This window comes from Adiantum capillus-veneris, chromosome 21 (genome assembly GCF_014529385.1).
Source record: "Adiantum capillus-veneris isolate H3 chromosome 21, ASM1452938v2, whole genome shotgun sequence".
Taxonomy (NCBI): domain Eukaryota; kingdom Viridiplantae; phylum Streptophyta; class Polypodiopsida; order Polypodiales; family Pteridaceae; genus Adiantum; species Adiantum capillus-veneris.
This window is the reverse complement of record NC_140951.1, coordinates 26,886,792-27,030,970: the sequence shown is the minus strand read 5'-3', so window position 1 is coordinate 27,030,970 and position 144,179 is coordinate 26,886,792. Positions and strand designations below refer to the sequence as shown.

At 43.2% G+C, this 144,179-nt stretch overlaps 1 protein-coding gene across 2 annotated transcripts; it reads right to left on the bottom strand.

The window, feature by feature from the left end:
* Positions 1-32,333: 32,333 nt before the first annotated feature.
* Positions 32,334-102,945, bottom strand: LOC147430682 (uncharacterized). 2 transcript variants are annotated; one of them, XM_086493272.1, is made up of 10 exons: positions 102,513-102,943; positions 89,243-89,334; positions 88,544-88,710; positions 56,670-57,004; positions 56,352-56,502; positions 56,023-56,275; positions 55,625-55,729; positions 33,042-33,123; positions 32,756-32,876; positions 32,334-32,668 (listed from the first exon to the last, which is right to left on the bottom strand). In XM_086493272.1, exons 1-10 carry the CDS (start codon positions 102,802-102,804, stop codon positions 32,641-32,643), a joined length of 1,626 nt encoding a protein of 541 aa, XP_086349398.1. In that variant the 5' UTR covers positions 102,805-102,943; the 3' UTR covers positions 32,334-32,640. The 2 variants fall into 2 exon arrangements, with proteins under 2 accessions (XP_086349398.1, XP_086349399.1); XM_086493273.1 differs by lacking the exon at positions 33,042-33,123 and having other exon boundaries at positions 102,513-102,945.
* Between the last annotated feature and the right edge of the window lie 41,234 nt (positions 102,946-144,179).

The window sequence follows — 144,179 nt, the reverse complement described above, 5'->3', positions numbered from 1 at the left end:
AATATCGACCACCTTGCAGAAGAATGAGGGTTGCCCCGGCGTTCCTCTTGCTACTTCTCCTACTGCTCAAGGCTCTTTCTACCAGCTCCTTAGTTCTACAAGCTACGCAGCTCTACCATGACAGCTCAGAACAACATAACACTACAGTCGCTGGTATCTCTCTCTCTCTCTCTCTCTCTCTCTCTCTCTCTCTCACACACACACACACACACACACACACACACACACACACACACACACTCAAAATGGCCTCTACAAGCTAAATTGAGCTTGCCCAAAGCTAATGCAGTTGATATTTTTTTCTTGTTGGCATGCTAAGGAAAGCTAGGAGCTCTCCCTTTGAAAAAGGACTTGGTAGACATATTAGATGCGGATGTTGATCATGGCTTGCACATTAGAAGATTGTTGCAATTGGCGCCAAAGGGCTCATGGAATTGGAAGGGTGTGATGGTAAAGGCTCTAAAAGACAACAATCGATTGGGAAACATCATGATCAACCGAGTTGGCCAGCTATGGTGGGATCGCAAGGTGCCTAATGGCTCAGTGGAGTATGACATTCGTCTCAATGGCATGACCTTTCATGTTTGCACATTCAAGGGCTCTGCATTCTTCCAAACCATGGGATGGTATGGTTGGGAATTTTGGGCTTTCCAAGGAAAGTTCTCTCGAGTAGACAAATTCACGGTCACCTTTGTTTGATTATCTCTAGATTGACCTTTGATTGCTTGCAACTTCAACCATCTAGGAGGCATCTTGTATCACTAACATAGAAAGCTACACAATAAGACTTTTGTACACTTTCAAAATAATTATTATGTTGATAGACTAAAAACAATTTCAGTTTTGGTTGCTTTATCAAAAAGATACATGAGAAGAATCCGATCTTGGTTCCTGATAGAATGATATAGAAACATAATAACCACCATAAATATCATTTGATTGTTTGTTTGTGTGGTGCAAAGCCTAATTGATGACAAAAAAATTTATAGTCTATGTGTAGTATGTACTTGGGCAGGTCACCTATAATATATGTGCCTAACACATTGATTTGACAGAAGGATAACTTTTTTATTCCAAAAATTGTCACTTTAACTTTACAAATGTCTAACATTTGAGAACATGATAGAATATTTTTGCATAGAGTGAACTCCTTGAAAGTACGTATCCTAGATTTTCTAGGAAGTACTATATTGGAGTTTCAAAAAATAATCAAGCGCAAAATAAGTTGTTAAAATTTGCGAAGAAAAGCAAAATTAATAGCGCTCAGGATCAAGACTCTTAAATCTTTAAGGTCTACTGAATTGATTCTACGATGTTTAAACACTCTCTCTCTCTCTCTCTCTCTCTCTCATGTAAACAGGGCATAAAATAGGTGTTGTTAGCCCTTTTGATTGATGAAAACAAGTCAATGAACTACCACTAGGAGATGTGTCTCAATCTTATATATTGACCCCCAAACACTCTACCACTAGGCTATGCATGCATGGATGTAGGTAACCTACAAAAACATGGCGTATCCACAATAAGCATTGTATTAAATCCTATATACTAACAATGCAGAGTTATTATAGAATATTCTCATAAATATAAATATTTATACCATTTTTGAACAATGTAAAAAAAAAGCCTCAAATGAATATTATTTCTTATTTCTTCAAAATCCAAGGGCAAGTCACTTGCATGCAAGAAATGCCCCTTTCTACCCCTATATATTGGACTACTCTCAATAAAATGCACCTTTGTTCTAAACCCCTTCCTTAAACTCATGTGTTACTGTACAATGCCACTGTTAGGAGTTTTTGGAAGAAGTGATTGCACATATGTACATACACATGCATAGTGCATCAAATAAAGAATTGCCCATTTTTCAGAGCTAGGTGGCTTCGTGGGGCCAACATGTGTACAGGTAGGACAACGTGTACATAGTACATTGATTTTCATTATCACCAGTACCAGTGTGTTTTTTCTATAATAATGAGGAGTTGGTAGCACATAAAACTTCTCAAGGAAGCTATCAACGGGTGTACGCCATGAGGTAAGCAGGTGTATCAGATGACATCCAATGGCGTCAATAGGTCGAATGGGGTCAAGACTTGTACGTGGATAAGTACGGACACAACGTGGGTGTTTTCTTGTGATGAATTATGGAAAAGGTCATCATGAGAAATGTATTTGGAGGCCAGTTCACGTGATTGCGGAATGCATTATTGGAAAAAGTTAAGTGCGAAGTGTGTGGATGGATGTAGAAGGGTGACAAAAATGCATTGCGTGACCAGTTTTGGCCTGTTCGGGCTCCGTTTGAGGTCAACTAAAAGGCCAAAGGTGCCCAAGGGATAAAGTGAAGTGTGGACATTGAAAAATTTGAAAAAAAAACCAGCAAAGTGTGGAGAAAAAAGGAGGAACAACCGCAACTGCATTTTTGCTGTTTTTGGAGCCTGTTTTGGCCATACACAGCTCATCCAAGGTCGGGTTTGAGCACTTTGATATTATAGACTGGGATTTTGGGCCGTTCTGAATGCAATGGCACTATCCATTTTGCCAAATTCTTCACTAGTTTTTTGTTGTTTTGGCTGTGTAAGTTTCTCCTATGAGTGAAGCCTCTGTTCAAATTTGTAATTATATCTGGCATACTTCATCCATATTGTGTGAGCTATTTGCCCCATTGGTGTTGGCCCAAGCTCAATTGTATCTAAACATCAGAAATCTTCCTCTTTTAAGCTGAGTATTTTTGGGTGTGTGTGTATGTGTGTCTCTGTGTTGAGTGGGCAAATAGATAGTCTCTCTCCTCTCACTCCATCAGTGTGTTCCCTGTCTCGGCCAGGTGGGTTGTGTAAGCCGAGTGGTGATCCATAGTGTGTGTTTGTATCATCCCAATAGTGAGTGTTAGGCCATTGTAGAGGCGTTGTGTGTGTTTCCATCCCACTCACATTGCTTACTAAATCCCATAGGCTTACCTAAAGTCTATTTGACATATGTCATTTAAGAGGCCATTTGATGGTATCTATGGCACGAAAGTAGGGAGAAAATTGGGAGGGCATCGTGAGCGTACACATGGTAGGAATTTGGGGGCCACGATATATACCGAATGTTGAAATCCGAACAAAAAATCACGGGAGAAAGAGGCGTCGACGTGGTAGTTTTGGCCGTCCATGTAGAGGGCGGTTAGCCTCCATCAATAGGTCATTTTGTCAGGCGATGATGGTTGGGAAGGGGCCTCAACTTGGGTGGTGGCCGGTCAGAGTCAAGTAAAACCTTAATACGCTTGCATGCAAGGTTGGGGGAGAGCATAGTAGGGCAACAGATCAGGGGTGTGCAGGGAAGGTATCCACGTGCCCTTTATGCTCTTAGTGAAGGTGAGGAGTGGAGCAAGGCATTCTTAAGGCATGCAACAAGGCATTCTTTCTACGCTCAATGATGATGAGAAGGTGGAGCACATGCAGAGCAGTGAGGATGGCAAGCGGTCACAAAAAGTGGCTAATGAGGGGGGCTTACACTATGCCTCCACCAAAAGTGAAGCTCACTACAAGACCAACCAACAAGGGGGCAAGGCACCTCAAGGTACCCAATGCATCTTCAGTGGCAAGAAGGACATGTGTAGTCTTTGTCTAAGAAATAGTGGGTGTGCATGAAGAAGAGGAGAGGATGGTGGCCTTCGAGGATGGAGGGACAAGGTGCTACCCATGCAAAGTGCATTGCAACATGATGAGGATCTTGCTAAAGACAATGAGAATGACCCATTGATAAGGCTATATGTGGTAGGTCAAAGATGCACATAGGTAGAAGGCCAAGGCAAGACATGCCTCCCTTGATCATGATTACATGTGAGGAAATTGTGCCCATGGAGGCATGCAAGGAAACTGTGCATGTGCCCAAGGACACAAAGATTTGGCTTGTTGTCCCTCTAAGATTTTATTGCTTGGGTGATTGTGTCTATGTTTGTTTGCAAGAATGTCCAAGTTTATACTAGTCTACAGGTTACCTGAGGCACTAGTATGGGCCTTTGTTTGTTTGTATAGGGAAAGGACCTCATTGATGAAGTGCAAAATGAAGAGGTTATTGTACCAACAATGAAGGTCATTATGAAGTGGTAGGCCTTGAAGAAAGGGAAAAACAAGCAAGTAAATACATTTAAGGGGTTGCTCATGCCACATTCAAATGCATGGGAGACAAGATTTTATTGTGCATGCATGCTAGACTTGAAGAGGAGGACAAGGATGAGGGTCTGCCAAAAAACATGATAGAAGTGAAATCCTAGGGTAAGGCTTCAAAGGGGTAGGGGGATGATAAGGCCAATGATCATTGATGTGGTATGCTGCTATATATACATGTGCCCAATTTTTAAGAGTCCGGGTTTACATGTATGCTCATGACCTCCCTTTGGTTCCTTGGGGGGAGGGGGGGGGGAGGGACAACAACATCCTAGTAATGGAGGTTTCAAATGGGCTGATGGGTCCAAGCTCAATCCAAGATGAACCTTTGAATGTCATTAATAAAGTAGAGGTCCTTAATAAAGGGGAAAGCAAGCCGGTAAGTACGTCTAAGGGTGCTGCTGATTTTGTAGAAGCGTGTTTTTGCCCAATGTTGCAAAACTCCAATTTACCTCTCTTTGACTATTTTTTCCTCTTTTTTAATGAGTAGGGGAATGGAGGGAGCTTTTTATGGAAAATGGACCGTTTGGAAAAATTATTGAAAAATCTCTCTCTATCAAGTTTGTGCTGCATTCCCTACTCTTATACAAAAATCTCCCACCGCCAATTGAGTGATAGCCACATATCTCTCACACTCCATATAACTTATATCTCCCAATTTATCTCCTCTCTCTCTCTCTCTCTCTCTCTCTCTCTCTCTCTCTCTCTCTCTCTCTCTCTCTCTCTCTCTCTCTCTCTCTCTCTCTCTCTCTCTCTCTCTCTCTCTCTCAACAAAAAGATGTTGCCTTTGGTGCACGGTCCACCGGGTCAAACCCCTAATAAGAGCACCGATGCAATCGTGGGCAGCGTTTAAAGCAAGGATGCTACTATTGTGTTGAGGTAAATGACAAGCAGTGTGCTTCTTTTCATTGCATTTGGGTTTCACACCCTGCCACCCAAAATTGTGCCGGCACATCAATAGACACCACTATAGAGTGGTTGTTGGCTAGATGGAGGTCTTATATTTTCAGCACCTAAGATTGAAGAAGAGCATAGAGAATATTTGACATGATTGTTCAAAGAGATTTACAAACACAAAATGATGATCAATGGAAAGAAGAGCATGTCTTATGTCATCAGTGCAAAGAGAGAGAGAGAGAGAGAGAGAGAGAGAGAGAGAGAGAGAGAGAGTGCTCAAGTGCGTATGCCTTCCGGATATCTCAATTCAGTTCATGGAAAGTGTTGCTCGAATATAAAAAATCCACTTATTACAAGAATAGATTAGTCCATATATCTCTCACAATTCATGGAAAGGGTTACAGGAATTGAAAAATTCCACTTAATTACAAGATTAGACTACTTGACAATTTGCATATCAACGTCCTTCTCATTGGTGTACTATGCGAGGAGCTGCCAAACAAACCAATGTCCTCGTTCCATATCCCCTACACAACAAACAAAGGTAATTAAAGCAAGTTAAACAACATTATTTAAAGATAGTGGATATCGAAGTGTACCTCGCATAGTCCCATCCTCCTCTTTTGTTCAATCCTCCTCCTTTAGCGAACCGAAATAGGCGTCATCGGACGGTATGTCAATGTCCTCCGATGACCAAGTGCTCTTTCCTTCAATGTAATGGAAATGGCCTATGAACTTTAAGAGTAGTGGAATTAGGAAATTAGAGAAAGCACTTTTGTGAGATTACTTTGTGAGCATAGAGGGTGAACTTAATTGATGGTAGCAACATAAACATGGTACTTAGTATACTTGGCATGAACAATACTTTTTCAAGAGAGAGAGTTTAGAGAACATGACAACAGTTGAGGACCGGATTCATACGGATCCGGTCCCCCCTCCAATAGGCATTTGTATTATAGTTTCTCCCATAAAGAGATACTTGGTATGTACAATACAATATTTGTGTTCCTTGTGACCTAGGTGATGCAATGAAGATGGAAAGCTTCATGCATCACAAGAATAACATAAACTTTTTAGAAAGCATTAACTATCCCAAGCCTCAGTCCCAAGGCCTCAAACACCTTCGAAGGTGGAGAGAGCGAATGGGGAATGAGGGTAGGGAAGAGGAAGAAGAAACATTTCATAAGAGAAAGAAATAGTTCCTCACTTATCATCGTTCTTCTTGCTAGCATACATAATAGCATAGTAATGAAGATGGAGAAGATGGCAAGCTTAAGCATTGAATCATGGCTCTTGGTTGGATTTGCATTCCATAGCCAAGAGCATTGGTGTAGGCTCTGACTTCTCACAAGCTTGGAGAAGGAGGTGGAGTTCCTCAACTTTCGCCAAGTGAGAATGATCCACAAAATGAGTGTGTGTGTGTGTGGTGTATACCCCCCCAACACCCCCCTTGCTTTCTTGGGGCGAGTTGTAACTTTTACACATGTTTCAAACTCGTTGGAATCCTCTTCCCCCTAGCCAATCACATGCAACATGCATTCAAGTTATACATGGGTAGTCTTTGGACAAGTGTCCTCCTTACCCCTTAGAGAGAGAGAGCTTGAAAATATCTAGATATTTTTTGGATGGAACTAGAAGCTCATTTGCCCAACCAATAGCATTCAAGCACACCATGTGGCTAAGCATAGGGAGAGTCTGATATGTGTCCCATGTGCCCTTTGAGAAAAGGGGTGCCCTTTGGGTGAGTGGGAGGTTAAGTCAAAGATTCCCCTAACCTTGAGAATTTCATGCATGGGAAGCTTCTCAAGCACCATCCTCATTAAGTTTGTAGGGTCTCTTTTTGACTCAAGCACCTTACCCCCCATGCATAGGAAGCTTCTCAAGCACCTCAAGTACCTTGGCCATCAAGCATGACAAGCACCTCAAGAACCTTAGTCATCAAGCACGACAAGCACCTCAAGCACCTTAGTCATCAAGCACGACAAGCACCTCAAGATTAGGTCAGGTTCCCACCTCAAGCTCAGCCCTAGCTTGCCTAAGGTCACCTAAGGTCAAAGAACTTTTAACACTAACCATTGGAGGTCTTTAATGAAGCTAACCCTAAGGTATTTTAAGCTCCATTAGATGCACGTTGCTTTTGGACCCGTATTGAGATGTAACCATCTCTCCTCTTGGTCCCCTGCTGAGATAAATCTAGAAGCACTTATTGCACATTTCTCTTCAGGATACCATCTCCTTTTGGACCCGTATGGAGATGCAACCATCTCTCCTTTTGGTCCCCTACTGAGATAGGTCTAGAAGCACATGTCCCAATTCTAACTCTTGTTCCCGTTTATTCTCCCACATTAAATGATCAGTTTAATATGAGAAAATCATTTGGGTAAGCTAAATATTAGATTTTATGACATTGTCTCTCTCTTGAAATCATAGTCATCCTCGACTATGAGGTAGAGAAGATAAATCCTAGTCAATTAGTCCATGTTTCTTAGCGGGTAGAGGATCCCTTTTTACCCTAGGACATCATTCCAAGATGGATGACTAATCCATTTGGTGTTTGGGAGACGTAGCTGCCGCAAGCATGTCTGCTCTTTAGTCCGTATCATACTTTCAAAATAGAGTGACAAATTCTACTTGTTGTTTGGGAGACTTCGTCACCACAAACATGATTCTAAGCATGCATACTTTTTAAATTTGTGCACAATAAAAAGAGAACTAGTCTTATAAGACAGAAATATTTTTCATTTAAAATGAATTTTTATTTGCTTACTCTATTGCAACATTGTCCCGGGGTCTTCACTAAGGATTACCGTATGGTGTCGCATGAGTGTACAATAGGGTGGGTTTATGAGGCCAAAAAAGTAGATTTTACAATCGAAGGATACCGTTTATAGGGGGTAAAATGGCAGTTTTGGTGCACGCAGATGACGTCTTCCTAGTATTACTAGTGAAGCCCCCGGGAACATTGTAAGCATTGACAAGGTTCATATTATCCTTCAAATAGGTTCCTTGCATCCATTTAGCATCTTTAAAAGGATAATTCTTTAACTTAATAAGATATCGTCAGACAATCTTACCTGTTCTTAATATCTTGTCTTCATGTCATAGGATGGACTCAGATTGAAGTACTTCTTCTTAACCTTCGATTTTTGGAGGGTCTGCAACTATTTCTTCTTTTGGTGGTGCTCCTTTATAAGGCTTATGTAGGTTCTCATGAAAAACATTGTGCATGAGCCAATGGTTGGGCAAATTCAATTGATAAGCCATCTCATTGATTGGCTTAAGAATTTTAAGGACCATAGTATCTTTTTGCTAGTTTAGCATCATACTCTTGGTGGTCCGTAGGACTCTTTCCCGTAGTATGCCTCAAATGAGCCTTGAGAAACTTTAGAAAAACCCAATCATTTTCCTTAAAGGCTAAGGCTCTTTTGTGCTTATTAGCAACAACCCTTTTTGCCTTTCCTATGAGATGCATACAACCCCTTTAATCTTTGGAAAAGATTCTTGTAGGTCTTGGCTATATTCATCAGTAGTAGCGAAGATCTTCCCATGTACTTAAAGTAGTAAGGGACTTTTGGATCTTCCTTCTTTAACCTTAAAAGGTACTTTCCCCATAGAAGTATGTACAATATCATTGTACGCATATTCTATAAGAGGTAGGTACTTCTAGCATTGAGAACGTTGATCTACTTCCATGACATAGACTTTTAGTAGATTAAAGAATCATTACATTAGTTACTTCACTTTGGTCTTCCGTTTGTGGATGATAGGCCGAAAGAGAAATTTAATCTACTTCCTAGATTCTCAAAAAAACATTATATCAATGAATTTGGGAATTTCCCAATTCCCACTTTCAAAATGAATTTAAGATTTGACCACATGGCAAAATCTTAGCCAATTTTTTGAGAGCATGGCTTGAAAAATATTTTCAAGTACTACCTTGTGGAAGGAGTTGGACTTTGAAAAAAGTTTGAGATTTGTCCATATGGACAAATCTTTAAGACATTGGTGATTCCAAAATTGTCTCTAAAGTCTCAAACTCTCTAATATGGTGTTAAGAGATCCTTTTAGAAATTACTGGTCATTCTAGGATCTTTGTCCGACACTATGGATGTTGAAAAGCCATGATGCTTGAAAATTTGAGATTTGAAGAGGTTTGCCATTTGTTGTGCCTTAATAGTCTTTTTGACAGGCATAGAGTGTGTTTTCTTGTTAAGCCTGTCGACGACTGAAACAATCCAAGTTGCGTCCCTCGATCAAATTTCAACTTTTGGTATACCACGCATTTTGAAATATACTCTTGTATGTTTACTTTTCATGGTAGACCAACAGAAATACATTTCTACTCCTCAAAGAGTAGACTATGGAATCCCTCTTTGCCCCGCATAAGAAGAAGTATGGGATTCATACATGAATTTCTTATTGTATGGGTGATTAACAAATAGCCTATTGCCATTTGGAATATAACCATCCTTCAAGGTGAATGGCTCTTTTTTCTTCCCTATTGCAAATCTGTAATTACGTACTTAAAGTCTCGGTCAGTAGCATACTCATCTATCATAAAAGATAGATCATTGTGAGTTGCTATAGACACCACATTTACCCTTGGTCGTTGTGAAAGTGCATCGACCATTTGATTGTGCTTGTTAGCAATGTGAGTAATTTTCCTACCTCATTTGTTTGTCAAAGAGCTTGGTTTGCATCATGAAGTTCTTGAGGCTTTGTGATCCATTCATAGGATAAATGGAGTCCCCAAGAGATAATGTTTCCACATGTTTAGGGTATATAGAATAGCTAGTAGCTCTTTTTCATATCTACCCAATACTCACTTATCAGAGTTTTGTCTTTGACTCTCATATGCTATGGCATGCCCTTCTTGAAGAAAAATAGCTCCAAGGCAATCACCACAAGTATCACATTGGAACTCAAATAGCTTTGAGAGATCTAGTAGTGTGAGCACACATTGAGAGATAAGCTTCTTAAATGCTTCTTGTACTTTTGCATTCCATGAATACTTAACGTTCTTTTTTGTTAAGTCATGTAATGGGACTGCTATTAGCGATAATTTTTCTATGAAGCATTTATAATATGCATACATACCTATGAAACTTCGTACCTCCTATAGATTCATTGGATTAGGCCATCCTTTGATTATCTCTAACTTTGCTGGATCCATACGAGTGCCATCTTTAGAGATGATGTGACCTAAATATTGAATCTCTTGTAGGAGAAATTCAATTTTCGTTTGATTAATGAAAAGCTTATTCTCTCTCACAACTTGAAAGATTAATTAGAGGTGTCTCTTGTACTCCTCAAGAGAATTTGAATGGCCTAAAGATTTTTGTCCATCATGAGTTTGAATGCGTTTGAAGCATTTGTCAGGCCAAAACTTGTAACTTATCAAATAGATCTTCTACCAGCAGAAGCACGGGAAATATTTTTTTCATAGTGATCTTATTTAGTGCTCTATAGTCAACACACATGTGATATGTGTTGTCTTTCTTTTGCACTAAAAGCAATGGTGAACAAAATGGAGAGGAGATAGACCTCACCATCCCTTTTTCCACCAATTCATGCACTTGCCTCATGATCTCCTCTTGTTGAGTTTGTGAAACTTGATAAGGAGACTTGTTAGGCAGTGAGCTCCCTGGCAGGAGCTCAATTGCATGGTCATCATCACTCATTTTAGAAGTAGCTCACTAGGGATGTCATCAATGAACATTTTGGGATCCATTTAGGAAATTAGACAACTCTAATTCCTCTTGATTCCCTTTATTGCAAGAACTCATTAGTTACAGTTAGGCACAAAGAGTGAGACCACATTTCATGCTTCTAGTATTGATCCTTCTTGTGTATACCAGAGAAAGAGAAAGAGTATAAAAACCGTAAATATAAAAGAGCACTTTTAAGTGGCATCAATAACATCCACATAAGAAAGGGATGAATCAAAGAAAGATATTCACGAGCAGAAGCCAAAAGCGTGTATCAAGGAGGGTGCTAATGTAGGTGGAGAGTTCTAAATAAATAAAGAAGTGACTCTTTGACAAGATATTCTTTCAAAGTATGTCACAAAATTGAAAATATATTATCTCGTCATCTCTAATTTGTGAACCTGCAGTTATAAATTTATTTTTCAAACCTATTTTAAATTTTTCCTTGCTAGGAGTGTGAAATCCCATTTCCATGAGTGCCACTTGTTCGTCTCTTGAAATTGGAGAAGGCAAGGTAAGTCAATTGGGATCATTAAGCTTGCAATCTCTCCCCGAAATCTTTTTGATCAAAGGATACTTTTAACCGAAGGGTTCTTTCATTTGTTCTGTTAATGCTCTTAGATGATGGTTATAGATGCCTTTGTAGATTGGCACAATGCTCTTGGTGCTTATGGCATTGCTTTCGCTTCTTTATCCGCTTCTTTTTCCAATCTGTATAAGTAGTCTCACAATATTTGTGCATGAAGATGGTTGAATAGACATAACAACTCAAGAAGCACTCATTCTTTATCCTCCTTGTTGGAAATATTGAATTAAAAAATTATTTTCAACCTAGCACAGTTGGCACATAATTTCAATGAAATAGTTGACACGTGATTTTCAACCTTGCACATTTTACACGTAATTACAAGGAGGGTAAATTTTGTGCCAATGAGGAATTTCATCATAACAATGATCTTAGAGAGAGAGAGAGAGAGAGAGAGAGAGAGAGAGGAGCCTGCACAGAGGGTCTTTCACATCAAGACGCATGCAACACCAACAAAATCCTCCCTTTCATCCACCAACAGCCCTAGAATTGGAGAAAGTTGACCAAGTGTCATCTTCTAAAGTATGTGGTGATTTTGGGTGATAGTTTAATTGCATGATTATAATTAACAGCATTTGCTAACAATCTTTGGTTGCGTACTAGAACACCCAAGAACATAGAGAAAAAACCCTCCGTAAAAGTCTTGCGATTTTCCATTTAGAACATAAAGTGAGTTTCAAAAGTCTTGCGATTTTCCATTTAAAATAAAAATTAATATACAGATCATCAAAGATACCATTATCACTATTCTATATTGTAAAGCATGATGGAATCGAGCCAAAGATTTTTCAAAATCCTCAGAGCATATGTTGGAACAAGAGGGAGAGCTTCCAACGGTGACAACCACTGAGCAAGGTTGATTCCATGATCTCTTTTCAAATTTCTTTTGTAAGGGTATTTGTAGGTGCACTTATTAACATGCTACTTGATTTTGATGATTGGAATCAGGCTTCAACGACAGATCAAAATGTGATGATTTTCTATTTGAATATAGGCTTGGAAGAAAAAGAGATTATTAGATCCATGATAATAAGTATCGAAAGTCATGTAAACTACACCAATCATGTGAATGTCTATGATGGAGAGTAGGTGGCTGCTTGCAAGCAATAATTGTAGCATATGGACAATGATTAGTAGACAATAATTAGATTTTGTGATGCGAAAAAAGTTGTAACAATGCATGATGTTTTGTGCACATCGTGTATTACTAGCTAATTAACTCAAAGCATGTAGATGACACAATCCATTACTTCTTTCTCATCGTTTTGGGTGTGGATATATAATGTAAGCTCATGTGATAATATGGTTTGGATAGCAAACAGATTAGGAAAAAATTTGTATGTCTTTTTTTGCGAAATCTTGGGAGTTTTGTATGGCTTGAAAATTTTCAAAAACCTTCAACACATTTGGTTTATGATTAGTATATACAGAGCTTTTCAAGTACTACCTTGTGGAAGGCTTTGACCTTAAAAAAACAATTTGGGATTTGTCCTTATGGCTACCTCTTCAAGAGATTGGTGATTCACAAATTGGATTTATAGTCTCAAAATCATTAATATGGTGTTAATGCATGTTTGGTTTCAAGCAAGTTGAACGCAAGATACTTGAATTTTGATCTAAAAAGAGAAAAATGCAGTGCAATTTAGCCAAAAATGTGAGCTCACAACAGTGTCCAAGCAAAGTTTTTTGGCCAATCTTTCATATCCATGCCATATACAGTAGCATGCACTAATGATGTTTCTCTGTTTGGACCGCTACAACTCTAAAAAATAGTATCCAAAAAGAGAAACATAGGTTATTTCAAAGAAAAATGGTCTTTTTCCAAAGAGGAGGAATAAGAAGTTTTTTTGGCAAACAAACTACGTAAGCTATATATTTCCAATGTGTTGAAAATGCATGTTTGGTTTGGAGACAGTTGGGTGTAGAAAAGTAGATTTCTGGGTCAAAAAGTTAAAAACACAATGCAATTCAAAGAGATTAGAGAAATCTTGCAACCATGTCCAAACAAGGTTCTCTTGCTCTATTTGGATCACTGCAACTCCAAAACATGGCCAAAATGAAAAATTGCAGTGGCTTTCAAAGAGTCTTGGCCTTTCTTCCATTGAGAAAAAACAAAGAGTTTCTTTAGCAGGAAAACTACATAAGCTATATATTGTTAATGTATTGAGAATGCATGTTTGATTTCAAGCCTATTGAGTACAAAAAAAAACTTGAATTTGGGTGCAAAAAGAGAAAAAAAATAGTGCGCTTCAGACAATGTGCAATGTCTAGAGAAGGTTTTCTAGCCAACTAAAATTAAATTCAGTATATTTTTGCCATGTACATCACATACTATTGATGTTTCTCCGTTTGGATCACTATTTATCACATTGGAGAGGGAGAATGGGGAACACATTTGACACACATGCAATGGCCTCTATATAGCTCAAGGTATTCACAACACCCCATTCCTCTCGAAAACACCTTTAAAAAAGACGATTCACACTAACAGATCCTCACATGCACTTCATCCAACGCACACACGCATTGCACAATCACCAAACAGCGATCACATCGATCTTGCCCGCTTTCAGCTCTCCCACAACTGAACACCTCTCTCTCTTTCTCTCTCACACACACAGGAGGCCCAGAGGGGCACACACGTTCACACACACCGACAACGCACACCTTGGAGACGAGCAATGAAGAAAGGGGGGAAGGGGGGAAAGACGACACCAAAATCAACGATGAAAGCTTGTCTTTCAAACAGAAAACACATATACAAGACCCATGTAGTCTGTTCTTGGTTGCACCATGGTCATCACCACAAAATACAGAGGGACACACGCCTCCCTTCAAATTCGACTCTCGTCGATACCCACTTCGATGAGAAAAACTCACTCCGGCTTCGCTTCGACAACATCTTTTCCTCTTGGCGACCCTCACTAGCTTCCTTCTCCGCAAGTTGCTCGACCTTCTGAGTCGCTTCACGACGATGCTTTTCCCTTGGGTGTCGACTTCAATCACACAGATCTCGCAAAGTGCTTCCTTCTTCCCCAAGCCCAAGGAGCCCAAGAGAAAAACCCTTCTGCCCTTAGACACTTCCAAAAAACGTCCTCCTTTTCTCTTCCTCTTTTCCCAAGTCCAAAAGAAAAACCATTCCTTTTTTTTTTGGCAATGGCACCCGGCGCCACTGGCCTCTCAAGTTTTTAAACCTGTGAGCTTTATTTCTTTTTCTTCTTCCAAGTCTAGGCCTTCCTTTTCCCTTTCATTTACAACATCACAACTAAAGAGGCTTTAGTCTTCATTTCCATGCATCGGTGCTTTTTACTCGCACATGCTTGTCGGCCACCCGTTCGGTCCAACCATGCCAAATTTCATCTCGTCGAAGCCATATCCAACTATCTCGCATCCTCAAACAGTGACCGATAACATTGGAAAAAAATCTGATCCAGCGTTTTTTTTCTCTCGATCATCTACGAGCTTGGCTTGGACATATCTCGATATCCACAACTCTGATCAGTAAGCCGTAAACTCTAGTTGACTTTCCATATGGCATGCCACTTTCTAGAACTCTAACGAGGATAAGAGACCTCCACATGACACGTCCATCGAGACGGTCAAACCATGCCAAAAATGCCCCCCGACAAATGTTCATCAGCCCGTAACTTGCACATCCGGACCTCGATTGACAATCCAAAAAGACCGGCATGTTCCACAGCTGAAACACTTCACGTGTATCCACTGATCCCGATTCTATCCGCCTATCTGTACATGCCCCGTTCATCGGGGATCTACAAAGCATTCCATCTTCGGACAATCATAACTTTCACACCCGGACTCCGTTTGAGGAGCCGTCTGGACAGGCTCATAGAGCATCTCGAAGACCATATTTTATAGCACCTAATCAGCATCGTAGGCACCTTCATTTGTCACCCCCATTGACCATTTTGGGGCCTTTTTGACCAAGAAAACCGCATTAGACATACACTTCTGCCACGACATGCTCTACCAAGGCCTTCATTCCTGATTTAGCCCTTTGCCATGCACGTGCTAGCACCCATAGCTCGCCATAGAGCACTTCCCTTCATAGACCAACTTTGATTGCACAATCATTGCCCACCCCCTAGTTGAACATTTATGTTCAACCACACACATGTTTATCGCACCTAAAAAAACTGCAACATCAAATTGACAACCAAAAGCACTTCAAAACCACAATCATATGCACAAAAGCTGACACCTGCTACCCGCATTGTTTGCTTAAGTGGGTTGCCCAACCCCCTGCTCTACCTGTTATCAACCGCCTGGGTCAAACACCATGTACTGGTCTCTTCCGTCCACCTGTAACACCCTTGCATAATTCCATACCAGGATCCATAACCAACCACATAGCCAGACTGCCATCAGCATGCTTCTACCACTCCAAGCACTCATTGACAAACTGCCCATTCGTAACAAAGCTCCTCCAAGGACACCAAATAGAGCACCATCGTGCTCGCCATCCTGTTCAATCAACACTCCTGACATACCTGACCCACCCTCTTATCCATGTAAAGCTAGATCCTCATCTAGCAGATCCTGCACCTGGTCAACAGCACAGTGCACAGCCGTCTTTATTAGCATTCCCTTCAACCACCACTCACAGACCTCCTTTGAAGGCTTGGATACCGCCTTGGAATCCACATCACCTGTCATAGAGTGCACCGAATGCATATGAAGCACCTCTAACTTTGACTCCGCTCTGCCCTTCTCACATGTTATGCATTCAATTCCAGCATTGTCGAGCTCCTCTTCGTCAATCGGCCCTTCAAGGTCGATAAGCACCGCTTGCTTGTCGGTTGCAACTAGCTGTTGTTCTACCACTGCATCATCAAGCTCTTCCAAGGAAGAGAGAAACTCATTCTCTATCGCATCACCCTCATCTTCTTCCACTGGCACGACCGCTTCACGTCTTTTGGAAAAACTTTGCACCTGTTGTACTACTAGGGAATATTCAGCTGCTACTTACATCAACATGGCTATTAGCATGGCACTACACACCAGCTTTACCTGCACATCATCACTCGTAGGCCTAGACCGCTCCACTTTGTCTTCACTAGGCATCTCGGCTTGCACTTTATGCTGCTCCTTGCACACATTCACTGTATCTCCACCCACTTGCAAGAGATCAAACTCATCATACCTTGACTAAGAGGACTCAGTCTCCCAACTTGTGTCAGCATCCATAGAGATACTTTCACTTGGCTCAACCTCGTCCTCTGTCTCAAGCTCGGGAAGCTCCTCTAGCTTCACCACTTCGATCTCATCTACAAACCGCACCCTTTGACCTTTATTACCCTCTGATGGAGCTTCTATAGTCACACTTGAGCTTGGCATCACATCCTTTGCCTGATCTGGAACTACCTGTACATCCTCCACAATTGGAACCGCTCTAGCCGGCATCTTCGGCATAGGAACCACCCTGTCTCTCTATAGCCAAAGAACCCTTGGTTCTTCTCGCACATGCACTTCTCTTTGTACTACATGTGGCTCGGCTACCACCGCATCACACTGTCTTGGCATCACAGAGCCTTGCAGACCCTGCCTAGCTTCGCGCTTCTTAAGAATCTTCTTGGTCCGCCCTCTTGCTAGAGCTACAGCCTCTTCGTATGACACCGGGCCATCTATCTCCACCTTATCACGTACTTCCTCATGCAGGCAATCCATGAATTTGCTCAACTTTAAAAACCCAACATTCTCAGCAGCAGTCACCTTTATCAGCCTTCCTCAAAGGACCTCAAACTCCCATAGGAACGCTTGAAAATTCGCTTCCAAGCCTTGCTTCAAATTGTCCAGCCTTCTCTTTACTTCATCCAATTGCGCATCTGCTACATATTTGCTTCGATAAGCCACTTCCAATGCTTGATGATCCACTTTTTCCTCATTAGGCAAGCCATCAAACCATAGCCTCGCTTTACCACGAACCAGCAGAGGAAACACCTGTACCGCACCTTCTTCCCTCGACAAACCGCTTTCCAGCACGAACAACCCATAGTCTTGGAGCCAGGTTCCTGCATCTTCGACCCCCAGTGAAAATGGGAAATCCCATCCAAGCTATCACTTCTCTAGCAGCACCTGCTCTTCAAAGGCCACACCTTTGGCATCACCAAAATCATCGCTTTGTCTTCAAACAGGAGCATCAGTGTGCTCCTCCGTGGGGGCACCAGAAGATGGAGAGGGGGAATGGGGAACACACCCGACACACACGCAATGGCCCCTATATAGCTCAGGGTATTCACAACACCCTTGTCCTCTCGAAAACACCTTCAAAAAAGACGATTCACACTAGCAGGGCCTCACCTGCACTTCACCCAACGCACACGCCTGTTGCCCAATCACCAAACAGCGATCACACCAATCTTTCAGCTCTCCCACAACTGAACACCTCTCTCTCTTTCTCTCTCACACACACAGGGGGCTCGGGGGGGTGCACATGCTCACACACACCGGCAGCGCACACCTTGGAGATGAGCAATGAAGAAAGGGGGGAAGGGAGGAAAGACGACACCAAAATCGACGATGAAAGCTTCTCTTTCAAACAGAAAACACATGTACATGACCCATGTAGTCTGTTCTTGGTTGCACCATGGCCATCACCACAAAATACAGAGGGACACACGCCTCCCTCCAAATTCGACTCTCGTCGGTACCCACTTCGACGAGAAAAACTCACTCCGGCTTCGCTTCGACGACATCTTTTCCTCTTGGCGACCCTCACTGGCTTTCTTCTTCGCAAGTTGCTCGACCTTCCGAACCGCTTCACGACGATGCTTTTCCCTTGAGTGTCGACTTCGATCACACAGATCTCGCAAAGTGCTTCCTTCTTCCCCAAGCCCAAGGAGCCCAAGAGAAAAACCCTTCTGCCCTTCGACACTTCCAACAAACGTCCTCCTTTTCTCTTCCTCTTTTCCCAAGTCCAAAAGAAAAATCATTCCTTTTTTTTGGCAATGGCGCCCGGCGGCGCCACTGGCCTCTCAAGTTTTTAAACCTGTGAGCTTTATTTCTTTTTCTTCTTCCAAGTCTATGCCTTCCTTTTCCCTTTCATTTACAACATCACAACTAAAGAGGCTTTAGTCTTCATTTCCATGCATCGGTGCTTTTTACTCCCACATGCTTATCGACCACTCGTTCGATCCAACCATGCCAAATTTCATCTCGTCGAAGCCATATCCAGTTGTCTCGCATCCTCAAACGGCGATCGATAACGTTGGAAAAAAACCCGATCCACCATTTTTTTTTCTCTGTCATCTGCGAGCTTGGCTTGGACGTATCTCGACATCCACAACTCTGATCACCAAGCCGTAAAGTCTGGTTGACTTTCCATATGGCATGCCACTTTCTAGAACTCTCGCGAGGATAAGAGACCTCCACATGGCACGTCCATCGAAATGGTCAGACCATGCCAAAACTGCCCCCCGACAAATGTTCATCGACTTGTAACTTGCACACCCGGACCTCGATTGACAATTGTAAAAGACCGCATGCTCCACAGCTCAAACACTTCACGTGTATCCACTGATCCCGATTCTGTCTGCTTGTCTGTACCTGCCGCGTTCGTCGGCGATCTGCAAAGCATTCCATCTTCGGACAATCATAACTTTCACACCCGGACTCCGTTTGAGGAGCCGTCTGGACGGGCTCATAGAGCATCTCGAAGACCATATTTTAGAGCACCAAATCAGCATCGCAAGCACCTTCATTTGTCACCCCCATTGGACCATTTTGGGGCCTTTTTGACCAAGAAAACCGCATTAGACATACACTTCTGTCACGACATGCTCTCCCAAGGCCTTCATTCCTGCTTTAGCCCTTTGCCATGCGCGTCCTAGCACCCATAGCTCACCATAGAGCACTTCCCTTCACAGACCAACTTTGGTTGCACCAACGTCTTGGATGTGTGATATGTTCAACCTTGTAGCTTGACATGATATACCATGTGATTGGAGCACTAATTGGGTCAAGCCTTTTTATAAAGGAGAGGATGTGAAGAATATTAATGTTGGACTATAATAATTAAGTCACTTATGGGGAAAAAAAACTTGAGTGCAGAATAGATATAAAATTAAGTGATGGTGCTAAAAAGAACAGCAAGCTTGCAAAAGAACAAGTAGGCTTCTGTAAACGTCATAGCACCATTGACTATCTTGTCACTCTTTGTGTTCTCATGGAGGAAACTTGATTAAAAGGCAAGTGATTGTGTTGAGGCTTTATGTACTTCAAGAAAATCTTTGATAAGATTCCATGTAAGATTTCGTGGAAAAGGATAGAACATCGAATGCCCAACGATTTTATGTTTGTAGTTTCTCAAATCTATGAGAAGGTGATATGTTTATTGCACATGGGAAGAGGAATCCTAGATTTTGTTGCAAGCACTATTGGGGTTAAACAAGGGTGTCCATTGTCACCAACTCTCTTTGGTTTATGTATTGATCAATTGGAGAAAATGATACTTGAATTTATGCAACAAGAAGGCATTCAAGACGTGCAATGCGGTAATCATGATTTTGTTGTATGTGGATGATGTAGTGCTTCTATCACAACCTTTAGAGGATGCACAGAAGCTCATTTTAATCCTTGAGAACTTTTGCTTGCATTGTGGGTTTATTGTGAATGAATCCAAAACAAAGGTTATGCTTGTGAAAACCACCATAAGTTGGATTCTTAAGAATTACCTTTTTGACACATTGGTTTCTTTATGGACTTGAAGTGTGGGGTGAGAGCATCTCAAAGTGTATTTGAAAAGAGCTTGAGAATGTCCAAAAGCATTCTTTTACAAACTTTCTTCGAATTAAAACACAAACACCATATATGCTCCTACTTCTCGAGTCGGGAAATGTTCCAATTGAGGTTATGGGCAAGAAAAGGGTTGTAGAGAGGCATGTTCATTGCCACTACCCTCATCTATGAGAGGAGCACATGATTAGCAAAAATTAGCTTATACAATTTATTGTATTAACATGTAGGTGGTGTTTAGTGTACGCGTTTGTAGATTTTGTGTCAATTTTAAGTAATTTTGCATTTCAAATTAGTAATCTCGGCTTCATCCTTTATTTGCATCAGTCATATCCTCTCAAAGTTCTCCTTGCAAGATTTTTGTAGAGCCTTCAAGCACTTAATTCGGAAGCCCTCCTTCTTGGCTGAAATGCATGGCGAAGTCATGCACAAACTACTCTCACATGTTGCTTTTGAAGCATACACACAAGTATATCCTAGAATATCAAAACACACCACGCCCATGCTATGTATGTCAAATTTATTCACAAAAGAAGGGTATCATCAAAGGGAGGAATTCATCGATGTCTCTCACTAAATGCTTGTCATTAAAAGATAAAGTCTTGCATCCAAAGCACTACACAAATCAATGTATGTATCTACATCTATCATGCTTCAAAATAACTTCATATGTGTTTGTAAGGAGTCAAGACACTGGCTTTGGGATAAAAATCCAAAATTTAAGACCACTCCAAGTCACAATGGGAGAGAGAGTGGGAAATTGTTTCAAGGGGAGGAGCACTAGCATTAGCGTCCGCATTATATCTTTTTTCATCAAGATTTTTTAGTAGTGCATCTTCATCGAATATAAAGTTTCAAGAAAAGCTACGAGTCCGAAAATTCAACAAAGGATTGCTAGATACTTAAACAGTGTATACACTATGGAAAGATGGGGTGTCATATTTGACCTCCGAGGATGATAATAAAATATATATATCTATCTCTTGTTTGATGTCTAGTATGGCTGCTTGGAGAGTCTTCATCATTAGCCGGTTTAATTCCGTCACATATGGAATTGCACGGTGCACATGAAGGTAATATAGGATTCTTACATATGTATGTTTGTTCAATGTCATATGGCACATACTACTTGTTTTTTTTATGGATTTACTTAATTATAACGGGTGCAATAGGTGCTTCAATTTCTCATGAATGCCCATTTCACATCCAAGGGACCTAGTGATCGGCCTACGAAACTACTCTACTACAAATAAGAGGGGAAATAGAAGCATGGAGAAGGGGATGGCACTGATGCAAGAGGATGGTGACGTCAAAGAGTGAGATAGTTACAAAATCTATAGAGTAGTGGCTAAATGTTGGTGTAAACAAATGTATGGGCTTTCTAAACATTTATAGGTCTTCATATGAAAGCATGATAAGATGGTACACTGGCTAATCTATTTAGTCACAACCTTTAAAAAAAGTTGGACGTACAATAAAATTTTTATAAAATATATTGAAAATTTGCAGAGGCTAGCTTTTTAGATTCTAGTCATCAAGTTCTTTCAAATGGTATATAGCATGATAGGTTATGCTATGTGACAAACTCTAAAGTAGAAGCTAGTAAAGAGCTAGACTGGGTGTGTCTGGGATAAAATTTTTGGTACCATTCTATCATGCTTTACTCCAGATGGACATTCTACAACAACTCCTCTATCATCCAACATTCTAAGTGTTGCAATACACGTTGGAGTTAGTGGAGAAAGATACTTTCTCAAACATGTATCATACTTTGTCTATGGTGAAGACACATCAGGGATTTCATTAACGTAATCACGATCGGGTGATTACGTCAATAACTCTAGTATTTACACAAAAAAATCATGTGATCACGTTAATTGTTAAGGTGACTTTGGATTTGACCTGCAAAAACCTATAGAGCCGGTTAGCCCTCCGGGGTTTCCATTTTTCCCTGCGGGGCCCACCGGGCTTTTTCATTTCGTCGGGAAAATGAAAAAGCCTGGCGGGAGTAATTATATATAGTAAATAGTGTGCTAACCGCGGTCTTTTAGCTAGGAAAATCCTTGGGGAGTGTATCCGAGTGCCGGGTATAGTCATCTCCTTGTGAATTGACCTAAGGTTACAGAGTCACAAGTCCTTTTTTTGGGCCAAATATGATTTTTAATTCGGTAACCACTTCTAAAAAATTTTAATTCGTTTACCGACATAAAGGTATGAAACCAAAACAACTAAAAACTTGGAGAATCATGCTCATTGCGAAGAAGCCATTGGTCCAAATGAGGGTTGTAATTGGTTTTAGAAGATGAGTATATGTAAATGACGAGTCGATAGTCAAGGGCCGGATGTCCTATACTAGTGTACCGGGCATATAAAGATCCTTGAAGTTTTGCATTTGAGTTGATTTACACTTGTCACACCACAATATAAGAGCTATAATCCTTGATTGGGTTAAAATAGCTTTTATATATTGAATTGGTTGCATGGGTGGGCTACAATCCTTCACTGGGTACAAGGAGTCCTCAATTTATTTTTGTTAGTTCATGCATTGGTTTATACAGAGAGTGCATTATGTATTATGATAGATTATTACTACATAAAATGACCAATCGTATATTTTATTGCTTTCGTTCTTTTTTTTAACAAATGAAATTAGATGTGTCTTATTGTTTGCAAATCAAAGTGGACATATAAATAATCATTATAATAATAATTGCATAGAGAGATTCATAGCATTGTTATAGTTATTATGCCATGCATAGACTACATTGCAATGTGTATGGTTACTCACAATATAGGTGATCGATATGTGGATTGACTAGCGTTCATTGAAAATCTCATATTGTGCATCATGATTACTTTCATATTGAATGGTTTTTAAATTATAATATATATTGAAAATAAGAAAAATGTTTCAAAAACTGAACATCTTGTTCCTTTGTCTTCAGTTTTGATTTAAAAGCAATGGAGTAAAATGTGGGCACAAGTGGTACGAAGAAGCCAAAGAATAAAAAAGCTCCTGGTAAAGAGTGGGATTATGCTCACAACATATGCGGCGGATATATGGAGTGGAAATGTAAATTTCGTCACACGACAAAATCAGGTGGTGCACCACGTATTAGAGATTATTTTCTGGGTAGTGGTAAAAACAGTTGTAAGAAATGTGAACATCCTTAGGCACCTACAATTGCAAAGCGTTTGAGAGAAGAGCTCGCCAAAAAGGGTGGAAAGAGACAACAGATATATAACTCTGTGGCTTCAATTCAAGAGTTCCCAGAGCCAAATATTAACTCCGCAGATCCTGTAGTGATGCCAACTAACTTTGGAGAACAACCTGCGCAAGGAGAGAAAATTCCAGGCAGTGTTCCTTTTATACGTCACAATGAAGGTGGACTTTTTCAAATGCGTCAAAAATCATTACATCAAAGCTTTTGAGTGCAGTCTCTAGAAGAAGCACAAACTGCACTCGCCAAAGCAATATTCTTTACTGGAAGTACTTTGGTCATGGTAGACAGTAATCATTGGAAGGCTGCTTGGAAGAAAATCGATGAGTTTGGTCCAGGATTTTCAGCTCCTTATCACACGATAAGAAATGTTTTCTTGAACAAATGTTACATCGAAGTCAAAGAGCGTGTTGGCAAAATAATACTTGGGAATATTTCGCTTTTAGGATGTACGATTGTGAGTGATGGCTGGTCAAATGTTCAGAGAAGACCGTTGATCAATGTAATGCTAGTTTGTCCAAGGGGAGAAACGTTTATAAAGGCAATTGATAGTTCTGGTGCAATTAAAAGTGGGAAATATATTTTTGAGGTTTTGATTAATGTAATTAAAGAAATTGATGTTGAACATGTCGTTCACGTAGTCATGGATAACGCAAAGAATTATAAAAACGCCAGTAAATTAATAAAGAAGTGCTTTCCACACATTTTTGCCAATGGTTGTAATACGCACAGCTTAAACATGGTACTGAAAGATTGGTACACTAGCGAAGAAACCACATGGTTCGCCAAAATAATTGATACAGTACGTCAGGTTGTGAAATTTTTCTTGAAACAACAAAGAGTGCTCGATTTGTATAGGATGCACATATCAGATATGTTGAAACTTCCTACTGAAACTCCGTTCTATACACACTTTTACACCTTGGAATCAGTTCTCCGTAATAAATGCGCTGTGATTGACACATTCAATTGCACGGCCTTTGATGAATCGTAGCTTGAGCAGAAAGAAAAAGTGAAAGATAAAATTACATGTCTACGTGGCAATGTAAACAAGGTTGCTTGATGGAGGAGTGTAATGGATGCATACCATGTAATGATGCACGTTATGTTCGCGATCCATAATCTTGATCAAAGGGCGTCAAACTTGGGCAAAGTGTGGATGACATGGTGGTCAGTCCAACAGAGTCTTGAAAATCCTGAAGAGCTGAAAGAGTCTGTAGTAGAGAAGGAGTGGCGATTACCATTCTCTCATGCAAGGTGGAAGAGCGCTTATAGTTCACTCCATAGCATTGCTTACATGCTCAATCCAGAGTATTGAAATTTAGATATGATGTCCAATACGGAGGTGGTAAGCGATTTCTATCATGTGGTCAATACGTTCTACTCCAACGTTCAAGACCGAATTGATTGCATCAAAGAAATGAGTGCATTTAGATTAAAAGAAGGTCCTTTTGTGAATGATTTTGTACACGTAATGGCAAAAGAGAAACCTACATGGAAGTGGTGGATGATGAATGGTGGAGAGCATTACTCTACCTTACATCCCCTTGCAATGAAAGTACTCGCACAATGTGGAGCAAACTCAAGTTCAAAGAGAAACTAGAGTATGTACAAGTATGTTCACAGCACTATTCGCAACAGACTATTAGCAGACACAGCAAAAAAATTAGTGTATATGTTTTGCAACGAAAAGATATTGAATCACATCGAAAGTGCTGGCTACAAGGAGGAAATGCCAACCAGGTTGTATGATTGTCAAAATGAAGATGAAGAAGAGTTCAATGTTGGTGTATCTTAATGCACTATAGACGAAATAGAAGAGAATTGGATGATAGATGTGGAGGTTGAATTACAAAGAGAACCACAATACTCAGACTTACAACCAGATAACAACTCAACCGATTCAATATATCTTAAGAATAGAACGAGTAAATATCAAAAACCATTGTAAAAGACCTTGTATTCAAATGTGTTTTGAGTAATTACAATGCTTCATATTTGCGATAGTACATAGTTTGTCGATCTCAATTGTGTTGCCCTAAAGCAGCATCTTGCTCATCAAACAGATTTCTAATTGTGCTAAGGATATCTGGGCGTGCTTTCTTGAATTTATATTTGTTTGCCATGCCAAACATAATATATATTCCTTGTGGAATATCTTGTGAACATATTGCGCATCGACTACTATTTTACATTAAATGAATAAGACAAACTAAATGATAATAATGACCACATGTCAATGTATGATATCCACTCCATCTGAAGTAGACAAGGAGACCAACTCCGGATGCATGACAAGGTAGCTGATGTGTGTCCCTTGTACAGGTGTTGGATTCACTCGCTGTGTCAGATTTTGAACGCCCTGACTTGAGCGGTGAATGCTTTTCTCCATCTAGACTTGTGAGGGTTAGGGTGTCTGGGTAGCTATAGAAAGCCGTGTTATTTCTGCATATTTCTCTGCCAACTGCGTCGTGTAAAGATCCTTCTCTCTTTTTAACTATAGGTCAGCGCCTTCCACTATCAATGCCAGCTCATCTCGGGTAAAAGTGACACAACTCTCTCTTAAATCATGAGTGGCAACACTTGTCTCTTTTGACGAGAAGTCTATTGGTCGTTGTTGCACAAAGTGAACATATAGCATTTTTGCAAAATATAGCACACAATCCGCATTGTGCAAGGAATGGCCATAAACCTCCAAATAAATACTCTCGGCGTTTTCTTTGATCGCATCATGGTTGCACTTCGAAACCTTCCACCTTCCTTTCTTGATCTATGTGTCCTCACATGGCCATATTGTCTTGATTGTGTCCTTTGTCACTTCTTTATTGATCTCTTTCCATTGCATATGGTTTGGATTTGCCCACTTTGAGAGTCAGCGAGCAGTACGCGTCGCTTGTTGTGCCTATATGTCGTGTGCCAGAGACTTCGTGTGCTAAAATGCATTAACAGACACTTGTTGTTGATATCGGGTAGTGATTGGGTGCCAATCTTGTTCTTCATCGGCCATTTTCTCTTAGAGTTGCAGTCAACAGATAGACAAATATTCAATATCATTGGCAAATATATATTCTCATGATTCAACAGTCTCACGGATGCAGAATATAGCAACTTCTCGTTCACAGGGAAAGCGCGCAGAATCCACTAAATCAAACCACAACAAATGCGACTAATTAAAAGGCAAATTTGAAGTATTGACACTTAAATGACAAATTTGAAATGACTAAAGATAATTGACTCAATTAGGTGAACCATTGTAGTATAGGAATATCGTGATCCAAGGAGCTTCGGTAGTAAACCCAATACACCTTACAATGGAGGGGTGAAGCGTTTACATTCTTTGCTCTGTCTGAAAGCTGTCAAATTTTGCCTCACTTCCTCCCTTTTAACATTTTTCCACATACGTAATGTGGTCTGGAAAAAATGAGATGCCTTTTATGGTGTACAATGTGCACACACCAAAGGAGCCTACTCCAATCCTCATATCTTCTACCAAGGCTTCGTGAGGGATACTGACAAGATGAGCGCACTTTGCATTCAAAGCAGTGCGCATGATTGTGCCAGGGCCGCTGGTATCGGATCGACCTCCCAAAGCTGCTTGCGCATCTTGGGCCATCTTCAATCTCTTGGGTAAGGTTGTTTGGTCCTGCGCTTTCACACATTTCATCTTTACCTTTTGTTCTTCCCACAATTTATCCCAGAGCTCTAATTTTGACATGTCGCAAAAGCAAGTGGGATGTCTTCCTTTAAGTCTCTGCAACATACTTTCATATTGCCCAACACTGTCCTAACCTTGTGGTGGGGGTTAAATTCTCGTATCCCTGCTGGAAGCAACAACTCGTATTGGCCTTCAAGTCGCAACATGTGCTCTATGTTCTCCCATATAGCGCTAGTGATGTCTTTGATGTAGGCATTGCTTTCACTAATCTGCTGTATGCGATCAGCTACACATGATGAGATTGTCAAAATACATTCTTTACGAATGGCACGCATAATACATTTCTTTTGATCTGGCATCATATTTGCACTGGACAATAAAAAACAGCATATCAAATAGAAATTCATGGTTGCGAATGACACTAACGCTCTCAAACTATCTCAGGTAAACTCTTAACCACCACTTAAAGACTTTAACAAATGTGCAAGAAAATATTGATAAAAATTAAAAATAATCTTCACTTAAAATTGCAATCTGTTACACGTGTAAAATGCAGTTTACACAAGTGGTTTATAAGAACTTAATTCAGATCAAACAATACATGTTAACAGTCTGGCACATTTCAGCATATATTGAATTTTTAACTTATATTTTTCTCCGTGCGCACATACTAATTCAAACAAATCACATATCGACTTAAAAGCTTCAAAAACATTTAAAACATTGGAAGTATACAAATTGGACTATCAAATTGTGTTCACACACTTTTTTACATAGAATTTATGTAAATGTAGCAATCATAAAGCGATGATAATTGATGCTCTTTAAAAAAAAGACACAAAAGAATATTTAACATGCAAATTGTGTGCATTTAGATTTTTTACAGAGAGTTTATGTAAATGAAGCATTAAAAATAGCGATAATGCTTGAGAGTCCTTTAAAAAGATTAAAAAAGAATATTTAACATGCAATTTGTGTGCAAATATTTTTTTACATATAATTTATATTAATGGAACATTTAAAATAGCGATGATTGATGAATAAAGTATTCTTTTGAATATGATTAGCTAGTATATAATTTCAAACGGACAGTTAAAAACAACAAAATCAAACAATTCATACATTTGGTATATAAAATACTCTTCACAGCCGCGTTACCAACCAAGTATTTCATATACTTAATACTTAAAAAATTAACTGCACATGCACATACAACTTATATGACGTTCGTACTGCCGGATTAACGACCTGAACGCCACATTTATGCAAAAAAAGATGCTTCTAACAAACAACACTCTATTATCCGCGTTACCGACCGAGTGCCGCCTGAATCTAAGGAAAAACAATGGCTTGCATACGAACATCATATAGCCGCGTTACCGACCAATGCCCATATGTTTTTTGGGAAAGGGGAAGGGAAGTTGACTTACCATAAGGATACTAGATTCGCCGCGTTACCAAAGTAGTACCCAGACAGTAAGCCAATACTTACCACAAGGACACCATCTTTCCCGTGTCACCGAGGTGATGCCCCCGTGATAAGCATTGTTCCGTAGAGCAGCTTACACACACACTCCCATTGTGTGGTAAGGTATCTTATTACTGCTGCGCAATACGACAAAAGGCACGCTACCACACAACGCATACACACACAACACATACCCGAATCGTGTGGTCATATACTCTGTTGTGCTGCCGTGCACTACGACGCAGAGCACACTCCCACACGACCCTCTCTCTCCCTCTCTCTTCTCTCCTCTCGACGTACCTGCAAAGGTGGTCGACGACTCTCTCTCTCTCTCTCTCTCTCTCTCTCTCTCTCTCTCTCTCTCTCTCTCTCTCTCTCATAGAAGATGAAAGCAAGATGAAATAACAACCAGCGGGCCCGATCGGGCCCGCGTATATATAATTCTGCAAGCCCGCCGGGCTTTTTAGTATTCCCGGCGGGCCCACAGGGAAAATGATAAACCTCGGCAGGCCGTTGAGAATACTGAAAAGCCCGTCGAAAATGTAGTGGATTTGCAGGTCACCCTTAATCGGGTTCTGTGTGATTATGTTTAGTGTAATCATGTAAATGTGTCAATAAGACCTTGTGATCACACAAAATTTGTCGTAATTACGTAAATATTAAATCCCTGCAAATAAATGAGTTATTGATCCAACAATGATGCCAAGGCTTTGGGGCTCCATCAGTAAAATGTCATTGCTGCCAATTTTCAAATGCATCATGATGTCGAAGATGGTTTACTTCCCTTGGATGTTTCTCACCATCAAGTGCAGGCATCGAACATCATCACGAGTAACATCAAGGAAATCACGTTTCAATTTTGGACAGCCGATACCCAAGTCTCCTCAAAGAAAAAAGATGTTTGTCAAAAGGGGGTAGGCATAAATGCTCATGTGATAAAACCAGTGATATTGGATTTGCCTCTAATGTATAACCTCACTCAAGCTCATAATTTTCTATTTGAACCACTACTTAGGTTAGTGTTGTCGATGCTTAAATGGGCTTGCAAGTACATGACACTGCTTCAATGAGTTTCATAGTGCTTGCCATTGCATCACACTGCTTTATTTGGCTTTAAAAAGAAACATTGTGCTTCAACATGCTTTGAAGTGCATGCATATGTATCAAAGCAATTAACAATGCTTTGAAAGACTTGATAATTCTCCAAAGTGCTTAATTAGGATACAAAGTGCTTGTCAATGCTTCACAATGTAGCAATTAGCTTGAAAATTCGTAAAAGGGCTTGACAATGCTCAAAGTGCTTAACTAGGGTTCAAAAAGCTTGACATGGCTTCAACAATCCCTCAAAGTGCTTATCTTAGCGTCAAAGTGCTCTTGAAAATGCCTCATTGCGCTCCACTAAAGTGTGATAATGCGTCAAAGTGCTTAGACTCAAAGTGTTTGACAAGGCTTCCAAGTTCTTGATTGTGCTTCAAGGTGCTTGGAAAGGCTACAAATGAAGTGCTTAGAAGTGTTATGAATGACCAGCAATTGTCTTTCAAGTGCCTCAAGGTGCTTGGCAATGCCTCAAAGTGCTCCAAGTAGCTTAGCTGGTCTTCCAAATGATTTGAGGCGTATGATGGAATATTGGCAAGATTGGTGAAATGCTAATATTAATATTTGACACTAGAATGTCTTCTAAACTTTAAATATGGCGACAAAGAGAAAGTTCAGAATTTGAAAACTTCTAACAAAATGTAAGTAATACCGACTAGTAAGAAACGTTTACTTTTTAGGAGTATGACAGGCATCACATAATTTGCATTAAAAAGGTTATTAAGGAGAAAAAAACAAAGAAGGCCAGCTTTGTGAGTTTCATTATTTCTATGTTGCAGAGATTACTAAACTAAACCCACATTGCAATGTTGATCATGCTATAAAAGTTATTCTTATAGCACAAACTTTTGCTCATTGAGCGTAGACAATGTCAAAAGTTGATTTTATTGAACAAAATTCAAACTTTACAATGACCATGGGTTTGTCTACCCTGATTGTGTGGATCAACCATCTAGAGTCATCATCTTTATGGTCGTTTGAACAAAGAAGATATTTCCTACATAAAGTGTTGATCCATGCTATGGAGTTTGCTCATTATTGTGTTTGCTATGTTTAACCAACTTAAGACACATACCTTTCACAAACACCTCGACATTTCTAATGACATCCTAGTCTATAAATGAATGAGCAAGAACTTGAGATTCATATTTCACGTGTTTTAGGAACTCAGAGGAAACAAACTTTATGTCAATACGAGTAACTATACTTTCTTTTGGAAAAACGTACAACATATAGAAGTGTGAATCAACATAACCAAGATCAAAACAACCATCAATTGGACCCAACCTCAATCTCTCTCACAAGGCACTATGCATTATGATAGCTTTTAATCTTAAAGAAAAGCATACTCAAGAAGGCAAACAATTTTGTAAAGACCAAAACAGCTCTCATAGCTCAAGTTTGCTTCAATGATGACCCCAACTATGAATAGACTTGAATGTACAAACCATTCACATATATATACAAATGGATGTAGCCGAGCGAATGAGGAATGGTAGGTAGGTTTCCTCCTATGAGATTTATTGATTGGAGTTGTTCATCCATCCAAAACTTGAAGGCATTGTTGTCGAAAAGAAATTTGAGATCAAGATTCAAAATGTCTTGCTAACTATAACTTTTATGTAGAGATGGCTTTGAATTGAGTATAAACAAGACAAAAAAAGGTTGGCACTGATGACTCGAGTACGAAAAGTATGACCGCAATCTCGTTTTCACAAATCTTGTTTGTAAAGACTAAGCATACAAACTGCAAAAAAATTGTCTATTACAATAGGGTTTGTTCCCAAAAGTCTAACCTTCAGAACAAAACAATTGAATACATTTATTGATGAATATGATTATGGAGATGAGGGGATGTTGAGTTTGAATATCCAATTGTGAGGACCCCAAGTCGAGGGTTTTAGATGAGGCTCATGACAAACTTAGACAAGACATCCTCGTATAAATGTCAAAAGCTTCAGCTGGCCAATAATGAAGTGTGAATGTTCAATATCATGTCTGATTTGCTAGAACATGGTTGAACATGTTCAATATTTGATAGAATTAAAGCCTATCAATAGCACAAATACAAATGTGGCTATCACAGTTCACTACATAATCCACCATCTTGTATTTATTTTCTCCATATTCTCTATTCTTTTAAATTTTAATAGAAAGGATTGGAACTCATGCTTGTATTCAACTCTCATAAATGTGTTCTCTTCGGCATGTTCAGAAGTTAATATTATCTTGTACTGTCTTACATTTTTTTTCTCCTAACAGTTATAATTTGCATCGTGATTTCCTCCAATCAATCTTAGCCATAATTTTTCTTCTTTAGAATTTTATTAAAAAGGAAGGACCCTTTCCCAGAAGTGAATATAATCCTTCTCTGTCCCCCACTAGCCCAAAGAATTAAACATGTTGCATTTGCAATCCAAGTTTTTTTGAGGACTCCAAAGAGTTTTTTCTTTTCTATTTTCGCATGCAAAGTTGGGGTGTGTTAGATGGATGAAGTATGTGTTTTGGTCTGCAAGCTTCTAGTATAATAAATTAAAGGCCGTGCCGTTATTCTTCGCTACCAGCACACACTAACATTTTCAAACGTATGCATTATCTCCTTCAAACAAAAGGAGAAAAGAGCTACATTTCACCCATTGGCCATGTTGTCGATAACTCTACATACTAAGATGTGATCTGTGCATTTTTAAGCTAAAAGCACTACTCCAAACGCCTTGTAGATGATGAACAGAAAGAACCTCTAAGTAAAGGTGGATTCTTTAGCTATTTGCCTCACATGATTAATTAATATACTCCTCCAATCGCCCGCACGCACGGAATTTCTATATACATGAGGATGCTATAAACTGACAGAAAAATGTAGTCATATATATAGCTAGCAATTTGCAAGGTCCCTAAGACATTTCTGAATGACTACCTACTAAGCTCCCTAAATATAATGTGACTATAATACAGCCTAAAAGTTGAGCCAATAGAGTATCAACTAAAATTGTATGTTGCGCCTTACATATTTGCGGGCTGACAAATAAAAGGAGGATTATGTCGATGCTTTGTTAGATACATGCAGTTAATATGGATGTGAATTAATCGAAGGTGTTGTTTGAGAGTCTAATGATTGTGCTCCTTCAAGTCACACCTGTGGCCCATCAAAAAATGAAGATTTGAATGGCCTGCCGAACATTGAGAAAAAAGAGAGGAAACATGTTCAAAAGCAGCATAATACCTGCAACGATGTGTATTCTTAAAGAACTTAGTACGCACTGATGCTGCTGCCATTGACAACTCTTTCCACACATCTTCAGAATTGTTGTTTGTGTTGTCCAAAGCAAGTTGCAGTAAGTGATCTGCATAAACATACCCAAGTTTTCACCTTTCTGTTTATTTGAACAGTCAAAACAAGACTCAGGACTGCATGCTCAACCTCTCACAACAAGAATTCCTTAACAAAAGAATGCACTCTGCAAAAATCTGTGATATTTCACTAGCATATATTTTACAAAAGTAATCACCCTGTCTTGAAGATGTCACAGCTATTAGAAAGATGACTCCCCGCCCATTCACAAAATGCATCAGTGCTTCATTCAGATCGGCCTGAAATTCCAGACATGGTGTGGTTTAGCAAACTTCATACAAGTAATCCGAATCACCAACTTGTAAGTCTCATTGCATTATTCAACGGCTCAAAAGGTTCTAACAAGTCCAGAACTCAATTCTATACTGAGGCAATGAAAAGCTTCTCTCTTTCTCTACTCTCTTCTATTCTCTATTGCGGCTTGCGAGTGTACTTGTGACACTATATGCCTGTGTGTGTGTGTGTGTGTTGGGGGGGGGGGTTGATCCCTCCAATGCTTGCTTGTCTCCCGAGAGTGTGTGCACACGTGTCACGTGCACATCTAACCCTACGTGCATGTGGACAACTTAACTCCTATTTCTAGGGTTTAGGACAACCTAGGAAGTGTTCTAGCACCCTTGTGAGCCTGTATGCAAGACGTGCATGTCCAGGCACTTTCGATTAGTTGCATACCCTCTGATTGCACATGAGCATAGCCAGTATCTGCTACATGTAGGCATTGGGGAATGTTCCCATACAGTTGCATTAAAACCCAACCTAGGTTTTTATCTGCATGTGAGAGACCTCTTATTAGTAGTTCATCAACTTTTCAATAAGTGACATGTAAGGTGCAGCGGAAGTGAATGTTGATATTGCTCGAGATGAGTGCTTCGAACTGTGCTCAAGGGTTCCTTTTACTTATGGAAGGGAGAGCCTTTCGTTCCTTTAGAGAGAGAATGCAATGATCACAAACAAAGTGAATGCTACTGTGAATGAAGGTGCTCTAAGAGAGAGAGAGAGAGAGAGAGAGAAGAATACGACACCAGGAGAGAGAGAGAGAGAGAGAGAGAGAGAAGAATACGACACCAGACGGTTCTCAAACCCTCCTCCAAGCGTCCCCCTCTCTATGGCGAGAGAGGTCTATGCTATAGATTGCACAAATCTGGTACAATGGTCTAGATGCAATGGACTTGCCGACAATGTCAACGACAATGATTACGACGATGAGGACAGGCTGAAAACTAAAAAGGCTAGGGCTGAAATGCTGAATTCTGCAAATTGCTGACTTTCTGCTAAACTCTGACACTATGTCGACGAGGATGGCGATGACGACTCCTCAACGACGAAGCGCAGATGCTGAAATTTGAAAACAAATGGCTGAAACTGTAAACGCTGGCTGACTCGATGGTACGGAGAGGATCTGCTACGGGTAGGTGAGATCTGCGAGGCTAGGGGCTAGATCTGCAAAGGCTAAGTGCTGAAAACTGAAAACGTTGGCTGGTCTTGGCTGCTGTGGCGTCGGAAATTGCAAACGCTAGGCTTGAGCTGCTACTGAAAAATGCCAGGATGATCTGCTGTTGATGGAAACGCTAGGGAGGTTCCGCTGCTGTGGAGAAAAACTTTGGGCTGATCTGCAACTGAAAACGCTAGAGGATCTGGCAAAATCCAAAAGCGTTGTCTTGATGCCTGAAAACGCAAGGTCTTCTACCGTCTTGCTCAGGAGAGAACACTGCAAGCCAGCTTGAGCTCCTACTGTCTCTTTTGCTTCTACTGAGTGACCACTGGGTTTCTTTTATAATTCCTTAGCAATTTGCCCTACTTAATTTCCAAAACAAAAGTCACTTATTAATAAATAAGTGAAAATTGTGTATTTTGGGAAAAAGGGTTCTATGCTTGTAAAATGCTCATGATGGGTACTGAATGTCATGTTGATGATTATACTGTGTGCAATCAGAGGATACGCAACTACTCTAAGTGTCTGGACATGCACAGCTTGCGCACAGGCTCACAAAAGTGTCAGAACACTTCCTAAGCTGACTTGAACCCTGGACCTGAGATAGCTTGTCCACATGCACATAGGGTTAGATGTACACGTGACATGACATTTTTGCATCATTTAAAAGTCATGGGTTTTTAAGTGGCATTGCCCTACCCAACTTTTGCCTCATAAATAAGTGACCCTAGGGGTCACTTCTCAACGATAAGTCAGTACCCGAGTACAAGTACCAAGTACCCGCAGTACCTCAATAGCAACTCTGGCGTTTTGGCACCAAATCGGCCAGCGTTTTCAGAATTCAACCCATTGTACCAAATCAACCAGCATTTTCAGATTTCCGCATCAAATCAGCTAGCCTTTCCAGATTTTCGCCAGAGCACCAGATCAGCCCAGCGTTTTCAGATTCAACCCTCAGATCAGCCAGTGTTTTTCAGTTTTCAGCCCATCGCCACCACCAGCGATAGCAGATCATCCCATAGCCTCGTTGCCATTGGAGACCACAGCCAGGATCCCTAGCGTACTTGCATTTTCAGCCCTTAGCCTCGCAGATCCTAGCCTCAGCATCATTAGCATTTTCAGCACTTAGCCTTTAGCCTCGTAGTACCCAGCATCTACCGCGTGTACCATCAGCATTTAGAACCCATTGTACCAGCATTTGTGCAATCTAAAGCAAATACCTCTCTAGCAATAGAGAGGGGGGCCCTTGGGGGGGGTTTGGGACCCCATCTGGTGTCGGTCTTCTCTCTCTCTCTCTCTTTATCACTCACAGTTTTCACTCTCTTTCTCGCTCTAGTTTATTGCACAGTTTTCATGAAGTAAAAAGCGGGGGCTCTCTCTCCCCTTCAATAAAAGGAACCTTGAGTACGCATTGAGCACTCATCCCGAGCATTCACCATCAATCACTTCCGCTGCACCTAACAATGTGCTTCTTTGTGCATTCCATGATTGATGGATGAGAAACAATACTTGCTTTGTTGATTGTACATTGTAGATTGAGTAGGATTGATTAAGTGAGTAGGACAGAGAAGAGGTATCTTCACCATAGATACACTCTTCATGACTAATGTAGCTAGGGTAGAGTAGATCGAGCACTTGTAACAAACTTGGACACCCCAAGTCTAGAATCTGTCGCGACACGAGAGAGAGAGAGAGAGAGAGAGAGAGAGAGAGAGATTTACTCAAAACACTTCACAGAATTAAATCACATTTCGACACGGCCCGGTGTAGTTCCGTGCCCAGAGAGAGTTGGCCCCAAAGACTGGCACCCCTTTTGGTATTTCTTTTTGCATTAACAATTTGAGCAAGTACAATTGCTCTGGTTTTCCTTTACTCACCAACTCGTCAACTCTGAATGAGCCAGAGGGAGAGCCTAGGGTCTTATTTAAAGGCCGTTGGCCATGGAAAAGCAGTTTACATAAAAAGCTTGAGTTCCAAAAGCATATGTTGCCGCTGCCGCCCAAAACAGCCAGCACAATTTGCGGAATTCCATACACCTGCCACGTCAGGAACGCACATCGCGGACGTCTGTACAACCAGCCACGTCAGCAGTCCGTATGCATTATTTTTAATTCCTAGGTGTCCCTTTGGCCCCTCAGCAGTTGTCCATAAGTTGGGACAACTTATTAGGTGTCCCTTTGGCCCTTCGACAGTTGTCCATAAGTTGGAACAACTTATAGGTTGGTCATGCCACGTCATTAGTTTGTGGCATACCCCCCTCTTGAAAGAATGGTAATCGCCCTCGATCACGCCTATAAAACAGACAGAGGCCACAAACCGGTTCAATAGACACTGACTCTTTAAGTACTAACGCACTAGACAATACACATCTAGCACTTGTACAAAGACGACAATCACATCATATCAAATCAATCACATAAAAATTCATTCCAAATCTTAGACCATGACTGCCAGCAACATATTTAGTAATCGCATCTAGATCCATCCCGAACCTCAGTGATGTCGGATCGACCGAAATGCTGCAGGCATTCGTCTTTCAGTTCCTGCACTCAAACAAATCACGTGAAAGAGTACACATCATTTAGGTTCAATTTCCGGAATTCCCATTGTCATCATTCATAAAGTCATACAGCAGAATACTGTCGGCACAGCAATATCCCTAAAATCCAAAGGAAAATCAGTGACTTTATTCCATCCAGGTAACCTGTGACAAAGGAACGGAGTGACTCCCCTCTTGTGCAGTCGTTCTACATTAGATTCAACCCTACTGATCCGCGGGATCTTTCGGAGTAGACGCAGCAAAACCGAAAGCCTCAAGGTGAAAGTTCCAAAATGTGAGGAGTATCTCTTAGGTCCTCCTCCTCCATCCACTTCACATCCAATGTCGGATAGTTCTTAAAGTTCACTAAAAACCGCCAAATCACTTCTCTTTCCTTATGTGCCAAAATCTGTTCAAGAACGAGTATCTCCTCGCTCTCTTCCACTTCGGGTTGCTCATCAGGCTCCCCAATCAACTGGCACCTCACCCTTAAAGGGTCTCAACAGATTCACATGAAATGCATTGTGAATCCTCCAAGTATCTGGCAACTTGAGTCTGAAGAATACATCATTTATCTTTTCTTTAATCTAGAAAGGGCCGTGATATCTCATGCTAAGCTTTGGAAAAAGGCGCTCCTTTCCCTTTCGTTTCCTCAGGCGTGCCTTCTCAATTCAACTTTAAGTCGCGTCGATATCGATCTGTTGCCTTCTTGTGATGTGCTTGAGACTTCTCTAGACCCTCGCGAACCTTGGCAAAAGTAGTGTCCAAATCCCTCGTGTACTCATCAGCTTCAAAAATCTTATCTTTAGTGCTTAGAAAAGGAGGGACCTTCTTAGCACCTTCGATTACCTCAAATGGCGCCTTCCCCATCGAAGAGTGAACCACATTATTGTAGGCAAATTTTACCAAAGGCAAATATTTTTCCCATAGAGTCTTCTGATCAGAGATGTAAGACTTTAATAAATCCAAAACCACTGAATTGGCTATCTCAGATTGCCAATCTGTCTGTGGGTGGAAAGATGACTAGAACTGCAACCGCGTGCCAATGTTCTCCCAAACAGACTTCCAAAACAAACTAAGGGCTTCCGAGATAATGCATCTGCCACTAAATTTTTTTGTCCTTCAACATGGACAATCTGGAGTGACAAGATGTTAGCCCATCGCATCTACTTTTCCAAAATTTGCTTCTGTGACAAGTAGCGTGGCCTCTGATGATCTGTAAAAACTGTGAAATCGGCTCCGAGTAAATAGTGTCGCCACTGTGTAAGAGCATGGATCACTCCCAATAGCTCTTTCTCATAAATCTCTGTTACTAATTATGGCCGTGAAAACATTCTGCTTTCATAAGCAATTACGTGGCCTTCTTGCATAAAGACCGCTCCCAGACTACGACCACAAGTGTCACAGTAAACTTCGAATGGCTTTTGCAAATCTGTCAAAGCCAACACTGGTCCAGTAGTCAATTTGTCTGAAAAGCAGTCACCTCTGTCGGTCCCCACGTGAAAGGGACTCCTTTTTAAGTCAGTAAATGCAAAGGTGAAGCTATCTCTCCAAATTTTCAAATGAACCGCCGATAATAAGAGCACAAGCCCAAAAAGCTTCGAAGTTCATGAACATTCGTCAGGTCGGGCCAATCGCGGATAGTCTCAATTTTGGTCGGGTCCATTTGTTCTCCTTCTGCTGAGACGATGTGTCCCAAGAAATGTATCTCCGATAACAAAAACTCGTTCTTTTTGGCATTGATAACCACTCTATGCTTGCCCAATGTCTGAAAGACCTATAGCAGATGGTGTCGGTGCTCTGTTTCATTCTTGGAGAAAACTATAATGTCGTAAAAGAAAGTGCCAACAAAAGACCGATACTCTAGAAAAATTCTATCCATTATTCCATTAAATGTTGTTGGAGCATTTGTAAGTCCAAAAGGCATCGCCAAAAATTCACATAGACCAAAGCTTGCCCAAAAGGCTGTCTTGTATACATTGCTCGCAGCAATTCTGATATGATGACATCCACTTTTCAAATCAATCTTGTTGAAACATGAGGATCCCTGAAGTCTGTCAAGAATATCATCGATCTCTCAAATAGGGAATCTGTGATTTTATAGAGACCTTTGTAATCAATGCACATTCTCCAAGATCCGTCTTTCTTTAGTACTAACAAAACCAGAGAATAGTAAGGTGATGTACTAGGTTGGATGAGACCCTTTTCTAAAAGTTCTTTTACTTGATTCATGATTTCTTTATTCTGGGCTCGGCTAACTCGATAAGGTGGCCAGTTGGGTGGTGTGCCTCGAGGAATCAAGTCAATGGTGTGGTCCTCAGGACGAGGTAGAGGTAACTCGCCTGGTAGGCCTTCTGCGAAACAATTAGCATGTGTGTGCAGAAATTCTTGTCGTTCTTCATCCAATTCAAACACATTGGTTCTTTTTTCATCATTCAATTCTTTCAAGTAGATCGAGTAAACAAAAATACTGGATTTCATTAATTCGAAATGGCCAAAGCAGATACAATAGGGACGGACTCGCCCTTCAATATTTACATCAAGTACAATTTTCCTGCCCTTCTATCACAAATGGGTGACGTGGCAATGCCCGGACACAATTGCATTGGGGCAGCAGTACCTACACCCTGGCTGTCTGAGAGTAAAGCACGCTGGAATGCTGACGTAGCAGGCTCGCAAATTGTGGTGAAAAACACGGAAACCTACTGACGTGACATGGCGTACGGAATTCCGCGTTTTGCGCTGGGGAAAAACAGCAGCCTGATTCTACACAAAAAGCATGAGAGAGCAGCTTTTGTTAAATTGCTTTGATTGTTAAGCAAGCCTTGGGAGAGAAATTGCTTTATTTTAGAAGCTTTTGAAAGCTTTGCTTTATTTTCTTAAGAGATTTTGATTTGCCAGCTTTTGGGGCTCTTTTAGCATCCTTTGTAAACCTATATAATAGTGGCTTGGGCTCTCACTTCTCAGAGCATCTGGACAGAGAGTCTGAGAGTGAGTCCCGACCACTCCCTTGTACGTTGAGTTGCAGATTAATCCAAAAAGAATCACCGAAAGGGGTGTCAGTCTTTGAGGCCAATATCTCTAGGCACTGAACTCCGCCGGGCCAGTGTCGAATCAATTGTGAACTGTAAACTGTTTTGAAGTGAATTCTTGTGGTGTCGCGGTAGAATCTCGACTTGGAGGTGTCCAAGTCTGTTACAATGGTATCAGAGCCCGGTCGATTTCTCTTCTACCAGGAAATCTGATCCTTTTTACGCGGGACTTATGGATTCAAGCAGAGATCAGTCGACTTCCTCTGCATACGGAGATGCGGGAAGAGATCACGAAGAGGATTCACGCGAGGAGTATGGCCGGCCTCGGCCTACACAGACAGAGCTCGAAGAGATGGAGCATCGACGATTGATCGATGATGCTACAAAGATAAGCTAAATTTTTCAAAGGACCCGAAATTTGCAAAATTTATGAGCCAGACCTCCTTCGACGAGGTGCATTCACAATGGCGGCAGACCACAGAACCACCGCTCAAACCGGCACTCAAGAAACCTCCTACTCCAAGGATATATACAGAGCAAGAATTAGAAGAGGTGGTTGATGCACAAATTTCTCAGCTTTTTGACGGGCAGAACAAAGCAGAAAAGCACGATAAAAAGCAGAAGAAAGGAACTGACTTCCCTGGTTATTTGGGTCGTCAATCTACATTTGCATCGGCAAGAAAGCAGAAGAAGCGTGTTCGATTTGAAGGAGTACCCAGTTCTTCTTCTTCTTCTTCTTCTGATAGTTCTTCTAGCTCCTCTGACTTGAGCAAAGAAGACAGAAAAAGGGAAAAAGCGAAGCAAAAAGCAAAGCTTCAGAAAGGGTAAGAAAAAGGCAAAGAAGCCTAAATCTCGCCCAGTTGTTGACGGTTCTACAGAGGACTCGTCTTCGGATAGTTCGGACTCTGATGACAGCAACTTTTATGCAAAAAAGAAGATTTTTTATAAAGCCAACCAGTATGACTTTTTGGAAGGTAAAAGCAAGAAAGTCCGAGAGTTCAAAGAAGGTGGACAATCAATTAAATTTGACACGTTTTCTGGTTATAGAGATGCTTCAAAGGCTTTGGCTTTCATATAGACATAGATTTCTCTGGAGGGCGTTACTCATAGCACTCCAAGATTCAGAGGGCTACCTCTTACTTCAAGGGAAATGCTCGAACTTGGTGGTCCATGCTTCTATTGAACAAGGCAGCACCAGTTAAATGGCTGAAATTTAAAAGGCTTTTTATTTCTTCTTGGTTGACTCCGGAGTATGAACGCGACATACGAACTGCTTGGAACCGTCTTCGGTTGACCAAGAAAGATACATTGGACGCTTATTGCAACAGATTCTAGAGCTCTTTTCTACCAGCCTCTTCATTTAAGAAGATCTTGTTCAAAGAACAGATTGAGTGGTTTACCTTGGGACTTCTTATAGAGATCCGAGATCACTGCTTAGAGCAAAAGTCGGATTCCATTCAGGAACTGATGAGTCATGCGAAACGGGGTTTTTCCATTCATTCAGGCAGTTTGACTTACCCCACGGATGAGATCATGACGCAGAGAACCGAACAGACTTCGGAAAATGAAAGCAGAAAGAAGAAGAGCATCCTAGAAACTAAAGAAAAGGATGCACGACCCCAGCTCACTCGTCAAGAGAGGATCAGCTATATCAAAGAGGGGAAGTGTTTTGAATGCGGGGAAACTGGGCATATCTCCGCGAAGTGCCCTAACCAAGCACCGAATGAACAAGATGAAGAAAGGCCAGAAAGTTCCAAAGCAGCTGAGGGACGTGGCAGAAAAGGCAGATAAAAACCAGAACTAGTACCACATTGCGTGGGACCCAAATCGAATCAAATGAATGAAAGTACAAACTTTGTCGTTTTTAGGGCAAAGGGAAAGATCAGGAAGCTCTTTTGAAGGAGCCAAGGCCAACTTCTTGAATTGGCGGCTCGATTTGGAATTACGCCCAATAGGCGGAGGCCACAGGAGGAGGTAGTTCTACTGGCACCTGGACGGGATGTTGCCATTACACCGATCATTGGCAAACTTCGTTTGCAATGACAGGGGTGTTTAGGGCACAAGGATTTCTACGTAATTTCCTTGACAGGTTGTGACGTCCTACTCGAAATCCCTTGGTACCACAAGAACAATGGCGTGGTTGACTACCGCGCCGTGAAAGCGACTTTGACAAATGAAGGGCTCAGAGATTGTACTTGATGAACTTCAGTTTCTTTACCCACTTTTTTTTTTGGAGAGAACTGAATGATGAATGAAGGTCGAATATGTTTTGACTTGAACAAAGAACGCCAAGATTTTCTCCATACTCATGCCGATTGCTTTTCAGAGGGCCTGCCAAGCGAGTTGCCACCACCTCGTCCTGAGGATCATACCATTGATCTGATACTTAGAATCACACCACCTAATCGGCCACCTTACCATGTGAGCCGAGCCCAGAGATACACCGGTTTGGGACACAGCAGGTTTACAAATGGACCCGGCAAAGATAGAGATTATCCGTGATTGGCCCGATTTGAAGAATGTCAATGAAGTTGAAAGCTTCTTGGGCTTATGTTCTTACTACCGGCGGTTCATCAGAAAGTTTGCAGAGGTTGTTTACCCCTTTGCATATCTTGACACAGAAAGGAGTCCCTTTCTCGTGGGGACCCACAGAGGTGACTGCCTTTCAGACATTGAAAGAGAAATTGACTACAGGACCAGTTTTGACTTTGTCGGACTTACAGAAGTCATTTGAAGTATAATGTGATGCTTGTGGTCGTAGTGTGGGTGCGGTCTTAATGCAAGAAGGCCATGTCATTGCCTACGAGAGTGGATTGTTCTCAAGGCTGGAATTGACAGCACAGATTTATGAGAAAGAGCTTTTGGCGGTTATCCATGCTCTTACTCAGTGGCGGCATTACCTACTCGGAGCGGATTTTACTCTCTTCACAGACCATCAGAGTTTACACTACTTCTTGTCATAGAAGCAGATGTGGTGGGCGAACATCTTGTCACAGTTTCACTTCCAGATTGTCCATGTGCAGGGACAGAAGAATTTAGTGGCGGATACTTTGTATCGGAAGCCGTTGGTTCTGGCTGTTTCCGCGATACATCATAGGAGCTTCGAGGATATGGTCAATCAGTATGCCACAGATACAAATTTTGCACATATTTTCATAGTAGCAGGATATTCCATTCGGGATGGCTACTTGATGAGGAAAACCACGTTGTGCGTTACACAACCGTTGAGGGAAAAGGTTATGACCGAATGCCACTGTCCACCTTTTACGGGTCACCGCGGCATTGCTACCACCTTGAAAGGGCTAGAGAGATACTTCTTTTGGCCGAGACTCAAGAAGGATGTGGACGAGTTTGTGCGCAATTGCTTGGTATGCCAGAAGGTCAAGTTTGACAGGCATAAAGCACAAGGATTGTTACAGCCTTTGCCCATATCCACCTGCCCCTGGGAAAGTATTGCAATGGATTTCATTTTTGATCTCTCGAGAACACAGTGGTCACGATGGTATCTGGACTATTATTGACAGAGTCATGTGAGGAAGGGAGCCTATATTTAGTACCCTTTGAGAAAAGGTCTTTCAAGGAATCCGAACGAAGAATAGAACAATCGGCAATAACTACATGACCCAAAGCTCCATGTATGTAAGAAGAAAAGGCAGTTTTACTACAAGGGCAATCAATACTGGAGATCGCTAACCTTTCTTGCTTTTTAAGATTACGTATGACGTCACTGTAGTTGAAAGCTTTTTGTCCTAAAGTTTTCACATATTTGAAAGCTACGACGGGATGGTTCCATACCTTTCTCACACAAGGAGGAAGAGCATCCAAAGCTTCTTGAGATCTCAAAATAGAGCTTAATCCAATCTTGTCTAAGTCAAGAAGGTAAAGATAGTTATCAACAAATCTTTCTTTCCAACCAAGAGATTTTCCAAACTAGGACACTTGGACTTCAGAAATTTGCCTAACAGTACTCGAAGTTGAGTACTATGAGACTCTCTTAGCTCCAAATCTTCATAAGAGTAGCTCGCAAGGGTATACAAGAGCTTAAATAGAATCCTTATATTATACATTTCAAATAATTTATAGGAAAAAGAATCCAACTCCATGGCTCTAGATAGGTAAATCAATCTCCGTTTGAAATCCCTATAAGAAAAAATTCTATGGTTAGAAGGGCCATCACTCTCAATTCTAGAGATTGTAGCCCTAGGAAGACCTTGTACTCTACTAGAAATAGTGTTGTGCAAGACAACTGGATTGATTTCAGTGAATTTGAACAAGAACCTTTACGAATCTAAGTTCTTTTAAACTGACTCGAAGGAAGAACTAACTCGGGTTTGGGATGCCTTCGCCAAAGCATAGGTTTCTTATGGTAAATTGTCTTATTTTTACGTAAAGAAGACTTTCCTTCCAAGTTGAAACCTTTAGGGAAAAAAGTATGCAAAGTTCTCATCCAAAACAACTCTCCAAGCCACGCTGATTTATAGAACTCTTTAGAGTTTCTAAAATTACCCTCTATGTGCTCAATGGGAAAACAATGGAAAGACTCAAAGACATGTTTTGCAATTGCCGCATACAAGGGTTTCACGCTTTCACGCATGGTGCTCTTACTTTGAACTTTTCTCGCTTCTCTTACATGTTCCTGAAAATGGACAAAAGCTGTTCGAAAGGTTTGGCCGACATACATTATAGAACTATCATGAATACTATAAATAACATAAATAACTTGAGAGGTATGAATTGGACTTAAAGGACGATCTACCACAAAATGTTTTTTCCTTAAACGCCTCAACGATTGAGGGCTTTTATAGAAGAACTTGTGTAATGAGTACTAACTAAGACATTCTTGAAAGAAGCCCAACAAATAGGACAATCACCAAAAACATGCAAATTCTTCAAATTCGACTTAGCTAAAAACTTAAATCTTTCTTGATACAAATTATGACTACTTCTAGCTACTAAAAAGAAAGAAGGGTCGAAAAGATACCTGAGAGTAATCAACATTGTTGGTTGAAGTTGAAGAAGAAGTAATCACCTTGAAGAAGTAAAACAATTTTTCATTTTTGTAGTAAGGTCAGTATTTCAGGTCAATGCCCGCCTCAAGGCTAAAGATCCTAAGGCTAGATTGGTGCTAACCACACCCCTCATTTGTATAGCAGGGCTGCTACCAAGCAGTGAGGTCCTTAAATAAGGCTGCTTGCTACACTCAAAAGATCATCGACAATAGCGTGCAATCGAGTGCCCGTGATCCCTTGCTAGAATCACTACTCAACCTCTCCTCTCACAAGAGATATTTCATGAAACCACACAAGAAACCCTTGATCCAAGGGACCCAAATTAAGATGTTATTTTTATTTTTTAGGAGTTTTAAGAGAAAACGACAAAACCATTATTTAGTAAAAACATGCATTCTACAAAGTTATATTTATAAATTTCTCACAACAACAAAAAAAAAAACCCCACACACACAATCAAAAGCAAAAAACAATAAATAAATAAATAAAGACAAATTAAAAAATAAAAGACATAACACTCAAACAAGCAAAAATCAAGACGAAAAGAAGCTCTACACAATAAATCATGATACAACCAAAATTACAAAAAGACCCATTACTTATAAAAAAGTTTATTTAAAACGAGGAATAAAAGTAATACACACATAAATTCAACACATGAATATCAGATCTGTAGCTGTTGGGGTATGCACACTCTCCCAATATATCTTCATGAAACTCAACAGTTGGTCACCACTCGGACAAAAATCAAAAAGATTTGCATGTCCGCTAGATGACTGAAAAATATACCTTCATAAGTTCAGAATGGTTTGAACTCGCGAATTATAAGAGGGAATAAAGCACTCATAAAACTATAAAAGCAAGGGACACAAGAAAAGAAAAGAAAAGCAAAAACAAACAAATTAACTAACTAAATCACTTTGTTTGCTACGAAACAAAACTAGATAAAATAAAACATTATTAACTTAAAAATAAGACATGCGTAAAATAAGTCGACGCATTGCAAGCCACTTCGGTTATCTGTAAGATCATTGGCACTCGACCCAGTCGGGGCGAGGTTCGGGACTTACTACAGGCCCGTCTTCTCTCCGATGTGGGCAAGATCACCGATGTCCAGATCCTCAGGAGAGGGTACTACCAGGTCGAGTTCGAGTCTGCAGATATGACGAGCAAGGTGATTACGATGAGCTCACTCGGCATCAAAGCAGCTCGAGCTTACTTCCGACGTTGGCATCACGGTTTTGACACTACTACAGACGTGCTCGAGGAGAAAGCAGACTTACCGATTTCAGTTTGTTTCCCAGGCCTAAGGCGAGAGTACCATCCCCTCCTACCCAAAAATTGGTTCCATGTTCAGGACAGTTTTGGAGTCTCCACGCATGGCAGCTTTAGTTGTGGCCAAGGCCGCAAGTCTACCTACTGTGTGGGTTCTGGTTCGTGACACGCACTCCCTCCCCAAGGTGGTATTGCTGCCTAGGGTAAGTGGGGGATGGATCAGACAGAGTGTGGAGTATTCAGGTCTCCCGAACGAGTGTTTCAATATGCAGGCAGATGGGCCATATGGCAAAGGCCTGTCCTCGCAGGAGACCTCGACCCACAGCGCATGCGCAGCCTCCCAAGACTAAGCATGCCAAGCAGCCAAACACACAGGATGCACAGGCTGGTACCTCGACAGAGACCAATGACCAGCCAACTGATGGTTGGCAACATGTGCCTGGCCGCCGCTGTCAGGGGATAGCTCACCCCATTTGCTCCTCCTGGTGGCCGAACTTTTGCAGCTCAGCAGCACTGGGTTCCGACTAGAAACCGTTTTGATCCCCTTCAGCAAGACCTGCCTGAGGAGGCCCCGTCCACTTCTGTTCCTCCACCACCGCCTCCTCCTCCCTCAGCCGCTTCCGCCCCGTCTCCCCCCCCCCCCCCCCCCCCCCCTTTCGTCCCCCTTCCCTCCTCTCTCCCCGATAGGGCCCACAGCCTCATCTCCCGACCCTTCCACCACTCCTGGTATTGGACACGCTTCTGCCGCAAGGCGTTCTCTTGTAGTGCTTTCGCTACGAGCCGTGTGGCTCGAGAGGGACAGCCCCACCTGAGGCCGTCTTTTTTGGTGCTCACTTCTCCCTTTGCAGCAGTCCCCAGAGGTCTGACCAGCTTCGACATTCGCAGACGTTGGGATTTCTTCAACTACAGCTTTACTCGCAGACGTGGTGCATTTGTTTGCTGACACTCAATGCCCTCCGTGTTATGTTTTTGTGCATGAGGATTCTTGGACAAAGAATGTAGCCCTTCGGGCTGCACGCTCGGCTTGGCCTGGGCGGGACAGTCACTTCTTGCGCGCTAGTCTAGAGGTCGTTCGGGTGCGGATTACTCCCCATCCAAACCGGCCTCAAAGATAGCGAGGTTGGCTGTTGTGGCAACATCTGTTTTCTCTCACTGACTCCATGAGGATCATCTCATGCCAACTCATCTCCATGCACAGTAGTATAGCTATCTCCAACCCTGTCAGCTGGGTCCTCCAACATGTTGAAGTCTCCCCCAATCTACCATTGCTCTGCCTGCGGTAGAGACTCTGCAATGTGAGCCCAAAACTTTGCACATGCGCTCACCACATTGGGCGCGTAGATGTTCAGGAAGCCCATCAGGCAACCCTGAACCTGCATACTAATCCACTGAGCCCTGCCTCGCACAATAATCCCCCTGCCTACAATGGCCTACTGCAAGGAGTCCGCAATGGTCATACATATCTCACCCTGGATGTCTCCAGGTCCAAAAGCAGCTGATCAAAAAGTCTCATAGCAACCACGCAAAATCTGACCACATCGCCGAATGCGGCTCTCACAAAGATGATGCTCCTGCAGCATAAGAATGTCAATCTCACCACCCACAAGGCATCTCTGCAGCTCCTGACTCAGCCGACCCCTCTGACGCTGAAACTAGGGCCCCCCTAATCCCTGCACATTCCAGCTTGGGAGAGGTTATGTATGACTGTGGGTTTCAGATGTGTGGCAGCATTCTAGCTTTGTGAGGCCACCTGACAGCCTGGCCTTCTCTCGTTTGGACCGTCGAGTGGGAGGAGTGAATCTACTCAGATAGATCGCTTCTACACTAGTAATGACTTCTGTGACTTGGGTGGGACTATTGGCATTTTGGTTCGGACTTCCTTTTCGGACCATGCACCAGTGATCCTCACAGTGACTGATAGGCAAAGGAGAAGGAGAACGATGCTACGCATCCCAGAGAGGGTTTTGTTGGACTCTACGCTCAGAGAGCGAGTAGAGGCTCTTTGGACAGAGAGCTTAGTCTTACACGATTCTCCTACTGACAGAGTGGCCTCAGGACTTGCTCAGCTTAGTTGGCTCTTTCTTCAGGAGTCTTTCGGTCGCCAGGCTACAGTGAAAGAGGAGCAGCAGCACCTCCGACGTGGCGTTGCTTCCTTGCAGAGGATGCAGGAGCAGCATCCAGACAGTCCTTGGTTGGAGGAGCAGTTACACAGCAGGCTCGCCAGGAGCTCGTCAACACAGAGGAGAGGCGCCATGAGTTTGCTTTCCATCGACTCGCATCTCAGTGGATGGAGGTGGGTGACAGAGTGACAGGCGCTTTCTTTGAGGCGGTGGGACCTCGGCATACGCATGTCAAGGTCAGCCAGTTAAGGAGGCCCGACGGGTCACTTGCTTCAGAGCTAGAGGACATGGGTGCAGTTGCTACTAACTTTTACCGTGATTTACTATTTGCAGAGCCCCAATCAGAGCGTCAAGATACATGCAGAGAGCAGGTGTGGCCACAGATGCCTTGTCTTGTGACTGAGGAGATGCATCAGAGGCTTGAGCTGCCTCTACAGCTAGAGGAGCTGCACACGGCTTTTAGTGCACTCCCCCGTGGTAGCTGTCCAGGTGAGGATGGCTTGACTCCCAGCTTTTTCTTGGAGTATTGAGACTTGCTTGGCTCAGATCTTTAGAGTGCTTTTCAGTAATCCTGCACACAGGTGAGATGCCTTACAGCATGAGTGAGGGTTTGTTTTGCCTCATTCCCAAGGAGGGTGGCTCCTTGGATGAGATTCGACAGTGGCGCAACATCACCATCCTCAACAGCCTACAAAATTCTTGCCAAGGATCTGAGTTTGAGGATTCAGCCACCTCTAGAGAGCCTTATACATGGGACTCACACAGGTTGTCAAGGAGCGTAGTATCCTCGACAACATCTTTACTTTTTGGGAGGCTTCTGCCCTCGCTCGGCGCTGTGGTGAGGATTTGGTGATTCTTCTTCTCGATTTTGAGAAGGCTTACGACAGAGTTGACTGGGATTTTTTGGAGGGCACTCTACGCAGGATAGGCTTCTCAGATGCTTGGATCGTAGGGGTGTCACCTTTGTACAGACGGGCACACAGTCAGGTGCTTTTAGCAGGAGGTAGAGATGATCGTTTCATGCTCACACGTTCGGTCAGACAGGGCTGCCCACTTGCCCCCTTTCTCTTTCTGTTCTATGCTGAGGCGATGAGCAAGTTTTTGGTTTCACAGCAAGTTGGTCTATGTGGCTTAGCGCTCCCTATTCTGGGAGATGAGCTACTGGACGCTGACTTTGCAGACGACTCAGCCTTGTACTTGGATGGCCAGGAGGCCAACCTACACATGTGTGAGCAGGCTCTTGAGACTTTCTGTTGTGCATCTGGCGCACTGATCAACTGGAGAAAGACAATGGCTTTCTCGGTTGGTAGTGCTCCTACGCCCGATTGGATGCCAGGTGAGGGTTTCAGGTGGATTCCCCCCGGACTACAGTTCGGTAATTGGGCTCTCAGGTTGGTTTGGACTTGTCTCTCGAGCAACAGATTGCTCCCCTCCTCCTATCTATCAGGAGGAAGTTGTTACATAGGAGCTCCGCACGACTTTCTTTGGCAGGCAGAGTTGTAGTGGCCAACCAGGTGTTGTTGGCTACTATGTGGTACGTCACTTCTTGTTGGATCTTCTCGAGTTCTTGTATTAGCCAGATAGAGAGGCTGATCAGGAACTTCCTTTGGTCAGGGCGTGACACTTAGATAGCCCGGGCCAAAGTGGCATGGCAGGTCATCACTCTTCCTTGTTCTCAAGGAGGGTTAGGGATCATAGACCCAGCACAGCAGAGCAGAGCCCTTCTTGGGAAGTTCCATCGTCAGAAGACTTCTTCCAGGTGAGGAGCCCTGGAAGGAGTTCTTACTTCAGCATCTTAGTGCTAGGGTGCCTCAGACTGGAGGCCCATGGCGACCCTCGACTCGATGGATTTTCACAGAGATGAGCAAAGTTGGCTTGAGTAGGATACTGGAGGACCGCTTCGATTTGAGTTTGCTCCAATCCTGGACAGTAGGATCCTGGAGAGTGGCTGTGGAGGGACCCTTTCTCCTCTACAGACCATCCAGGTGTCCCTTTCTTTCACTACATTGTTCGATTGGGACGTCACATACTAGCAACGGAGAGAGAGGCTCGTCCTTCTACAGCACCTCATTGGCAGGAGGAGGGTCTCACAGCAGAGTTCTTTGGAAGCTTTTTGGGAGAGGTTGTGGGACTCCAGACAGCCGAGACGAGTCACTTTGTTCCAGTGGTTGGTTGCACACAAAACTACAGCAGTTGGGAGTTGGCTTGTACATAGTGGTCTCTCGGCCGCATGTGCAGCTTGTGACCATCTTGTGGAGAGTCAGCGTCACTGTCTTTGGGACTGTCCTTTGGCACAACAGGTGTGGCTTCGTGTCCTTCGGATGATGCCAGCTCTTTCCACAACTCGGCAATACACTTGGGGGGCAGTTGCTTGGTCCACTCTCACGGGCCCGGCACTTCAGTTTGAGCTATCTTCCACCAGCAGGATGATAGTGATGCAGGGGGGTCGTCCTAATCTCCAGCCTACTACAGAGCTTACTCCACAAGAGTGGTGCAGTGAGAGGAGTATTGGGAGCTCATCAGTGGCATGACACTCTGGTTCATCTGGCGGACCCGCTGCTTCCGCATCTTCGAGGCTCGCCCTGTACCAGCAGAGACTGTTCGGGATCTTTGGCTAGAGCTGCTCCATACTCTCAGAGGATAGTTCGAGAGACTCAAAGGCAATTCTGACCGCATACGAGAGCGCAGAGAGGCTTTCCTTCGACTCTGGCGTCCTGGGCCTTTTTTCACCATGGTCCAAGGTGTGCTCAAATGGCACTACCGTCCACCTATGTGGCTTTTCCCTCCTACCATCTCTTGATTTAGCCTCATTGTACATATGTTGTTTTTTCATTGGGGGAGTCTCCCCATCATGATTGTTGTAGCCCTCTCTTGTAGAGGAGGTTGTAGCCCTATGGGCAGTTCATTAACTAATAGAAGGATCTTTTTCTCAAAAAAAAAAAAAGTTGACACAACTTACTTGGCTCAAAACAAGTACTCAACTTTAAGCCAAAAAAAAAAAAAAAAGACATCATAAAAACTTAATCCTAGAAATCAAACTTCACACAACAACTTCTAAAAGAACACATTCTTAAGTCCTCAAGCAAGCTAAATACGAAATCGAAAAATGAATACTACTACAAACCTACGAAGAGCAAAGATCCAAACTTGACAATATGTGACCTCAACTTCGTTGCTTGTCCAAACAGGAAGAATAAGATTATCACCTTTATCATGCATAGCTTGGACAACAGCTATGACATCCCTACTCACGTCATTAGTGCCCAAGAGTAGGTGCAGGTTTGTATAGAGGTCCTTCATGCTTTGAACATACTCTACAAAACAGAGCTGAGTTTCTATCACCCTCCGAGGGTGATGGGCATACTCAGCCATGATAAAGGCTGGCATTTGTCAAGCTATAGTAAAAATACTAGAAGCGCTAGAGATCAAAACAACAGCATAAGGTGTTATTAAGTCAAACTGAAAGAGAGAGAGCACACGCGACACGGGGAGTGGCGAAATTCTTGGCCCCAAACCTTGGTGCCCCTTTCAATAATTCTTTTTACTACTTGAACTCAGTACAATGCCAGTACTCGTGCTCTGCACCTTCTCACTGAAGCGTGCACGAGAATGAGCCCTCTGCACATATTTAAAGGCCCTTGGCCTTGAAAAGCAGTTACATGAAAACACTCAAACTCAAAAGCGACCGGTCCCAAAAGCTGGCGCTAAAAACTGCCCAACATAAATCACGAAAATCCGTACAGGCTGCCACGTCAGCAGGTTAGCGTAAAATCCGGAAATTTGTACATGCTGCCACATCAATAGTCAGCGCAAAATTCGAAGATCCGTATCATCAGCTTCTACGCAAATAAGCTTGTGTGTGTGTGGTGTGTATGTGCGCGCGCGCGCTGGTCTTGCTTTATTTTAACTTATTTAGGTCACTTGGGCCCCATCGGACGAGGTCCCATAAGTTGGCGGGAGCTCTTCTTTAAAAATAGGCCACTCGGCAAGACTTTGCAAGTTGGTAAAACTTCTTTTGTTGCTTCTGCTTCTTCACTTAGGGTTTAGGCCCCTTGGCCGAGATCTGCAAGTTGGCTCCGTTCTTTAGTGGCTTGACACATCAATAGAGATTTCCGCTGCTCGAGAGCTTTTTGGCCTATCTTCTCATTGTCCTTGATGTGCCTTTTTAGGGCACCTCGCAGAGATGTGTCCTTGTTCTCTGTAGTCAAAACGCTTCCCCTCTTTGAGATATTCGGTTCTCTACTCTTCGGTCAATCGGGGTCGTGCGTCCTCCTTTTTCCTCTTTCTTCTATTTTCATTTGTCGAACTATGTTTGGTCCTTGGTGTCGAAACCTCATCAGCGGGGTAGTCACGTTACCTGAATGTATAGAGAATCCCTGCTTAGCATGCCCCATTAATTGTTGTATGGATTCGGACTTCTGCTCAAGGCAGTAATCTCGGATTTCTTTGAAAAGTCTATAGCAAAACCGCTTGATTTGCTCCTTGAAAGTGACCTTCTTAAAAGAAGACGTCGGTAGAAAAGAATCCCAAAATCTTTCACAATAAGCATCCAAAGTGTCATCGTTGGTCATCCGAAGATGGTTCCAAGCGGTTCTCACATCTCCTTCGTACTCCTGAGTCAACCAAGAAGAAATAAAGAGCCGTTTGAACTTTAACCACTTGGTCGGCACTTCTGTCCTCAAAAGAAGAGTGGACCACCACGTTCGTGCATTTCCTTTCAAGAATGATGATGCCCTCCTGATCTTGGAGTCCTCTGCGTAGCGCCCTCTATGCTATATCAAATTGTTGAATAAAAGCTAAAGCCTTGGGGGCATCTCAGAATCCGGAAATGGATTCAAATTTCACTGATTGTCCACCTTCCTTAAACTCCTTGGTCTTTTTGCCCTTGTCTTCGAGAAAATCATACTGGTTGGCTCTATAAAAGTGTTCTTTGCATAAAACATGTGATCATCGGAGTCCAAACTGTTAGAGGAGGATGACTCCTCAATAGAGCTGTCAGAAACGGGTCAAGATCTGCTCTTCTTTGTCTTCTTCTTGTTCTTTCCAAAACTTTGATTCTTGCTTCGCTTCTTGCCCTTTCGGTCCTCCTCGCTCGAGTCGGAAGAGGAAGAGCTACCCGAACTATCAGAAGAAGAAGAAGAATTGGGTAGTCCTTCGAAATGTATATGCTTCTTCTGTTTTCGTGCATTTGCAAAAGAAGATTGACGGCCCAGGTAATCGGGGTAGTTGCCACAGACTCATGACTCGTGGCAGTAGTCAGTCCCCATGTTGCGCTTCTTCAATTGTTTCTTCGACGGCGTCTTCGCTTCCAGAAGTTGGTTAATTCGTTTTTCAATGTCATTAAGTTCTTCTTCAAAAAACATCCTTCGGGTAGGAGGTTGCTTGAGGGCCGGTTATATGGGTGACTCCATGGCTTTCTGCCAATGAGTATGCACTTCATACATCGGGTGCCGGGTCAAAAATTTGGAATATTGTGGATCCTTTGCAAATTGGAGCATCTGCTTTGCACACTCATCAACCTGCTGCTGACGTTGCATCTCCATAAGCTGGTACTCCGTAGGCCGGGGCCGCCCGTACTCATCTCTGCTAATCCACTCGAATTCTCCGTACTGCCTCCCGTTCCCAAGGTGGCAGGTGGAGTCGTCTGATTCTTGCCCGAATTGATGTGTGCCACGAGGAAAGGGATCGAATTTCCCGGTAGAAGAGAAATCAATTGAGCATCGATACCACTGTAACAAACTTAGACACCCCAAGTCTAGAATCTGTCGCGACACGAGAGAGAGAGAGAGAGAGAGAGAGAGAGAGAGAGAGAGAGAGAGATAGAGAGAGAGAGAGAGAGAGATTTACTTAAACACTTCACAAAATTAAATCACAATTCAATTGACTTGACACGGCCCTGCGTAGTTCCGTGCCCAGAGAGATTGGCCCCAAAGACGCCAGCGCCCCTTTCGGTATTTCTTTTTGCATTAACAATTTGAGCAAGTACAATTGCCTTGGTTTTCCTCTGCTCACCAGCTCATCAACTCCGGCACACTCCTTGCACCCATTGTATCTTATTAGTCTTGGTTTGAAGAGGAGTGTGCTGCCCCCTGTCGCTGTAGAGGATTCTTTCTAACTTGATGGGTCCAGCTAAGCATCGAGCACCACCATGTTGTCTCTTCTATCATTGTCTTTCATTTCACTTGTTAAACAGTTGTTGATGTCATGGTAGTTGTAAGTGAGGCTTCTAGGCCGAGGACCGTGTTGTCTCTTCTACCATTGTCTTTCATTTCAATTGTAAAGTCATTTGAACAGTTGTTGCATCATGGTAGTTTTAAGTGAGGCTTCTAGGCCGAGGCTACAAGCCCAGCAAAAGTTACCGATTGCCTTTCAGACGGGGATCGTGTTACAATTATTGCGTTTAAGGCCATTTTGCGAGGGAGAGCCCATCACCCCAACAACAGCAATCCCAAGAGCCCCACAGCCAGCTTTGCATCCTGCACCCCAAACAGTACAGTTAGTGAGCCCCACAGTAGCAGCAGTTACAAGGACTTGTGCAAGCTTCAGGATTAGTGTTCTAGTTCACGTTCAGAAATGGCCAGTACATCGGATAGTTCAAGCTTGAGCCTGGAACGGGTGGAGCAAACAAAGAACTCTGGCACAGAAGATAGGTGGTCCAATAGCTTAGCAGCCAAGAATGGTTCAACAAGAGATTCAGATTCACGCCTCAGCCAACGGAAGCAAATCCTCATATGAAACATGTAGAGAAGCAGCCCAAGGGGCTAAGGAGTTACCTGAGCAAAGAGAGCTAGCAGTAGCCGGAGGGACACAACTAGAACAACTACAAGAACGCCTTAGATGTTTGGACATTGGACCAAGAGGCGCATGATAGTGTGCAGGTTTTTATCAACCTGGAGCTTCTTTAATTTGTGATGGTTATCTAACTATGAGTCCTGATCTCCATGGCTTTAAGTAGAATGATTCCTCCCAGTGGGTTCACAAGGCACTATGCAGGAGGGGAAAGGAGCTGTTTATCCCATGCTGGTGGGAGAGCTACCAGTTGGGCTTTCAATTTTACGCTGGCCAAGTGTATTTAAACCTTCTCTGAAATTGCAAAATAACAGCCCTAAATCTCATTCTTTTTTGGCTAGCTGCCTTACAGATTATTTCTATAATTAATCCAACACATGCACCACAATATACAGTTGCTTCAGATGTGAATGGGATCACGGCACATACACCAAACAGAAAGATCTAAAACCCAAAAAGTAACTAGCTAGTAATAAATGATACGCAAATGGCTGACAAACAAAACCACTCGCATGCATGTTGAATGCAGCGAAGTCCAATGTACCTCTGAAATTCCTTGCAGCGGGGAGCCAGCAAGGCCAAAAGTAATACATGTTCGATTATCGTGGGTAAAATCTTCACCTTGAGAGTGGCTAGCTTCCCTCAGCACCTGAAACAATAAAGTTCAAAAAGTACCGCCCACCGAAAGTGAGAGATGCTCACTATACTGCTGTCTTGAAAAGACACAAGAGAGAGATAAAACAAACATTACAGTGAACAACTCTTCACTAGGACTGTTGAGATAATATATTGTGAAGGTGTAGCTTTTTATATCATGTTTACAGAGAACATGAAAAATTTAGTGGCATACTTCTGTGCTCTCTCCAAATAATTTCCATACCACTTTATGAGTCTTTTGTTGGCATGAACACTTACATAAGATGAAGGCTCACTGAACATTACCTTAAATCGACTGTCAGCAGCTATTGTGTCAACGAAACCATTTGCTTCACATCTTTCCTTAGTTGATAAAGGGTTTGAAATGCTTGCATGGAGGTCAATTTGAGAATCTGCAAATGCCTGCTGCAAAGACTCCAGCTCATTCATATTGAAGCCAATGAAGACAATGGAATTGAAAGGTGGGCACTCCCACTGTCCATTATAAGTAGCCTCTGATCTCTTTTTTCCACTCCAATGGAGAATCAAACGAATATGCCTAGATCCAGAAAACCAGAACGTCAAGAACCAAATCAAACAATTTTATGCGCTGTTCATACATTTGCAGAAATAACCTGTTTTCTTTCAGCCACAAAACTCCCTTTGCCCTGATCAGACCCTTTGAATGAAACATCTGATCGGTCACAATGCTTTGAACCTTGTTCAGAGATAATGGAACAGAGCTGGTAAAACTCAATGATGACATGGAGCCCATGGGATGTGTTTCTGCATGAAAATCAACATTAACACACAGCTCTGTTTCAAGGAATGTAATTTCCACAAAGACTAGTAAGCTCGCCAACAAAGAACCTAGACAAGAATCAGCAACCATGCAATCTCAAAGAGATGTAAGAAATTTCTAAACCCAGAAGATACTTGGAACAAAAATACACCTGACATGGGCAAATCCTTTCCTTGTTCTGATATGATCCTACAGTTCATGTCCAATGATTTGCTCTCTGATGAGCCGCTGTTTGGAGGTTCACTGCTTTCATAAATCGAAGGCTTATAATAAGCTGATCCTGAGAAAGCTTCATGTGACAAAACACCATCAAATGCTTTCACAGATGCTGTGGATGAAGAAGGCTTCCGTTCCAAGTTCACTATGTTCAATACCAGATCCAAAGGAACCCTACAAAACCTGCAACGGACTGCCTTGGACCCCTTGGTTTCTCTTTCAATCCAATCTTCAACATCGGAAATTGTTCCCAAGGTTGCCAAATCACACCTAAGGCCAATAACCATCAAAGAGATCAAAATAACTTCCTCTCTCTCTCTCTCTCTCTCTCTCTCTCTCTCTCTCTCTCTCTCTCTCTCTCGTAAGCACTATTGGGGTTAAACAAGGATGTCCGTTGTCACCAACTCTCTTTGGTCTATGCATCGATCAATTGGAACAAATGGTGAAGAAGGCATTGAAGAGGTCACTATTTGCAATGCGATAATCATGCTTTTGTTGTATGCGGATGATGTAGTGCTTCTAACACACACTTTAGAAGATGCACAAAAGCTTATGGTTGTCCTTGAGAACTTTTGCTTGCATAGTGGGCTGTTTGTGAATGAATCCAAAACAAAGGTTATGCTTGTGAAAACCAACCATAAGGAGAAGCCATGCATTGTACAACCATCAGACACTTGAAGTTGTTGAGAGCTTTAAGTACCTTGGCCTTGAGGTTCCGTCCAATCACAAGTGGCATGAATGTGCTATGCATCAGTTGGAAGCAGGAAAGAGAACATATTATCATTTGCGAACATGTGTAATGCGGGAAACATCAAGTGTTGGATTCTCAAGAAGTACATTTTTTATGCATTGGTAACACCGGTTCTTCTTTATGGAGTTGAAGTGTGGGGCGGGAGCATCTCAAAGTCTACTTGGAAAGAGTTTGAGAATGTCCAAAAGCAATTTCTTACAAACTTTCTCAAAGTTAAGACACAAACACCATATATGCTCCTACTCTTGAGTCGGGATCTCTTCCAATTGAGGTTATGGGCATGAAAAGGGTTGGGGAGTACATGATAAAGATGCATCAAAACCCTCACATCGACTTCCTACAATTGCATGGGAAGCAAGCAAAAAAGTTCAAAAGACGCATAAAAGCAAGATCTTGAGCACGGGATGGATGCAAGACATAAAAAAGTGGTTTAGGAGATGGGATGCATTACACTTGCTACATCAGAATGTTGTCAAACCCTCCTCCGAAGGCCCCACTCTCTATGGCGAAAGCAGTCTACTATTAATTGCACAAATCTCTACAATGCAATGGACTTGCCAACGATGTCGATGACGATGAGGACGACAACGAGACGGGCTGAAAACTGAAAACGCCAAGGACTGAAATCTGCAAATCTTGTATCTGCTGAATTCTGACTCTATGTCAGTGACGATGGCGATGACGACGACGCAACGACGACGCGCTGAAAACGCAGATGCTGAAATCTGCGAATAGCGGGCTGAATTTGCAAACTTTGGCTGATCTAACTATGCGGCGAGGATCTGCTACGGGAAGGTGAGATCTGCGAGATTTGGGAGCTATTCTGCGGTTGGGAGCTATTCTGCGGTGTCTGTAGGCTGAAAACTGTAAACGCTAAAGCAAAGGCTGAATCTGTCGCCAAGGAACTGCAAAACGCTAGGTGATCTGCAACTCCAAAAATGCTAGGGCTGATTCTAACCTGCTGCAAAAACGCTATGGATCCTACTGTGGAAATCTGGTAACGCAAGCCTTGATCTGCTATCTGCAAAACGATGGGCTGTCCTTGATGAAAAACGCTAGGCTAGTCTTTGGTCTGTTGGCTGGAAAACGCTAGGTTGCTTGCCGGGCAGTCTTGCTGAGAAGGTGCTCTGTTAGACACTTGGTCTCTGCTGCCTCTTCTGCCAGAAACTGCTAGCGCTAGCTTTTCTTTTATACATGCTTGGTCAAATTGCCCTACCCAGTTTCCCAACTAAGTATTAATAAGTGAAAATGGCTAAAATAGGGAAAATAGGTCTATGCACTGTAAAAATGCTCCTGATGGGTTTTAATGGTAATCCGATGATCATGTTGTGTGCAACCATAGGATATGCATCTACTCTAAGTGCCTGGACATGCATAGTCTGCGAACAGACTCACAAAAGTGCCAGAAAACTTCCTAAGCTAACTGAACTGAACTGAACCCTAGTCATAAAGTAGCTTGTCCACGTACACATAGGGTTAGATGTGCACGTGACACGTTTTTGCTGGCGGATTTGCGTTTTTGGGACTTGCTGGCGTTTTTTAGACTTGTTGCGTTTTTTAAGAATTGTTGCGTTTTCAGTACAACGCCGAGCTTGTGTACCCGAGGAAATGGCCTTCACTTGCCTAGAGAGTCTTCTATTGCAAGGAATTTGCAGAACTACACCCATCGTTAGGTATCCCCCAAAATCGGCACCATTTTGGCATTGATTACTTGCTGTTTTTTCTCTGTTTTCGGCCCCTCGACGGCTGAGAAGTGCGAGAACCCCCTCCTCTTGACGCTTTGCAACGCTCCCATATCGATCGGTGGCGTACAAGCACGCTGAAATCTCTGTTACAGCAGCGTTTTCAGCACCCCTTGCAGTGTTTTTTGGGTGGACAGCGGCCCGACTTTTTGCCTATTGTGTGGTCGATCACTCCATTGCTAGTCAGGACATCATCCGGTGGTTGTCTGAGGGGTTATTGTGGACTGCTACAGCTTTGGAGACGGTACCTTCTATGGCGACGTGAGATCTATTCCTTGATCCTTGAGAGATCCATTCATTCCAGCCATCGTTCGGCGGTTGCACACTCCAGAGGACTTGTGGTTTGCTATGGACACACCTATGCACTCATCAGAGGAGTTCACCCAGGATATGGCCATGCTCATGGCATATGGGATTCCCACATTCTTAGAGAAGACACCACCATCTTTGGTGGACAGACACTTACCACTTGACCTCAACACGTCAAATCACTTGCTTACATAGGAGCATCTACATGGACTTAAGGAGAGGATCTTGGATCTCTTCCTGAATAGGTTCATTGCTTGGATCTACACACTGGAGTGGGACTTCAGTGTTTTGGACTCTCTTGGAGAGTTCACCTGCGAAATGCAGGAGATCAGGCATCCCGCGACTACATCCGGAGTCACCCGGAGCTTGGCTTGGATGGTAGTGCAATTGCTCTTCCACACTCTTGATCATTTGGATTAGGTCGGGGGATAAGTCTGTTGTAAGTTTACTGAGGGTGAGTGTAAGCAACTCTGAAGGTAGTAGGCAGTAGGCCACTCCCAGCTCATTCACATTAAGAGCCACACCGACATGCGGTTTGGTGGCGTCGTTGGCACGGATTCTGTTTTGGCTGACATCGGAGGATTGGAGGCAGGAGATACAGACAAGACGACGTAGACAGATTGGTCTATCCTTTCCTCTTCTCAAAGGATCTTCATAGCGTAGACTGATTAGTCTCGCTTCCCTACTTCTACAAGATGATTACGGTACACACAGCTTGGTCTGACCACACCTCTTCTCACAGGCCCTTCACAACACAGACTGTTGAGTCTGGCTTTCCCCTCAGCGATCACATCAGCAGCGTTTTCTGCAAGAATCAGCCAGCGATCAACAAAAAGCTAGGCAAGCGACGACATATGGTAAAGTGCCGTCACGAGTAGTGTTGCAAACTGTTGTACTCCGCTAATGCGGGTGAAGGTCCCAAACTAAGTGTGGAAACAACTCCTTGTCGTAAAAGAAGTGCCGATAGACCTGCAAGTGTCCTGCCCAATAGGATATGTGATGTCTGTAGTCAAAACACCTGCAGAAAATGGGGAAGCCCACGAACCGTCATGTGAATGACCGGAAGCCTGTCAACGCATGAACCTATAACCCAAGATGGCCATGTGGCTAAGATGTGAAAAACTGCAGGAAGGCCAGATGTAGCAATCTGTGCCATAAACTCCTCCAAATCAAGGAATGCCAAACTAAGCAGTTTGCATTGTAGAAGCTACCGTAAGCTGCAGCAGTCACTGATAGACCGCACGGACCACCACCGGATGGTGTCCTGTCAGTAGGTAGGGTAATCCAAGATTGGGAAGAGTACCTGGTGTGGAGATGCGCCTTGGAACATGGCAAAGCCTGAAGCTTTGATACCATGTGAGAGTGTGCTTGTGCGGAAGCGTGAGAGAGAGAGAGAGAGAGAGAGAGAGAGAGAGAGAGAGAGAGAGAGAGAGTAGATCACAAACGCAAGATATGTTGAAGGGGCGATCAGTCCCTCCCATGACTACCATGAGCAAAAGACCCAATACACAATAACCAGATGATGAAGTGGGTACCCCCTTGGCCCCATAAATAGGTGCCCAAGGGGAGGTAGGGCAATGCCTGAAAAAATCCCCCACGACCCAACAAGAAATAAATGAAATATGAGGTCACCTGGACAAGGTGGGCAGCAGAAGTGGGCAGCCGGACAGTGCAATCTAAATGCATATGCAAAGGGTGGCCAACCCAGGGGCACACTAGCCGTACATGCATGCCCTAGACCTGTGCAGCAGCAGAGTGGTGTAAGTCTAACAAAATTGGCAGGGCACCAACGAACCTGCATAACCAACATAGGGAGAAACACCCGAGAAAGTGTCAAAAAGTCTGCAGCACCAAGAGGGGCAGCTAGTGTTGGAGCAAGGTGCGGAAGCAGCTTGCACCAAGCAGAGACAGTTGTCTTGACAGGCTCTTTGTTGATGGAGGTAGGAAGCTAATTTGAGAATCAGACATAACAATGGAAGTCTGGAGGAGACAACAAAGCGAATCTGTAGAGAGGCCAACGACGACACTGCAAGTCGAGGACGTTGCGAAGCCAGGATCTCGAAGGGATTCCTTCCAGGGTAAAGGTGAGGGGAGGCAAGCCTCAAGGTAGAAGGGGAATGCCAAGTCGCAAGGCGGGGGCAAATGGTATCAAAGCATAGAGGACGTGGGTCAGGAGGTGTAGCAGTTTTATTCAAGGAAGAGTTGCACCCTCTCATTCGTATTGTTCGCAGAGATGAGCATGCTAGATATATGTGGGACAAGGTGAGAGCAAAAACGGGGAGGCCACTTTATATTGCAATATGCTACTTCCCCCCAAGCACATCTCTCAATGCACCACCCAAGAGGCAGTTACCATTCATGATTTCAGATGAGGACATATGGGAGTTCTCTAGAGATGGGGATGTCATCCTCCTAGGGGACTTCAACGGCAGGACGGGCCATATCAAACAGCCTTCTATGATACCTCAAAGCAGATGTTAAGAGAGTTGGATGTCAGAGATATGGGATTGGTCAGGTGCTCACAGGATGTGGTGCATAATGAGTATGCGAGATATTTAGCAGACATGGGGGCTGCACATGGATTGGCCATCCTAAATGGCCTACAGAGATTTCCAGCAGTAAATGGGTTCACTTGTTTTCAACACAGACATGGGGCTAGCACGGTGGACTATGTTATGCTCGGCCCAATTTAATACCATCTGTTCAAGATTTTACAGTTGGCCCCACGCATGTTGTATCAGTAGATCACGCCCTCCCCACATTTACAATTTCGTTCCAGTTTAGTACGCCGCCGCTGGCCCAGGCATCTACGCATACTAGATACACTTTTACATCGAAGACCGACTCTGTCTACATGGGTAGTATTTACAGACGCTTGGCCACATAGTAGCCGAGACGCCCATTAGAGGAGCTTACCCAGATACTGACAAAGACTTTACATAATGCAGCCCCGAGCACAGACGACATTCTGGGAGTATGCCCCAGAATAGTTGGTGTGATGAGTGTAGAGAGACAAGAGCCACACTTCACAGAAAGGTGCTCTTGGAGTAGTAGTTGTACAAGCTATTCATGAGTCAAGACTCACGCGAGGCGTGGAGATTTTTTCATGAGCATTCTCCCCCACCGGCTATCACATCAACCGAGATTTGGGGCGCATGTGTAGCATCTCTTTACACAGTTCCAAGACAGCAGTCTCTACCTGGCCCTCCGGAGCCATGCGCACAAACATGCATTCTCTTTACCGTTGAGATGGTAAAGAAAGCCATTGATAGGATGAACCTTGAGGACAAGGAGAGCATATGATCATATGGATTGATGGTGGAGCACTTTATACATGTTAAGAGATATGCTTGCAGAGCTTCTTGCAGTAATGTTCAATCGAGCCGTGTGTGACGGTTTCCGCATACTTGGAGCATGTCTACTATTGTGCCTATCTTCAAGGTAGGAGACCGCATGATACCGGATAATTACCGTACTATCATGATTGGGCACCCTCTAGCTAGGTTGTGTGCATCCATTCTTGAGCACATCGGAGTAGATGGGCAGAGAGAGCAGGCTTTTGGCCATCAAGCCAGGCAGGTTTCAGGAGGGGCTTTTCTACTCTTGATCATATAATGACACTCAAGAGCTGTTATTGAGGAAAGCACATCACATGGTAGGAGGATTCGCAAAGCATTTGATACGGTTCCCAGAGCTCAACTGATGCAGAGACTACATGAGATGGGAGTACCCACAGAGCTGATTCGGGAAATCATGGCTTTATACAAGACAGTCGTAGGGCAGGTTCGTACCCCCGAGGGGTTGTCTGAGCATATTCACTCCACTGTTGCAATGAAATAGGGATGCCCACTCTCCCCTACATTGTTTGGTTTGTATGTAGATGAGGTTCCAGATCACATTGAGAGGGGAGGCGACAAAGGAGCACAGCTAGCAGACTTGGATCTCATTCCTACTGTATGCAGATGATATTGTGTTGATCTCAGATTTGCCAGAGGGGATGCAACAACACTTGAATGCATTGCACACTTTTGCTAATGCTAGCGGCTGCTTGTCGGTAAACCTTGGTAAGACCAAAGTTATGGTGTTCGAAACCACAGCATAGTGCACCGATCTTCACATATGGTCAGCAGATGGTTGAATATACACACGCATACACTTGCCTGGGAGTGTTCTTCAGTGGTTCAAAGTTCTCCTTCAGGAGAGCAGCAAAGACTAGACTGACGAGAGCATATACAGCTATGGGGAACATGGAGAGGATGTGTTCGCAAATTCAGTTTCGGGAACCTCGAACAAAGATCTGGTTTTTTGACATTTTGGTTACCACAGCTATGCTTTATGGGGTGCAGATATGGGGACCATCAATAGATCGTCATAGCGGAGCTGGCAGTACTGATGGATGAAGATGTATGGAGAGGCCTCTGATCTTTATGATTTCCCAGATGATTAACCCCAAGGCCTCTGTACTGCATGAGATTATTCGTGCAGAGCTTGCTGCTCCCCCGTTGGTCATAGAGGCACTTACCATATCCATCTCTTTTATTCACAGTATATGGGATCTCCCCAAAGATAGATATGCTCACCCAATCTTGGAGTCTTCTCGACAGCTGGCCTCACAGGAAGAGACATCTTGTTGGTATGCACAAATGAAATCATGGTTTCAACTACCCCCTTTCTACTCGTTGGATGCGCCCTCCTTGTCCCTCAGTGGACCGAGATTACCCACCTCATCAGACAGGATTTGATACAACTAGACACCAGGAGGACATGGATACAGCCGACACGACAGCTTGGCACAAAGATGGATTTCTACAAAGAACATCTTCTCTACCTCACAGAGGATGGATATGGAATCAGACCTGCCTATATGGACACTCATTTACCCATGGGATACGATGTGCTATTGGTCAGATGCACACATTATCGCATCAGTTAGAGATTAAGACTTGCAAATTTAGGAGAGTACCAGTAGAGGCCAGGATTTGCCAGTTGTGTCATATAGAGCCAGAGACAAAGTTACATCACATATGTCATTGTCCGGTATACTGTCACAAAGTGCTGACGTGTCAAAGCCCTAAAGAATGGAGCCAACTTGCAAATCCCGGCCGAGGGGCCTAAACCCTAAGAAGAACAAGTAACAGAAGAAGTCCTACCAACTTATGGGGACCCCATCCGATGGGGTCCCAATGACAAAGGAATTAAAATAAAGCAGGACCCACCCACACACACGTGCAGCTGATGACGTGGTAGCAGTACGGACGCTCCGGAAATCACGCTGACAGTGCTGATGTGGCAGGCCGTACGGATTTCCGGGTTTTGCGTTGACATACTGACGTGGCAGGCTGTACGGATTCCATAAATTACGTTGGCAGCTTTTGGGCATTGCTTTTGGACCAAATGCTTTTGAGTTTGAAGGCTTTTCATGTAAACTGTTTTTGGGGCCTAGGGCCTTTAAATATGAGGTCATGGGCTCATTCTCTGGCATGCTTCCTGGAGAGGTGCAAAGTCTGGAGTACCGGCTTGTACTGTGTTGATGCAATATAAAGAAATACCGAAAGGGGCACCAAGGTTTGGGGCCAATACTCTCTGGGGTGGAATCCCGGCACTCCGTGTCACGTGTCGTCTCTCTCTCTCTCAGTTCAGTTGTTATTGAAGTGCTAAAAGTCTGTTCAGTCTGTGTTCTTTTCTATTGGCACGTGGTGCCCGTCTTGTGACATATATTATGAGATACGAGGCCACTTTCACTCTCTATTCAAAGAGGGCTTTGGACCACTCGCTAGAGTCATGAGATATCAGGATAACAGATGCCTCGGGTTGTTTTTGGTAGAGTTGCGCAAACACAGGGAGAGTATCTTGACGAGATTAGACAATGGGAGACATTCACAGAGGGAGATCACTGACTTCTTTAGAGCAGAGACTCGGCAATCAGATGAGCAAGCTTCATAGTAGACTTCACAGCCCAGCTATACTAGAGGTATAATAACTCACAGAGCCATTGATCTTGGGAGCGCTAGATGCCCATGTCTACGAGGGCCACCATGCCATCTACGGAGGCTCCATCAGAAGATCAGGACTATTCTAGCACGACATGGGAGACCTCCAGTACGACTATTTACAAAGGCGGACATTGACGATGCTCTTCAGCGACCGATGCAATACTTCTCGGACAACGCCCCATGCCAAGCATCCTCAGACATTGATGATGATGATCATCATCATTTTAGTTTTTACTTTACTTCATTTTTGTTTTGTACCCAGACATTGTATTAGATCCACCAAGATTGATCTCCTAGGTCATTTTGGCCTTTTGGAAATGTTTAATGTTTCATTTCATCTCTCTCTCTCTCTCTCTCTCTCTCTCTCTCTCTCTCTCTCTCTCTCTCTCTCTCTCTCTCTCTCTCTCTCTCTCTCTCTCTCTCTCTCTCTCTCTCTCTCTCTCTCTCTCTCTCGCGCGTGCGCTCGTAACCTGTGGGTATGGCTTCTTGCTGCTCGCATCACTGTGAGCCTTCATCCTGTTGCTCGCATCACCACTGAGCCCTCAGACTGCAGCTCGCATCACCACCCCTGCTCGCGCCATGGCTTCCTACTGCTGCGCGCCACTTGAAGAGCTCTCTCTATATGCTGGCGAGCAGGCCTGATAGGGCGCACTTAGAGCCTACAAGTGGAATTGTCACGCATAGCTGGGTGGGGCAACAAACAGGCAGTTAGCGCAATCAGTAGCACAACAAGTTTCGCATAGCAGCAGTCACTTGAAGAGCTCTCTCTACACACTGGCGAGCAGGCCTGATAGGGCGCAGTTAGAGCCTACAAGTGGAATTGTCACACATAGCTGGGTGGGGCAACAAACAGGCAGTTAGCGCAATCAGTAGCACAACAAGTTTCGCATAGACAGCAGGCTTCGCAAAGGTTTCGTGCATTGCCAACAATTCATAAAGGTGGGCGGGTCACATCTACAGCCAAGGTTCGTGCAGGAGATTGGGTTCTTGTATGCAACCAAGGTTTGAGGTTCAGATGATCATTCAAACCAGTCCTTCTTTTCGTACCTATCAACCAAGGTAGCGCATGGGGGGCAGAGCAAGCAGCATGTGCTGAGCGAAGCAGGCAGCACATGTTGGACAGTGCGAGTGGTGTATGGGGCTTTACAGCAGACCTAGGACAGTTTGAGCAGCAGGTCGCGACAAGGTGGGTCTATTTGCAACAAACCTCGAACAATCTGCACAGCAGGTCGCCATCGCGTTTAGCCAGTGCAAGTTGGAGCAGCAGAACCCCATCAGTACTCAGCAATGTTACTAAACACGAGCAGAACTGAGGGCCTACGCAACAGGGGCCGTTACGATGGAGGTCATGAGCGCTTCACCAGTTTGTAAGTCCCGTACGAAGGCGACCTTCATGCTTACAAGCAAGCGGATAACACAAGTGGAAAGGGAGATGAAGGAATGGAAAGCAGAGATGGAAGGATGGTGGAAGGAAAAGGCCAACCTTCTTCAAATGTTCCTCAACGAAGGCACGCAATGGAAGAAGGAGAAAGAGGACCTGCACGTAGAGATACAACCACTTAAGGCGGATTCACAAGCACTCAAAGAAGAGGTCTCAGCCCTCAAGCGAGAGCTTGCTGATAGAGCAAGCAATGGACTAGAGGAAGGTGAATTCCAACCCTCGGTGATAGAAAAAATCAAGGTCATCAAGGAACAAGTACAGATAATCAAACAGAAAGAGAAACAGAATGGGGCAAAGACTTCGTGGGTGGATGTAATCACGAAGACACAGAAGAAGGCGGATGAGGCCGAGAAATGGATAGAAGTCGCTAAGAAAGGGAAGGGAAAGAAATCGCATCTATCCCCACTCCTACAATCATCAACATGACTTCAGAAGAAGAGCAGCAAAGGAAGACTAGAGCTTTGCACATACGAATAACAGGTCTAAAAGACCGAGATGATGTGGAAGGGGAGGTCAAAGAACTTCTCTGCAGGATGGGTAGTGAGGCTACTCATACAAAGGCATGGAGGGTAGGGAAGAAGACACAAGGAAATGGGAAGACATCAAAAGAAAGAGCTCTAATCATGCGCTTCCCATCCATGGAGGCAAAGGACTTCTTGAAGAAGCGCCCTACACTAAAGAAAACGGGCATATTCCTTGGAGATGACCTCACACTCACACAGCTTGCTCATATGAAAGAAGTTATGCCCGAGATAATGACAGCTCGAGAGAAGGGGAAAGTGGCCTTCTACACGGATGGACGAGTGGTTATTCTGGAGAAGCGCCCAGAATGACGATGCGAGACCCAGGGGACCACACTCAGAGTGGCTATATGAAATTGTAATGGATCTTTGTGCCTTGATGTAGGGGCCTTTGAGGATAGTTTCACAGGGAGAGACATCATTTTCTACTCTGAGACACATCAAGCCCCGGGGCAGTCCATGCCCCATGTGAGCGGATACAGATGGGAGACAACTTGCAAACAGGAGATTCGATCAAAGCGCAGAGGACGTGGTTCAGGAGGAGTGGCTTATTCAGGGAGAAGCTACAGTCTTTGATACATATAGCTTGAAGGGATGAGCATGCTAGGTACATGTGGGTGAGATTGAAGGCAGAGACAGGCAGATATCTCTACATCGCTATTTTCTATTTCCCCCCTAGTACGTCAGTATATGCATCACCTAGAGGACAATCCCCCTTCTCTATTTTAGATGATGATATATGGGAGTTTTCCAGAGATGGCGACATTATTATCTTGGGCGATTTCAATGCTAGGACTGCCCATCACCACACAGTATTCTATGATACCTCAAAGGAGTTCATGCGGTTTGATATTACAGAAATGGGCCTGTCTAGATTATCACAGAATGAGGAGCACACTGAGTATGGCAGATACTTGATCGATATGGGGACTGCACATGGATTGGCCATTTTGAATGGCCTACAGAGATTCCCTGCAGCTGGCGGTTTTACATGCTTTCCACATCGGCATGGCACTAGTACAATGGATTATGTTATGGCTCCGCCAGGACTCGTTCCTTCCTTTCAGGATTTCGTGGTGGGAACTAGGCCGGTTGGGGTAGTAGTCGATCATGCTATCTTGTCTTTCACTCTATCATTCCAGTTCAACACAGCTCCATTGGGAGAGGCCTCCACACATACTCGCTATACCTTCACGAGGGAGGCGGATCACGTGTACACTGATGAGATATACAAGCAGCTAAGCACTCATGAGCCAGGACGACCACTAGATGAGCTCACCCAAATTCTGACAGAGACGCTACATGATGCAGCATCAGAGGCATATCCCCCCAGCCAGCCTACACCCAGACGATCTGGGAGCATGCCTCAAAACAGTTGGTATGATGAGGAGTGTAGAGAGACGAGGATCGGATTACATAGAGAGGTGCTCATGGGTACTACTACACATAGACAATCACAGATTATCTTCCGCCGCCTAGTGCGACAAAAGAAGAGGGCTTACCTATCTCAATTAGAGCGTGATCTCTATTAGCTGTTTATGAGTCAGGACTCTAGCGAGGCATGGAGGCTTTTCAATGAGCACTCTCCACCGCCAGCCATCACTTCCACAGAGACATGGGGGGAATATGCTACATCTCTCTATACAGCATCGGGGCAGCCACCTTTGCCTGACCCTCCAGAGGCATGCCCAGAAACATGTACTTTCTTTACTACTGAGAGGGTAAGGAAAGCCATTGACAAGATGAAGACAGGAAGGGCAGACGATCATGATGGTCTAGTAGCAGAGCACTTTATCCATGCCAGAGATATGTTTGCAGAGCCTCTTGCTATGAAGTTTAATAGAGCCATGTATGAGGGTTTCCCTGAGACTCGGAGTATGTCCACTACTGTGCCTATCCTCAAGTCGGGAGATCCTATGCTTCCCGAGAATTACCGAACCATCATGGTTGGTCACACTGTGGCTAGGCTATATACATCAATTCTTGAGCATGAGTTGAGTGGATGGGCAGAGAGAGGGCATACGTGCAGCAGGACACGCAGGGTTCAGGAGAGGTTTCTCCACTCTTGACCAGATTTTTTCACTCAAGGCCATTATTGAGGAGGGTAGACACCATGGCAGGAGGAATATATTGTAGCTTTGTGGACTTCCGCAGAGCCTTTGATACAGTGCCACGAGCCAGACTCATACGCACATTGCAAGAAGTGGGACAGAGCTGATCTGGGGGATCTTAGCTTTATACAAGACAGTGGTAGGATAGATGCGCACTACTCAGGGCATGTCCGACATGGTTCACTCCACCATTGGGGTGAAGCAGGATTGTCCCCTATCTCCGACTCTCTTTGGGATATATGTAGATGAGTTTTCAGATTATGTACATACAGAGGGTGATAGAGGTGCTCAGCTTACAAGGACATGGATTCCGTTGCTATTATATGTTGATGATATTGTGCTGATCTCCGATTCTCCAGAGGGGATGCAGCACCATTTGGCATTGCATGTATTTGCTAGGGACATTGAATTGTCTGTGAACCTTGGAAAGACCAAGGTAATGGTGTTTAACACCACCACGGCGCAGTGCGTAAGGAGGTCCGCCCTCACTTTTATATATGGTCGAGAGACTGTGGAGTATGCAGATACATACACTTATCTTGGGGCGGTTTTCAATGGTCCAGTATTTTCCGTGAGGAGTGCAGCAAATACGCGATTGACCAGAGCCTATGCAGCATTGGGGAGACTTGAGAGGATACGTTCGCAGGTTCAGTTCCAGGAACCTCGAACAAAGCTTTGGCTCTTTGACACTTTGGTCACTTCGGCCATGCTGTACAGAGTGGAGATATGGGGCCCCTCAATTGATCATCATAGCAGAGTTGGCAATACTGATGGATGGAGATGTATGGAGACGCCCCTGGTGTCTATGATTTCTCGGATCATTAGGGCCAAGGCCTCAGTACCACATGACATTGTTAGGGCGGAGCTCGCTGCTCCTCCATTGGTAGCGGAGGCACTCACTCGATCAGTTTCATTTATGCATAGCACTTGGGCTCTCCCTAGAGACAGATATGCTTGATTAGCACTAGAGTCTTCGCGACAGCTGGCATTACACGGAGATAGATCATGTTGGTTTGTAGAGATGGCATCTTGGTTTCAGTTACATGGCTTTAGTATGGACCGGCTACCCCCATTTCAGTACTCTCTGGATGCACCCTCCATCTCCCTCGCTAGGGCAGAGATTACCAGGCTCATCAGACAGGACTTGATTCAGTTGGATACGAAGAGGACATGGATACAGGTACGAAGATGACTTTCTATAGAGAGCATCTTCTCCAACTCACGGGGGATGCTTTTGTGATCAGACTAGGATACATGGATACTCATCTATCCCATGGGATACGATGTGCTATTGGTCAGATACGCACATCCTCACATCAGCTAGAGATCGAGACAGGCAAATTTAGAGGAGTACCCGCTAAGTCCAGGATTTGTCAGGTGTGCCAAATAGAGCCAGAGACACAGCTATATTACATATGTCACTGCCCAGTATACTATGAGATACAAGGCCGCTTTCACTGTCTATTTAGAGAGGGTTTTGGGCCACTTTCTAGAGTCATGAGATACCAGGATCAGAGATGCCTCGGATTATACGTACTGGAGATTCGCAAACACAGAGAGGACCTCTTGAAGAGGGGCACAATGAGAGAGATCCAGTGACAACGGAAGATTACAAATTTCTTTCAGTCACAGACAGAGGAGTTCGAGCAACCTCCACAGCATAGTAACATCAGAGGCATACTGCTTGATCGGGCGATAAGATTTGGGGTGGCCCCGTCGCCCACTGGTGAGGGGGCCCTCTCGATATCGACGCAGATTGCGACAGAGGATCCATACCATACTGGCGCGACATAGGAGCCGTCCCCGATACCGATGTATATATATATGATGCCTCGACTATCAGAGAGCTCAATTGTATCAGCTCACCCTTTGTATCAGCTTTCACCCCACCCCTACCCACTATTTTCTTTTCAGTTCTTTGTACTTTTTGTACGCAAACCTGGTATTAGATTCACCACCCATGTAACCTTTTGGTCTCATAGGTCATTTTGACCTTTTGGCTCGGACCTTTTTAGGTTATTTGTGACGGGAGTGACGAGGTAGTCGTTGAGTAGCTTCATACCACACACCGTCGGTCTGGGGGGAGTGCTCAGCGCCGCGTTGTGTCATGTAACATGCATATGTGAGCATTTGTGTTGCATTGTGATGTGCCAACCACTGAATATTCCTTTTTGGATGAGATACTTGTCACGTGCACATTGAACCTGCATGTGGACAAGTTGTTCCTACTTCTAGAGTTTAGGTAGAATAGGAAGTGTTCTGGCACCCTTGTGAGCCTGTACTTTGGCCGTGCATGTCCATGCACTTAAGAGTAGCTGCATACCCTCTGATTGCATAAACCATAGCATTGGCATCATGACCCAGTACCAAGCATGAGCACTATCCACAACATGTTACCTAGTTTTCAACCGTGCTGGGGACCACCTCTTATAAGCCATTTGTCCTAATAAGTGACATTATGGAGGACAACGGATCAGCCCTTGCCCCGCAGTAGTAGCAAATCCACAAGATCGGATCTTAGCATTTCAGATTTCAATCTTGACGTCATCGTCGTCGTCGTCGTCGTCGTAGTGAAACCGGCCCATGGGGCGGTAGGCGTTGGCTTTCACCCGAAATTATTTACTTTAGACACACACAAAGTACTTTGCAAAGGTAACCTGTAACGGGGAGTTACACCTAAGTACACACACGGCTCGGAAGCTAGAATGCTCCGAGCAGACGCCGACAACCTATGGACCCAAAAATTGACGCCCCTTTCGGTATTTCTTTATTCTTTAGGAGGGTAAATTACAAAGAAGAGTCCCGGGAATCTTTCGCCTGTATCCCGCAAGATACTACCTGATTTGGCCAAATTTCGGCAACATAACAGCCCCAAAACTTGCACGAAATCCATTCCGCTGCTAGAACTCGCTTCTACTGGCGTATACCCTCTGATTCCTGCCCAAAAACAGTAAATTCAGCACGCTGTATTTGCTGTATTTACTGGTTTTTGCCCTGTTTTCAGCCCCAAACAATCCCCTAGCTGTCCTCTGCCACTGGGGCACGATTCCCAATGGTCTTGGCGTCCGTATGGCTGAAAAACAGTCCATTTACAGCGCATACACAGCGCTGATTTTGCACCTGTACGGTGAGGTTATGACCCTCACCGGTGCCTGCTTTGGAGTAGCAGTCAGCTACCCCTGTTCTTGCTCAAGGAGGCTCTTGCCTCAGCACAAAAGCATGAACCCACACAGCTGTACATCAATCAAATGAGGAGCCCTCTTGTGGGGCATCACATAACTGCACGTAGGGGAAAGAGAGCACAGTGTGTAGCGTGCAGGGCATCACTCCTAGCACCACACTGTACATAAGAGGGAAAGGAAGCACTCCATAGCTCTTAACCTGTGACAAAATACAAATGAAGCCCTCTCCCAGCTTAAAATTCAGCGCATTTTTCCTGTAGGAGGCAAGGCCATGAAAAACCGACACTTGGCGCATTTACAAGCATTTGCCCGTTTCGGGTTTGCCGCTTAAAAATATCTCAACCGACGCTTCAGTTGACTTCGCGACAGAGTTGTAAAATGTTCCCCTAGTCATACCGGAGGTAATGACGCGAACACATTTCACGGCCCAAAATAGCAGTTCCCTAAATTTTAGGAAATGATTCCGTTGGGCTCTCTGTGGTCATCTGACCATCTATCCTCATTGGGACCACATCCAAAAGTGCAATGTGGCCCAACTGTCGGATACTTTCTGTTGGTAGTCACACCTTGACTTTAGGCCTTTATTGAGTTCACTTCCTAGTATCCACCAACTTGCTAAGTGCGACGGGGGGACCTATATGATCTTGCTCTGAGCATAGACACCCTCTTACCATACAAATTCCAGTGCCAACCACTACCAATCTGCGGGTGAAACTACCGTTCACATTGGCCATGCAATGTCCGACCGTTTGCTACTTCAAGAAGAGGGTCTCAAAAATAAAACAAAACCCCTTGGAAAGAAACCAACAACTGAAGTTAGCAGTTGCCACGTCCTCGTGACATAGTTGACAATTGCCACGTCCCCGTGACATACCTCCCTCTTGAAATCGCATACGTCCTCGATTGCATACCATAAATACACACCACCGATGATCTTGTGCTATTAACACTCTTTTATCATCGCATGTATCCACAAGAAAGGTCATAACATATAGATACAAATGACTTAATGAGGCCTTCATACTTTTGTCATTTCCATCTATTACATTGAATTCATATGTATATTTGATGTACTAGCTCTATCATTACCCCTCCTTTGCACACGTTGGGTTGGGGCATAAGTAGGCTGTAACCCAAAGGCTTCAAGGTAAAGCTGCAATACATTTTGTGACTCTGACAGTTCATGCTCTTCCATCCACTGTGCATCCATAGGCGGATAGTTCTTGAACTTCACCAAATAGCGTCTTGCAACTTGTCCTTTAACTTTTCTGTCCTTATGTGCCAAAACTTGCTCAGGTACCAGGATTTCATCAAGTTCCTCAACTTCTAGCTGATCCTCATCTGGCATATCTTCTGGCACATCACCCATGAAGGGTCTTAGAAGACTCACGTGGAACGCATTATGAATCTTCTACGCATCAGGCAATTTCAGCCCGTAAGCCACATCGCTGATCTTGTCAAGCACTTGAAAAGGCCCATAGTAACGCATGCTGAGCTTGGGAAACAGTCGTTCCTTGCCCTTCATCTTCTTTAACCTTGCCTTTTCGAACCTTAACAAAACCCAATCACCAGGTGATAACAGCAATTCACGACGGTGACGATCAGCAGCCTTCTTCTGCTTTGCCTAAGTCTTCTCCAAGGCAACTTTAATCTTCTTATACATCTCATCCATGTTCTCAACATATCGATCTGCCTCAAAGATCTTGTCCTTCGTATGCAAAATGGGAGGAACCTTTTTGCCGCCTTCAACAATCCCAAAAGGTGCTTTGCCAGTAGACGAATGCACCGTATTATTGTACGCATACTCAAGCATAGGCAAATACTGTTCCCACTTGCCCTTATTATCTGACACATACCATTTCAACAGATCTAAGACAGTAGAATTAGAATCTTCTGACTGTCCACCATCAGTTTGTGGATGAAACGAAGAAGAGAACTTGAGCGTAGTGACCATGTTCTCAAACAATCCCCTCCAGAACAAACTGGTCATGAGAGGATCATGATCACTGATAATCGATTGTGGCATACCATGGTACTTAAACACATTGTACATGAACAAGCGTGCCATCTAATCAGATTTTATCTTCTTCCTGATAGGGATAAAATGGGCCTCCTTGTTGAACCTGCAGATAATGGTCCATATATCATCATTCCCTGTTGGCGTTCTTGGAAGATCAAAGATAAAGTCCATAGCAATGCTTTCCCATGGCTTATCCGGAATCGGCAGTGGTTGTAATAACCCTGGTGCCTTTTGCCTGTCAAACTTGACCTTTTGGCAAACTATGCATGCTCACACAAAGGCATCCACATCTCTCCTCAAGGTAGGCCAATAGAAGAATGTCTCTACCGCTTTAACTATTGCATCAATGCCACTGTTAGGTCCAGCGGAATGAATGTTGTTTTTTCTCAAGATTAGTGATCTTTATTTGCTCAAGGTTCCTTTTAGTTCTTAGGGAAAGAGAGAGCTTTCCGTCTTATGGAGAGTGCTATGATCACAAACAAAGTGAGTGGATTGTGCGTGCAAGTGAATGAGACTGAGAGAAGGAGAGAGAAGAGATACGACACTCGAGAGGTTGTAAAACCCTCCTCCAAAGGCCCCACTCTCGTCGGCGAGAGTGGTCTATTCTTTGATTGCACAAAGGTGTACAATGCGTATGCAATGGACTATGCAACTTGGTCTATGCCGATGACGACGACGACGACGATGGCTAAAATCTGAGATCTTCTAATCGCTGAATTTCGGGACTGTTTCGGTGGCTGAAAATGAATGTTTTGGCTGCGTTTTCTTGGCTGAAAAATGAGGTTTCTTAGGGCTGAAAACTGATGGTATTTACGGGCTGAATCTGCTACACTTTAGGTGAATGATGCCGGTCTTAAATTGTTGCTGAAATCCAAAAACGCCAGGGGCTGAAATTGGTCCTTCTGTCGCCGGGGTTCTCCAAATGCAAAAACGCTAGGCTGATCTGCTGCGTCGTGATGACGCCGGGACTGATCTGCTGTGCACAAATCGCCAAGGCTGATTTGATGCAAAAACACTAGGTCTTCTGTGGAGAAAACGCCTGAGTAGTCGCGGGGGTTGGTCTTGTTGAGAAGTTTCCTATTGAGCAAGGTGCTCCTGCTGCCTCTTCTGCCAGAAAGTGCTAACTTGGGTTTGCTTATATAGAAACTTAGCAAAATTGCCCTACCTACTTTTGTAGGAAAGTCACTTAAAAATAATAAGTGAAAATCCCAATAAATAGGAAAATAGGCTAAATGCACTGGAAAATTCCCCTAACTGATGCGAATGGATTCTGATGGGAATTCTGATGATCATGCTGTGTGCAACCGGAGGATATTCATCTATGCTAAGTGACTAAGCATGCACAGTCTACGAATAGACTCACAAAAGTGCTAGATCACTGCTAATCTGGACTGACTGAACGGACTGAACCCTGTTGTGGTGTAGCTTGTCCACGGACACATAGGGTTGGGATGTGTCACGTGACATCCCCTCCTTTTCAAAGTGAGGTACTGGTACCGGACTGTATGGCGTCGAGGGAGATCGCCAACAGCATCCGGAATCCTGGAAGGGACTCTTCGCCGGCCCACTCTACTGTGTGGGTCGAGCGGTACTTGAACTTCATAAAGGTCTGCAACGCTTGCTTCTTTGGGCCGCGCCGAAAGCGACTCAAAGTCTTCTGTGACTCCTTCAATGATTCGACTTCGTTTAGAGTCCTGCTTCTTTCGTCTTCAAGAATCTCCATGACTGAAAATTCGTGAAACCATCTCCAACACAAAACCATGAACATACCCATTCCATGTAAAGTGAAGGGAAAAAATCTTCTCTTCTCTAAAGACTGTGTATGCAATGTAGATGAACATAGAAATGGAGTGACAACCCATTCATCAAACACATGCAAACAATGCGGTCGAATCTTTTCTGTTTGATCGAAATCAATCAACCGTGGCAAATCACAATGGAAATGCCCATGCTTGATGCTCATACAATCATGTGATCTTTCGGGAACTGTGTCATGCCAAGGAAGAAACATGCAATGCGACTTCCTTACATACAAACTTTTCAACTTTTCATGAACAATCCGCATACATTCGTGCCCATCCATGAGAGAAACGTGCTCAACATACAATATGTCATGCCTAGGAAAAGGAACGATGTTGACTAAAATACAGGAAACCTTCACGAATGAAACATTCGAACAATGTGTGCGTATCAATCATGCGAACACATAATACTTCCTGTGAGGGTTCTTTGGACCAAGGCTCGAGAGCCAAGATCGGTTCTTCGGGATCTATCGAATCTTCTTGTGGGGGATCTATGGACCTCGACTCGAAAGCCAAGATCGATTCTTGGTGATTGATCGAATCTGCAATGAGGTTAGCTTCGCTAGAAAAAGCATGAACTAACACATCATCCTTGTGAACAATCACATCTTGTTCATGCAATTCATCATGCTTGTCTTTTTCATCCAAATCATCATGCAAATCATTATCATTCAAATCATCATGCTTATCTTTGTCATCCAAATCATCATGCAAGTCACTGACAATCAAATCATCATCATGCTTCACACAATCTTGCAAATCCTCTGTATCATGCTTTGGAGAAAAAGAGACTGAGAGAGTCTCCTTTTCCCGAATCTCTTGCATTGATGTCGGCACTTGAGAAAAGAGTCGCAACATCTCTTGCAGTCGTGCTTTGTTCTCGCGATAAAATTCTGCTTGTCTTGCTTTGTTCTCTCCATCAAATTCTGCTTCTCTTGCTTTGTCTTCCAAGCGTGCTTGCTCATTCTCACGCGCTATGGCTGCCATTCTTTCTTGGTACTTACACTCGATGGCTGCGATTCTTTCTTCGCTTTCTAACTTCCTGTCTATTATCCTTTTGTCGAAAGCCTCCATAGGAGTTAGTGCAATCCTTGTCGTAGATGGAAAAGGGGGAGGGTCGGAAAAACCTCCTGGTGGGGAAAATTCTTCTTCGCCTCTCTCATGCTCATCACCTCCAAGCGAAGTATCCATTCCGCTTCGAGTGATGATCATTCTGAAGTCGTGGGTTCGTGTGGGTTCTTGGGTTCTTAAGTTCACAAGGAACTTGGGTTCTTGGGGGTCTTGAGGTTCTTGAGGTCCTTGATTCGTGAGAATCTTGGGTTCTTGAGGTGTTCTTTCACTTGCAAATCGCGTTGGAGAAGGATCTTCTCTTCACCCGAGTTCTACCCTTTTCTGCGGGCGCACCCCTTGGCGGCCTTGCGCTCACACCAAGGTTGCTTTTTCCCACCTCACGTCGATTGGCCGGCCGCTAAGTGCACGGTCCGCTCTCAATGAGTGAAAAGGACACAAGGGGAGGCTGGATAAGCCCTTCTTTCTTGGGATTCCTGTCACTCTTCAACAAAACACGATTAGGAATCGCCACGCCCAAGTAAACTTGGGTTCGTGCAATCGCAACAAGCAAAAAAAAATTCTTGTGGTTCTTGTGGTTCTTCCCTTGAGTAATGTAGAACACTTCCAAAGATCTGATACCAATGTTAGGTGCACGGAATGAATGTTATTTTTTCTCAAGATTAGTGATCTTTATTTGCTCAAGGTTCCTTTTAGTTCTTAGGGAAAGAGAGAGCTTTCCGTCTTATGGAGAGTGCTATGATCACGAACAAAGTGAGTGGATTGTGCGTGCAAGTGAATGAGACTGAGAGAAGGAGAGAGAAGAGATACGACACTCGAGAGGTTGTAAAACCCTCCTCCGAAGGCCCCACTCTCGTCGGCGAGAGTGGTCTATTCTTTGATTGCACAAAGGTGTACAATGCGTATGCAATGGACTATGCAACTTGGTCTATGCCGATGACGACGACGACGACGATGGCTGAAATCTGAGATCTTCTAATCGCTGAATTTCGGGACTGTTTCGGTGGCTGAAAATGACTGTTTTGGCTGCGTTTTCTTGGCTGAAAAATGAGGTTTCTTAGGGCTGAAAACTGATGATCTTTACGGGCTGAATCTGCTACACTTTAGGTGAATGATGCCGGTCTTAAATTGCTGCTGAAATCCAAAAACGCCAGGGGCTGAAATTGGTCCTTCTGTCGCCGGGGTTCTGCAAATGCAAAAACGCTAGGCTGATCTGCTGTGTCGTGATGACGCCGGGACTGATCTGCTGTGCACAAATCGCCAAGGCTGATCTGATGCAGAAACACTAGGTCTTCTGTGGAGAAAACGCTAGAGTAGTCACGGGGGTTGGTCTTGCTGAGAAGTTTCCTGTTGAGCAAGGTGCTCCTGCTGCCAGTGCTAACTTTGGTTTGCTTATATAGAAACTTAGCAAAATTGCCCTACCTACTTTTGTAGGAAAGTCACTTAAAAATAATAAGTGAAAATCCCAATAAATAGGAAAATAGGCTAAATGCACTTGAAAATTCCCCTAACTGATGCGAATGGATTCTGATGGGAATTCCGATGATCATGCTGTGTGCAACCGGAGGATATTCATCTATGCTAAGTGACTGAGCATGCACGGTCTACGAATAGACTCACAAAAGTGCTAGATCACTGCTAATCTAGACTGACTGAACGGACTGAACCCTGCTGTGGTGTAGCTTGTCCACGGACACATAGGGTTGGGATGTGTCACGTGGCAGCCACGATGCCCTGCATACGGTGGGACATGACTCTCTTCCATGACCTTATGTCGCAGTGGCCTAGTGACACAAAGTCTGCCATGCATCATCATAAAACCATCTCTGAGGAGGTAGTGCTCGTGATGTTGCCCCTCTTGTAACTGTTCGAAGATCCTTGCAAAATCTTCATCAGCAATATACCGTTCCTTCATGTCATCTAACTCATGATGATAAGGAATTGACATAGCTTAAATTTGTGGCTTTCTTGATAACGCATCAACCACAACATTCTTCTTGCCTTCCACATGCATAATCTGGAAGTGGAACATGGAAAGAATGTTTGCCCATCGCATATGCTTTTCGGATAACTTTGACCGTGTCAAGAAGTATATCAAGGTTTGATGATCTCTTTGGACAACAAAATCAGCACCTAAGAGGTAGTGCTTCCAGCTAGAAAGCGCATGAATCACGGCCAAGAGCTCTTTCTCATAGACTTGCATAGTCCTCTCTCGCCCTTGCAAAATTCGGCTTACTACCCGTCCATCTTGCATTAGCACTGCTCCGATGCTACTGCCACACGCGTCACACTGGACCACAAATGACTTCCTGAGATCTGGCAAAACAATAACTGGATCTGAAGTCAACTTTTCTTTTAAGAGACTAAAAGCTGAAATCTCTTTTTGGGTCCATCTGAAAGTGACCTCTTTCTTTTGCAAAGCGTGAAGAGGCGATGCTATCTCTGCAAAATTTCTGATAAACGTTCTATAGTAGGAACACAATCCCAAGAAGCTTCGGACATAGTGCACAGTCTTCAAGTCTGGCCATGTCTTGATAGCTTTGACCTTTGTGGGATCCATTCTAACACCATCCTTTGAGACTATGTGGCCAAGAAAGTGGATCTCTTCGAGGAAGAATTCACTTTTCTTAGGATTGACAAGTAACCTGACTGCACAGCTCTTCGAACACAATGGTCAAGTGACGCCTATGCTCCTCTTCATTCTTCGAATACACTATCATGTCATCGAAGATTCCAACAAACTGTTGATGCGAGCGGAAAATCCGGTCCATCATTCTGTTGAACATGGCAGGAGCATTTGTTAGCCCAAATGGCATCACTAGAAACTCATAAAGACCAAATGTCGTTCTAAACACAGTCTTGTGCACATCCTCTGGCCTTATACGAATCTGATGGTACCCACTCTTAAGGTCTATCCTGCTGAAAATTGCAGCACCCTCTAAACGATCGAGAATATCATCAATTTGAGGAATAGGAAACCTATTCTTGATGGTATTCTTATTCAACGCACGGTAATCAATACACATGCGCCATGAGCCATCCTTCTTCTGCACTAGGAGAATTGGGGAGCAAAAAGGTGAAGAACTAGGCTGAATCAGCCCCTTCTCTAAAAACTCCTCAACCTGGCCCATAATCTCTTTCTGTTGCGCCGCACTAACCCTGTAGGAAGGTCTATTTGGTGGGCTCCACCCTGGCACCAAATCTATCCGATGGTCCTCAGGTCTCTCTGGCGGCAATTGCGGCTGTAATGAATCAGAAAAACAGTCACTAAACTTTTGCAAAAATGCTGACCTTTCTTTATCTAACACAGATAAATTTGACTGATCACTATCTGAGACATCACGTGCAAAAATCAAGTACACAGAAAGATGATTCTTTATTACAGAAGTGATAGCAGAAGTAGATACAATAGGGACTGACTCTCCTTTAAGCTTTACATCCAAGATGTGAGTTTTACCCCTATGCTGTACAGTGATCTTTTTGTTGTAGGCATCCACGGGATCCCCAACAAGGCATCACAACCTTCCAGCGGCATGATGTAAAACTCTTCTATGTCCACATACGACTAATATGCAGACACGGTTTTCCAATGATGGGAGTAACACATTGTAAGTGGCCAAGACATGCCAACCCTGCCTCTGCTGTGTACCCCATCTCTTCAGCTTTGATGCCCAGCTTCATAGCTAACTGTGGTGAGATAAAGTTGGCTTTGGCACCTGGATCAAAGAAGATGAGTGCCGTCTGATCCCTAACTTTACCTCATGCCCTGCATAACTCACTGGCATCTGTGTTGGGCCTATCACCCACCATGTCTGGCACTAAACCTGCCGTGGGTTTAGGGTTCTTGCCTTTCTGGTCTTCTTTATCCTCTGAGTCAGCTGGTCTTTTCCTTTGTGAACAATTGATAGAAAAGTGACCACGCTGCTCGCATATAAAGCATTTGTTCTCAGCCATTAGGACCTTCTTTTCCTCGAGCGACTTGCGCACAAAAGGCTTCTTTTTCTGTTTCTTTGCCTGCGCTCCAGAAGTCCCGGCTGAATCCTTGTCTTTGGTGGCCTTTTCTGACCCCTGTGACGCATCAAGAGCCGTTTTCACAAAGGGCTTCTTCGCTGAATTTTTATTTTGCTGCCCTTCTTTGTCGCTGCTCGGAAATCCATTGTCCTCTCCTTTCAACAAGGCAAGACCAATGTTCGCAACTTCCATAAGCTGAGTGAGGGTAGCCACTCTGTTCTTTGTACAGTACTCGCGAAGCCCTTAAGGCAGCCCACAACAGTACTTCACTATCTGCTCTGTCAATGGCACAAATCTGTATGAGGTCACTGAGAGTAACGCTTTACAAAACCTCCTATTGTACTCCAGCAAGCTCTTGCACGAAGCTGAAGTAAGCTGGTGCCAATCTGTCATGACGTCGGCTTCAAATTCATTTGATAGCCAGGCAGATGCAAACATTTACTTGAAGTAAACCCAAGTAGTGGGTGTCTGTCCTTGCATTAACAATGTCGTCCACCATGTAAGCGCATTGTCCTTTAAGAAAATGGTAGCTTTCCTAACCTTCAAGGCCTCTGTAAAATTCCCTCCCGCATAAGTTGTATCAAACTGCTGGAGGAAAGTGAGGGCCTTTGTCTTATCCTCGAAACCACTGAAGGTACTGAACTTTACCGCTGCACCACCTTCTTTGTAAGCCTTCGGCTTCTCTAGTGCCCCCAAGTTGTCATAAAGGATGGTCTGCAACATGGGCACTGTAGTAGGCATGATCGGCACATCTTGGCCATTCACATTTTGCGTCAGAGGTGTAATATCTGGCTGCTGTCAAAAACCAGCCATGCCAAAATGACCTTGTGGCACCCCAAACTGGCCCTGGTTGCAGTGAAAACCTTGCTGCATGCCGATACTACCATACATGGGGTTTGGCATGATGCCTTGCATACCCCCGAACACTGTTCCTGGCATGTACAGCTGACTTCCAGGCGCATAACCAGCCATACTTTGGAACACTGATCCACCCCCGAAATACCCAGGATGTACCGTGGGTGGTGGGAAAACTGAGTCCATAGCCTGGTCTCCAGTTCCCTGTCCATTCAAGACAGCATGCTGGCTCTAAAAGGTGGCGGGCTGAACTGGCATAACTTGTGGAATAGGCGTTCTAGCCACCTGTTCAAGCACGGGAGGAACCTGCTTTGGAGCCCCGCAACATGTGAGTGTTCCCTTTCCTCCCGCGCCTCATGAAGTACCTGGGCTTGAGCCTCAACAAGCTCCATACGCGGCGTAGGTTGCCTATTTTGGTGTTGCACTGGTGGTGCTTGCAAGAACTCCATAAACCTTGGATTCTGCACCAGCTGCGAAAAGACATTCACCGCGGCAACTAACTGAGTCTTGAACGCATCATCCTCAAGTTGCCCAGTCATAAAGCCCTGTACTACTGGAGGGACATTCACGTTGACATGAGGTACAGACTGACGTGGCCGTGAGCTCTCGCCAATCTCAAAAACCATAGGAATCTCCTGCCTGTCCTTTGAAGAGGAACCCTCTTCCATAATGCCCTTTCCCTTGTCCGCCATAGTGTAATCCCGCGTTCCTGCACTCTGTGTCTTTACCCAAAACAATCCAGGCTCACTCTTTAAGGAAAAAGTGATTGATGTCCCGGCAACGGAACCATGAAACCGACCCGTGGGGCGGTAGGCGTTGGCTTTCACCCGAAATTCTTTACTTTAGACACACACAGAGTACTTTGCAAAGGTAACCTGTAACGAGGATTAACACCTAAGTACACACACAGCTCGGAAGCTAGAATGCTCCGAGAAGACGCCGACAACCTGTAGGCCCCAAAATTGGCGCCCCTTTCGGTATTTCTTTATTCTTTAGGAGGGTAAATTACAAAGAAGAGTCCCAGGAATCTTTCACCTGTATCCCGTAAGATACTACCTGATTTGGCCAAATTTTGGCAACATAACAACCCTAAAACTTGCACGAAATCAATTCCCCTGCTAGAACTCGCTTCTACTGGCGTATACCCTCTGAATTGCTGCCCAAAAACAGTAAATTCAGCACGCTGTATTTACTGGTTTTTGCCCTGTTTTCAGCCCCAAACAATCCCCTAGCTGTCCTCTGCCACTGGGGCACGATTCCCAATGGTCCTAGCGTCCGTATGGCTGAAAAACAGTCAATTTACAGCGCATACACAGCGCTGATTTTGCACCTGTACGGTGAGGTTATGACCCTCACCGGTGCCTGCTTTGGAGTAGCAGTCAGCTACCCCTGTTCTTGCTCAAGGAGGCTCTTGCCTCAACACAAAAGCATGAACCCACACAGTTGTACATCAGTCATATGAGGAGCCCTCTTGTGGGGCATCACATAACTGCGTAGGGTAAAGAGAGAGCGGTGTGTAGCGTGCAGGGCATCACTCCTAGCACCACATTGTACATAAGAGGGAAAGGAAGCACTCCATAGCTCTTAACCTGTGACAAAATACAAATGAAGCCCTCTCCCAGCTTAAAATTCAGCACATTTTTTCTTGTAGGAGGCAAATCCATGAAAAACCGACACTTGGCGCATTTACAAGCATTTTGTCCGTTTCGGGTTTGCCGCTTAAAAATATCTCAACCGACGCTTCAGTTGACTTCGCGACAGAGTTATAAAATGTTCCCCTAGTCATACCGAAGATAATGACGCGAACACATTTCACGGCCCAAAATAGCAGTTCCCTAAATTTTAGGAAATGATTCCGTTGGGCTCTCTGTGGTCATCTGACCATCTATCCTCATTGGGACCACATCCAAAAGTGCAATGTGGCCCAACTGTCGGATACTTTCTGTTGGTAGTCACACCTTGACTTTAGGCCTTTATTGAGTTCACTTCCTAGTATCCACCAACTTGCTAAGTGCGACGGGGGGACCTATATGATCTTGCTTTGAGCCTAGACATCCTCTTACCATACGAATTCCAGTGCCGACCACTACCCATTTGCCGGTGAAACTACCGTTCACATTGGCCATGCAATGTCAGACCATTTGCTACTTCAAGAAGAGGGTCTCAAAAATAAAACAAAACCCCTTGGAAAGAAACCAACAACTAAAGTTAGCAGTTGCCACGTCCTCGTGACATAGTTAACAGTTGCCATGTCCCCGTGACACGTAGCCAAGTACCACAGCATCTAGTAGCATTGTACCTTACCATACGAATTCCAGTGCCGACCACTACCCATCTACGGGTGAAACTACCGTTCACATTGGCCATGCAATGTCAGACCGTTTGCTACTTCAAGAAGAGGGTCTCAAAAATAAAACAAAACCCCTTGGAAAGAAAACAACAACTAAAGTTAGCAGTTGCCACGTCCTCGTGATATAGTTAACAGTTGCCATGTCCCCGTGACACGTAGCCAAGTACCACAGCATCTAGTAGCATTGTACCAGACTTTGTGCAATCTAAAGCAAATACCTCTCTAGCAATAGAGAGGGGGCCCTTGGAGGGGGGTTTGGGATCCCATCTGGTGTCGTCTCTTTTCTCTCTCTCTCTAGCACTCTCTTGCACTCTCACTCAGTTTGCATTCCACTCTCTTGTTTTGGTCATTGCACATTCTCTCATTAAGTCAAGGAAGGCTCTCCCTTCCCGGCAATAAAAGGAACCTTGAGCACCCACTGATCACTCATCCTGAGCCATACACCATCATTTACTTCCGCTACACATTACATTGGTATCAGAGCTCTTTGGCAATGTTCGGTATCATCACTCAAGGCAAGAAGCACAAGAACCACAAAAAAAAAAAATTGCTTGTTGTGATCGCACATAACTCAAGACCACTTGGACGTGTCGATCCCTAATCTGTGTTTTTGAAGAGTGGCAGGTAACCCAACAAAGAAGGGCTTGTCCAGCCTCACACCGTTCCTCTTTTCCACTCATTGAGAGCGGACCTTGCACGTAGCAGCAGGCCAATCGACGTGAGGTGGGAAAAAGCAACCTTGGTGTGAGCGCAAGGACACAAAGGGGTGCACCCGCAGGAAGGAGTTGAGCTTGGGTAAGAGAAAAGCCTTCTTAAACATAGATTGCAAGCCAAGAACGTCAAGAACTCGACAACCCCAAAGTACCCAAGACCTCGGCGCATGGTCATCACCCGAAGCGGAATGGATACTATGCATGAAGTTGATGAGAGTGGAGTCGGAGAAGAAGAAGTTTCTACACCAAGAGGATTGTTCCCCGATCCTCCCCCATTCCCATCTACGCCACGGATTGAACCAAATCCTCTAGAGGCTTTGGTCAAGTCGATGATGGAGATGATGCTACAACAAGAGGTGCAACACGCCGCCATGGAAGAAAGAAGGGTAGCTATGGAGCGTGAGCGTGAGCAAGCACGCTTAGTGTCCGAAGAAATAAGAGCAGTTATAGAGCTCGAGCATGAGCAAGCATGCGAGGCTCAACCATGGCCGAAGAGAAGCGAGCGGCTATGGAGTTAGAGCGAGAGTCGCAGAGAGACCAACGCATGCAAGAGTTGGTCCTACAGGTACTCTCCTCCAAGACCGAGCCACTCAAGGAGGTCGCCAAGTCATTAAGTAGCACAAATAGAGACAAAGATTCGAACAATCCAGTCACTGAGAAGTTGATGTTTAGTCAGTATGATGGTAAGATGGATGCATCTGTGATTCATTCTTGGTTGCATCAATTTAATGCTTACTTTGCAACTAATAAGAAAACAAACATTAGTAAAGTATTGACTGCTGCCATGTATCTTTTAAGTGATGCCATTAATTGGCATCTCCAAGACAAGCTCAAGGCTCGCTTCATGCCACCACAGTACCTTGATCGGTTGAAAGAAGATTGGCGTGGTCTTAAGCAAAATGGATCCCCTGTTACATCTTTTTCTAACCGTATTTTGCAAATTGGGGTTCAATTTCGTAAGTCTGCGGATGAGGATCGCAAGGAGGCTTTCCTCTTTCGGTTAGACCAGTACATCAAGTTCGATGTGCAAGTTTTCAGCCCTAAGGACTAAAATGACGCCGTCAGAATCGCCTTAGCACAGGAAAAATGAAGCACAACAAAGGCAAGCCGAAGGAAATAAGTCGAGTACTTCTTAAGACCAACCGAATGATAAGCACGGTAAGACCATCGGTAAGCATGACGGTAATTCTTCTCCTCAATTTTCTTCTACGCCTAGAGCACAGAACTCTCACAATGATGATAAAGGCTAAAACTCATGGCACCCCTAAGTTGACGCCTGATGAAAAATTTACTCAAGGAATTTTAGGAGGTAGGTTAACTCTTGAAGAACGAGCCGAATCTGCACGAGACAAAAGATGTTTTAAGTGTCACACTAAGGGTCGCATTAAACGAGATTGTCCTAAGGAAGAACCTAAAGAACCCACAGAATCCACATCATCAAAAAATGCACTCAAGGAGAACACTAATGTGTTGTCCGATGTTTTGTAGATGAGTCTCTCATGAAGTGTTATGGTCATGTGAATAATACACGCATTGTGATCTTGTTTGATTCGGGTAATATGCATGATGTGATTAGTGACTCTCTCGTGAAGAGCCCACGTTTAGAAGCTCTTCCAATAGATCCAATTGTGATCTCTGGATTTGCTCCTGGCATGCACTCTTCGTTCACGCATGAATGTCCTAATGTGACAGTGTTAGTTCAAAATGTCCATTTTCGTCGTAGATTTGTGGTTTCTCCTCTCAAAGGACGTGATTTGATTTTTGGCATCAAGTGGTTTGAACGTTATAATCCATGCATTGATTGGAAAGAAAACACTCTCTCTCTCACAGTTGAAGAAGCACCTCCCGTGGTTCTTTGCTGTGACAAAAACATTCCGTCTTTGCCATTAGTCTCTCACTCTCATGTTTTGCAACAGGATAAAACACGTAGTATGATTGTTTCTCTCACTACAGAGTCCCTTAGTTTAGAAAAACATGAGTCATTGCATGAAAAGAATTCTCTTCCAATCATGTCTTCTCCGAAGCACGACAGGAATGACCCAAGCATATTTTTAGGGAGCTACTGACACCCCCATCTTTGATGTATATCATACTACACCCCCAATATGGTACAGGATGGAGCTAGCTAGAGTGCATATGATACTTGTAGTCCTCCCTCTATCCACCATCATGGCCACCACTCATTGTACACCCCAGATTCCTAGTTTATTTGTTAGCTTTTGCTATAGTCTTACTTTTTCCTTTTTCAGGATGACAGAGGATATATCACATGTGTACATTGATTTGTCTCGTAGGCCAAGTTCCGCCTCTCGAAGATGTTAATAAAATCTTCCTCTTCTTCTTGTTCTTCTTCTCTCATTGGGAGGTGAATATGTGGCGCATCTATCTCCTCATGAAACATAGAGTGCCTGTCGACGCTAAGTGAGCCACAATGTCGTCTATGAGAACCATGACCCCCTATCACCTCCCTCTGCAAGCTGCCCAGATGCTTCAGGCTTCAAAAGCTCTGCGTGAAAGTCAGTTTGAAGGCATGGCTCTGAATCTTTGTATACAGAAGATAATCTAAAAGTTGGCCTCCATTCCCGCAAGAAGTGCAGCAAACTCTGCTCAAACAATGTCATGTGGAACTGAGGGTTTCCTGCAAATAAACGTGACAATATCTGCTCGCTCTATCTGTCCATACACTGCAACATACATCAGTGCAGGGACCTGCTGTTTGACGTGTCAAACGGCCACCCCTTTACAAGGTTCATAAAAATGTGCATGGTGACAGCATCTCTCCAGAATTGTTGAATCCACACATTAGTCACACACAGCAAGCACATTTCAATTTTACACATATCGATAGTATTCTTGTCCGCATCAATTGCAGCTAGAGCTTCATACAAAGTCTACCACCAATACCATCTTTTGCCCTTTCAAGTAAAGTAAATTACTAACTTGTTAACCAACACCAAATCAGCAATACGCAATTGATTCAAAGCAATGGGCAGGCTCACAACTTTCTCGAGTGCTTCCACGTCCACCACTGTTACAATCATATCCAGCTGCACACCCATACTTCGCAAATCCTTCGCAATCTTGATAGGATCTGCTAACCCTGAGGTCTGCAAACCACGACAAGAAGTCAAAAGTTATGCACAATCTAGAAAATGTAATTCTTGGAACAAAGGTTACTACATTTGAGAGCCCCCCGCTCTCCCCCCCCCAAAACCCTCATTTTGCGGGTAAAAAATGAACAACAAAATGAAAGAGAGAAAAAAACGATGGGGTTCACGTCACTTAGGTTTTAGCTATTCCTTACTAGCACATTGGCATATCATTTTCTAAAGATGTCTTTCCCAAAAACTTCTTTAAACTCCATTTCCTGAACAGTTTTGCTTTTTCCAAAGGATCTTAGAATTTACTACCTTCCGCTCAAGTCCATGAGTACGTTGTCACAACCAAAATAAAAACTCCAATTGTGCAATCTATTCAAGCTTCCCTACCATGGTAATTACAAAGAGTAATAATGCAACTTTGAAAGAAAACGTGATGCTTTGTTTCTAGCATCACCTAATCGATACCATAATGTTCCCACATGTATGACTAAACGCATTAATACTAATCTTACATTTAAATGTGGCCCTCTTAACTCACCTCTATCACAAGATAGTCAAAGTTGTGTTTGTTGCGCAAAACTTTATCCACTGCTTCTTTGAATTTCCCACTCACTTTGCAACATGCACATCCTAAGAAATACAAAAGATACTTGTAAATCCTCATTTATTGGACAAACATGCAGTTTCAAGGCAGACTAGTAATATCATGGAGCGATTTTGGTGAATGAGACTAAGCCTTAAATTTTTGAAAAAAAAAACCCTTGCCTATAGTTAGCATAATCGCAATGAAATATTTCTTTATGTGAAAACAAAGCCTCCATAAGGTCAGAATGACTTGTCCTTTAATGAAAATCAGCAAACGCAGGAACTCCAGGGGTCAAAAAAGCCATAGATCTAATCAGCAGCAAGGGAAAAGGCTCTAGAGGACAACAATGTTCTTGAATGCCGCCGTTAAAAAGAAATGTTTGGGCAAAGAGGGTAATTGGACTGGCAGCAAGGGCGCTATGTAGGAGGAGGGGAGTGGGAGCGGATAGGAAGGAAAAGAGGCCAAGAGCACTAAAAACACAAGCAAAAGGCAAAATGCTGATGGAGAGGACAACTTTCCAGGATGGAATTTCCTGCACACAAGTCCCCCAAGCGTAAGCGATGATAGCTCGTGGGCTGTAAGCCTGGAAAATGTGGGCTGTTGGGAGGACTGCTCGACCCAACTTCCAGCAACTATATAAGCAGACATGTAGCGCCCAGTTTTAGCAGAAGAGACAAAAGAAGTTCCAACAACTTGCAATGTTCTCTCCTCAGCAAGACCGGTAGAAGACAGCCTAGCGTTTTCAGCCAACAGCAACAGCCAGTGTTTTTGGAGCCAAATCCTCTAGCATTTTCTGCAACAGATCAATCTGGTGTTTTCAGTTTGCAGATAAAGCCTAGCGTTTGCAATTTCCGGCGCCAGATCAGCCAAGAACATCAGTGTTTTCAGATTTCAGCATCTGCGTTTTCACTTTGGTGTGAGCGCAAGGCCGCCAAAGGGTGCGCCCGCAAGGAAAAGTCGAGCTCGGGTAAGAGAAAAGCCTTCTCAAACACCGATTGCAAGCTACAAAACTCAAGAACCTCAAGAACTCAAGAACCTCTCGCACAGGAGATGAAGCACAACAAAGGAAAGCCTAAGGAGAATAAGTCTTCTCACAGTACCTCTCAGACTCCTCAGAACTCGCAGAACGGTAAGAACGGTAAGAATGGTAACTCTTCTAGCCAATCTTCCTCTAATCCTTCGGAAAAGAACTCTCGAAATGAATCTAAGGGTAAAGCTAAAACACTTGCTAAACCTAAGCTAACCCCGGATAAAAAAGTTGCACAAGGAATTATAGGAGGATACATAACGCCAGAAGAACAAATCATTTATGCTAAGGAAGGTCGATGTTATCAATGTCATGTCAAGGGTCATATTAAGAAGGCTTGTCCTAAGACAGCACCACCTAAAGAACCCAAAGCACCGACAGTTACCACAAGCACTTTAGTGAACCAATCTGAGTCTCCACATGTTTCTGACACACATTGATGAGTCTCTCTTTAAATGTTATGGTCATGTGAAGGGTCAACGTTTTGTCATATTGTTTGATTCAGGCAGTATGCATGATGTGACTGGTGACTCTCTTGTAGAGAGAGCCCGCCTAGAGGTTAGCCAGACGACAACTCTCGAGGTGTCGAGCTGTGCCTCTTCGCCAAAAGCCACACTCCGACGACGATTGGTCACACCCCTTCGCTCTGCGTGTGTGACTCTTCGCCCAATTGACTCTTCGCCCAATGGTTGCAGCTCTTTGCCGAAAGGATGTGTCTTTATGTCTAAAGTCATGTCTCTTCACCAGGAGACGTGTCTTGTCTCTTCGTCTCCTATATAAGGAGCCTATTGTACTCAGTTTCAAGCAGTCAATCAATCAATCAACACAAAGTCTTCTAAGTCTTGTTTCTGAGTTCAGTTCAAGTTTCTTAAGTCTTAATCATGAGTTTAAGAATTTAATTAAGGATTAGTACCTAGAATCCTTCTTCTGCATGAGGAAAGTGCACGAAAAGGTGTCACTTGGCACATTTACAAGCAATTTCCCGTTTCGGGGTTGCCACTTAAAAATCTCTCGACTGGTTGCCCAGTTGACTTTGCAGTAGAGTTCTAAAATGTTCCGTTTGTCATTCCGGAGGTAATGACGCGAACAGATTTCATGGACCAAAATAGCAGTTTCCTAAATTTTAGGAGATGCTTCCGTTGGGATCCCACTGGTCTTCTGACCATCTATCCCCACTAGGACCGCATCCAAAAATGCAATGTGGCTCAACTGTCGAGTATTTTCCTTAGGTGACCCAACCTTGGCATTGTGCCTTTATTGAGTTCACTTCCTAGTATCCACCAACTTGCTAAGTGCGACGGGGCAATGTACATGATCTTGAACTGAGCCTAGACATCCTCTTACTATACGAATTCCAGTGTTGACCAACATCCCGTCTGCGGGTGAAACTACCGTTCACATTGGCCATACAATGTCCGACCATTTGCAATTTCAAAAAAAGGGTCTCAAAAATAAAACAAAAATCATTGGAAAGAAACCAACAACTAAGGTTAGCAGTTGCCACATGCTCGTGACATTGTTAACAGTTGCCACGAAGACGAGAACTTGAGCATAGTGCCCATGTTCTCAAACAATCCTCTCCAAAACAAACTTGTCATGCGAGGATCACGATCACTAACAATCCATTGTGGCATACCATGCTACTTAAACACATTATACATGAACAAGCGTGCCATCTTATCAGATTTTATCTTCTTCTTGACAAGAATAAAATGGCCCTGCTTGCTGAACCTGCAAATAATGGTCCATATACCATCATTCCCTGTCGGCGTTCTTGGAAGATCAAAGATAAAGTCCATAGCAATGCTTTCCCATGGCTTATCCGGAATCGGCAGTGGTTGTAACAGCCCTGGTGCCTTTTTGCGTGTCGAACTTGACCTTTTGGCAAATCACGCATGCTCGCACAAAAGGCATCGACGTCTCTCCTCAAGGTAGGCCAATAGAAGAATGTCTCTACCGCTTTAACTGTCACATCAATACCACGATGCCCTGCATACGGTGGGACGTGACTTTCTACCATGACCTTATGTCGCAATAGCCTGTGACACAAAGTCGTCCATGCATCATCATAAAATCATCTCTGAGGAGGTAGTGCTCATGATGTTGCCCCTCTTGCAACTGTTCAAAGATCCTTGCAAAATCTTCATCAATAGCATATTGTTCCTTCATCAAGCTCATGATGATAAGAAATTGACACAGCTGAAATTTGTGGCTTTCTTGATAACGCATCAGCCACAACATTCTTCTTGCCTTCCACATGCATAATCTAAAAGTGGAACATAGAAAGAATGTTTGGCCATTGCATATGCTTTTCAGATAGCTTTGATTGTGTCAAGAAGCATCGCAAGGTCTGATGATCTGTCTGGACAACAAAATCAGCACCTAAGAGGTAGTGCTCGTAACTAGAAAGCGCATGAATCACGGCCAAGATGCTGTAACCATGCATATCTATCTGACCAACAGAAAGCAGACTCTTCTTGATTCCCGGCACATATCGAACATCATGCAAGACAAGCTCATTTGTGCCATCTATGGAGAGATGCACAGTACCAATACCCTCAATGGAACATGCATGATTGTTTCCAAGATATACATGGCCATGCTTGCCTGCATCAAAAGTAGATAAACACTCCTTGATAGGAGTCACATGATGAAGCACCGGAATCAACTATCCAAGTCTGGGATAATGCATCATTGACTGTCAGCAAAGCATCAATAAGATCACTCTTGGTGATCAGCATGTCCTGTGAATGAACATTAAGAGAGGCATCAAGGTCATAAGCATCGTCATCTGACAAAGTGGCACACAAGATGTCCTCTACATCTGACAACTCCTCAATCACAACACTAGAAGCCACATTGGCCTTCTCTTTGTCCTTTGAGTTGTCCTATGCATCTGTCTTGACTTCCTTCTTCTCTTTCTTTTTGTCTCCGCCATTCTTTTTCCGTTCTAGCTCGGCTTTGTAGTACCTGCAATCGGGTTTCTTGTGACCTTTCCTGCCACACTAATAGCAAATCACATCACCCTTGCCTTTGCTGGCATTTCCCCTTTCCTTACTCTTACTCTTACTCCTTTGTGCATAGACATTCTTCTTCTCTGTCCTGCCTCTAACCATGTTGACAGAGCTGCCTCCCTCTCCACCTGCTTTCCTCCTGATTTCCTCATTCAAGATAGAACCCCTAACACCATCAAAGGTCAAATTGGGGTTATTTGACAATGAAACCACCAATGTTACCCATGAATCAGGTAAGGTCATAAGCAAGAAGATAGCTTTCAGCTTATCATCAAAAGGAGGCAAACCTGAATCCTGTAACTGCGACAAAGTACCTGTAAACAACGACAAGTGCTCTGCAGTGCTCTTTGACTCATCTAGCTGCATGCCAATAAGTTTTCGCACCAAATGCACTCGATTGACAGGCCTTGTATTCTCATACATCGCCTTTAACTTCTCCCACACATCAAAAGCATTTGTGAGACCTTTCAAATCAATGACTGTCTCATCGGTCATGGCCATTTTGATGTATGTAACTACCTTCCTGTTCAAGCTAACCCATGCTTCATCCGACATATTCTGTGGCTTTACCTGTTCAAGTGCCCCTTCACAATCCTTAAGAAATAGGATTCCCTGAATCCTGTCTTTCTAAAGGTCGAAACTTGTTCCATCCAACCTTTTAATCTCGAAGAGATTCTTCACATCCGAAGATGATGAGGCCATAGATGCACTAATACGCTGAATTTTTGGGCAAAATGCACCAAAACCGGACTAAAACCTCACACAAGTGTGCACTACAGCTCCAAATGGTCACAGGAGCAATTTGGTGCAAAATGGATCAATTTAGGCACAAAAAACAATTTCTGAAATTTCTACGCAGGAAATTTCAGCGAGTGAATTTGTGCTCAAAAACAACAATTTTAGTTGTTTTTAGCCTCACAAGACATACATAAGGCTAATGCACAGCCTTTAGAAGCATGTATGAGCAAAAGCCCCTATTTGTAGCATCAAATTGCAGAAAATTGAGCCACAAATGGTCATACATAGCCAAAACTTGTCGAATGTGCATAAATTGCATCAATTTGTACTTTCCTCACTGTAAATGTATCAAAAATACACTTGCAAAAACCTGCGTAAATCTGAAATTTGCTGAAAACACCTGTTTTTCAGCAATTTCTTTGTTTTCGGGTAGTAGGAACCTAGTAAAGATGTTCCCTCAACTTGATACATGATTTGCAAAACCTGTAACCTGTAATTTGTTGATTTAGGTCAATTTGACTAGCCGGGAGCCCTCTAGTGTCCGGGGACAAGTCCTTTGGCAATAAAATTGCAAAATCTCGCATGAAAGTTGATCTCCTTGGCTGAAAATCAGCGTTTGTAGGTTTGGAAGCAAACCCTAAATTTGCTCTGATACCAGTTGATGAGTGCACAGCAATGTGTCCAAGTGATAGAGCACGAGGAGATGTGCAAGACTTGTGCCTTGGAGAGGAGGTGCTATTATGCTGAGATGGGGCGCAAGGAATCGAAAGTAGGAGAGAGAGAGAGAGGCTGCACGATTTTTGTGAGGGGAATAAGTTGAGAGCAGATTGGGCTCTCTTTCCCTTTATTAAAGTATAGGACCATTTTTAAGTTAGTGGCCAAGTTCAATGTGAACTTGGCCAAAGGTTAGTAACCTTTAAAAATATACACAAAAGGGGTCATCTGGGCCTTTAATCCAACACGTTATTCAGAGCACTCCAAGATTCGGAGAGCCGCCTCTTATTTTAAGGGGAAGGCTCGAACTGGTGGTCCATACTTCTTTTAAACAAGACTGCGCCAGTTAAATGGCTGAAATTTAAGAAGCTTTTTATTTCTTCTTGGTTGACTCAAGAGTATGAACAGGATATACGAGCTGCTTGGAACCATCTTCGGATGACCAAGAGAGATACAGTGGATGCTTATTGCGAGAGATTCTAGAGCTCTTTTCTACCCACCTCTTCATTCAAGAAGATCTCGTTCAGAGAACAGATTGAGCGGTTCACCTTGGGTCTACCTACAAAGATCCGAGATCACTGCTTGGAACAGAAGTCGGCTTCTATTCAGGAGTTGATGAATCATGCGAAACGAGGCTTTGCCATTCACTCTGGCAGTCTGACCTACCTCACCAATGAGGTCATGACACTACGAGCCGAACAGACTTCGGCGAATAAAAGTAGAAAGAGAAAGAGCAACCCAAAAAGGAAGGATGCACGACCCAAGCTTACTCCTCAGGAGAGAGAGAGCTTCATCAGGGAGGGGAAGTGCTTTGGATGCGGGGAACATGGACATATCTCCGCGAAGTGCCCTAAAAAGGCATAGAAAGAACAGAATGACAAGGACAACAACAGGCCTGAGAGTTTGAGAGCAGCTGAGGAACGTGGAAGGAAAGGCAAGATGAAAACAGGACTGGTTCCAGATTGTGTGGGTACCGATCCCAACACCATGGACGAGAGTACAGAACTTTGTCGAGCTTGGGGCAAAGTGAAAGACCAAGAGGCCCTGATCTTCTTTGCTGGAGGAGCCAAGGTCAACTTCATTTCACCAGAATTGGCGGTGCGGCTCGAGATCACTCCCTATCGGATGGGACCACTTACGGAGGCTGTTCTGGCGGCACCCGGCAGGGATGTAGCCATTACACCTTTCATTGGCAAACTTCGGTTGCATTGTTAGGGGTATTTGGGGCATGAGGACTTTTTCATAATGCCTTTGGAAGGTTGTGATGTTCTCTTAGGGATTCCCTGGTACCATAACAACAACGCCGTGGTCGATTATCGGGCGAGGAAAGCGACATTGACTACAGAGAAGGGTAGAACCATTGTGCTTGACATTAAACTGAAGGGCGAGTCTGTCCCTATTGTATCGGCTTCGGCCATTTCTAAGTTAATGAAATCCAGTCTGTTTGTTTACTCGATCTTGTGAAAGAATTGAGCGATAAGGATAGGACAAATATGTCTAAACTTGATAAAGAACGCCAAGATTTTCTCCACTCTCACGCCGATTGCTTCTCAGAGGGCCTACCGGGCGAGTTACCACCTGCTCGTCTTGAAGATCATACCATTGATCTGATACCTGGAAGCACACCACCGAACCGGCCACCTTACAGTGTGAGCCGAGCACAGAATGAGAGATTATGAACCAAGTAAAAGACCTCTTGGAGAAGGGTCTTGTCCAGCCTAGTACTTCACCGTATTGCTCTCCAGTGTTGTTGGTTTTGAAGAAAGACGATCTTGGAGAATGTGCATCAATTATAGAGCTCTCAACAAAATCACCATCAAGAACAAATTTCCGATTCCTATGATCGATGATATACTCGACAAATTACAGGGATCCTCGTGCTCTAGCAGGATTGATTTGAAGAGTGGATATCATCAGATCAGAATCGCGCCGGGAGACGTCTACAAGACAGCTTTTCGGACGACTTTTGGATTATTTGAGTTTTTGGTGATGCCTTTTGGCTTAACCAATGCTCCTGCGACATTTAACCAAATGATGGACAGGATTTTTCAAGAGTACAGGCTATTTGTTGGCACTTTCTTTGACGATATCATTGTTTTCTCCAAGAATGAGGCAGAACACAGAGATCATCTCATCTGCTTCAGGTAGATCACAAGTTAGTGAATGCAAAGAAAAGTGAATTTTTCCTACCAGAGATACACTTTTTGGGACACATTGTGTCAGCAGCAAGAGTGCAAATGGATCCGGCCAAGATAGAGACTATCCGTGATTGGCCCGATTTAAAGAATGTCCATGAAGTTAGAAGCTTCTTGGGACTGTGTTCGTACTACAGGTGGTTCATTCGAAAGTTTGCAGAGGTTGCTTCCCCTTTGCATATCTTGACACAGAAAGGAGTCCCTTTCTCGTGGGGACCCACAGAGGTGACTGCCTTTCAAACATTAAAAGAGAAATTGACTATGGGACCAATTTTGACTTTGCCGGACTTGCAGAAGTCATTTGAAGTATATTGTGATGCTTGTGGTCGTAGTCTGGGTGCGGTCTTAATGCAAGAAGGCCATGTCATTGCTTACGAGAGCCGATTGTTCTCAAGGCCGGAAATGACAGCACAGATTTATGAGAAAGAGCTTTTGGCGGTTATCCATGCTCTTACTCAGTGGCTGCATTACCTACTTGGAGCGGATTTTACTGTCTTTACAGACCATCAGAGTTTGCGCTACTTCTTGTCACAGAAGCAGCTTTCGGAAAAGCAGATGCGGTGGGCGAACATCTTGTCACAGTTTCACTTCCAGATTGTCCATGTGCAAGGACAGAAGAATGTGATGGCAGATGCTTTGTCTCAGAAGCCGTTGGTTCTGGCTATTTCCGCGATACATCATAGGAGCTTCGAGGATATGGTCGACCCCTATGCCACGGATACAGATTTTGCAGACGTTTCACACGGATACGGGATGGGGAGACAGTAGCGGGATATTCCATTTGGGATGGCTACTTGATGAGAAAAACCATGTTGTGCGTTACACAGCCGTTGAGGGAAAAGGTTATGATTGAATGCCACTGTCCACCTTTTACGGGTCACCGCGGCATTGCTACCACCATGAAAGGGGTAGAGAAATACTTCTTTTGGCCGAGACTCAAGAAGGATGTGGAAGAGTTTGTGCGGAGTTGCTTAGTATGCCAGAAGGTCAAGTTTGACAAGCATAAAGCACAGGGATTGTTACAGCCTTTACCCATACCCACCCGCCCCTGGGAAAGTATTGCAATGGATTTCATTTTTGATCTCTTGAGAATACAGAGTGGTCTCAATGGTCTCAATGTTATTGACAGATTTAGCAAACAGGCTCATTTCATTCCAGTGAAGAAAACAGTCAAGCCGGATCACTTGGCGAGACTGTTCGTGGCCCAGATCTTCAGATTACATGGCATGCCTGAGACGATTGTCTCAGGCAGGGACCCCAGATTCACGAGTTTGTTTTGGAAGGCAATTTGGAAGAACATTGGCACGCGGTTGCAGTTCTCGTCATCGTTCCGCCCGCAGACTGACGGGCAATCTGAGATTGCCAATTCAATGGTTTTAGATTTATTGAAGTCTTATATCTCGGATCAGAAAACTCAATGGGAAAAGTACTTACCTTTGGTGGAATTTGCCTACAATAACACGAAACACTCGTCGACAGGGAAGGCGCCATTTGAGATTGTTGAAGGTGCTGCGAAGGTTCCACCCTTTCTAATCACGAAAGATAAGATTTCTGAAGCAGATGAATATACGCGAGATTTAGATACGGCTTTTGCCAAGGTTCGCGAGACTTTGTAAATATCTAAAGAACAACAGAAAATGGCAGCGGATCGCCATCGTCGCGACTTGAAATTGAAGGAGGATGATTGGATGCTCTTACGTTTTAAGAAGGCACGCCTGAGAAAGAAAAAGGGAAAGGAGAGGCTTTTTCCAAAGCTTAGTATGCGATACTACGGACCGTTCCAGATCTCTGAAAAGATAAATGATAGCACGCCTGAGAAAGAAAAAGGGAAAGGAGAGGCTTTTTCCAAAGCTTAGTATGCGATACTACGGACCGTTCCAGATCTCTGAAAAGATAAATGATATCTCCTTCAAACTGAAATTGCCTGATACTTGGAGGATTCACAATGCATTTCATGTGAGTCTCTTGAAGCCTTTCAAAGGTCATGTGCCTGATGATGGGGAGCCTGATGAGCAACCCGAAGTGGAAGAAAACGAAGAAATCCTTGTTCCTAAACAGATTTTGGCACATAAGGATACGAAGAATAAAGGTAAAGTCCGAAGGCGGTTCTTGGTTAAGTTCAAGAACTATCCTACATTGGATGCGAAGTGGATGGAGGAGGAGGACCTAGCAGATACTCCTCAGATTGTGAAACTTTACCTCGAGGCTTTTGGTTTAGCATAGTCTACTCCAAATGGAACCCAGAATTCAGCTTGGCCGAAGATATGGTGCAGTGGGATGCACAAGAGGGGAGTCACTCCGCTCCTTTGTCAACAGATGCCTTGATTTTGATACTAGAGTCACTATGTCTCTTTGAGCTTCAGGGATACTGAATGCTGACAATATTCTGCTGTATGACTTTATGAAATGGAATTCTTGAATATGATACTGATTTGTTTTTTACTTCTTTTTAAGTGCAGGAACTGATAGACGAAATGACTGCAGCATTTTGGTCTGATTGATCTCGAATAGACATGGTTGCAATAAGGGTTAGTCAATCGGACATCGATGAGGTCCCGATTGGATCTATATGCGATTGCTAGCTACATTGCCGATAAATCATGGTCTAAGATCCGAATGAATATTGAATGTCATGTGATTTCCTGTGATGTCTAGTGATGTCCTATGATGTCGTGTGATGTGACTGTCGATTGGTACATGTGCTAGATGTGTGTTCCTAGTACGTAGGTACTAACAATCAGTGTCTGCTAAGACGGTTCATGGCCTTTGTCTGTTTTGCAGGCATAATCGAGGGCGATTACAATGCTTTCATGAAGGGTGTATGTCACAAAGTGATGACGTGGCTGCGCGAGACCATTCGGGAAACCCTAACCCTAGTTGTTTGGACGTAGAGTCTGAGAGTGAGATCCAACCACTCTTGTACTTTGAACACTGATTAATACAAAAAGAAATATCGAAAGGGGCGTCAGTCTTTGGGGCCAATATCTCTAGGCACGGAACTCCGTCGGGCCAGTGCAAATCTATTGTGAGCTGTGAACTGTTTTGAAGTGGTTATTTGGTGCTGTCATGATTGATTCTCGACTTGGAGTGTCCAAGTCTGTAACAGAGAGTGTGTGATCGAGCATTGCGACGACGGCAAGGGGACTGCGAAGCGGTTAAGCGCGGCACGGCGGTAGCTCCTTCTTCTTCGTGGCAAGGAATCCTCCACGAAGGCGAGCGAAGGGCGGTGAGTGACACATCCTTGCTCTCTTGAGCTTGCTAGATTAGTCTGGTTGTGTACTTGCAACCATTTGTGGCTCGCACATAGTATATCGGCAAGTCCCTTGCATTGACACATGCGACAGACGCGCACATCATCTCTAGCATTAGCAGATCCCCACAACAGATAGCAGATTTCCCCGCAAGATCATTTTCAACCCTAGCGTTTTTGCATCTGCAAGACATCTCAACGTCTTTGCAGATCTTCGCGACCGAATCAGCCCTACACTGAGCATTTTCAGTTTTCAGCAGTCAGTTTCCACAGTAGAACCCCCCAACCTCGCAGATCTCACCTTCCCGCAACAGATCCTCGCCGCACGGTCAAATCCCGCGAAGTTTGCAGATTCAGCCCGAAAAACGCAGATTTCAGCATCTGCGTTTTCAACGCGTCGTCGTCGTATCGTCGTCATCGACATCGTCACCGACATAGAGTTACAATTCAGCAAATAAAGATTTGCAAATTTCAGCCCTTAGTATTTTCAGATTTCAGCCCGTCTCGTCGTTGTCCTCATCGTTGTCGACATCATCGGCAAGTCCAAGCATTGTAAAGATTTGTGTAATCATAAGTAGACCGCTCTCGCCATAGAGAGTGGGGCCTTCGGAGGAGGGTTTGACAACTTTCTGGTGACGTATTCTCTTCTCTCTCTATCTCTCAGTCTCAGCATCTTCATTCACAGTGTTCACCACTTTGTTTGTGTCCATTGCACTCTCTCACTAAAGGAACGGAAGGCTCTCCCTTCCCTAAGTAAAAGGAACCTTGAGCACAGTTCGGTGCACTCATCTTGAGCAAAGTTCAACATTCATTCCGCTGCACCTTACAAATCTTGGGCTTAAAATCAAAAACGTTGGGATGCGTTGGCAGATCGGGACCAAAGTGAAGGGTCCCTTTTTATGAGAGCAACAATGTGCAGTAAAGTTGCAATTCAAAAACGCTAGGACTGAAACTAAAAATTGCTACAAACTTTACCAGATCTGGCTCGAATGTGCACCTTCAAGGGTTGCTGGTGAGAGGAGGGACAGATCTATTGCTGCTGAGACAAAGATCAGCAATGAAGCTTAAATTTCCATGACAAAAAGACTCCAATCGGCTTCAAAAACACAGTTGCACAATGGCACTGAAAAAAACGCACATATTTGCCGTGATTTGTTGCAACAAACGCAACTCCAATGAAGAGAGCTATAAGTAGAGGTGAGATCCCGATGGATGCAAGAAAAAGTAGGTTTTTAACAATAGACTCCCTAAAAACTGAAGGTTGAAAACGAAGTAAATTGAAACAAGTTACCACGATGAACCTCTGTAGAAGCTTCCGAAGTGTGTCAAAAGGTCTCTAAGCAAACCTTGGTCCTTTTGCTCCGATACCATGAAGGAATAAAGACGAGAGCAAATAGAGGAGACAAACACTAAGAGAGAGAAACAGAATGACCCAAGAGCAATAAGTCAATAACTTCGAAGAATGCTTAAACAAGGCCGACACTACCGTGCAGATGGCGGCATTGCGTGTTCTTAGAGAGAGAGAGGGAGAGAGAGAGAGAGAGCTGTTGACTACGTTTTTCGGCAGAGCAACGCGAAGAGGAAGAGAGAGAGAGAGAGAGAGAGAGAGAGAGAGACTGTGTTGATCGACAGAGCAGAGCAGCGGGGAGACAGAGCGCTCTTGGAAGAAAGATAATCTATTTTTAATTGGAAGCCTAAAAAATGTGTACACAATTTGATAGGCACCACACCTATATCACTACCTGCAAGCAGATAGTGCCAACAACTCGATAATGAGAATGAGAGGCAGTGGGTCACCTTTATACCAAAATAAAGGTGACCTAAAGACTTGAAATTAGGTGGTGCATCTACCACGTCATCTATACTATTATTAAAGAGGGAGGGGAGGGATTCCCCCCCAGCCCCCCAACACGTGTCGTGAGCACTTTGATCTAGCCTCTCTGCCCTAAAGCTTGGACGAAACAGAGGACAGCGTGCACAACTTAGAGAGAGAGAGAGAGAGAGAGAGAGAGAGAGAGGCGGCCTTGGTGGCCATACTAGTCAGAATAATGATAAAAGGTTAATAAATGGGCCACCTCAACTAAAAATATGCCACATTAGTTAAAGAGCTAATAAATGGGCAAACTATAACAATCCTGAGCAACCTGATGATGGCATATCTCAAATAACCTCTTCATTAGAACCTGATATTGAATGCAAGCACTGAGCAGATGCATGAACTAAAGTCATCTATAGGCATGTCATAAATATACATGTACCAAATCAGAAAATGTAAAGAAGGTACCATTTACAAGCGAGACAGATGGAAGGCCAAAGGCAGCATTGACAGAGTGGGTGTCAAGAAGGAGAGAGTCGATATCAAGATCAGCGTAATCATTAACAAGGACTGCAATGCGCAGCTCTGCACGATGGTGAAGGATGTGGCGCACGAGAGTAGTCTTGCCACTGCCAAGAAAGCCAGTGATGAGAGTACAGCTCGCCCGGAGACCCTCTCCATTTGATCGTCTTTCAAATATCTGCCTCTCAAGGGCAAGGCTCATCTGGTTGCTCTCCGCTGGCGTCCCCACGATCATCATAGCTACGAGCAGTAGTTCAAAGTGCAATTCACTGGACAGCGGCCCTCAACACAAAACATAATACCACAGGTGGGATCAAAATACGTTAAAGTGAGGTATATTGAATACCACAGGGTATTCAATGAAGAGAAAGCGATGGGATCAAACTACGTTAAAGTGAGGCATATATCTATTCCTTTAATACTCCCCCTCTCTCTCTCTATACCCATTCATATATTAGTACGGCCGGCTGCCTTCGGGGCAGACTCTCTCTCTCCCTCTCTCTCTCTCTTTATCGTATGCAAAGGGGTTTTTTTTAGTTTTGGACTTTAGTCTTCAGATCGCAGATTGCGACATGTATAAAGAGCGTCTCCTTCCTTCCGCCATATTATGCTAGTAAATATATATATATATATATATATATATGTATGCATACTTCTTCCCCCTCTCCCTCTCTCTACCCTCTCCTCCATTCTCTCTCTCTCCTTCTCTCTCCACCATGCTCATAAGAGCTAGCACTCACTTGTGAGCATGGTGGAGAGAGAGGGGAGGGAAATATGCATACTTCTTCCCCCTCTTCCTCTCTCTACCCTCTCCTCCATTCTCTCTCTCCTTCTCTCTCCACCATGCTCATAAGAGCTAGCACTCACTTGTGAGCATGGTGGAGAGAGAGGGGAGGGAAATATGTGTGTGTGTGAGATGTGTACACACAGATATATGTGTACACACCATACACACACACACATATATATAATATTTCCCTCTCTCTCTCTTTTCCTTCTCTCCCTCTCTCTCTCCACCATGCTCACAAGTGAGCGCTAGGGTGGAGAGAGAGAGAGAGGGGGAGAGGGATATATATGTGTGTGTGTGTGTGTGTTTTTATATATACACACACCACACACATATATATTCATACACGTGCGTACACACACACACACATATACATATATATATATATATATATATATATATGAGAGAGAGAGAGAGAGAGAGGGGGCGATAGATAGATGGGGACACACACCCCACACATATATATTTATACACATACACACACACACATATATATATGAGAGAGGGGGCGATAGATAGACAGAGGGAGATGACAGGCCAGCGCCACACTACGGAGAGAGAGAGAGAGAGAGAGAGAGAGAGAGCAATGTTCGGAAAAAATTATGTTTATAATCATAGAAAATTCACTTTAGGATAGATTCAAAGAGGAAATATTGAAAAATCACCGACATTTTTTACAAGTTAACTCTATTGTCTTAAATTTTTGAAACGGATTTTTCTCCTTCTTCCTCTCTTTTCAACCGGCTATTTTGGCTAAGCTGAGGTACACTTTTCCCGAACACTAAGATGGAGAGAGAGAGAGAGACCTTAGTACACATTTTGATTATAGAAAAATTTGTTATTATCTACCACTTATTTTCCCAAGCACTGAGACGGAGAGAGAGAGAGAGAGAGAGAGAGAGAGACCTCAGCACACATTTTGATTATAGAAAAATTTGTTATTATCTACCACTTAACTCAAGGAAGAAGTTGGTAGAAGCAATAAATAGACCAGTGTTGCATAGACATACACATATGGGCGGTTGTTCACTTATGTATACATACATTTAATCACAAGGATCGCTAAGTACAATGTAACCAGAAGAAGAACAAAGGAAGCTATCAAGTTTGTAGTTGCACTTGCATCTAGGGCTACTACTCTTTTATGAATCAACGAGAGAGAGAGAGAGGCAGATTACTTGGAAACTATCGTCATCATTGTCCTTGCATCGTCTCGGACTGCTCAAACAAGGAGCTTGCAAAGTCAACTAGCCGCATGTCTCTTCACTTGGGCAAAGAGCTGTAAAGCAAATGGCCTATGAACTTTGAGAATAGTGGAATTAAGAGAATTATATTGAGCATTTTTGTGAGATTACTTTGAGAAGTTGGAGGGTGAACTTAATTGATGGTAGCAACATAAACATAGTACTTAATTAACTTGGCATGAACAATACTTTGCCAAGAGAGAGAGTATTAGAGAACATGACAATAGATGAGGACCAGATTTACTTGGAGCCGGCGGTCCCCAGGCGTTTGTATTATAGATTCTCCCATCAAGAGAGACTTTGTTACAATACAATCTTTGTGTTCCTTGTGAACTTGGTGATGCTATGAAGATGGAAAGCTTCATGCATCACGAGCTTAACATAAAACTTGCAAAAAGCATTAACTATCCCAAGGCCTCAAACACCTTCGAAGCTGGAGAGAGCTAGCAGGGAATGAGAGTAGAGAAGAGGAAGAAGAAACATTCCATAGGAGAAAGAAATAGTTCCTCACTTATCATCACTCTTCTTGCTTAGCATAGCATAATAGCAATAGCATAGTAATGAAGATGAAGAAGATGGCAAGCTTAAGCATTGAAGCATGGCTCTTGGTTGGATTTGCATTCCATAGCCAAGAGTGTTGGTGTAAAACCTCCACTTCTCAACAAACTTGGAGAAGGAGATGGGGCTCTTTTATTTTGCACTCCACACAATGAGAGAATGTGTGTGTGTGTGTGTGTGTGTGTTTTAAAGAGTATACCCCCCCTCTCATGCTTGGTCCACATCTCTCTCTCTCTCTCTCTCTCTCTCGTATTATTTTATTATTTCCTTTGGACATGTGTCCTCTTTTTCCTCTTTGAGAGAAAGAACTTAATTATTTATTTTTATGTATCTAAATTTTCATTGGACCACTTTAAAACCTATCCAATAGCATTCAAACACATCATGAGGGCCACATGCGGAGAATCATTTGAACATTTGTCTTTTATGCTTATTAAGTCATTTGGTTGAATGGAATACTTCAAGGACTTATTCAATCAAGCATGGCACGTTCATGTCTCTTGAGAGTTATCTTTGATTCAAATAATTCAAGAACTTTAATCGTTTAAGCATGTGAGAAACACCCCAAGCTTTTGAGTAAAATTTCCACTAAAACTTAGCAAGCCAACAAGCACCTCATGCTTGGGTAGGATTCCCACCTCAAGGTTAGCCCTAGCTTACCTAAGGTCAAAGGACTTTTGAACACTAACTTTTGGAGGTCTTTAATGAAGCCAAACCTACGGTCTTTAAGCTCCATTAGGTAGCATTGCTCTTTGACAGACCATCTCTCATTTGGACCCCTTTACCATTGGCCCCATTTTGAGATAGATCCGTAAGCACATGTCTATAGTCAAATCTTTGTTCCCATTTATTATCCCACATTAAATAATCAATTTAATATGAGAAAATCACTTGGGTTGGTTAGATATTAGATTTTATGACATTACCTCTCTCTTGAAATCATAGTCGTCCTACAGCCTAAGAAGTGTATCACAAGCTCACTGTGGTGCTCTATGCTCGTCATGGAAAATCTATACTCATGTGGTACCTGCGTGGTGCCTGTAGTAGGAGGTGATACATGTCTTGTGAGCATATCTAATCCATGTGATCTAGTAAGCTCGGGGACCGATGTGCTCGTGATCTATGGTGCAGTCTCTAGCATGTGTATCAGTAGTAGTCAAGGAATGTGGTATGGATGTCTCTGTGCATGGAAACAATGATGGTGCAATGGTAAGGCTCTAGCTCCTGTGCTCTATGTCTTCCCTCACCTCTGCCACGGTCTTAATAGATGTATGTATCCTATATGGTCTAAATGATGTAAATCTTGGAGGTGATATAAGTCATTAAAGCCATAGTCATTAGTCAATTTGTCTTAGCGGGTAGAGGATCCCTTTTTACCCTACGACATCATTCCAAGATGGATGACTAATCCATTTGGTGCTTGGGAGACATGCTGCCGCAAGTATGTCTTCTCTTTAGTCCATTTCAACCTCCCAAGTAGAGTGACAAATTCTACATGGTGTTTGAGAGACGTCATCATCACAAACATGATTCTTAGTATGCATACTACTTAAATTTGTGCACAATAAAGAGAGAATTAGTCTTATAAGACAAAAACATTGATCATTTAAAAGAAACATGTACATTTGCTTACTCTAATGTAGCGTTATAAGCATTGACAAGGTTCATACTATCATTTAAGCTGGATTCCTTGTATCCATCTAGCATCTTCAAAAGGATAATTTTTGAACTTAATAAGATACCGTCGGATAAAATTACCATGTCGTAGTACCTTGTCTTCATGCCGAAGGATAGCTTCGGGTTGTAGCACCTCTTCTTGGTCTTCGATTTCTGGAGGGTCTTCAATAATTGGTTCTATTGGTGGCTCTCCTTTGTAGGGCTTAAGTAGGCTCACATGAAAATCATTGTGTATGAGCCAATGGTTGGGCAACTTGAGTTGATAATCCATGTCATTGATTGGCTTCAAGATTTAAAAAGGACCATAGTATCTTTTTGCTAATTTAGCATAATACTTTTGATGGCCCGTAGGATTTTTGCCCGTCGTTTGCCTCAATCGAGCCTTGGGAAACTTAAGTAAGACCCAATCATTTTCTTTGAATGTTATGGCCCTTTTGTGCTTGTCAGCAACAACTTTTTGCCTTTGTTGAGAGATGGATATAGCCTCCTTAACCTTTTGAAAATATTCTTGTAGGTCACGGCTATACTCATCAGCAGTGAAGATCTTCCCATCTACTTTAAGTAGCAAGGGACTTTTAGGTTTTCCCTCTATGATCTCAAAAGGTGCTTTTCATATAGTAGTATGGACAGTATTATTGTACACATACTCTACAAGGGGTAAGTACTTCTCCTATTGTGATCGTTGATCTACTTCTGTAACATAAGTCTTTGGTAGATCGAGTATCGTAAGATTGGCTATCTCACTTTGGCCATCCGTTTGTGGATGGTAGGCCGAAGAGAAATTCAATCTTGTACCTAGATTGCAAAGAGACCTTTCCATAAATTACTTGTCATTATAGGATCTCTATCTGACACGATGGATGTTGGTAATCCATGGTGTTTGAAAATATGAGATATAAAAATGGTTGCCATTTGGTGTGCCTTAATAGTCTTTTTGATAGGAATAAAGTGTGCTTGCTTGCTAAACCTGTCAACTATTGGCCATATTCCCGTATTGCCATGGATAGACTTGGGTAATCCGAAGATAAAATCCATGGATATACTCTCCCATGGTGAATTAGGGATTGGCAATGGATGGAGTAATCCGGGTTTCTTCCGTCTATCATACTTAGTCTTTTGGCATACCACACATTTTGAAACATACTCTTGTATGTCCACTTTCATGGTAGGCCAATAGAAGTATGTCTCTACTCCTCAAAGAGTAGGTTGAATGCCTCTATGCCCCACATAGGGGAGGAGCATGAGATTCATACATGACTTTCTCACGAAGGGAGTGGGTAACACATAGCCTATTGCCATGGAGAAGATAACCATCCTGCAAGGTGATTGGTTCCTCCTTCTTCCCCAAAGCAAGGGCTGACATTACATCTTTGAAGTCAGGGTCAATAGCATACTCATCTATCATGGAAGATAGATCATTGTGAGTTTCTATAGCATACTCATCTATCATGGAAGATAGATCATTGTGAGTTTCTATAGACACCACATTGACTTTTGGTCATCGTGAAAGTGTATCAGCCACTTGATCGTGCTTACCAGCAATAAGAGCAATATAAAAATTAAATTGCGAAATAAAATTTTCCCACCTCATTTGTTTGTCGAAAAGCTTTGTTTGCGTCATGAAGTACTTGAGACTTTGATGGTCTGTTTGTAAAATGAATGGAGTCCCCAATAAATAGTGCTTCCATGTGTCTAGGGCATGTAGAACAGCTAAAAGCTCTTTCTCATAAATACCCAAGACCTGTTCATCGGTATTGAGCCTTCGGCTCTCATATGTTATGGCATGCCCTTCTTGAAGCAAGACTGCTCCAAGGCAATCACCACAAGCATCACATTGGAATTCAAATGGCTTTGAGAGATCCGGAAGCATGAGGACTGGTTCAGAGATAAGCTTCTCTTTGAGCTTGTAAAAAGATTTTTGCTCCTTAGCAATCCATGAATACTTAACATTCTTCTTTGTTAAGTCATGTAATGGTCCTGCTATTTGAGAAAATTTTGCTATGAAGCGTCTATAGTATGCACACATACCAATAAAGCTTCTTAGCTCATGTAGATTCCTTGGATTAGGCCATGCTTTTATTAACTCTAACTTCGATGGATCCATACGGATACCATCTTGAGAGATAATATGACCTTAGTATTGAATCTCTTGAAGGAAAAATTCGCTTTTCTTTTGGTTGAGAAAAAACTTGTTTTCCCTCAATGCTTGAAAAATCACTTGGAGATGCCGCTTGTTTTCCTCTAAGGACTTGGAGTAGATGATGATATCATCAAAGAACATTCCAGTGAACTTGCGATAGGGTCTAAATATTCTCTCCATCAGACGATTGAATGTGGCAGGTGCATTGGTCAAGCCAAAAGGCATGACTAGATATTCATAAAGACCAAACATTGTACGAAACGCGGTCTTTAGGATATCTTCATTTACTATCCTTATTTGATGGTAGCCACTTTTAAGGTCAATCTTACTGAAGTAGGTAGAGCCTTGTAGCTTATTAAACAGATCTTCTACCCGAGGTAGGGGAAATTTGTTTTTGATAGTGATATGGTTTAGTGCATGATAGTCCACACACATGCGGTATGTACCATCTTTCTTTGCACTAAAAGGACTAGAGAACAAAAGGGAGAGCAGCTAGGCCTCACCATCCCTTTGTCTACCAATTCTTGTACTTGTCTCATGATCTCCTCTTGTTGAGCTTTGGAAACTCGATAAAAGGAGGTTTGTTAGGTGGTGAGCTTCTTGATAGGAGCTCAATTTGATGGTCATCACCCCCTTGTTTTGGAGGTAAGTCCATAGGGGTATCATCGATGAACACATCTTGGAATCCTTTTTAGAAAGTTAGACAAGCCTAACTCTGCTTGATTCCTACCATTCACCTTTGATGAAACATTAGGACCTTTTAGGGACTCTTTGACAAAAAACATGTACGTAGAAATTGAGCTCTTCATTGATTTATCAAGTGCAAGAGGATATACAAGTGGTATAGTACGACCAGACTCATTAGCATCTATATACATATTCTTTCCCCTGTAGGTGAAGTAGATTCTCCTCTCAGGGAACTTCATGTTGGCAGGCATGCGGTTGAACCATGGTGTCCTTAGGATAGCATCCTCATGTTGGAGAGGAGAGATAAAAAAGTTTTCTTTGTCGACATAGCTTTGGACATGAAGCCTCAACTTCCCAATCAAGGGGGTAATGGAGGCTTGCTGTCCCTTGAAAGTGGCATCAACAATTACAGCATCTCCCATCTCAAAAGCTTGAATGCCCCAACTTGGTGGCCAACTCCATTGATATGAAGTTGTGAGTAGAGCCAGGGTCAAACAAGATGAAGGTATCATGCTCCCTTACCTTTCCTCAAGCATGGTAGAGAGGTGATCCTTTGCAATGAGCATCCTCTTTTGGAGCTTTGATAGTAGAATCTCTAGGAGCCTCATTGCAAGCATTTATTTTGGGGCAAGAACGATAACCATGTCCTCGCTTCCCACACTTAAAACATTTGTGATCCTTCCGAAAAGTTTCAAGCTCTTCAGGAGAGAGTTTATTTTTACCTTTGTAAACTCCTTTCTCCTTGAACTCATTGTTGTTGTTGTTGTTGGAATGGCCTTGGGAAGAATTTTGGGCATTAATTTTTCCCTTTGCATCACTTTTGTCTTTATTTTCCATGGGCTTGACATTCAGTCTAGCCCCTTGTTGCAAATTGATGCACGAAGCAAACATGGTATGGTGGATTACTTCGGTGATAGAACTAGGCCGTTGAGAGCTGACATACTCGGTCATCTCTTTAGGTAATCCTGCACACAATTGTTGCTTTTTCTTGCCAAAGTCTATCTTTTGAAAGACAGTAGCCTTGAGATGTAAATTTCAAAACTTGTCCACATATTTGTGGATAGACTCATGAGAGAGAAGCCTCAAACTCCACCATTCGATGAGCACTTTGTCCTTTGCATCGCTTGCAAGGATTTTCTTCATGATGGAAACTCATAGAGTTTTCCATGTCTTTGGGGCTTCGCCGTTGCCTTGGAGAGGAAGGAAAATCTCATAAGCATGAAGTTGTTGAGTAACTTTGGCTTGCAAAGTAGGGTTGCCCACAGCTTGATGCAACCTAGTAACAAGATAATTGATAAACATGGTGCCATCATCATTAGCACCTTCATGTGCAAAATCAAAGTTATCAATGTTCATTCTACTCTCTTGGTTATTGTCAGCCATGCTAATTATACTTATGTGTTTACTTAGTGTATTCTTTGGTAGCTCAAAACCTTAGTTGCTATTCCTCTTAGCCTTTGAAAATAAGCACTTAAGTACCTACACCCACGGCTCAAATTGGTTAATTATAGAGAGTAGTGGGGCGGGTCTAACATAGCAGGAATTGCTGAGGGATAGCTCCTTCTTGACTTCTTATGGCTCAATAATGGTAAAGCCATCGGCAAGTCTAAAAAGACCCCATTATTAAGACCAAAGCTCCCAAGGTGTGCACCATATCCCACAAAGTGGGCTCAACAAAAACCGATAAATAGATCCCAATCCCACTTACCCTAATATAATTAACAAAGTCAACCATTCATAGGCTACCCCCCCTCTCATGCTTGGTCCACCTCTTTCTCTCTCTCTTGTATTATTTTATTATTTCCTTTGGACATGTGTCCTCTTTTTCCTCTTTGAGAGAAAGAACTTAATTATTTATTTTTATGTGATCTAAATTCTCATTGGACCCCTTTAAAACCTATCCAATAGCATTCAAACACATCATGAGGGCTACATGTGGAGGATCATTTGAACATGTGTCTTTTATGCTTATTTAGTCATTTGGTTGAATGGAATACTTCAAGGACTTATCAATCAAGCATGGCACGTCCATGTCTCTTGAGAGTTATCTTTGGATTGAATACTTTAAGAACTTTAATCATTTAAGCATGTGAGAAACACCTCAAGCTTTTGGGTAAAGTTTCCACTAAAACTTAGCAAGCCAACAAACACCTCATGCTTGGGTAGGATTCCCACTTCAAGGTCAGCCCTAGCTTGCCTAAGATCAAAGGACTTTTGAACACTAACTTTTGGAGGTCTTTAATGAAGTTAACCCTACGGTCTTTAAGCTCCATTAGGTAGCATTTCTCTTTGACAGACCATCTCTCATTTGGACCCCTTTACCATTGGCCCCGTGTTGAGATAGATCCGTAAGCACATGTCTATATTCTAATCCTTGTTCCTGTTTATTATCCCACATTAAATAATCAGTTTAATATGAGAAAATCATTTGGGTTGGTTAGATATTAGATTTTATGACAAAGAGCTCTCTCTCTCTCTCTCTCTCTCTCTCTCTCAGTTGTGGGTCAGTCAGCATGCAAGGACAAGATGGTCACCCCCGGGGATGTAGTAGGAGGAGACCCTATTAACTCTATTAAGCCAAAGGGTTTTTCGGTTGTCCACGTGGCCAAGAGTGCTTGCAAGCGATAGATCTCGAACACTCGACGGGAGTTGGACCATGCACAAGTAGGAAGCTAAAGAGAGCAAGGGAGATTGTGAAGAGGTGAACCGGAGAGAGAGAGAGAGGGGGGGGGGGGGGGGGGGGAGAACATAAGGAGAAGAAGGGAAGACAATAAGTTTGAATGAGAGAGAGTACATTCATCTATTTACTCTATTAAGCCAAAGGGTTTTTCGGCTATCCACGTGGCCAAGAGTGCTTGCAAGTGATAGATCTCGAACACCCCATGGGAGCTGGACCATGCACAAGCAGGAAGCTAAAGAGCTGGCAAGGGAGACTGTCAAGAGGTGAACCAGAGAGAGAGAGAGAGAGAGAGAGAGAGAGCGAGAGAGAGAGAGAGAGAGAGAGAGAGAGAGAGAGAGAGAGAGAGAGAGAGAGAGAGAGAATACATAAGCAGAAGAAGCTGAAGACAATAAGTTTGACTAAGAGAGAGTACATTCATGAGCAGAAGAATTAGAAGATGATAAGTTTGAATGGCATAGGAAATTCAAATAGAAGTGAGAGATTTTATCCACCTATTCTTTCACTCAAGACCAAATACCCAAGAGGGAGAGATTTATCTAACAAGTCTTGAACTGAAGATTCTATATTCAAGTGCATTGGATTTGATATGACAAGTCTACTACACTTGGGCGACCAAATACTTAAGAGGAAGGAAGAGTTTACTTTGGTTGAAAACTTGAGAGAGAGAGAGAGAGAGAGAGAGAGAGAGAGAGAGAGAGAGAGAGAGAGAGAGAGAGTTACGTGTTGTCACAATCGGAGCCATTGTTGCAACTCCAGGTGAAGCTCAAAGCTTACGAAAGTGATAATGTTTCTCCCAGCGATGCAAGTGGTTGCTATGGTTTCAAAGCTCCACTTTAGGCATGGGGAGAAGGCACCAATAGGGTCAACAAAACACAAGGACAATGATGGTGGCATTTAGGAGCGATCTAGGACGAGGCTAGGATGTGGATAGAGGCAAATTTTGAAGCCAGGAGTAGAGAGGAGGACACACTGGCGATGCTATTTGTGGGTAGGCACAGGCAGCACAGGGAGACAATCTCTCTCTCTCTCTCTCTCTCTCTCTCTCTCTCTCTCTCTCTCTCTCTCTCTCTCTCTCTCTCTCTCTCTCTCTCTCTCTCGCGCGCGCGCGCGCACACCCAATAGACTCCAGAAAATAGCTATGCAGTTTTACTATCATCATGCACATACACCACACTCTACTAAGCTATGCAGCCCTTCCCCTATCTCTTATTAGCCCGCATTGAGATGCAGCCTCACATGGCAACGACATGTAGAATGATGAGCATATCGGCTCGACCTAGAGCATACGGCAATGTTGCATGCAGCATGTTGAGGTTTTTTGCATTTGTCAGCTACGTTAGCTATGTTAACTACTTTGACATCACCCTCAACATTGCTCACATTAGGATTACTTCCAACGTTCCCTCTATTTCTCGGGAGAAATACTAGCGCCATTATGTTGTGCAACAATGGCTAATGGACGTTTTGCCACATGATTGAGAGATCTGCATAGTTTTATATTTATCCCTAGTTTTTAAATTTGAAGGTGAGAAACCTACAAAATATAGAAAAATATAGTATTCAATTTACCTCTCAAATATGTTCATGTGTATGTTTTTCAAGTTTTTAAAACAAGGTTTCTTCGAGCATTGTTGCTAAGATGTTGGGAGGGAGAGAGAGAGAGAGAGAGAGAGAGAGAGAGAGAGAGAGAGAGAGAGATTGGGGGGTGGCCCAAATGTTAACTTTCCCTAATATCATACCACCATTGCAAATGACAAAACGAGCTTTGATAGCCCTCAACACAAAACAAATACCACAGGGTGTTCAATTGAAGTGCAAGCGGTGGGATAAAACTACGTTAAAGTGATGCATATTTCCTATGAAATCCATGTTTAATTTTTCTTTTTTCTTTGCCATGTTTATTTTTTAAGTTTTCCTCTTGCCTTTTTTGTCATGGTTTACTTTATGAAGGAGCGAAGTGGTTTAGAGCGCATTCGCATGACATGGTTTAATTCTGCCAGCTGAGCTCAACTGCGATCTTGAACGAAGCTTTTCTTTTCTAACTCCACCAAAATTGGTAGAGTAGCCTCAACGAAGCCACTCTCTCTCTTCTCATTGCCGCTACATGACAAGATTTCTCTCCTCGAACTATAGCTCTTCGTGAGCATTGAGGTAGAAGCGACGAGCTTGCTGACATCTGCTTCAACCCTGCCTTCCTCCCGTGCGAAGCCTACCTTAGAGGACAAGCAATCCCACATGGGCACGTGGTTAGAGTATTAGACTGTCAAGTGAGAAGTCTTGAGTTTGAAAAACACGAGTGCTACGAGTTAACTTTCTGACTTTCTTTTCAATCACTTCTCTTCCTCAAGATCTATGCAAAAGGCCATGCATCGTTGATCCCACCGACTTGGGGTCATTAAGACCACATGTATGTAGAGTCGTGAGACAGCGGCAAAGGAATTCTCTAGTTACAGACCCAACACTTACACACACAAGTAGACGTGGCTCATAGAGGCAATGAGTATTCTATTCATGGTACAAATGGATGGATAGTTAGTTGAACAATTGTAAAAAATGTCACAAGATGGTTGATCTTGGGAGTGTAGTATGACCACATTAGTTTTACCAAGGTTAAAATATCAACTTAACTTTATCCACTATCGAGGGGTAGGGGTTTGAGAAGTGAGCATCAAGACAACACCAAGTTGATGGTTGTGAGAGATGCGAGAGAGAAAAGAGCAAAAACAGGAAGATGAACTCCTACAAAAACCAGAATGAGCACTGAATTACTAGAATTGAAAGAAATTGTATAGATTATGGTCAAATCAACTTCTGACAATCATCAAGAAGTTCAACAACTCTAGATAAAGCCTTAAACATAAGCTTCAACATCAAACTGTCAAATTGAACCCCTCCTTGGCTCCCAATCTATCACAATCTTGGAGTCTTCTCGATGCTTGTTCAAACCCTCATAGTCGCATACACTTGAGCCCCTCAGTTAATGTAGATTGACGCTTACTTCAATACATTGGCCACTATCCATTTGCTATCGAGCTACTGTTGGCGGATCGCCGCGATTGGACGATGTAGTGTAGCGAGAACTCAAACCAACATAATTTGTCAATCTGAGGGCATAGCTGACCCAACTAGTGCATGGAAACGTCGAATACAATGCCCTAAGTAGCAATGCACGAAGGAGAAAGATGTCACACTCTCTATACAAGGCAGATCTAGCAACTAGCAAGAAACCTACGTGCGGGCTAACCAAGACTCCCTAAGGTCGTAGAGGACTCAAACGGATTCCAAACTTGATGAAACTTGAGCTCCTAGCTAATAAGACCAAGAGAAACCTAAAAATGTGATCGAAACACGATTCTGAAAATCTGGTTGGGATGATCTACCGCGATCATCGTCACTACCCACCTACACCAAAAGTGACGAATGAGGGGTCCTATGGATCCTCTCTAGTCTTAGCTACTTATGTCCAAGCTTAGAAACACATTTAAACCTCCAATTACCTCTAAAAATCAAGATTAGTACACGGAGCAACCTCAATCTAAAACCACTTGATGCATCGCACATACACACTCAAACACAACACAAAAGACATGTACATGAAGTTAAGAGCATGTAGAAGCTACACCTAAAGGTTCATTGCAATGCCATACCCGTACAAGGAGATGTGAGCATGCAAGCGTAGGCTGAAATCGTTTGTACGCTCTTTTTGTTCACAGTAATTGATCCTTTTAATAATAACAACCGTTGGCTTATATACCTAGGGCTCTAAATTAGGTATTTGGACTAAAAGAGGTAATTACTACAACAAAGGGTGCACCAGGCTCTCTAGCCTCTTTCATCATTACAAAAATTTCTGAGGATTAGGAGTTACAAAGCCGGCTTTAGACAAAAAAGTGAAAGACTAACTAATGCGCTTTTGTTGACCAATCGGATTTGACGTGTGCTGGTCAATTGCGTCAACACTCCCCCCACTTCATTGCCTTTAGTAGGGGCTACCCTTTGCTTTGTTGGAAGGCCACTTTGTCCCTTTTTGGTAGGAAGATGTTGACGGTTGTTGATGCATGCATCTTTGGGTACTTTGCTTCTCGTGATGCTTTTGTCGAAGCTTGTTTTTTGGTTGTTTTGATGTTGATTTGTACACTTTGTGTTGAAGCTGGTCTGCTTTGTTGTTTTGTTATGAGAGCTTTTTTTATTTTTTTGAAAAATTGTTCTTGGTAACACATTTGTACAATTAGATTGGCCTTGCTTTTTCGGTTTTGAACATTGGGTAGCACATTCTTTGTTGTGTTGTTGATTCTACTTGTAGAAGAAATATGTACAAGATTTTATTGATGTGCGTGTCTAGATTAGGGTCTGAGACCTGAATGACCGAAGGGGAAAACCCAATGGAAAAAATTGCCTTTGGTGTACGCTCTTATTGGAATTGAACTGTTGGGAAATTGAGTACATGTTCATGCAAGGTGAGTGCTTTGGATAAACAAAGAAGAGTGACAAATGCATGTGTCAATTATGGGACATTCTATATGCACATGAGAGATTTGTTCAAGAAAGGCATGCAGTGTGAGAAATAGAGTTGTGGGTACTTCAAGGAAAGAACATAGCACATGTGATATCCAATGATATCTCAATAGCTTCCACTTTTCCTAGAAGGGTTTTTGATGTAGAAGTTTCTCCACTCATTCCTTATTGTACTCAATGCGTGAGTGTCTTTTGGACTTCTTCCTTCTCTTCTCCTGACTTAAATAGATATAGACTTCAACTCTTATACTCACCTATACCAACATGAGCGAAACATGCTCAACTCTTCCAGCTTGAGCAATACCGCTGATAGCTAAGAATCTTAGACCACATAAATATTATTTGAAGCTTTGGGACTAATGCCTTGCTCATTTAGTGGCTCAGCTGCTCGACTCTGATTTTATGCCATGTACTTTTGATGGCGACTTGGATTTACATGTTTCAAGGCCAAAATCCCATTGAGCTTCTGGAGATTGAGGCTTTTACCATTGTGTTGGTCTTTAGATGCCACCATTTTGTAGTTTTCTTGATTCATTGATAGTGAGGTCTACTCTTTAACATTCTTCTTGTTCGTGTTGATGTCCTCTTCTGCATAGCATTGTGGCTTCATGGGCTTGCTGTTTGGTGGCTTGGTTATTTTGGATTGTTATGGCCCTTCAAAGTTTCGTTGGGCTGCTTGGGGTCAACTTTTAACTTTCTACATTTTTCTCTTGATTTGACTTCAAAATTGGTTTCTACTTTCCAAGAGCTTCCTGTAGATTGCCCACTTGCTAGGTTGATTTTGCCATCTAGGTTGATGGGTAAAATGTCTGTAGTCATGGCAACAAAAGTGGTTGGTGGCTTTTTTGGCTTCTTCCAGATCTATTGATACCATCATTTTTCTTGATGCTTTCCTCATCACATCTATGCTATGCATGTCCAATTTGGATCATTCAATCTCAAGTTATGACCCTTTTTTTCTTTTGATGGGTCACTTATGGTCAACTCCTAACTCTTTGCACTTTTTGCTCGATGTCTCTTCATTTTTAGACTTTACTCGTCAAGAGCTTTTTGTAGACTACCCATTTGAGCTCTTGGGTAAAATGCATGTAGTTAGGTTGCAGCAAAAGCAGTTGGTGGCTTTTTTGCCAGTTTGACCTAGGAGTGGTACCTATAGCTTCCGCTTGATGAGTACATCACTCTTAAGCCATGCACCAGCATTTGAATTCTTGTCTTGGATTTCCTTTGTACTTGTTTATGTCCGCAAAAAGGCATTCGGTCAAGTTATGGTCATCTAAGGTTTTTCGATCAACTTGAAACTGCTATGGTAGGTTTATGTGTCCTATCTTCAGCCTTTTCCCAAATCAGACTTTACAAGGGGATTTAACTTCTTGACTATGTTGTCGATAAACTTTTCCTAAAAGATAGGTGCCGCTGGTTTTGCAATAGACTCAATCATCTGTTAATCACTGTGCTGAGAGGATGTGTCATCCTCTTGGCTCTTACAATCCTTTTCTTTATATACCTCATGGTTATCCACCAGATAAAAAGCTTCTATGATCAATGTGTTTAGCATCAAGCTCCTTATCATATGCAGGTCCTTTTGAAGACATGGCTCATACCCTGGATAAAGATCAACATCAATCGTGCATGTGTAGGTAGTTTCACTCTCGGACAGAACTTGACATATCTCTTGAGCCATAGTGCCATTTTGCATACGGATTCACCCTCTTTCTGCTTGAATCTGTGATTTTGCAAGACTGTATTGTGAGCTATGCCGTTTTGCAAGAATTCTTCAATGAATTCTTCAAGCAGCTCGTCTAGAGTCTCAAAATAATGTCTTTCCATTGCGTCGAATCATGTAGCCGTGTCATTGTTTAGAGTCAATCCGAATCTCATAAATTGTATGGCAAAATCCAACACTTCCTCTACTTTGATCACTCTTGAGAATGCCACACACTCTTGGATCTTTATCTCCGATGTATTTTCTATTTACCCATTTTTGGATTTGGGATGGCCTAATCCATCAATGGTTTACTACCCGTGGCATTTGGTCTCTAAACCTTTATCTAGCTTTCGCTTTATGGGGTGCTAAGGGATCTACCCTTAAAGCGTGTTCACCCATTACATAACCGTGTTTTGATGTTGTCTATCTGTGAAACCCAGATTGTAACGTCCGTTGAGTTGCGCATTTTGTATTTATGGTTTGTCTCTGGAATGTTCCTAGCATAGCAACTTGTGCTACCTCCTTTGGATCTATGGGTTTGTATTCACATTTGTACTTATTAACATATATTACATCACTTCTTAGGACCGTGTCAAATGTGAACAGATACAAGATCTTTTCAGTACTCAACTCACTTGAGTAGGGTTTCGAACACCGGAGGTAGGATGTAACTCCTCCAATTGTGTGCTCATATATCCCTAACTTACGATGATTCCCCGCTATTTTTATCACTTTCTTGTCGTAGATACACATTGGTTCAGGAAGCTAGGTCTAATTGAGGTGGTGCTTCTACTCTTTCAGAAACTATTTTCCCGTTCATTACATATTCCCCATACCGATTATAGTGTTCTGGATTTTTGACAATTAGGTAAGTTGTACCTTCATTATCTCGTAATCTATCTCCCTCGTCATGCACTTGGACTAATTATGATGGTTGAGCTAGTGTTTCCTCAATGCACACACCTTTTCTCTGGATTTTTTTCGAGATTTAAGGGCTTTATCCTTTTTACAGAGTAGATCAAAACCAAAGAGTCTAATATCATACCATAGTGAGTTAGGGTTCACACCATAGCCACAAATCATGGAGGAGACTCACTCTATCAATGTTGATAACATAAGCGGTACACAAGACATGCACTCAACCAGTAAATACACAACAATATATCTGGAAGGATCTAGCTCTCACCAAGCTTTAGTTTATGTCCTCTTGCTTTGAAGCTTGACTTGGGTTTTTGCAGTATCATTTTTAAATTTGGTTTCAATTCTCCTAAAGATGCTTACTCATGTAGTTGCTTCCTTGTCCCTGACAGCCTATGCTTAAGTGGATGCGAGAGAGAATTCTCCAACCCAAAAAGCCTTAAGCTCAACTGGTAGTCCTTTTGGACAAAATTCCAATCCTAGTGCAACTTAAGCACTCAAACTGAGTGTGGATGATCCCAAGGGGTAGTTTAGGGTTGGATTCTCCTAGGGTTGTCCTCTTTCCACAGAATGGAGCCCACTGGTAGTGATTGTGGTCATTGCTACCTTGGTGATCTTGAGGTTTTGAAGTTTGCCGATGGTACCCTATGGTTTCTGCAACCCTCTTTGCCTATGCACACCTATATTGGGTACAAATTTCTCTTCCAAAATGGTCTCAAACTCCCTTGGCATCCACTTGGCTGGGGTCACATAGGGTGTCATGCACCCTTGGTGGTGTCAGCTCCTAGATCATGCCTTCATGGCAAATACTGTGGTCCTTGCCATGTCTAGCTTTTGAGTATTTTGAAGATGTCCAGTTGTTCCTTCATGTTTAGGGCTTTCCAATGAGCCTATGCACCAAAATTTTGAACAAGTTTTTCACCCTCAAATTAGGGTTTTACTCCCTCAAGCTCTAGGTGTACCAATTTTCAGATTTGCAAAGTTTTGAGCATCCCATTTGGGATTGGCTGATACTAATAAGTAGCCAAAGGTCAGGGCACCCTCTTGAGCCTATGCTCACTGAATTTGGAGCTCAAAACCCCTATTAGAAGGCCATTTTTCTTCTCAGTCTAGGGCACACAAAAACTTAGATCTATAGAGATTTAGGCAACCAAAATAAATTTGGTGGGTATCAGTCGATAGCCCAAGTCAAGGAGCACCTAATGGCATAGTCAAAATGCAATTTTGGGCATGGTGCCACATACCGCGTGTGAGTGCATGAATGTGGTGCGTGTGCGGAGAGAGAGAGAGAGAGAGAGAGAGAGAGAGAGAGAGAGAGAGAGAGAGAGAGAGAGAGAGAGAGAGAGAGAGAGAGAGAGAGAGAGAGAGAGAGAGAGAGTACACAGGATGTGGGGTGGAGCAGCCCAACACTATGTGTGTGTGCGAGCCCCTTATTCTTCTATCTAGTAAAGAATAAGGTGTGTACAAGTAATGGGCGATCAGACGTCTCTGATGTGTCCCATCGAGGTAAGAGGCACAACACCTTTACCCCAACAATCTCCCACTTAAAGGCGAATGTGTCGATAAGTGGTACTACTATAGGACCTTGTAGTACGTACAGTAGGTAAGGGAGGAAACTCATCTCAACCTATGCCCACTGGCTCTCTCGAATCCAATGCATTCCATCGCGTAGACTCTAGTGGTGTGCAAAAGCGTATATCGCTGCTAGAATCAACATGCATACCCTGTAGGTATCCTGTAATGACCTGCACTGCTCCATGATGCATCATGCTAGTGTCAATCATCGCACGACTAACAACCCCAACTGCAAACGCTCCCACTGCAGCTGCTATGTTGGGTCTCGACACTCAGAGGTCATACATGAGAGTCTCGAAGGCTGATGACAAACGTGTAATCTTTGCCAGCATATCCATGCCAATCGCATCAACGCCATGACCAGTGACCTTTGCCAATCTATCCACAGTAGGTATCTCAACCCTCACTGCATCACCACCAGAACTAGTTGTATATGGACGTGTCAATCCTGACTCCAGGGTAGTCGTCACTCCCTCATCATTTATAGGGACTATATTCTCATGTCTTTGCATCACCATATTAGCCTCTAGCATGAGCATGTCAAAGAACTCCATATCGCTCATCTCCATGGTAAGAGGCATCTTTTTCCTAAGAGGATTAATCCGCTGTGTCTCGCTAAAGCAGGGCCACTCTAATCTATAGACATGTCATGCAAAACACTCTCACTCTTCATCTACAGACATGTCATCCGCAAAAGTACATGTCTGCAAAGTCACTGAGACTACATTGTCTTGCACATGTGACTCATTGCTCTGCGCTCTAACTGGCAAAGCATCAACATCCATCACCACCATTGGTGACTGCTCTAGTCGTGCACTCAAGGAGCTATCTTGCTCTGCATATCTATCCTCAAAACTTGCATGCACAACGAGCGAAGTGTCATGCTGCTTATCAGCAAAGTGTACTGGCCTAGACTGCGAATGTATGCATGGCAACGGACTCACATGACACCAAGAACATAGAGAAGAGTTGAACGAGCATCACGATAGCCTCGTGCTATCACAAGTGAACCTCTCCTCATCAAGTAAGACTCATCAGCCAACTAAACATGACACCCATGATCTCTAAGCTGTGAGATGGAGATCAGACTCCTATGAGCATAAGGCACGTATTGAACATCATGGAGCACAAGCATACTCCCATTGACAAAACGTAAATGAATGTCATCCACACCATGAACACCATCCTGCCTTAGAGCAAAAAATGTGCTAAACCACTCCCTGTTAGGAGTTACATGGTGTAAAGCACCACTATCCAGCTACCATTGTGAGACAAAGTCCATGCATGTCTAGGTGAACCTGTGGAAGTAGGAATGTCTACCACACTCGTACTCTCATAAAAAACCAACGGAATCCTCCCTTGTCTCCAATGACTGAAACAATGTCTCCTCATGTGTCTTGGTCTGCCACAATGCCAACAAACCACATGTCTCCGCCTCTGAGGTCTGTTTGATACACCAACCTGTGTATTTAATGACAAACTTCCACTATAAGATACCATAACTGAGCGCAAAATGAGCCTATAGATTAACCCCCACACAAAGTGTAAATGCATTGTCCACAAGATCATAACCGTGTTGCCATATACATGTGGTAGTGATGTGTGTGAACACACTAGGACCGCCGGGGCATTTTTTCCCTCATAAGGAGGTTTTTTCCCCCGTGCATTGTATATACGCGCATCACTCTAGGGCTATCTATCTTTCCATGGCACACTAAGTAACACACTCTCTTCTGTGTGCCTTGAGCTTCCTTTGTCTTCTCCAAGCTGTGTGCATTTCTCTGCAACCCTAATTCCAACAATTGGTATCATAGCAGGTTGCATCCTCCCGGGCTTAGTCGCCAGCAGCTCCAACACACACCTGCTCACTTTCGTAGATTTTTTGAGCTTTAATGTGCGTTCGCAGATCGACAAAAATTTCGGGTGAGCTCGTAAAGTTCAGTCTGCTCAAATTTCTGATTGGGCTCATTTTGGTCTCCGTTCCCACTACAGTCAGGTATGCGCAGACAATTTTGTCATTTTGTGCAAAATTTTTGTCAGTGTCAAATACTGCATAACATGTGCCATACAGTCTATTGCGGGTTGTGCTATATAGCATGTGATGGTCTCACTCAGTTTCTCCTCATTTCGAGCAGTTTTCACATCAGGTGCATGCATTTCCAATGGCTGACAACAACACAGATGTGTTAAAGATGTTTGCTGCTGAGGACAGATTGGATGGGGACAATTACCCTATCTGGGCTTACATGATGCAACATGTTCTTATGTCAAAGGGTGTCTAGAATATTGTGCAGGGCATTGATGTACGTCCTGGTTTTGAGGATGTAGGCGATGTTGAGGATGTTGTAGGTCTTGCTGCAAGGATTGCTGCTATTAAAGTCATTTTGCCTACGGTAGAACAAGCTCATTGGGATGTAAAGGATGCACAGGCTCATGCATTGATTGCGTTGTCTGTAAAGCGTACCATTACTCCTCACATTCATTCAACTAAATCTGCAAAACAGGCTTGGGATATTCTAGCAGGTCTTTATGCAAGCCGCAATGAGGCTAAAATTGCTTTGCTGCGTAAAGAGCTGGAATCAAAGATTATGCATGAGGAAGATGACATGGACACTTTCCTTGCTGGTGTCAAGGATATCAATGAGCAACTTATTTTTGCATGTGAAGTCATTTCAGATAGTTCCCTTGTGCAGACTGTTCTTGATGCTTTACCAAATTCTTACCAGAATTTTGCTAGTACTTGGAGACTTATGACCCAAGGAAATCCTGAAGTTGTCAAGTTTGATGCATTATGCATATTGCTGTTGCAAGAGTCACTTTCCAAAAAAAAAACAGGACTAGACAGCATGCAGTTGAGCAGGCTTTTATTACCTCTCAAAGAAAGGGTGGTAATAGCAATACAACCACTTCTTATGGTTCTGCTGCGAGTGGCAAAAATTCTGTTCCTAATGCTTCTCTGCTGGCAGCAATTCGTCTAAAAATTCTGGTGATAAGGGCAAAAAGAAGCTAATGATCACTTGATCAAGCATTGTCCTAAGTTGAAGGCCAAAGAGGCTAAGAAGAAAGAGGGTGGTTCCACTATTGTAAAGCTAATAATCACTTGATCTAGCATTGTCCTAAGTTGAAGGCCAAAGAGGCTAAGAAGAAAGAGGGTGGTTCCACTGCAAATGTTGATTCCACTACAAATGCAACCATTGTTGAGTCTTCTGTGAAAGCTAAAGATCACTTGATCAAGCATTGTCCTAAGTCGAAGGCCAAAGAGGCTAAGAAGAAAGAGGGTGGTTCCAAGATTTGTCTTCAATTCTTGTGACTTTTGCAGCCCTGAATCTGACATTTTTGGTTCTATTGAAGATCTTTGCCCAGCTTTTTCCTCGGGGGATTCACTCTATATACAAAACGAGACGCCACCTGCGAGTGGATAACTTTAATAAAACCCCTATATACGACTCATATTAGGTAATATGACCCCCCTATCTACGCTTATACGATAATCAATGCAAAAAACTATCATACCCCTATCTTACATATAAAATTTAGGTCTCACATGATCTAACTAAGTAAAACTAGTCAAAGAGCGTGTAGCATAGTGAGACTAGCAACATACTAAGGAACCACTTCTATTGATAACTAGATGTACCCTCAATGTGTCTTAGTTTGACTTTCAATTATAAAGTTGTGTTAGGTTCTCCGTGTAAATTTGCATCTATACAAACTCTCTATAGCTTTTATCCCTCAACAAATGAACTATAATCACAAAACAAGCAATTGATACAAAGCAGTGTTAGTTCTTGCATGTATCTTTGTAGCTATTGTGACGGTAGACTCTTTTGGGAAGCCATGATTTTGAAACACAAAAAATTCCTCTCGTTTTCCCCTTTTCTCACTTCTTCCATCCCCCCCCCCCGAAAATATGATACCCCCTCCCTTATTTTTAATCTTGGGACATAAATTATTGGGGGCCTACCCCTAACTTATACGCTTACGTAACTTGTAAAAAACACCCCCTCCCCTGCACTTACGTTGTGTGGTAAGTTTTCCATGGTGAATCCCTCGGGGCTTTTTCCATGATCTCATCTTGATCTAATTATGTCTCTATGGAGGGTAATTTGAAACTTTTTGTTGCAATCTGACTTGCATCAACTGATTCACTTGGCCATGAGTGATTAATATAATCACCGATATTCACAACCAAATGTTGATTCCACTACAAGTGCAGCCATTGTTGAGTCTTCTATGAAAGGAGACTGTGATGCTGATGTTGATGCAGAATGGGCTTTTAGTGCAGAGTGCACTTACAGTCCTGCTGTCCATAATGCATGAATGTCGGTTTGCTGCAGATTCACATGTGTGGTATTTTGATAGTGGTGCTACAAAGCACATTACCTCACATCGTGAATTGTTCACCTCTCTCAAGTCTGTCCCTCATGGTAATTCAATCACTTGTGCCACCAATGCCTCTTATTCTGTTCACGGAGTTGGAAAGATTGTGCTTACTGCTGCAAATGGCAGTTCATTCACACTTGTTGATGCACTTTATGTACCCGGGATCAAGAAGAATCTTTTGTCTGTATCTGCGCTTGCTAGACCTGGACTTGTAGTCAAATCTGTGGATGGCAGATGTACAATTCATGATCTTAGTTTTGGTGATGAAATTGTTGCATCTGGCCTTTTGTAACGTGGGCTATATAAGCTCACTTTGTATGACAAGTGTGGAATTTTTTTTGCAAATGTAACATGTTTGAGAAGGCTAAATTTTGGGTAAGATGCAACGTTCGAAGTTTCCAAAGGATGGTTCAGTTAGGGCCACATGCAGGTTGCAACTTGTGCATAGTGATGTTTGTGGGCCCATGCAAACTCCGCATTGGGCAATTACCTTTACTTCGTGACTTTCATTTTGATGATTACTCCGGGTATGCATGGGTATTTCCGCTTAAAGCGAAGTTTGAAGTTTTTATGTGCTTCAAACAATTTATGGCTATGGCTGAAAATGTATCGAAATGTGCTATGGGCACCCTCTGTTCCGATCGAGGGGGGGAGTATATGTCTCATGAATTTAATGCATTTCTGGCTAGTCGTGGGATTAAACACCAATGTACAGTGCCTTGTACACCTCAGCAAAATGGTGTTGCTGAGAGAAAAAACAGGTTACTTATGGAAATGGCATGATGTATGGTCAAAAGTCAAGCTTTGCCGCATTCTTTTTTGCTTGAGGCCATCATGTGTGCCACCTATGCACTAAATAGGTGTCCTACAAAAGCTTTGCAGTCTATTACTCCATATGAAGCATGGCATGATAGAAAGCCTTCTATTGAGCACATGAGTGTTTTTCGCTGTTTGGCATATGCTTTGGTGCCACAAACATAATGGAAAAAATTAGATGATAAGGCTGTCGAATGTATTTTTGTTAGTTATAGTGTTGAAAGCAAAGGTTACAGGTTGTATCATCCGCAAAGAAAGTGTATTCTAATTTCACGGGATGTAGTGTTCGTGGAAGCTTCTGTTCATCCCTTGCTGTCATGTACTAGAGACAATAATGTAAGCTCACAAAACATATATGAAACTTTGTTGCCTCTTTTCAATGGTGGAAGTTAAAATGTAAATTCCAATGAGGCAAATGTATAGCGTATGGGGGTAGATCAGCCTATTACTGATGTAGATGTACATGATGTACTCGATGAGGAAAGGGTTGAAAATGAGCAGGCTAGAGGTATGCCAAAATGGTTGGTGCACACTTTGCGTGACAGTAAATTGGATGGACCTTTGTCTAGTCATACTCATTTAGGCTCTCGCCATGCATCTTATGCATCAGATTGTTATGCTTTGGTTGTGTCTAGCTTACATGATGTTGAGGAACCTCTGTCTTTTGATGAAGCACAAAATTCAAAAAATTGGATGGCTGCCATGCAATCAGAATATGATGCACTTATAGAAAATGACACATGGACTTTATGTAATTTGCCTACTAGCAAAAAAGGCCATTGGTACGAAGTGGGTTTGCAAGTTGAAATGCAAGTTGGATGGTGAGATCGATCGCCATAAGGCTCGACTTGTTGCAAAGGGTTATGCACAACAAAAAGGCATAGATTATGAAGAGACTTTTGCTCCCACTTGTCGTATGACTACTGTGGGTTTTCTATGTGCATTGGCAACTCATTTGGGTTGGGATGTACATCAATCAGACATTGTTACTGCTTTCTTCAATGGTGACATATTTGAGGAAGTTTATGTAACGCAGCCTCGCAGTTTTATCAAGAAAGGACAAGAGGACAAAGTGTACATATGTAAGAAGGCTTTGTATGGGTTGAAGCAATATCCTCGTGCTTGGTAAGAGAAGGCTGACACTCATTTGGTCAAACGAGGCTTTCGTAATAGTCCAACAGAAACCACATTGTATGTAAAGCGTGAGGGTGATGTACTTCTCATTGTGGTTCTTTATGTAGATGATTTGCTGATCACTGGACCAAATGAGAGACATATTGCTGAATTTAAGGCTGATTTGAATGCTACTTTCAAGATGAAAAATCTGGGGTTGTTGCATCATTACTTGGGCATACAATTTAAGCAGTGTGATGGTGGTATTGCCTTGTGTCAGAAAAGTTACATAGAGACATTGCTATGTAAGTTTGGACTTGAGGATTGCAAACCTATTGCCACTCCCATGGAAACAAGTTTGAAGTTAAGTCTACATGATGTTGGTGATCCTACTGATGTCACTCTTTACCAAAGTGCTATTGGCTGCCTCATTTATGTATGCAACACGAGGCCAGATATTCAGTTTGCAATCTCACAAATCAGCAGATTTATGCATAGCCCATTGTCTAAGCATCGGTAGGATATCAAGAGGATTTTCCGCTATCTTAGTGGCACTTTACATCTTGTCTTGTTTTATCCCAAGGGGGGATCATTGCCACCAGACTTACATGCTTTTTCGTACTCAAATTGGGCTGGTTGTTTTGACACGTGAGTATCCACAAGTGGTTTTTGTTTCATGCTTGGCAGTTCATGTATATCATGGTTGAGCAAGAAGCAACCTACTGTGGCCACTTCTAGTTGTGAGGCTGAGTACAGGGCAGTCTTCACAACTACGGTTGAGTGTGTATGGCTCAGACGCCTTGTGGCTGATTTGGGTGTTGGACAAGACATTGCCAACACTATCTACACTAACAGTCAGAGTGCATTGGTAGTTGCAAGGAACCCAATTTTTCATGCTTGCACAAAGCACATTGAGGTACATTACCACTATGTTAGGGAGAGGCCCTTAGCAGGAGAGATCAGCTTGGCTTATGCGCCAACACAGGACAACCTTGAAGATCTTTTCACAAAGGCATTGTCTCATGAGAAGCTTGAAGCTTTCTGCAAAGCTTTGGGCTTACTTCCCTTTGTGCATTGATCATGTCCTCAGGGCATGGCACTTCCCTTAACTCATGTGCCAGCTCTTGTTCGCCGCATCACTCCAGGGAGGATTTGTTACCATATACATATGGTAGTGATGTGCATGAACACACTAGGACCGCTGCAACATTTTTTCCCTCATTATGAGGTTTTTTTCCCCGTGCATTGTACATACGCCCATCAATCTAGGGCCATCTATCTTTCCATTGCACACTAAGTAACACATTCTCTACTATGCCTTGAGCTTCCTTCGTCTTCTCCAAGCTGTGTGTGTTTCTTTGCAACCCTAATTCCAACAAACCGCTCAACACAATGCAAAAGAAAACTAACTGGTCAAACACCTGCCACCAAAACTATGGCAAACATCACATAAAGCGCATAACCCTCTGTCAAAACCAAGAACCAATCATGCATAAATTGGTCCATACTCAATGAGAGCGCAAGCAAAATGACCATCCGCATAGGCACAAGCCAAAACTTGGCTAAAATTACTCTCTAGCACTTGTCACAAAAAGCATATAACCTGGCAAAAATTCCGTAGAGTCTCCTCTGTAATTGAAGAAAAATCTCAACCATAAGATGCCAAAGTGGGAGAAGCTCTCGACCACTACAAACTGACAAAAAGTTGTCAACCAAAAGTATCGCAAAGTGGGAGTAAACTTCAACCACTATAGTCTCTGAAAGAGGACTCTAAACCATAAATCATAACATTACTCAATGCGAATTAGTAGAAATCCCAATATAGCTCCACATTTTCACATACAATGGCAATCCGCACTCAACGTACATCAACAAAGTGACCGCCCATAAATAAGCGCAAAAAAAGTTGCAATCCAAAAACTTGATCAATGTTAAAACAATGCTCTCAAGAGAGCTCACCGGCACTTGCAAGCGGTCGCCAAAATGTATGTACAATAGGCATCAACCATGCATAACCATATGCAAATCGATCCGCAAAGACCATGAATCCAAGCACAAAATTGCTGCCAAAGTATCTTGTAAAAACCTGTGAAAAAGGCTCCACTAGTGTGCTCCAAAAACCATGTCTCTCAAGAAACCGCTTCAATGGTGTGTAAATGCCTCCATGACTCTTTGCCCAAATCTACCAAAAACTCTCAAACCACAAGCTTTGCATAAGCTGCTGATGGGAGCAAAGCGAATCCCGAGCCCCGACGGCCTCTACAACGTCGGGGACCGAATGGCGCGCCTCGAGCCTACGGTAAAGCGAATAGGGGGCACCACATAGCTTTGAGTGGCTAGGATGCAAACCATGATGATATGAACACCACGAATTTACACACTATTAACCCTCACGGCTCACGGACACCCTATCACCTATGACGAACATTCTAACCTACGGGGGACATTGTATTATTTATTTGGTAGAGGCAGGTACTGGGCTTGTCGGTCCAATAGGAAAAGGGTAAGAGTGATCGCCGATGAGAGGCGCACTATAACTAGAACATTCAAGGGATTAGTTGGCTAAGCATGGGCACCCAAGTGTGAATGGGGCGAGCTCATATAAAAGTCAACTAAACCTAAAATTCACTCATTCTCTCATTTGTGCAATAGAAGAGTGCTCTTGCTCCATCTCCATCTTCTTCTTCTTCATCTCCTTGTGTGTGTGTGTATGCGTGAGAGAGAGAGAGAGAGAGAGAGAGAGAGAGAGAGAGAGAGAGAGAGAGAGAGAGAGAGAGAGCGAGCATTGCGACGACGGCACGGCGGCGGCGAAGCGGTTGAGCATGTTGAAGTGGCGGCTCCTTCTTCTTCGCGGCGAGGAATCCTCCACGAAGCAAGCGTAGAGCGGTGAGTGATACACCATCGCCTTCTTTGAGCTTACTAGTTTAGGCTTGTTGTGTGCTTGGAGCCATTTGTGGCTCGCACACGGTGTATCGGCAAGTTTCTTGCATTGACATGTGCGACATACGCGCACATTTTTGGCGCCGTTGCCGGGGAATACCATACATTAAGCTCGAGTAGCACTCTGTGCTTCTCTGTGGTGCAATTTCTATTGTAGGAAAGGTAAGAAAGGAGGGTGTGTGTTTTGAGAAGAGGAATTTGGTGTTATACTGTGTGTTTTTTTTTGTTAATGGAGTTTTCAAAGGTACTGTGTTTATTCTCTGTGTATTAAGGTTGTTAGTTTTCAGTGTACAGTAAGTAGGAAGTAGATATGTGAGAGTTAATAGAGTGTGTTAGTGTGTAACAATAGGTGTATTAGTTAAGAGTAGGTAGATAGAGTGTGTGTGTGCTCTCGCGCAGGCTGCGGCGACCTTATCCTTATATTTATAAAAAACTAAAATAAAATAAAATAAAATAATAATAATTTAAAGGTAGGACCGGGATCGAGAATATCTTCCAGAGCCAAGCCCAAGCTCACGCTCAGGCCTAGGCCTCATTCGCCTTAAAAAAAACGAATTTTAGCTTCACAAGTAGCTAAAAATCGATTTTTGAGGACCAACGGAACGTTAGATGCCCGAAAATTGTGTTGTAAAGCACACAGCGACCCTCTAAGTGATACGCTCATTTCGAGCTATCACACACTTTAATAAAAAAAATCAAACATTAAAAAACATTAAAAACGTAAAAAACACGAGTGAAAACGGACGCTTAAAAAAGGTAAGCGGTTAACCTTCGAGGTTATTCGCCGACGTTTGTAGGGTGCCAAAGGCACATGCATCTGCGCTCTGGTCGTGTGCTAGAGACGGAGCAACTAGAGAGAATTTCGACTTACGCGAGTTCTCAATATCCACCTACTTTAGGTTCTGGACCCTCGGCGGGGACCCAAGGTAGTACAAACCAAGACCCGAACATAGCGGCTAGTGACTCTTCCTCTGACTACGACGTCATGGAGGGTTTCCCAATGACTAATCCCAATAGCTCGAGCCAAGACATGCATGCCACGGGTCCTCGGTTCGGGCTGACCGTGCTTAGCCGCTTGAAGGAAACCTTTAGTAGAGCCACTCGCTCCGAACATGGAGCTAATGATGTAAATGAGGGGGGTGGGGAAGTAAATTCTCCATTCGTGACAAACGTAGACCCTTACCGTTAGAGAATGTGGACGTGAATACTTCATTCACTGCACCTCCTGACTCTTCAGAGTTATTTCCCTCCGAGGTCATATTACCCGATGGTAGAAGCCTTGCCGAAGTGCAAGAGGTTAAGCGATATATCCTTGATTCCTTGCAGCGAGGGAAAAGGAAGTCGAGAGCTTATGCAAGGCGGAGCAACGAAGAGAGTTAAAAGTGAAAGCTCCTATGTCAATATCCTTGCTAAGAGAGCAATCAAGTGCTCCTGATTTAGCAACCGCTAAGGGCCAACCCCTAGAAAGCAACATTGCATCTAGCTCAAAGGACACCCCTAGCACCTCAATCCTAGATGGAGTGTTCTTAAATGAGAGCCGGGAGTACGAATTACAAATAGAGACTTTGACCGACCTATACACAGGTCACACCTATCACGTGGGTTGGTTAGATATCCTACAATCCACAATGGGTGCTACAAGTGTGGAGGATCAACAACAAAGAGTTTGTGAGGTCATCCATAGGGTCATTGAGTTAGAGAGACAGAACAAGGGGATCAACATGCCTTCAACGGGTCTCATGAGATTCTTGGATACAGGGAAGGCTAAACAACCGACCTTATCGCAAATGGAGACTCCCTCGGTAAGTCCGATGGATCCCCCATATGTTGTTCTCCACAATTCTCAGTGCAATCTGAGCCCACAAGTGATAGCTTCACCTTTCCAAGTCTAGCTCATCTTTCCATTGATGACACCACGGCTACCATGCCTACCCCCAATGATGGTCATGCCGAGAAACACACCATGGACCTCATTTGTTAGTAAAGCACCACTACATGGTAGCTCAATGCCTGCAACAGTACCTGTTGGGATTAAAGCCCAAGTGGCCTCTTATGCGGATATGGCTGGCCGCTCACCTAACTCACTTCCTTCTAACTCTTTGTATATACTAACTTATACTTTGTGAATACTAAGGAATTGGGAGATAACCCTTCTAACAGTTCTCTGCGTACTGTACTGTGTAAGCTCACTGTGTGTGTGTGTGAGAGAGTCGACCCACGCTCCGCTCCGCGACTTCAATTGGTATCAGAGCCTTGGTTCAGTGCGATTTTGCGCAATCGCGCGCGCGCGCACTTTTTCGGTAGATTCTGGATCCGGAGTTCGAAAATCTCACACTCGATGTTCCGGGAGCGTTTCCAGTAGGTGACTTGGAGTTTTACCCCCCTTTCGAAGCCGTTTATGCCCTCAGAATTTCGTTCTGAGCACTACAGCAGAAGATAGATTTCAGCCGCAAAGAAATCCGTCTTGTGTAGATTGGCAAGCAGGAGGTGGTCGACATCAATATCGACATCGACATACATCACTTATTCGTCTTCAGAGCATCATCTATAGACCAGGTACACATATATATCATCAGATATATATATTGCAGTCTACATTGCTACTTCTTGTGCTTGCCAGGTTCCAGGGGAGGTGTGGCCATACGACGGCTTGACACCACTGGCATGTATTGCAGATTGATGTACTGTGATTGTGGGTCTGCTAGTTGTGAGTCATGCTAGCAGACAGACTGCCGCAGCGGTCATAGGACAGTGATTGGTCTATTATAGGATGTATGCTAGTTCTGGGCAGTTTGCTGAGCCATCTGAGAGGGTCGTGTGTGAGGTTTTTTGAAGCCAAGCACTGGGGGCTGGGTTACCCAGTGTGAGGTGGATTAGGTTGCTGGAGTTCCCCTCTACACGCATCCTCTTCGGCGACTTTTATCCCTTAGGATGTATGACTTTGTGTAGACACTGGATTGCATCTTATGCGTCAAACCGTTGAGGCATTGTTCAGGGTTCAGTCTTGAAACAGATACAGGTTCTGTCATCGCCCAGAGAGGAGACAGTGTATGCTTACAGGACAGCATATTACATAGATTTTTTAGATTTGTCACTGGCCAGCTATTTATGATTGTTTTTTGAGCTATCTTTTGGTTCCCAGAGCTCAGTTTACAGGGGAGACTCTGTCAAAAATTTTCAAAATACTGACAGTTCCTGAGGAGAGGTGTTTAGCTTGTTGATTACAACTTGTTTATTGTGTACAGAGGCCAGTTTACAGGGGAAACTCTGCCGGATTTTTCTCAAGAGTAAACAGTTTGGCAGATATGGCATCTTCTCAAAGTGAGACTCTTTACAACATAAAGAAGCTGGATGGCACAAACTTTCCATTCTGGAAGAAGCAGATTTGGCAGGTTTTGATGCAGAAAAAACAAGTGAAGCCACTGAAGCTCAAAGGGGAGAGACCAGAAGGTATGGCTGAAGATGAGTGGGAAGAGCTTGACGAGTTAGCTTGTTCCACAATCATGCTGACACTGGCAGAAAATGTTTACTTCAACGTAGCAGAAGAGACTACAGCGTATGGCGTATGGCAAAAGCTATGTGGTATGTACAAGAAACAAAGTGCTGCTTCTCAGATTTACTGGCTCAAGAAATTGGTGGATTTGAAGATGAAGGAAGGGACAGCCATGTCAAATCATCTGAATGAATTTCACATAATTTTCGGCCAGTTAACAACATAGGAGATAGTCTTTCTAGATTCAGTGAAGGCTATGTTTCTCTTAATCACTTTGCCAGACAGTTGGGATACTTTTCGTACAACGTTAAGTAATTCTGTCGCGCCAGAAGGTCTTACAAGTGCCAATGTAGAAGGCAGCTTGCTCACAGAGGAAGTGAACAGGAAGAACATTGACAAAGGCAAAGGCAATAGTGCTTTGGTCGTTCGTGGGAGACAACAGTTTAAAGAGAAGAAGGGTAAGAAGGCACCAAACCGAAGTAAGTCTCGTGATTCGAAGTCAAAGGATGACATAGAATGCTACCATTGTGGCAAGAAGGGTCACATGAAGCGAGACTGTACGAAGTGGAAACAAGAAAAAGGAAAAACAAAGAGTTCTGAGCAAGATGAAAAGAAGAGTTCAGTGAAGATTGAAGAGGTGAATGTCACAGGATCTGGTTCAGACAGTGATTCTGGTATAGCAGCTGGTGACATCTTCCTTACAAGCAATCTTGATTCTGTTTTCTTGACTGCAGAGGATGGACATGCTATGAGTGATTGGATTATCGACTCAGGGGCATCTTTACATGTTTCTCCGCACAAAGAGTGGTTTACATCATATGTGGCTACTAAAGATTATGTCAGACTTGGCAATGAGCAGGTTTGTGACATACTTGGAGTGGGAGATGTGCAGTTGAAGTTTCAGAATGGCTCTTCTTTATGGCTCAAGAATGTCAGACATGTTCCAGCAATCCGAAAGAGCTTGATTAGTACAGGGAAGTTGGATGATGCGGGTTATGTGACAATTTTTGGGAACAGCGCTTGGAAGATCTCCAAAGGTTCGATGACTGTAGCACATGGCAGCAAGTCAGGAACTCTGTACACTTTACATGTTTCAGAGGTTAAAAACCATGTAATTAATGTGATTGAGCAGCCAAGTGTGTCACTGTGGCATCGTAGGTTGGGACATATGTCAAAAAGAGGAATGGAAATACTTTCTCATTATGGTTATTTGCCTGGCTTTTCATTTCAAGATTTCGAGTTTTGTGAGCATTGTGTTTATGGTAAGCAAACACAGGAACCGCACAGATCAAAGAGGAATCGTAAGGACGAACGGTTAGCTCTTGTACACAGTGATCTATGCGGACCAATGCCTAGTTTGTCACTAGGGGGAGCAACGTACTTTTGTACATTCATAGATGACTATTCTCGCAAAGTATGGGTTTACTTCTTGAAGCACAAGGATGAGGTGCTCAAGGTCTTTAAGACATTCTTGCAGCTGGTGGAGAATCAGAGTGGTCAGAAGCTGAAGTGCTTGAGAACTAACAATGGTGGAGAGTACGTTTCCAAAGCTTTTCAAGACTTTTGTGAAGCAAAAGGGATTAAGCGGGAACTTACTGCACCATATAATCCTTCACAGAATGGGGTTGCAGAACGTATGAATAGGACCATACAAGAGAAGGTCAGAAGCATGTTGTCAAATGCTGAGTTGCCTGATGGATTTTGGGCGGAAGCAGTGGCTACAACAGTCCATTTGATCAACAGGTCTCCTAGTAGGGTTCTGGATAAGAGTGTAGTGGCCGAGATGCTATGGACAGGCAAGGCACCTTCGTATAAGCATCTCAGAGTCTTTGGTTGTGAAGCTTATAGCCATATTCCTAAGGAGTTCAGAAATAAGTTAGAACCAAAGAGCAAGAAGTGTATATTTCTTGGCTACGGAGAATCGGGCGAGATGGGTTACCGGCTTTGGGATCGTGAGTCCAGAAAGCTTATTCGTAGCAATGATGTGCATTTCAATGAAGCCAAGTTTCACACTAAGCCAGAGAAGACAGAGGAGATCAGAAGAGTTGTCTTCAGGGAAGATGGACCTAGTGCTAGCACATCAAGACAGCATGGTCAGGCTCAGGAACAGCCTATAGTGGCTAGAGAGGCAGAATCAGTTGTGGTGAGACGTTTTGAGCGTGTCTCCAAACCACCTGATCGTTATGTGCCATCTCTAAATTATGTCATGCTCATAGATTGCGGAGAACCATCTTGTTACAAGGAAGCATTACAAGTGGTTGACTCGAAAAAATGGCAGTTGGCCATGCAGTCAGAGATGACAGCTCTGCATAAAAACCAGACATGGAAGTTGGTTAAATTACCATAGGGCAAAAAGGCTCTACCTTGTAAATGGGTTTACAGGTATAAGATCACCGCTCATGATAGTCAGCCAAAGTACAAAGCAAGGCTTGTTGCCAAGGGCTTTAAGCAAGAACAAGGCATTGACTTTGATGAAGTCTTCTCTCCAGTGGTCAAGATGACTACATTGAGATGCTTTCTTGCATTGGTTGCTATATTGGATTTGGTGTTGCACCAAATGGATGTCAAGACAGCGTTCTTGCATGGTGATTTAGATGTGGAAATTTACATGCAGCAGCCAGAAGGGTTTGTTGAGAAAGGCATGGAACATTTGGTATGCCAGTTGTTAAAGAGTCTTTATGGCTTAAAACAAACACCGAGGGCATGGTACCATAAGTTCCACCAGTTTATGCTTTCTCAAGGCTACAAATGTAGTGAGTTCGATCACTGTCTATATACAAAGAAGGCTAAGGATGGCAGTTGGCTGATCCTTATTTTGTATGTGGATGACATGTTGATTGCTGGCAAACACTTGGAAGAAATTTCAGCTTTGAAGTCAAAGATGGCAAAATCGTTTGACATGAAAGACATGGGTGAGGCAAGTCATATACTTGGTATGCGCATTGAGAGAGACAGATCAAAGAAGTTGATTTGGTTATCTCAAACAGAGTATATTGACAAGGTTTTGCAACGTTTCAATATGGAGAAGGGAAAGGCATTGAGTGTTCCATTGCCACCATATGTGAAACTTAGCAAACAAGATTGTCCTGTGTCTGAGGAAGAAAAGGCTGAAATGGATAAGATTCCATATGCGTCTGCAGTGGGTAGTTTGATGTATGCAATGATTGCTACACGTCCGGATATTGCATTTGCAGTGGGAGTGGTTAGCAGATATATGTCAAATCTCGGCAAGAAACATTGGGAGGCAGTGAAAGGTATCATGAGATACTTAAAAGATACAAAGAGTATGCGCATATGCTATGGTAGTCAGGATTTGAGTGTCAGAGGATACACTGACTCAGATTATGCAGGAGACTTGGATAAGAGGAGATCTACATCAGGCTATGTCTTTACATTGGTTGGAGGTGCCATATCATGGCGATCTCAATTACAAGATTGTGTTACGCAGTCTACTACAGAAGCTGAGTATGTTGCAGCAAATGAGGCATGCAAAGAAGCTATTTGGCTTGGTAGATTGGTTGCAGACTTGGGAATCAAAGTAGATATGCCAGAGTTATATTGTGATAGTCAAAGTGCTATACAATTGGCAAAGAATCCAGTGTTCCATTCGAAGACTAAGCATATTGATGTCAAATATCACTTCATTAGGGAAGTACTTGAAGACAAGCAGATACAACTGCTGAAGATCCACACCAAGGACAATCCTGCTGATCTACTCACAAAGGGACTTCCAGGAGAGGGCTTTGTGCATTGTGGTGAGTTATTGGGCATTGGATAGATGGCAGCCATGTAAATCTTTGTACATTTATGTTCATAGATTTACAGTTACTTAAAGTGCCACATTGGACTTTAAGTGGGAGGTTGTTGGGATTAAAGCCCAAGTGGCCTCTTATGCGGATATGGCTGGCCGCCCGCCTAACTCACTTCCTTCTAACTCTTTGTATATACTAACTTATACTTTGTGAATACTAAGGAATTGGGAGATAACCCTTCTAACAGTTCTCTGCGTACTGTACTGTGTAAGCTCACTGTGTGTGTGTGTGAGAGAGTCGACCCACGCTCCGCTCCGCGACTTCAGTACCTACAAGTGTGTACCAATCGTATGCACCTATGGGTCATCACACTCATGTAGTCCCTACCCCTCCCATTGTTTCAACTACCTATGCTCCACAACCACAATACACAAGTTCTTATTTTCATGGGACTATACCGGATAGCATTAGCATGTCACATCCGACGTCTGCTATGCCTAGGGCCACCCATATGAACTATGGACCACTACATGGCACAACATCGTAACCAACGTGGAACCCAAGGGCTTCCTATGTGCCAAGCCCAATGCCAATACCTACTCCACATGTAGTCTCTGGAGCGCCTTCACCCACGGTGCCTGCTCACTTAGGTTACTTGGCAACATTTGCTCAAGCTATTGGTCGATCTATTGCTGAGAATATGCGTAACACGCCTGATAGAGAGCCTAGAAGTAAGGCAGTACAAATAGCCAAGCTCACAGAAAAATTTAGTGGAGACGGGGATGTGAGAAAGCATATCGAAGTGTTTGAACAAATATGCGATTCTCTAGGAGAACACAATGACCTACATAAGAGCAATGCTTTAAGCCTAACCTTAAGTGGAAAGGCTGGGGATTGGTATAGAACCCCAAGGGTGGAAGAAAAAACGATGTACCGTACTCTTAGGAGACTGTTCTTAAAAGAATACATACGAGAGGGAGTACTTTGGGGTGTAGCCTCTCAACTCCAGAAAGCCCAACGGGAGGAAGGAGAGTCGGTGAGAGACTTTATAAGTCGCTTGAAGCATTTGAATTCTCATTGTAATCCAAATGAGCACTTCAACAATAACCAATTGCTTGATAGATTCATTAGGGGATTACGACATGAGGATATCTACAATGGCTTAGTCATTAGAGGTATCACCACTTGGGAAGCAATCACCACCAATGCGATCCAATTGGAGGATAATTTAATGATTCAAGGAGAAAGAGTGTCTGTTGAGTCTAAATCTTTTAGCTCGCAAGCATCAGGGCATCAACCAATGACTCTAAAGCCTATTGCTAAGGAGCCAAAGATATCTGAGATGACTTTAGCATATCTCACCAAGGCTATTCAAGAGAGTCTTAGAGACAATCGTGCTCCGCAAAACAATCATATGTATCCAAGAAGGGAGCAACAATGGTGCTCAGTATGCTATGGACCGCATAGTACCAGTGAATGCCCTACTTTTAGAGTAAAATTCAATGGGAACTGCAATGCCTGTGGGAGGTATGGTCATCAAGCTAAGGATTGCATAGTATTTAAGCGCGCGATGGCCAATAGACCAACCTTAGCATGGACAGACACACCTCCAGCGCCTGCATTGATGCCGGCCCCACCTCTTGAACAAACAGCACAACACATGGTCCCTAGGGCCCAAAATGTTGTTCAAACAACACCCTTACCACCTCCAGTGCTAGGACCGCAACCACCACATCCGAGAATCACTTTTGTGAATCAAGTGGGTTGTGAGTCATCTATTTCTTGTTTGGAAGGCTGTGAGGAAGATATAGATCCTAATATCTCCTATGGGATGGATGTGCTTGAAGATAGTCCACAATACTACATGGAGGACTATTGGGGACAAGTCAAACTTGTATATCAAGTAGCTACTCTTGCGGCAAGAGGCCAAAATATTAATTACACTGCTAAGAGACCACCTCTTCAATGCTATGAGTATGGAGGTCCACATCGTGTAGCCGAGTGTCCTATTAGGCTACAGAAGAACGCCACACTAATGCAAACCAATCAAGCGAGCACGTCTACAATGCCGATACTCATGTGTAATCGATGTGGCATATATCATTTGATTGCCCAATGTCCAAATAATCCAAATGCACCGAAGATCACGCCATTAAACTTGATTGAAGTTAACGAGGAGCCATCACCAAAGTACACCCGTGGTACCAGTAAACGTACTCACACAATCGATGCTCCAAAAACAAAATTATATTCTTGAGGAAAGAGACACGGCATCAATTGCCCAATCTCAGAAAAAGAAGAAAACACGAAGAAAGAGATCGCAAAAAGCAGCGAAGTCAGACCCCAGTTCAAAGACCAGCATAGGGACTAGTGACGACCCCGTATATATGAACGACGCTGAAGAAGATTCTGATTCAGGTGAAACCATGGAGACCAAAACGACCACTAACATAGAAACCAACAAGGAAGATCTTCATGAGCCACAATGGCTAGGATCCAAAAAGAAGATAGGAACTTACCCAAACCCTACAGAGGAGATTGAGCGAGTTAAGCAATTAAGGAGTTTGGTGGAAGATACCCAAAGGGATCTAGAACCAGCACCTAGGAAGATCCAAATTACAGACACCGTGTTCCCTACACAACAACAACCTCACCAAGTCCATAGACCCTTGGACATACCTAGTGTCATCCAAGAAGAAAGTGACTTAAAGTCATGGGAAAGTGGGCGTACTCACTTCTTGATGGAAAGAATGTTTACAGAGGGACTACCTGATCCTATCGAAGAAATGGAGATCCCATCTTCCCCACGTCAAGGGACTCAAGGCCAAAAGGTGCCGTTAAACATTTCCAAATTGATGGATTTCATGTCTTCAGAAGTTAGAACCACCATCATGTCCAAACTATATAAAGACCCTGAGCTAGTCTCAGCTCTTCGAGCCTTCCTCAATGGAGAACTGAAGTTTGGGCTACCACAATTTGCATAGATGGATGGAGCTGGGGAGATGCCAATAGAGGAGGAATACATAGATCCACAACCCAACCTAGATGAGAACCTTGTGATAGAAATACATGTTAACAAGTTGGGACAATACTTTGAGGCCGATGAATCCAATGCGACCATACCAATCACTACTAAGGGATTAACTATGAAGGGAATCCTTGATGGTGGCGCTGGGGTTAGCATTGTGACTAAAAATTGCTGGGAAACTATGGGAAGACCTCACCTTGCGACCACAACCATAGTAGTGAAGATGGCCAATGGGTTTATTGTTAAACCTATTGGGATGCTAGAAGATCTCAAGATCAAGGTCTTTGGACATAAAATAAGGATTACCTTTATTGTTATGGATTTCTCCAAACACACTATGACATCGGAGATGATCTTAGGACGTCCTTTCATGAGGGAAGCAAAAATGGTGCATGACTGGTCTAAAAACCATGTCTACTTGCAGTTCCAAGATTCTGTCATTCGAGTGGATCTTGTGACGGGTCGAGCACATCCTCTAGGAAACAGGTTTATAATTGATCATAGATCTGACACCACAGTTCACTCGGCCCCATTGCAGTATTGTTACACGTGTAAAGAGAACACTGATGTTGGGGAAGATTCTCCTTATATGGATGTACTACCTGGGATGACTGAGTCGAACAATGTGGATTGGGTCTACCTAGCAGCAACCATAGACACTTGGGGAAATAGGGGGACGACCTGGGTAACACCTGAGGGGGATGAAATACCACCACTTGTACCCTTAAACATCCTAGAAGCAATGCATATAGCTTTTGATGATCTACAAGATGAAAGTTTGACTAGCATTGAAACCAGTAGCGCCTCACAAGACTATAGCCCACACGATTTGGGGTCAGAATCATCAGTTGAAATTGACTCTGAGGACAAATAATCTGAGTTAAATCTTAGTGCAAATGTGGGGACAAACCATTCAGGGCCGAGTGGTAACCTAAATGATAATCTATCCAAGGGAGCAAAAGACACAAGTAGTGATTCGTCTAGTGAGTCTTCACTAGAAATCGACCATAATCGAGAATTAAACAAGAAGAGTAAGAGATATAAGAGGCGACGATATCGAGCAAATCTGCGGGCTAGAATAAATGAAAAGAAATCTACCGCAAAATGGCTTAATTATATAGGGGCATGTGATGCTCATCGAAAGTTGGTAGATAATTGGGGTGAATACCTTCAAAGCGTTATGTGGTGTAGTCCACAACCCATTGACATCGCACAATTAGAGGCTACAGAGAAGCCAAAGTTGAGCCGTACCGTAAGGAGATGACAAAATCGAGAGTTAGCTCAACAACAAAAGGAATCAGAAGGTAAATCACAGTCCACAGAACAACAGGACCCCACAGACTTACACCCTACACCTAAACATTTCAAATCCTATACCACAGAGGAACGTAAGATTGTGTATACAAAGGCTCAAAGAAAACCTATCGATGGGAGCAATGGAGTCTATGATGGTCCAGCGATAGTTAAGGAAATAGAGTTAGCAGACCCAGGAGAAGAGTCTAAACTTGTTTTCATTGCCCAAGATCTAACCGAGACTGAGGAGTGTGTACTTAAAGAACTTCTCAAGGAATTCAGGGATATATTTGCATGGACTTATCATGATATGAAAGGTGTTCTAGCTTCCGTGGTGCAAAACACAATCCCTATGAATAGCATGGCTAAACCAGTTCAGCAACGACCCTACCCAATGAATCCTAAATATGCAAAAATCATTCAAGAAGAGATTGAAAAGCTTGTGGAATGCGGATTCATATACCCTATTGGGCACTTAGAATGGGTGTCTCCAATAGTGATTGTGCCAAAGAAGAATGGGAAACTCAGAGTGTGCGTGGATCTCAAGAAGGTCAATGCTGCCACTAGGAGGGACCATTACCCCTTGCCATATTTAGAACATGTGCTTGAAAGAGTTGCAGGGAAGGAAGCTTATAGCTTTTTAGATGGGTACTCTAGCTACAATCAAATCACGATTGCGCTGGAGGACCAAGCTAAAATAGCCTTTATAACCGAATTTGGAATGTTCGCATTTCGTGTTATGGCTTTTGGCTTAACCAATGCCCCGGCTACCTTTCAAAGATTAATAAACACTGCTTTTAGAGAATATTTGAGGGAGTTTTGTGAAGCTTTCTTAGATGACCTTTGTGTTTATTCCTCTTGGAAAGAACATCTATCATGCTTACGAAAAGTGTTTGAGAAGTGTAGATTGTATCGCATCTCCTTAAACCCTTTCAAATGCCAATTTTGGGTTAAACATGGAGTCATTTTAGGGCATATAGTGTCCAAAAATGGGATTTCCACAGATGAAAGCAAAATTAAAGCCATTGCTGAATTGCCACCACCTACAAACTATAAAGGAGTTCAAAGGTTCATGGGCCATGTTGGTTATTATCGACGGTTTATTTAAAACTTTGCCGAGATAGCTCGTCCTTTGTACAAGCTTCTTATTGAGTTCCAATGGACTACGGAGTGTGACTATGCTTATGAGTCATTGAAAAAGACCTTGACTAGCGCTCCTATTCTACGAGTGCCTGATTGGAATGTAATTTTTCATGTGCATATTGATGCATCGAACTTTGCTATTGGGTGTGTTCTAGCTCAACCAGGAGAACATAAACAAGACTACCCCATTAGCTTTGCAAGTCGTCAGCTAAATGATGCCGAAAAAAACTACACCACTACAGAGCGAGAAGGTTTATGTATGATTTATGCAGTGAAGAAATTTCACTACTATCTTCTGGCCAACAAGTTTGTGTTCTATGTTGATCATCAAGCCTTGTTGTATCTAGTAAATAAACCTTGTTCCATGGGAAGAATTACACGATGGTTGTTAATTCTCCTTGAGTTTGATTTTACCGTTGTGGTGAGACCTGGTAAAAGACATGTCATGGCTGATCATTTGTCTCGCATACCCAATGGTGAAGCCCCTACTAGAGTCGATGATGAATCGATGATGAATTGCCTGATACTTCTCTATTCCTAGTCGAAACCATACTTGAATGGAGTGATAAGATTGTGAACTTTCTAGTTAATGGTTTTCCACCCAAAGAGCTTCGTAAAGACATAGCTCAAAAACTGTTAAAATAATGTGAACCTTACTCTCTCATTGCGGGAACTCTCTACAGGCTAGGGAAGGATGATATTCTTAGACGTTGTGCCCGTGAGGATGAGTATTTATATATACTGCAAGAAGCCCACATGGGTATAGCCGGAGGACATTTCTCAGGGGAACTAACAGTTAGAAAGGTGTTGCAATCAGGCTATTGGTGGCCAACCTTATTTAAGGATGCATCACTTTTTGCAAAAGGATGTGATGAATGACAACGTTACAAGATCACACAACAAAAGGATAGGATGCCCTTACATCCTGTTAAAGTGACTCAACCATTTGAAAAGTGGGGTTTGGACTTTGTAGGCCCAATTAGTCCGGCAGCTCATACCACTCAATCTCGAATGGGCGGAAGCCAAGGCGACACATAAGGCCGATGCAAGGTCAGCTGCCAAGTTTCTCTTTGAGAACATTATTACAACATTTGGTTGTCCCTTTGAGATTGTGAGTGATAATGGTACTCATTTTATAAATGGAGTAATAAAAGAACTCACTACCA

Coding starts and splice junctions, on each gene's coding strand:
- LOC147430682 (XM_086493272.1), bottom strand. CDS start 102,804: ATGATGATCGTGGGGACGCCAGCGGAGAGCAACCAGATGAGCCTTGCC. Junction 56,276..56,351: donor TTGTGGCTGAAAGAAAACAG/GTTATTTCTGCA, acceptor TTCTGGATCTAG/GCATATTCGTTTGATTCTCC. Junction 55,730..56,022: donor CTGCTGACAGTCGATTTAAG/GTAATGTTCAGT, acceptor TTATTGTTTCAG/GTGCTGAGGGAAGCTAGCCA.